The 144,179-nt window shown below is 35.4% G+C and overlaps 1 pseudogene; it reads right to left on the minus strand.

The window, feature by feature from the left end:
* Positions 1 to 56,776: 56,776 nt before the first annotated feature.
* On the minus strand, positions 56,777 to 58,147 carry LOC137226798 (zinc finger protein 148 pseudogene; annotated as a pseudogene).
* Between the last annotated feature and the right edge of the window lie 86,032 nt (positions 58,148 to 144,179).

The following is a 144,179-nucleotide window of genomic DNA, read 5'->3' on the forward strand; positions in this document are numbered from 1 at the left end:
ACACTGTCTTATTTCCACGTACCAGTAGAGGAACTTTTCATAAAATCTGAATCTGCACTACTGATTTCAAACCTCTATTACCTATTCTTCCGATTTATCATCCTAGAACATCTGCTCTCACTTTACCCTGCCTACTTTCATCACCACCAGGCATCTTTTTAAAGGTTTTCTTTAAGGGTATGATCTTAAATGGAGTTAGAGATTGTTGTAAATTACTTTTCCTTAAAATAGAGTAATCTACCTTTAAAAACTTACTTAGCCCATGGCTAAGTACTATCTGTGCTTAGTACTTTTTAAATGTTAAAAACTGCCATATATATATATTTGAAATCACTTTAGATCTCCAAAATGGTAAGAGCTTACAAAAGGAAAAAATTACATTACTGCAGTTGTTATTAAACAAATTATGTTTGCCCTGATGTTTTTAATCTGGATGATGGCATAAATAAATCTTAGATAAAATAGAGAGAGAGAGGGAGGGAGGAGGGGGGAAGGGAGAATATCTTATTATTAAATAAATAAGTGGTAATTATAAATGTTATAAAGAAAAGAAAAATGTTTGAGAGAACAATATGATAATTAAAAAGGGTTAAAATTTCATATAGATATAGTGTTGTGAGGGAAGAATTTTTGAGGAGATGATATATGAGCAGATACCTGAATGATGATGAATAATCCATGAGAAAACTCAAGGAAAGAGCTTTCAAAAGGGAGGGACAATGAAAATAATTACTCTCAAATATAGGCAAGTTTGCTATGTTTGAAGAACAGGAAGCAAACAAGTAGGAGTATAGTTCCCTGTTCAAGGTAGGGAGTAGTAGGAGATGAATTCAGATGGTTCTGTGCTTCAAAATAGTGCCTTGCTCAAGAGACATGGTCAAGAAGAATACTGACATTGGATGGAATGGAGAGGCTTATAAGTATAAAGAACTAACATTTATACTGGGTGTTATATATAGATATTCTCAACCTCTTTTCTACTTTTCTTGATTTTAGAAGCAGGAAAGCTAAAAATCGTGTTTCCCAGACTCCCTTTAAGCTAAAATTCTGGATGCAATTTAGGGTTTTTTTTTTATTATATACACTTAATATTGGGAAAGTAGAAAGTGGAGACCATATTTCTTCTCATCTGCTAGAAGGCAAGATCATAGACCCTTGGGTGGTTAGATACAGTAACATAGAAAACCTGAACGCACTTTTTGGCCAAGCCAATACATTGGCCATACTTACCATTCTAGAGACCCATCAGCTTTCTGAGGGTAAGAGGCCCTCTTAATGAAGGCCTGATGACTATAGCAGCATCTTTCTAATATATGAATGATAGTACAGCATTCATATCCTTGAGTTTAAAATATCTGAATTCTTTTCCTAGAGCTCTCCAATGGTTTCAAGAGCACCTAATTCTGTATATTAAAATACTTTCTGTCCTAAATTTTCAAGTCATCACTCTTTTATTAGTCTTTGAACTAAAGTAGATCATTGTAACCTATCTCAACTCAGGTCGTGAGCAGAATGAACTAAGAACTGACTCAGATGTAATAACTGATAATGAATCACCCTTTCAAATACTACGGACCATGACAAGTACTTACAGAAAACCATCTGCCATGACCTTACTGTCCATTCTCATCTTATGACAAAGACTTCTTTCATTAATTCAATTTACACTCAGATTTCTTTAAGGAAATCCTTTGGATTACTCGAGTTTCTATTTTGATTTTTAGGAAACATGATTTAAAATTTTGAAATATAGAAAAATTGTTCTATTTTGGTCTACTTAGTTTATCTGGTACTTCTAGGACTTCACTGGTCCCTACTAGTGCTGCTTAAGGGAAAAAAAAGAGTTTTCCTAGGTTGGGCTGCTCAAGCTCCCTGGGACAAAGAGACTTCCTAATACAGGATGCTTGTTGTGGCATGGCCTCTCTTGCCTTGCCCTCGTTGTCCAGCCACTCTGGTATCCCTGGTTGGAGAAGGAAAGTCTTAGCAAGAATGCTCATCTTGGCCATTAATTGTGAGGTGAGGTCCCAAATGATACTCCATTGCTGGTAATACTGGGCTCATGTGGTACTTTTAAGAGAGTCTTGTCTGATGATTGCTGATTTGTTATTATTTAGGAGTGGCCTAATTTAATTAAACTCTACAGAAAAATAATTATTTTGAATGTTTAACAATATTCTAATTAGGATATGTTTACTGGCAACACAAAGAAATTCCTATATATTGAAAGTTTCATTGAGATTGCAACCATGCTATTTGACTAAGAATAAATTCTATTTATGTATGCTTTTCAGGAACTTTACTATTGTATATAGTTTTATATATCTATATCACAGATATATCAACAAAATCTGTACACAAATATATAAAGCATATTATATTTTATTATGAAAAAATTATTATTCTATGAAGAATTTTAAAATATATTTCTTAGGTGAAGATACTATTCTTGGAAAGACAAATGATTTTTCCAAATACTTTCATGTCCATCTGTGAAGCTACTAATCCTTCTAATATTATTTTCACCAATCTTTAATTTTTGTACATTTTGCTCAGCAATACTAAAATACAAATATTTGAGAAACAGAATGACACTGAACTCATTAAATGTTAGTGCTAGGACATATTTCCAGTTTTTTGACCTTTGGATTAGCAGTATAATAGTATTCATCATTTCTTTTTAACTTCAAAAATTCTAAACACTTCATTTGTAAGTCAGAAATTTTCATCCATCCTAAAAACCATAGATAAATAAAGAAACAAACCAGTGAGTATTTGACAACCTATCATGTGTAAGGTATTTTTGGTAGGTGTTAAGAGGGATGCAGAAAGTGAGAACACTACTTATAGGAACTTATAATTAAATTGGAATTATAAAATACTAACATATGATAGAGAATATGGATCATAGATTCAGTTGTGCACAACTGATGCATATCTTTATTTTTTATATCAACTAATTCTAAGACCTGTCCAAGCTGTCAGCTACAAGTCAAGCTCAGTTTTACAACTTGATTCCTTCTCCCACTCCATCAGTGTTGTACAATTACTCTAGCATCTTACATCGAAGAGTTATCAATCATCGTTCATCAGCCCTCACTGGTATCCACTGAAACACCCATTATCCCACTGTTCAGGATCCCTTTAGGTTCAGAAGCTCTGCTGTTTTTGTGTCATCTTTGAGTTCCCTACAAAGAAACCTCAATATCTGCTTCGTTGGAGCATAACATGGCTATTCTTCTCTGATGTTTTCCTGTTCCTCAGGCTGCTGCCAGCTAACAGGGCCCATGGCCTCTGTTAGAAAGATCTACAGTCTTTTCTCCCTTCCACAACCTCTCTTAATTCTTATTCCTAAAATCATTTATCTTTTCTTCCCTCATCTGTGACAACCCTTCTAGAGACTGACTGGTACAAAAGTTAGGAAAAGCTGATGACTACAGCTTTTTTCACTCTCAGCTTGCTGGATTCTCTGAGAAAAGGAAGTCCAAAACTCCTGGCTACCTTCCTGGAAAGAAGTAAATATAGGATTCTTCAGATTATTGTATGAATACATTATCCTGCCACAATAACTGAACCACTAGATAAAATGAAATACTTGAATCATACAATCAATATTGCATAAGGTTGAATATGAGTGAGGAATGTGACTTGACATGGAGTTGGATCAGAGTAGATACAACAGAGAGATGCACTTTGAAAGTATACATATAATGTAAATCTGTTGATAGGAAAGTTGGTATGATGTGTAAACTAAATGCTTTCATATGAAATAAGTAAAATGAATTAATAAAAATTACAATTAATTTTTTGCTTTCTCATTATAACCTAGATATACATAATGTAGGTTGGAATTCATAATTTGTGAAGAAATGGTAATGAGGAAGGTCAAATTTAGATAATGACAAGTTAGCTATGACAATAACTGTATTGATAAATATCAAAAGGAAATAGAATGAGCTTATCCTCACACTTCTTACATCAGTCAGTATGTTACTGTTATACTGCATGATGTTATAAGCACCCTGATTGGGTGCTTGATGGCATGTTATATATGACACTAGTGACCTTTCTTAATAAGAATATTTGATAACAAACAAGTAAAAAAGATTGCAGATAAGAAAAAAAAGGATCATGTGGCTTTTGAGAAATATCAATGGTTACTCTTTTAACTGCTGTATAGGTTTGGGCAATTTTAAAGGCTTAGATATCAATGCAAGAATAAGCATGACTTGTATACATAATACTACTTTTATAAAGCGCTGTAAAAGTTACATTAACTAAGTGAGAAAATATATTCTTTTACTTACATTATATCATAAAAAAATGTTGCTGTTGCATACAACCTAAGCTAAGAGCCAAGTCTGCAAGTTACCAAATAACACATTGTGTAGTCTGTACAAAAAGTAAGCTGTAAAGAGTTCTCTGAGGGGGAAAGAAACAAAACCCAACAAAAAGGAAATACAAAGCCAACAAAACAAATCTTTTTGTCATGCTAAGTGCTATCATAAATGTGAGGCTAATTCTTCCTTTTTATTTAATCATTTTCTAGTGATGATATACATGTTTATAAGCCAATCATAAGGTATTTATCAATTATTTACTGTGCAGTTGTCATTGCACCACACATATTTTATCTAACAACTCTTGCTTAATATGGAATAATTTTAATTATGTATCTTGGAAAACTATACTGCATTTTAGATGGTGTGTATTAGACTGTCTATTAGAGTGGTTACCAAATCACCCTTTGGAGTCTAATTACCTGGCCATTTCCTGCTGTGAAACCTTGGATAATGGATTTCATCTCTTTGAGGCTCTGTTTCTTCAAATCTAAATGTTGGTAATAATAATATATAACCCAGTATTATGTAGATTAAGGAAGGTAACAGAAAAATATTACTATATGTGTTGTAAATATAGTGAGAAGGTAACAATTATATAATATGACTTGGTGGTATGACAGAATATTGTTGTAGTGTCCTGATCCCTCAGGTATCTTCAACTGGGCTCACCTTGGTTCTTTAAATTTCACTCAGAGTGTCATTGTTTTGGATTGATATTGTCTTTAGGAAAATATATTACCATGTGTAACCAGTTAAGCTCTTATTAGTGTAAATTTGTTAGATCCTTTTCAACTTGAAAGTTAGCTTAAACTAATCAATCTCATTTAACACTAATATTAACACTAATAAACCAAGTAATGCAGAAATATGATAAGTATTACAAATTTACAAGTTTGATTCTGTAAGGACATTGTTCCCAATGTTATGCCCTTGCTTAAATCAGGGCAGTGTTCTCAACCCAGTTTGCATATTAGAATAATCTGAGCTTTAAAAAATTTATCAGGGCCTGATCCTCACCCCCAATGATTATAATTTAACTAGTCCAGAGTAAAGCTTGGACTTCAGAATTATCTAAAATATTTTCAAGTGAGTCTATTGAGTTGCAAGTTTAGCAGAACTGAGTTTAAATAAATTGTTGCAAGGTAAATGGTGGCACTAGATACATTGTGCCTAATAGAAGTACAGTACGCTTTTAATTATAATTTTGTGTAACAGTTCAACTTAAAATATGATTAGTTTTAAAACATATTTAAGGAAAATATAGCCAAGGATTAAACAAATCATATAAATGTTTCTTCTAGTACTTTAAATCAATAAATAATATATGTATATATAATCAATAAAATATGATTGTGATTTTTAAAGAAGAATTTGTTCTTTAAGTGTGAACTTGAGTCCATTGCCCAGTCACTTACTCAAAGGATTAAATTGATTTTATGTCAAGGATTTTTATAAAGTTCACAGCAAAATTGGCAATGAATTCCCTGACACAAATATTTGTATTCTCTACTCAAGATATTGGAAATCTTAATTGCACTAGTTGAATTGGCTAAGATTAAAGGAAGATAGATAGAAAGAAAAAATGTGGGAGAAAGTGCACACTAAGTCATATCTAGAAGTTGAAACAACCAGTCACAAAACAAATAAAGAAACTTATTAATGAAGATTCTAATGAAGGTGAAAAGAGAAATCATGAGAGTAGTAAAAAGCTGGAATTGAAGGGGATTTAGAAAGCTAATAATGACATATTCTACCTTCTGATCAGCATCTGCCTAAATCTGAAGTGGAAACTAATCCTAAGTCAGTAACCTGGGTCTAATAAAATTGTGAAGATATTATGGCAAAGAATAGAAAATTCGAGATAAAATATAGTTTATGATTATTTAGGTTTCATTGTTTTAATAACCTATATGATCTGCTCCTCAGTCTCACATATCACATACTTTTCACATTTTGAAATCCATTGTTTTCTTTGCATTCTTTCTGCCTGGTCTGGGAATTAAACCACCTGTTTTATGTATAGGACTGATAACAAAGCCTCAGGTACTCCTCCAAGCTATACAATTTTCTTTACTCATTTGAAGCATTAGATGTTTGCTGGCTGTGAAAACAGGATTCAGAGTTGCTGATTTATAAATTATTAATGATGTAAACCTGAGCAGGTCAATTAAATTCTCTGAGCCTTGGCTATAAAGAAAAGGTATATTTCTGGTACCTCACCAATGTTTAGAAACCAGGGGCTACTGAAAAGAAAGTGCTGGTCCTTTCTTCAAAACATTTGAAGGCAGTGGTAAGTTGAAACAAATTATAGGTTTAACAAAGCCTAGAACAAACTCAATCATAGATTATACTGACTGAGGCCTGATACTACCAGCCTGAGAGTAAAATGAGCTTGGCTATTTGTTGAGATAAATATTATTTATTTCAGTTTCTACAAAATACCTGACATACAGTCAATAATTGCCAGACACATTAAACATTGAGTCTATATAGCCCATTGTCAAGGGAGGAAATAATATAATTAACCTCAGAGAGAGCTTGATGCGGGAATTATCAAACAGGGATTTTAAGATTTTAAATTAACTATAATGAATATGATAAAGTATCAAGGAGAACAGTTTCATGAAAAATGTTTAATTTCACAAGAGCCATGGGAACTATGTAATAAAATTCTAGAGACTTAAAATATAATTTCAGAAATGAAGGATTTATTTAAGTGGGCTGCAAACAAACTAGAAATATCATAGTTCATATCATGAACTTGAATACAAGTAGAAAAAAATCCAAACCAAAGTACAAAGAGAAAAAAAATGACTACAAATAGTAATGATAAATAATGTATCCAAGATTGTGGAATAATACCAAAATATCTAAGAATGTAATTGGAGGCTCAAAAGAGAGAAAGAAAAAATAAAACTTGAAGAAATAATGGCTAAAATCTTTCCAAATTAAAGAGAACAGCAACCCACAGAATAAAGAACCTCAGCAAAATGAAAGCATCGGTGAGGGCAGAAGCAGGAATTCAGTTAAGAAGCTATTACAACATTCCAGACAAGAGATGTGGCAGCTTCGGTGAGAATGGTAGCAGTGAAAGGTTATACTCCTTTTAAAGTTATTATAGGGAAAGGAGGTTGGTTCAAGATGGCGGAATAGAAGGATGTGTGCTAAATCCCTCTTGTGAGAGCACCAGAATCACAACTAAATGCTGGACAATCATTGACAGGAAGACACTAGAACTCACCAGAAAAGATACCACACATCCAAAGACAAAGGAGAAGCCACAATGAGATTGTAGGAGGGGTGCAATCACAGTAAAATCAAATCCCATAACTGCTGGGTGGGTGACTCACAAACTAGAGAACGCTTATACCACAGAAGTCCACCTACTGGAGTGAAGGTTCTGAGCCGTACATCAGGCTTCCCAACCTGGGGGTCCGGCAATGGGAGGAGGAATTCCTAGAGAATCAAACTTTGAAGGATAGCAGAATTTGATTGCAGGACTTTGACAGAACTGGGGGAAACAGAGACTCCATTCTTGGAGGGCACACTACACAAAGAAGTGTGCGCATCAGGACCCAGACGAAGGAGCAGTGAGCCCATTGGAGACTGAACCAGACTTACCTGCTAGTGTTGGAGGGTCTCCTGCAAAGGCGGGGGGTGGCTGTGGCCCACCGTGAGGACAAGGACACTGGCAGAAGAAGTTCTGGGAAGTAGTCTGTGGTGTGAGCCCTCCCAGAGTCCATCATTAACCCCACCTAAGAGCCCTGGTAGGCACCAATGTTGGTCGCCTCAGGCCAAACAACTGGGGGAACCCAGCTCCACCCATCAGAAGAAATGCGGATTAAAGTTTTACTGAGCTCTGCCCACCAGAGCAACACCCAGCTCTATCCACCACCAGTCCCTCCCATCAGGAAACTTGCACAAGCCTCTTAGATAGCCTCATCCACCAGAGGGCAGACAGCAGAAGCAAGAAGAACTGCAGTCCTGCAGCCTGTGGAACAAAAACCACATTCACAGAAAGATAGACAAGATGAAAAGGCAGAGGGCTATGTACCAGGTGAAGGAACAAGATAAAACCCAGAAAAACAACTAAATGAAGTGGAGATAGGCAACCTTCCAGAAAAAGAATTCAGAATAATGATAGTAAAGATGATCCAAGACCTCGGAAAAAGAATGGAGGCAAAGATCAAGAACATGCATGAAATGATTAACAAAGACCTAGAAGAATGAAAGAACAAACACCTAGAAAATTAAAGAACAAACAAAGAGAGATGAACAATACAATAACTGAAATGAAAACTACACTAGAAGGAATCAATATCAGAATAACTGAGGCAGAAGAACAGATAAGTGACCTGGGAGACAGAATGTTGGAATTCACTGCCGCAGAACAGAATAAAGAAAAAGGAATGAACAGAATGAATACAGCTTAAGAGACCTCTGGGACAGCATTAAATGCAACAACATTTGCTTTATAGGGGTCCCAGAAGGAGAAGAGAGAGAGAAATGACTCAAGAAAATGTTTGAAGAGATTATAGTCGAAAACTTTCCTAACATAGGAAAGGAAATAGTCACCCATGTCCAGGAAGCACAGAGAGTCCCAGGAAGGATAAACCCAAGGAGAAATACGCCAAGACATAGTAATCAAATAGACAAAAATTAAAGACAAAGAAAAAGTATTAAAAGCAACAAGGGAAAAACGACAAATAACATACAAGGGAACTCCCATAAGGTTAACAGCTGATTTCTCAGCAGAAATTCTACAAGCCAGAAGGGAATGGCACAATATATTTAAAGTGATGAAAGGGAAGAACCTACAACCAAGATTACTCTACCTGGCAAGGATCTCATTCAGATTCGTTGGAGAAATCAAAAGCTTAACAGACAAGCAAAAGCTAAGAGAATTCAGCACCACTAAACCAGCTCTGCAACAAATGCTAAAGGAACTTCTCTAAGTGGGAAACACAAGAGAAGAAAAAGGCCTACACAAACAAACCCATAACAATTAAGAAAATGGTAATAGGAACATATGTATTGATAATTACCTTAAACATGAATGAATAAATGCTTCAACCAAAAGGCACAGGTTTGCTGAATGGATACAAAACCAAGACCCATATATATGCTATCTACAAGAGACCCACTTCAGACCTAGGGACATACAGACTGAAAGTGAGATGATGGAAAAAGATGTTCCATGCAAATGGAAATAAGAGAAAGCTGGAGTGGCAATACTCATATCAGATAAAATACATTTTAAAATAAAGAATGTTACAAGAGACAAGGAAGGGCACTACAAAATGATCAAGGGATCAATGCAAGAAGAAGATATAACAATTATAAATATATATGCACCCAACACAGGAGCACCTCAATACATAAGGCAACAGCTAAGAGCTATAAAAGAAGAAATCGACAGTAACACAATAATAGTGGGGGGACTTTATCACCTCACTTACACCAATGGACAGATCATCCAGACAGAAAATTAATAAGGAAACACAAGCTTTAAATGAGACAATAGACCAGAGAGACTTAATTGGTATTTATAGGACATTCTATCCCAAAACAGCAGATTACACTTTCTTCTCAAGTTCACACAGAACATTCTCTAGGATTGATCAATCTTGGGTCACAAATCAAGCCTCAGTAAATTTAAGAAAATTGAAAGCATATCAAACATCTCTTCTGACCACAACACTATGAGATTAGAAATCAATTACAGGGAAATAATGTTAAAAAACACAAACAGATGGAGGCTAAACAATACGTTACTAAATAACCAAGAGATCACTGAAGAAATGAAACAGGAAACAAAAAAATACCTAGAGACAAATGACAATGAAAACACAACGATCCAAAACCTAAGCGATGCAGCAAAAGCAGTTCTAAGGGGGAAGTTTATAGCAATACAAGCCTACCTCAAGAAACAAGAAAAATCCCAAATAAACAATCTAACCTTATACCTAAAGGAGCTAGAAAAAGAAGAACAAACAAAACCCAAAGTTAGTAGAAGGAAAGAAATCATAAAGATCAGAGCAGAAATAAATGAAATAGAAACAAAGAAAACAATAACAAAGATGAATAAAACTAAAAGCTGGTTCTTTAAGAAGATAAACAAAATTGATAAACCATTAGCCAGACTCATCAAGAAAACCAGGGAGAGGACTCAAGTCAAAAGGATTAGAAATGAAAAAGGAGAAGTTACAACAGACACCACAGAAATACAGAACATCCTAAGAGACTACCACAAGCAACTCTGTGCCAAAATGGACAAGCTTTAAGAAATGGACAAATTCTTAGAAAGGTTTAACCTTCCAAGACTGATCCAGGAAGACATAGAAAATATGAACAGACCAATCACAAGCAATGAAATTGAAATGGTGATTAAAAATCTTCCAACAAGCAGAAGTCCAGGATCAGTGCTTCACAGGTGAATTCTATCAAGCATTTAGAGAAGAGTTAACACCCATCCTTCTCAAACTATTCCAAAAAACTGCAGAGGAAGGAACACTCCCAAACTCATTCTATGAGGCCACCATTACCCTGATACCAAAACCAGACAAAGATACTACAAAAAAACAAAATTACAGACCAATATCACTGATGAACATAGATGCAAAAATCCTCAACAAAATACTAGAAAACAGAATCCAACAACACATTATAAGGATCATACACCATGATCAAGTGGGATTTATCCCAGAGATGTAAGAATTGTTCAATATATGCAAATCAATCAATGTGATAAACGATATTAACAAATTGAAGAATAAAAACCATATGATCATCTCAATAGATGCAGGAAAAGCTTTTGACAAAATTCAACACCCATTTATGATAAAAACTCACCAGAAAGTGGGCATAGAGGGAACCTACCTCCACATAATAAAGGGCATATACGACAAACCCACAGCCAACATCATTCTCCATCGTGAAAAACTGAAAGCATTTCCTCTAAGATCAGGAAGAAGACAAGGAAGTCCACTCTCACCACTATTATTCAACATAGTTTTGGAAGTCCTAGCCACAGCAATCAGAGAAGAAAAAGAAAAAGAAGGAATTCAAATTAGAAAATAAGAAGTAAAACTGTCACTGTTTACAAATGACATGATACTATACACAGATAATCCTAAAGATGCCACCAGAAAAGTACTAGAGCTAATCAATGAATTTAGTAAAGTTACAGGATACAAAATTAATGCACAGAAATCTCTTGCATTCCTATACACTAATGATGAAATATCTGGAAGAGAAATTAAGGAAACACTCCCATTTACCCTTGCAATGAAAAGAATAAAATACCTAGGAATAAACCTACCTAGGGAGACAAAAGACTTGTATATGGAAAACTATAAGACACTGATAAAACAAATTAAAGATGATAGAAGCAGATGTAGAGATATACCATGTTCTTGCATTGGAATAATCAATATTGTGAAAATGACTATACGACCCAAAGCAATCTACAGATTCAATACAATCCCTATCAAATTACCAGTTGCATTTTTTACAGAACTAGAACGAAAAATCTTAAAATTTTTATGGAGACACAAAAGACCCCGAGTAGCTAAATCAGTCTTGAGGGAAAAAACGGAGCTGCAGGAACCAGACTCCCTGACTTCAGACTATACTACAGAGCTACAGTAATCAAGACAATATGGTGCTGGCACAAAAACGGAAATATACATCAGTGGAACAGGATAGAAAGCCCAGAGAGAAACCCGCACACCTGTGTTCAACTAATCTATGACGAAGGAGGCAAGGATATACAATGGAGAAAAGACAGTCTCTTCAGTAAGTGGTGGTGGGAAAACTGGACAGCTACATGTAAAAGAATGAAATTAGAACACTCCCTAACACGATACCCAGAAGTAAACTGAAAATTTATTAGAGACCTAAATGTAAGACTGGACACTATAAAACTCTTAGAGGAAAACATAGGAAGAACACTTTTTGACATAAATCACAGCAAGGTCGTTTTTGATTCACTTCCTAGAGTAATGGAAATAAAAACAAAACTAAACAAATGGGACCTAATGAAATTTCAAAGCTTTTGCATAGCAAAGGAAACCATAAAAAAGACGAAAAGACAACCCTCAGAATGGGAGAAAATATTTGCAAGCAAATCAGCAAAGGATTAATCTCCAAAATATATAAGCATCTCATGCAGCTCAATATTAAAAAAACAACCCAGTCAAAAAATGGGCAGAAGACCTAAATAGATATTTCTCCAAAGAAGACATACAGATGGCCAAGAAGCACATGAAAAGCTGCTCAACATCACTAATTATTAGAGAAATGCAAATCAAATCTACCATGACGTATCACCTCACACCAGTTAGAATGGGCATCATCAGAAAATCTACAAACAACAAATGCTGGAGAGGGTGTGGAGAAAAGGGAACCCTATTGCACTGTTGGTGGGAATGTAAATTGATACAGCCACTATGGAGAACAGTATGGAGGTTCCTTAAAAAACTAAAAATAGAATTACCATATGACCCAGCAATCCCACTACTGGGCATATACCCAGAGGAAACCATAATTCAAGAAGACACATGCACCCCAGTGTTCATTGCAGCACTATTTACAATAGCCAGGTCATGGAAGCAACCTAAATGCCCATCAACAGACGAATGGATAAAGAAGATGTGGTACATATATATAATGTAATATCACTCAGCCGAAATTGGGTCATTTATAGAGACAAAATTGGGTCATTTATAGAGACGTGGATGGATGTAGAGACTGTCATACAGAGTGAAGTAAGTCAGAAAGAGTAAAACAAATATCCTATATTAATGCATATATGTGGAACCTCGAAAAATGGTATGAATCAACCGGTTTGTGGGGCAGAAATAGAGACACAGATGTAGAGAACAAAAGTATGGACACGAGGATTAGTGGTGGGGGGATGGTGGTGTGATGAATTGGGCGATTGGGATTGACATATATACACTAATATGTATAAAATGGATGACTAATACGAACCTGCTGTATAAAAAAATAAATAAAATAAAATTCAAAAATTTAAAAAGAAAAACAAACCCCGAAAACAGGATAGTTGCAAAAACCTACAATTAAAATACACCCAGGTGTTTTGTAGTTCAATACTAAAAAAGTAAAGATAAATAATAAATTATAAGAGCAGCCAGTGAAGATAAAACATATTATAGAGAAGGAAATGATGTTAACTAATAATGGCTAGCTTCTCACCAGAAACAGTGGAAGGCAGTAAACAATGGGATGGCATTTTTAAAATGCTGAGGAGGGGAGGGAGAACTGTCAAGCTAGAATCTATATTCAGCAAAATATCTTTCAAAAATAAGGATAACATGAAACTATTCTGGGATAAAATAAAGCTGACAGAATTCATTTTTGGAGTGGGATACTAAAACTAAGATAATTTATCCCTGGCGTACCTGAACTACAAGAAATTCTAAAAAAAAAAAAAATTTCTTAAGGTTGAAGGGAAATCATACAAGGTCACAAGAGCTGCAGAGGAAAGTATACAAGAAATTGTGCACATTTGGTAGATAGTTAAATCATGTGTGTGTTTGTGTGTGTGTATCTTTAGGTGAGTCAGTTAATTAAAGCAGAAATAAAAATACATAATTTTAAAAGTGTAATGTATTAATAGTGTTTTTGTGTATAGAAAATCAAATTATTTTTTATTTTTATTTATTTATTTTTTTGTGGTATGCGGGCCTCTCACTGTTGTGGCCTCTCCTGCTGCGGAGCACAGGCTCCGGGCACACAGGCTCAGCAGCCATGGCTCACGGGTCCAGCCGCTCCATGGCATGTGGGATCCTCCTGGACTGGGGCACGAACCCATGTCCCATGCATCGGCAGGCGGACTCTCAACCACTGCGTCACCAGGGAAGCCCTAGAAAATCAAATTTTAAGACAAGTCTCTAAAGGGCAGTAGTGGGAAAATAGAATTAGAGTATAAGAGTTCTCTTACCCTTTTTTAAAAATAGTGTAATAATATTGAAAGTAGACTGTGATCAATTAAAGATAAATATTGTAGTCTCTAGAATGAAGGTTCAGAACTGAAATGAATGGTAAGGAAACATAGCATTAAAGTTTGTGAAATGCAGTAAAAGCAATACTTAGAAGAAATTATGTAACTTTGAACATTTATATTAGAAAAGAGTAAAGATATACAGTTAATGGTCTCCACTGTCAGTTCAAGAAGTTAGTAAAAGAAGAGCAAATTAAAACCTAAGTAAATAAAAGAAATTATAAAATAAGAGCAGAAATCAAGAAAACAAAAAAATGACACAGTAGAGAAAATTGACAATGCCAAAATTAGTTATTTAAAAAGACTGATAAATTGCTAAATCTGAAAAAAAGATTAAGAAAAAAACTGAGAAACCACACATTATCATAAAAATAATACAAGAGAGAACATAAGTGAAGATCCTATAGAAATTAAAAGGTAATACAAAAATATTGCAAACAACTCTATATTAACATGTTTGATGATTTATATAAAATGTACAAAACCCTTGTAAGACATACATTACTAGCATTGACATAGAAGAAACAAGAAAATACAAAGAGCCCCTTATTTATTAAAATAATATAATTCATAATCATAAACTTTTTCACAAAGAGATTTCCAGGCCCAGTTGGCTTCATCAGTGAATTGTACTAAACATTTAATAAAGACATAATATCAATACTTCACACACTCTTTGAGAAATATAGGAGTGAACAATTTCCAACATATTTTATGGGTCAATATTAATTTTATACCAAAACCTGAAAAAATGCTACAACAAAAGAGATTTGTATATCAAAATTTGGCATGAATACAGATGTAAAAATTCTCAACATAATGCTAGTAAATCAGCAATACATTAAAAAAAGATAAATCATCGTGACTAAGTCAGGCTTATCACAGGAATGCAAGTTTGATTCAAGAATTGAAATCAAACAATGTAAAACACCACATTAGCAGAATAACAATGAAAAATTATATATTTCAATTACACAGCAAAAACATTTGACAAAATTTTATGTCTCTTTTCTTTGAAAACTCTAATCAAAATAGGATTTAAAGGAAATTTCCTCAAGATGCTAAAGGCCATTAAAAAAAAAACAAAACTATAGGTAATTCATATGCATAGTCTAATGGAGAAACACTAAACATTTTTTCTCTTAAGGTAGAGAACAAGCTTAGCTCTCACCAATTCCATTTACCATTATTCTAAAGGTCCTAGGAAGTGCTATAAGGTTAGGGGGAAATTAAAAGGCAATCAATTTAGAAAGAAAAATTTTAAACTATAATTTTTCCAGATAACATAATTGTTTACTTACTAAACCTTATATTTCCAAAATCATCAGAATCGTTGAATTTGCCAAGTTGCAAGATTCAATATCAATAAAAATTGACTTTCTATATATTAGCAATGAACAATTGGAAAACAAAATTTTAAGTATCTCAAAATATATAGTGGGCTTTCCTGGTGGCGCAGTGGTTGAGAGTCCGCCTGCCGATGCAGGGGACACGGGTTCGTGCCGCGGTCCGGGAAGATCCTACATGCCATGGAGCAGCTAGGCCCGTGAGCCATGGCCGCTGAGCCTGCACGTCCGGAGCCTGTGCTCCGCAATGGGAGAGGCCACAACAGTGAGAGGCCCGCGTAACGCAAAAATAAATATATATATATATAGTAATATCAAAAATGACATCAAATACCTTAGCATAAATCTAATAACATTTCAGCCAGATCTATGCGTTTAAACAATGAAGTCTTTTTGCGAAAAAGACCTATATAAATAGATGTATCATGTTTATGGATTGGAAGACAATATTAAGATTCCCCCAAAATAGATCTACAAAATTTCCTGCAGGCATTTTAAAGCATAATAGATAATTCTAAAATGCACTTGGAAATGTATATAATGTAGAATATCAAAGCCATTTTGAAAAAGAAGAATAAAATTTTGGAGATAATACACTATATGATTTCAAGACTTACCATAAAGCTACAGCAATACAGAGAATGTTTTAAAAATTACTCGACTTTGGTTTTTTGAATGACTCACAGGTCACCAAAGAGCATATTAACATCAGTCCATTTTAATAAGTACAGTCATATCTATACACCTGTAATGGAAATATTTCAGGTTCAGTTCCAGACCACTGCAGTAAAGCAAATATCACCATAAGGCGAGTCATATGAATTTTTTGGTTTTTCAGCTCATATAAAACTTAACATTTACACTATAGTATAGTCTATTAAGTATGTAATAGCATTATGTCTAGAAAAAAATGTACATACTTTAGTTAAACAATAGTGCTGTTGGAAAAATGGTGCCAATAAACTTGCTCGACAGTTTTCTTCAATTTGTAAAAAAATGCAACATCTGTGAAGCACAAAAAATTGAAATGCAATAAAATGAGGTGTGCCCCCATATAGTGATAACTCATTGTGATCTTAATTTGTATTTGCACAGTGGCTAGTGATGTTGAACATCGTTTCATGAGCTTATTTTCCATCTCTGTAATCTCTTTGGTAAAATATCTCATCATGTCTTTTGCCCATTTGCTAATTGGATTGTTTTGTTACTGTTGTGGGGGAAATGGGAGAGAGACAGAAGATTAAATAAATGGAAGAAATGTTGCATGCGCCTAACGTGTAAATGTGCCATAGATAGAGGAATATGATTAACTCAAATCTGGGCACCTGAGTCTAAAAACAACAATACCATCACCGACAGCAGGTGTATAAGACAACGGATATGAAACATCTTTTAAATTTCAAGTGCTTTACTTGGTAAAGTGCCACTTTAAATATATACTTAATATCATTGCCAATTTTACCCTCCTGCATCTTTGGTATATTACCTACTGCTTCATGCTAAATTCACACTTTCAAAATTTAAGGTAATGCTGAGGAAACGATAGGATAAACAAAGTGAATATTATGAAGACTAACACAATCCATACATTTTTACATGACTCCAAATTCCTCAGAATTCACAGACTAGGGCTTCAGCATTTTCAACCTTGTTTGCATAGTAATATCACCTGATGATATATGCATATAATTATATCATAAACAAACTGTTCTCTGTTCCCATCTTGACTAATTGAAACAGAATCTGAGTGCTAGAGCCCAGGCAATGGTAGGTTTTAAAATCTCCTTAGGTGATTCAAAGGTCCCTTTGCGAGGAAGCTGGGTTAGGTGAAGTTGTAGTATTAGCGATTTTACTCTGCTACAGGGCATATGAAGGCTGTGCTTATTTGAGTTCCTCTTAGAAATACAATGGGAATTGTAAATATTGTATGGACAGAGGTCAACTGTTATACCCTCTCCATTCTTTTGTAGGTGGGATCATAGTTTTAGGCCAGAAGTTTTCTCCTTTGACTCGTTTTTATCACAGTTGGTTTGTTAATTAGATACAGGGTCTGGCTTCCTTTGCTGTGAAACATAATTCTGTTATCAGCAAAACCACATTCTGCCCAAGGTGATTTCTCCGATGGCTTTAATCTCCCTTTTCAAATCCATGAAATAAAGAGACTTCCAAACTAGGGAATGAGTAGTCATTTGGATTAAAAGAGACTTTCAGTTTAGATTTCAGATATTCTAACCCACTGTGAAAGTTTGATAAAAAGTGAACCAGGGCTTTTAATTAATTATGTACAGAAAGTTGACAAAATTCTGTTGGGAGACATTCCTAATAATCCATGCACGTAATGTAGTGGGAATTATTTATAAATATAAATGAATTGAAAGGTTTATAACCCTGGAACAAGATGATGAAAAATCAAACCATGGTTGGCAAACTCACAATTAAATTCTCAGTAAATGACTTACTTCAGAATTCTCTTTAATCTTTGTTTTCCAATATGTTCCTGGAAGCAAAGAGGAAAGAAAACTCTCAGCCAGAGCTTGAGTAGGAAACTCTTAGTGAGGCTATGTTACACACATATAATTTTAATAACTCCTGGTTGGTTTGAAGATCCTTGAATTTACATGAAAACATAATCTCCTTTCTGTGTGTATGTGTGTCTAATATGCATATACATACGTATATATGTATATATATACACATATATGAAATATAAGTTTTGACAGAGACTTAGTGACCTTTGCAAATGTAAAAATTAAAAAAAAATCAAATTGTAGATTTTGAGGAAGAACTCTTATTTCTGAAAAAGAAATTGATTTTTCTTGTGTGATGTTTGTATATTTTTACACCTGACATTTCATATTGAATATTTTATAGAGGTAAGAAACAAACTTTTATTTAATGGTGAGTCTAGATATGTGTTCTAATACCTGGCTGTATAGGATTTAGCTGCTCATAAAATTATTCCCTACTCTTATATTATAGGCAGATTCATATGCTTAGTTACCCAAATGTCAGCAAATAAGTTTGTATTAGAATTATTTGACTCTTCAATTACTTCTGATATTTTATCTTCTTCAAAATTATATCAAGAAGAAGAACTCATTTGATATCAGTGAAAATGTCAAGGTATACCTTGTACTTGGTGATACCCTGAATGACTATATTTGTCTATCTCTCACACTTGGTTATTGCTTTCCTGAGGGAAGGAAGTGTGGCTTTTTGCTACTCCAGTATATCATCTAGCACAGTCCCTGGCAAATATTATGTGGTTTATGAATTATATTTTTTGAGATAAACTGAATCAAACTTTATACTATCTATAAATACTCCTAAGTCTGATAATACCATTCCATTTATTCACTGAAAAGTTCTGTATTGATAGCTCTAAAGGATGATTCTTTTCCAAACTAACTGTACTCACTTGAGGTGTAGATGTAAAACATGATCCCTTCTTATACAGGTTGACTGGTATGGATGCTGATATGTTTTTCACCACTGATATGCCATGTTAACATAAGATGTGGGGTTACTAAGGCATACAACCTATTCAGTAGAAAAAAACTAACTGGTATCACAGCCATGTAATCCTAGCTGATGTTTCCGTTGTCTTTACATTTAGGCATGAATGAAGTTGTAATTACATAAGCACTGAGAGCAATGCTCTACCTGGGATGAATTGGTCTGCTCAAACCTCATCACTTTAGTATCTAATAGATGAAAAAACCTAGATAATATGTTTTACAAGGCAAATGTTTTCAATTACTCCATCCTAAGAGTTCTTAGGAACAACCTTGCAGAACCACAAAAACATTTTAGTTATATTATGGGACAGATGTACAAACTGGCAAAAACAGAATTTTCAATTAATTCTGACAAAAGAAATAGGTATTCAGGCAGAATATGTTAGGTAATATTTCATGATTAAGAATGTTTTTTATGAATCATAAATGATAATACATTGCAGAAAATGTTTCTAAATTTTAAGAGGTCATTTTTGATAAATGAGATTCAGAGATACAAATTTCACTTTACTTCTTGCCTGTACTGTGCACTCTCCACATTATTTCTATATAATTTTTCTATTCCTTTTAGATTCTCTGCATGCTATGTAAGATATTATTATCCCACATGTATATGCAGAATTCATTTTTGGGGGGGAATGTTGTCCAGAACCAGTTTACACCTAAATATTGAAATTGTTGCTGTTTTAAGTTCTGTTTAAGTTTAATTAAAGGCTGTAAACACTACATTGTATGGCCAGTGAGAACCAAAACCTAATTTCCCATAAAAAATTGGATGCAATGTTGGTTAATTTGTTTGCTTCCTTCTCTAGCTCTACAGAATGTAGCTCTTTTTAACCCATATTCATACGTAAAAGTGTAGTTCTTAAAGGACTGCTACAAGTTGGGTCAATATTTCTTATTTAGCAATAACTTTGAAGTATTTCACAACAGAACTTTAAAATCTCTTTTGAAAACTGTATCTTTGACAGGATGCCATTAAATTGTTGAGAGATAATGATGAGATTTTCTAGGAGGAACAGTATTTTCTACTTTAGTTTCAGATCTAAGGCTATTCATTTTCCCCTAAAGAAGAAGATTACTTCCAAGTAAATAGCATATCTTGAGTGTTACAATGTGATGAGGTGTTTAAGTTGACTGCCTCTATAGTTATACTGGGTTCAAAGCTTCATTACTGTTTGATCTAGGGTAATTATTATATACCCACTGTACCTTGATTTGCAAATGCATAAAATAGCAATAGTATTAGGTTCTACCTTAAGAGTTTTGTAATGATTAAATGAAATTAACACATGCAAAATTTTGTGTGTGGCAGTAGGGAAAGCTCAATAAAAGTTATGTATTATCACTCTTCTTATTTCATTGAATCTAAGATGCCATTGACTATAAGATATATTATATGGATCACTAAGGAAAAAATGTTGCCAATTATGCTGATTCATTATTATTTAAACATGTTCAAATAAAGAATAGCAATAAACAGTGCATTATTTTTCTGAAAGGGCAATACTAAAAGTTTCAGAGGTTTTCTGCAAAACAAACTGATGTAATAATATACTTATATGATAATAGTATGAGCTGATATGTAGTGACAAGATTATACATTTCATTAACATATAAAACTATCCCCTGATTTAGACATTTAATAAAGGAAACATCAAAATGAAGTATTAAGACAAAATAAAAATCATTTTAAGATGAAAGATAATATCACATGCACTTAATATTTTAAAGTTATTATATTTAAAATGGGATTTTAGAATACCCAAAGCATTACTTACCTTATCTGATATTTGTTTCATGACAGATATTCTACATGTAGAGAAATTTCTTTCATTTTTTTGGTTCACATCAACTGAATTGTAGCAGGCATACAAAATCCTCTGCAGGTTGGGCATTAGGTAACATGTTGCTCTGTATATGTTCAGTTTCTTTTTATAAAGATAAAAATATTTTTTCTGCTCTCCCTGAATTTTGTTTTGCCATTAATGCATTGCTTTCAGTAATTAAGATTTTAGATTTGTTTCCAGTTTCATATTAGAGTATTCCACATCAACATTCACATCTTTTTCTCTTTGCATTTCTTCTGTTACGGTATTTACAAAGAATTATAGCCTATAGTGAATATGCAAACACTGGAAAACACCAATTTCTGAGAGCTGCAGAATTGGCTTCCAGGTTCCTCAACTAGAAATCAACTTGATATTGTAAAATTATTATTTATATGTACCAACATTACCCAACATGTATTATTTTCTATGGTTCGGATAGACTGAAGTACATTCTACTCTTGATCCCAGAACCTGATCATTCGACTTTGAAGGAATTAAAGTTTAATAATTTGGATTAGTCCACTTTTTTTTTTTTTTTTTTTTTTTTTTTTTGCGGTACGCGGGGCTCTCACTGCTGTGGCCTCTCCCATTGTGGAGCACAGGCTCCGGACGCGCAGGCCCAGCGGCCATGGCTCACGGGACCAGCCGCTCCGCGGCATGTGGGATCCTCCCTGACCGGGGCACGAACCCGTGTCCCCTGCATCGGCAGGCGGACTCTCAACCACTGCGCCACCAGGAGAGCCCTAGTCCACTCTTTTTAGTATTTGATTTCATATCCCAGGATGACACAAACAACTGGAATCCACTTTGAGACTTAAGGCATTAGAGAAAGTAGCAATTTTTTTTGGAATGAGAGGTTTTCATAAGGGAATGGATATTATTTGTCTTCTTTAGAAAAAAAAGTAGAGCATAAATGATGTACCTGCATCAGACAGGCACATTTCCAGGAGAAAATAAATCTCTCCCTGCTTCTTCATTTTGCTATTTTGCTTTATTTCTTGGCAAAGCCGTCTACTTCTACTTAGAGACAATTCCAGTCATGAATTGTCAATTTTCACCCAGTTTTCCTACTGAGTATAGAAGGTGAATCATGAGCAGATAGGTTAGTACAAGAAAAACCTGTATACCTTTACACTGATTTTAAAACTGAAATAGTCAATTATGTGAAGAAATTTATTTTAAAAATGATGTTCTTGTGGTTGACACAAAGGTAAGGAACATTATAAATCATCATGAACCACTGAAGAATTAATTACTTAGGCAAGTCAACCAAAAAAAAAAAAAACTAAAAAAATTGGGACAATGATCTTTAGCAGCCCTTAAAAATAATTAAATATTAGAAAAGTGCGTTATTTACTTTTATTGAGGTAAATATATTTTATTGTTATTAAGGAATGTATAAGAATTTTTCTAATTGAATTCAGTTTCTAAAATCTTGGCTTCTCTGTTCTTTGGGCTGAGACTTTCAGACATAGGGAGTATAAGATAAGGTACTAGTAACTTAGTTAACTTTCTAAAGGAACCAGATTGGACAACATAGAAACCCATACACTTTTTGTAGACTTTTGATGTGTAAAATTAAGAAATTACTATGATAAAAATGAAGGTCATGTGTGAGGATCACAATTAAAAATACAGTAGTAGATGGCCTTTAAATTTTAAATTACTGATTTATGGCTGTTAGTGCAAAGTCAACATATGCCATGGAAACATTATGGTAATAACTATCATTTCTGAAAATGTAGTTCATTGCCAAGTCAAATATATTTTGTAACCTATGTTACAAGGTATACTGTTCACAAGTGCAAAGTCTATATTAATTTTTTTGGGGTTCAGAATTTACAAGATGACTTTAGAAGGTTAGAAACAAAGGTGGTTCCTTATATATCTGTTTCTACAACAGGAGTTTTGTGATCAAGCACGCTTTCTAGAGAAACACTTCATACCCATTCTTCAGAGCAACAGCATTAACACCCATATCATACATAAACCCAATTAATATTATTCTGTCTTTGGCAGTGTAGTCTATCTTTAGTGGTATCTTTACTCATGTCAACTCATTCTCTGAAACAAAGTCTAGGCAGCCTATAGATGGTAGTTTATCTTGAATGATGGAAGTGTCAACAGGAGCACTTTTTTTCTTTACTGGAAAGAAAACTAATGGAAGCCAGCCATCAAATATATATATATATATACATACAGTCAAATACATGAATTTGTGATGGATAAGAAGCCATTATCCCATCTTCGACAGGAAGCATCAAGAAAATGAAGACTTGGGCATCAGCATAATGGCTACATAAGACATCCCTCCTTTTGTCCTCTTTTTAACAACTAAACTTTGGCATTCACCCGTGAACAAAAGTGTCTCTGTGAGATTTGTGGGATCCAGCACCATATGCCACAGCACGTAGGAGGAGTCTTTTCCATCTGTGCATCAGGTAATAGGCAGACAGACCTCAATACAGGCAGTGGAACTGGCAGGAGCCTGTGAACAAACTTTAGTTCCTTTCCACTGTGGTTGGGAAGCACCTGGAGGGCTCTATTTTGGACAAACACCAACAGATAAAAGAGCCCTTGTAGAAGTCCAGTTTTCCTGAGGAGAGATTCTAGCACTCTGTTGAACAACAGGAACAACAGAAATATGAGTTTGGTTGTGTTGGAGAGGGTAAGAGGAACTTTGCCAGCATTGCTCCTCCACTAAGGTGGCACAGCATGGGGCTGAAGTAGCCTGTGGTGATCTGTCCCATGGGGGATAAGGGAAACATTGAATGAATACCCCGCTTTCCCAGTTGTGTAGGATGCTAATGGAGAAACACTTTTCTCTCCCACAGTACCCAGAGTATTGAGGCAGAACTTCCGTGACTGGAGGGAGTGGGGAGATTGAGAAAGAGGCAGTTAACAATATCAGAGGTCATAAAACAGATATGGTTCTGGACTCTAGCAGGAGGTCTGCCCATGAGCCACTGGGAAAATCTCACCTGAGGAACCACTGAATGGGCCCATGGGCACCCCCAATGTCCCAGTGCCAAAGCTACACTATGGCCAGTGGCAGAAGAGAGGTCCAGTACACAGAGAGTAAGTGCAGAAAACAGGGCAGTGTCTGTGGGCAAGGGAGAAACCACAAACTGGAGCCATAGCATCACCTTTGGGGAAACGAGAGAGATAACCATCAGCCATCCTGGTAAGCTGTAAGATCAAGACATACAAGCTTGAGAACTCTGCCATAAGACGGAGCAAGAAGCATGGAGCAGGTGTATTCATACAAGGTCAGAGAAGGCCTCAGATATAACCAGGAACAATAAAAAGTATCTTTCACTTGAGGCAGCTAGTATAGATTGGAGGAGGTGACTGCTACTTTAAACATGAAAACATCAGTGCAAACTCCAGGGAACATGAAGAATCAAGGAAACATTACATTACCAAAAGATCACAGTAATCCTCCAGTAACTGAACCCAAAGACTTGAAGATCTGCAATTTATCTGATAAATCAAAAACCTCCTAACAGAGAAAAACCCAGGACCAGATTGTTTTATTGGTGAATCATACCAGGCACTTAAAAAAGAATTAATGGCAGTCCTTCTCAAGCTCTTCCAAAAAACTGAAGAGGAGGCAACACTCTCAAACTCATTTAACAAGTGCAGCATTACCCTGATACCAAAGCCAGAAAAAGATACTACAGGCCAATATCCTTGATAAATATAGATGCAAAAATACTCAAGAAAATATCAGCAAACCCAATTCAACAATACATTAAAATAATCATCCACCATGATCAAGTGGGATTTATCCCTGGGATGCAAGGATTGTTCAACATACACAAATAGATAAATGTGATATACCACTTCATAGACTGAAAGATGAAGATCATATGATCATCTCAAAAGATACAGAAAAAGCATCTAACAAAATTCAACATTTTTTCATGATGAAATACTTGAACAAACTGGGTATTGAAGGGGTATACCTCAACATAATTAAGGCCATATACTGCAAACCTACATCTAACATTGTAATCAAAGGTGAAAGGATGAACACCTTTCTTCTAAAATCAGGAACAAGAGAAGTATGCCCACTCTTACGACTCTTATTCAATATAGTATTGAAAGTCCTAACTAGAGTAGTCAGGTAAGAAAAAGAAATAAAAGGCATTCAAATGAGAAAAGAAGAAATAAAATTGTCTTTATTTGTAGATAGTATAATCTTATATATAAAATATCCTATAGACTCAACAAAGAACCTGTTGAAACTAATCAACAAATTTAGTAAATTTACAGGATATAAAACCAACATACAGAAATCAGTTATGTTTCTATATAGTAATAACAAAATATCTGAAAAGAAATAAAGAAAACAATCCCATTCACAAAAGCATCAAAAACAATAAAATACTTGGAAGTGAATTTAACCAAGAAAGTGAAAGATCTGTACAATGAAAACAGGACTTTGATGAAAGAAATTGAAGAGGACAGAAACAAATGTAAAAATATCCCATGTTCAAAAATTGGAAAATGTAATTTTGTTAAAATGCCCATACTACCCAAAGTCATCTATAGATTCAGTGCAGTTCCTATCAGAATTTCAATGGTATTTTCCATAGATAGTAAAAACAATTCTAAAATTTGTACTGAGCCACAAAAGACCCCAAATAGCCAAAGTAATTCTGAAAGAGATGAACAAAACTTTAGGCATCTCATTTTCTGATTTCAAATTATACTACACAGCTATAGTAATCAAAAAATTATGGTACTGACATAAAAATGGACACATAGACCAATAGAACAGAATGGCGAGCCCAGAAGTAAACACCTCTTATAAGGTCAACTAATATTTGACAAGGGAGCCAGGAATACTCAATAGGGAAATGATAGCCTCTTCGATAAATGGTTTTGTGAAAACTTGATAACCACGGGCAGGAAAATGAAATTAGACCCCTATCTTATACCACTCACAAAAATTAACTCAAAATGGATTAAAGACCTAAACATAAGACTTGTAAGCATAAAACTCCTAGAAGAAAACATAGAGAAAAAGCTCCCTGTCATTGGTCTTGGGAATGGTTTTTGGATATGACATCAAAAGCACAAGCAACAAAAGCAAATAAGTGGGATTACATAAAACTAAAATGCTTCTGCACAGCAAAAGAAACAATCAACAAAATGGTAAGGTAACTTACAAATGGGAGAACATATTTTCAAATCATATTTCTGATAAAAGGTTAATATCTAAAATACATAAAGAAATCATACAACTCAAAAACAAGTAAGCAAATAATACAAATTAAAAAATGTGCAGAGGAACTGAATTGATATTTATTCCAAAGAAGATATCCAATGACCAACAGGTATAGGAAAAGATGCTCAGTATCTCTGATCATTAGGGAAATGCAAATCAAAACAATTATGAGATATCACTTCACACCTGTTAGAATGGCTGTCATCAAGAAGTCAAGCTATAAGTGTTGGAGACGATGTGGAGAAAAGCGAACCCTTGTGCACTGTTTGTAGAAATGTAAATTAGCACAGCCACTATTGATAACATTATGGAGTTCCTCAAAAAATAAAAAATAAGACTACCGGGCTTCCCTGGTGGCGCAGTTGTTGAGAGTCCGCCTGCCGATGCAGGGGACACGGGTTCGTACCCCGGTCTGGGAAGATCCCACATGCTGCGGAGTGGCTGGGCCCGTGAGCCATGGCTGCTGAGCCTGCGCGTCCGGAGCCTGTGCTCCACAACGGGAGAGGCCACAACAGTGAGAGCCCCGCGTACCGCAAAAAAAAAAAAAAAAAAAAAAAGACTACCATATCATCTAGCAATCCCACTTCTGGGTACATATCCAAAGAGAATGACAAGAAGGTATTGAAGAGACATCTGCATATCATGTTCTTTGTAACATTACAATAGCCAAAATATGGAAACAACCTGTGTTGTCAATGGATGAATGGATAAAGAAGATGTGGTGTTTATATATACAATAGAATATTATTCAGCTATGAGAAAGAAGGAAATCCTGCCACTTGTGACAACAGAGATGAACATTGCAGGCCTATGCTAAGTGAGATAATTCAGACAAAGACAAATACTTCATGATATCCCTTATATGTGGAATCTAAAAAAGCTGTACTTGTAGACAGAGAGTAGAATGGTGGTTACCAGGGTCTGGGGAAGTGAGGGAACTGGGGAAACATTGGTCAGAGGGCACAAACTTGCAGTTATAAGATGAGTAGTTTCTGGAGATCTAATGCAGAGCACTGTGATTATTGTCACCAATACTGTATTATATACTTCAAAGTTGCTAAGAAGGTAGATCTTAAATGTTCTCACCACACACACACACACACAAATCAATAGTAATGAAAGGAATAAAAGAAAATGAAGACTTAAAATATTCCATATCATCAGTTACAAAAAATTACAGATGGTGTTTAGTTTGTGAGATTGGAGATTTTTTGAAATCTATGAACTTGAAAAAGTGTTCTGCCAAAACTTCATCGGGCAAGGAGAAGCAAAGAGAGAATTGACTTATTCTGATCTCTAGGATATGTTTTACATATGTGGGAAATCAGGAGTTTCCCTTGATACTTGTTTTTGGAAGATTTTTCTTTGCCAACTTATATCTTCTTCAGTAATTACTGATCTTTTAAAAATAATTCATATGATGCTTTACTTATTGGATCCTCATCCACCAAGAAAGCAGTTTTATTTGGTATACTCTCCATCTAATCCAGGAATAACTCTAACCGCATTTAGAAAGGTTTTAGCATGTATTGAAATATATATCTAGGACCACCTCCAGTGGCCAACCATCCTGCCTTCTTGTTACCTGAGTATGTGGTGCTTTTTGGATTATGGAAGCACTGATATATTTCCTTAAGTCAATTTATTTATATCTAATGTCATATGGAATAATACTTTGTAATTGTACATTATTCCTCTATCTCTATGTTCATATCTATAGAGATGTAGTGTGTGTGTATGTGTGTGTGCCTCCAAATGGTTGAGAATCATAAATATTTAACTGTCACTACCACCTCTTCCTCTATTAGGTCAAACATGATTCTTATTAATAACTCTGACTGTCTTTTTTTATAATGAATTTTAAAAATTTTATGAGTTTACCATAATTTAGGTAGAAAATCAATTTAATCAGATTGTCCTGCTCCCCAGGCATTTTGGCTAAACAAGATTTTCTTATCTCTAAAGCCAAAGAATTTGAGAGTGCTATATCTGATAATTATTTTTTCACCCTAAACTTGGTCACACTTCTGTGACTCGCCTGTGATGAATTTTCAAATTCTCCTCAGGGTTAAGCCCGTGTCTGTTCACAGAGGCATGACGAGCTTCAGGTAGAAAAAGTGACACCAAATGTGACACATTCTAATTAGATTGTGCTGTCATCTAGGCTAGGACCTCTTGTAATAATATGTCCACAATAAGTAGAATGTTGAGTATTAAAGGCTAATGAAGGAATCTTAATAAAAATTTATAAACACTTTCAAACTGAGTACAAATTGAGGCTGTTGGACTCTAATTTTATGGGTACATTTCCTTAGACTCCTGCTGCCTTACAATCTGAGGAAATTGTGTTATCAGATAAAAGGCCTCTGTTGATCAATTTAGGATTATAAAATTCCTAGAGTTTTCTTTTTAAGAAAAACGTATTCTACCACATGTTTATTAGAGTATCTCCAAGCTGTGCTTCATTAGATTTTCATTCTTCGTTATTGCTGTTGTTCAGTTTTTTCTTTAAAAAAATGAGTCAATTAGGCCACAGTAGGTTAATTCAGAGAAGTTGTAACTTTTTAAAAGCTTTGTGCCAACTTGTCTGTCATTTTGTCAGAGTATGAGTCAACTGGAGTGTTGATAATGACCACACACACTCTTCAGAGCAGCAAGCTAAGAACAGATAATGGATATTTTGCAGGTTCTTTAAAACAAGGCAGACAGAAACACAGTTGACAATACATGTGTTTGCAAATACCCCCAAAAGGCATATTTGGCACATGGACCTTAGATTGCCAGCTCCTAATTTGCACTTAATTTTTTAGTTATAATTTACTTTGCCTTTGATGATGTTCTTCTATTTTTGTCTAGTTCTATTCCCATTCTTTGGCTCACAATAATTTTCATAATAGCCTACCATGTTGCTAACGTTTCAGTAATGTTGAAATACAATGTATTTTTATATTATTACTAAGAATTTTTAAACTTGATATTTTATAATGTTTTATAACATATGACTGCATCTTTAATTGCATTTAATTTTGTAAACCAGGACTCAACTATATTAACTATTTGATAATCTTTTAGCTTTATAAATTATTCTAGAATTGTCTAGTATAAGAATAACTTCATGTATGACATCTATTATATTTTATCATCTGTGCATTTTTAAGGCACCATCTCAAGTCAAACCTTGAACACTGACCTTTGCTCAAAGAATATTGAATATTTATTCTAAAGTATTGTGATGGTTAATTTTATATGTTGCCTTGACTGGGCTAAGGGATGCCCAGATAGCTGGTAAAACATTATTTCTGCATGTGTCTGTGAGTGTGTTTCTGGAATAGATTAGCATTTGGATCAGTAGACAGTAAAGAAGATTGTGCTCACCAGTTCAGGTGGGTATCATCCAATCCATTGGAAGTCTGAATAGAATGAAAAGCTGGAGGAAGGCCAAATTTGCTCTCTGCTTGAGCTGGGACATTCATCTTCTCCTGAATTTGGATATTGGCCCTCCTGATTTTTGGGTCTTCAGAATCAGATTGGAACTTATATCATTGGTTCCCCTGGTTCTCAGGCCTCCAGGTTTGGACTGGAACTCCACCTCTGGCTTTCAGGGCCTTCAGATTGCAGACAGCAGATCATGGGGCTTTGCAGCCTCCATAATTCTTGAGCCAATCTCTCATAAGTCTATTTCTATATGTTTATATATATCTATATATACCTATCATCTATCTTTCTATCATCTCCTACTGGTTCTGTTTCTCTAGAGACCACTGATTAATATAGGTATTTTGAATTATTTAGTTCATAATAAATATGTTGTGCTCCCTTGTTTTATTAGGAACAAAGGTCATAGTCCTCTCCTAGATTCAGCTTATGTGACAAAAAGTACATCCTCTTATCTTACTGAAAATATTCATTATCACATGTTTTGTTTTATATTGTTGGTTAGTTTCTTGATTTAGGAGAAATGCCTCTCTAAATAGCTGTTTTATTCAACTTTAAGCATTAACAAAATCTAAGTAAGCTTTTAAATTATAGTTAAGTAATCTATATCACAGTCCTATAAAATTAAGATATATATATATATATATATATATATATATATATATATATATATCTTTTACCCTCATCACTTTCCTCATGATTATAAAAGTATAGAACAAAGAACAGAGACCTTTCATTACTTTCTTTGGTAGATATATATTTTCATATAGAAGATAACTTGTGAACTGAGTGACATTTCTATGAGAGATAAAAGTGAAACCAGACACCTCTTAAATGCACTTGTTTCCAGAATTTCTCAAATATTATTCAAGACATTATCCCAGAGACATAATCAATTTGTAGGTCCTACAATTTATTTATTTATTAAACAAATATTTCCTCAAGCCTATTACACGAGTTTGTCATGTGCCTGATTTGGAAAGAATTAGAGAGATAGATGATATCTGAGTCCCTGAACATCAGCTTTTCTTATTAATTGCCTCTATAGACAACCCCTTGTCATTCTGGAAAAAGGTAATCATGTACAAAGGAAAAGTACAGTTCACACTGATTATTATTATTTTTTTACATCTGTATTAGAGTGTAATTGCTTTACAATGGTGTTTTAGTTTCTGCTTTATAACAAAGTGAATCATATACATATATACAAAGTTATACATATACATATGTTCCCATTATCTCTTCCCTCTTGCGTATCCCTCCCTCCCACCCTCTCTATCCCACCCCTCCAGGCGATCACAAAGCACCGAGCTGATCTCCCTGCTTCCCACTAGCTATCTACCTTACGTTTCGTAGTGTATATATGTCCATGCCTCTCTCTTGCTTTGTCACAGCTCACCCTTCCCCCTCCCCATATCCTCAAGTCCATTCTCTAGTAGGTCTGTGACTTTATTCCTGTCTTACCCCTAGGTTCTTCATGATATTTTTTTTCTTAAATTCCATACATATGTGTTAGCATACGGTATTTGTCTTTCTCTTTCTGACTTACTTCACTCTGTATGACAGATTCTAGGTCTATCCACCTCATTACAAATAGCACAATTTCGTTTCTTTTTATGTCTGAGTAATATTCCATTGTATATATGTGCCACATCTTCTTTATGCATTCATCCAATGATGGGCACTTAGGTTGTTTCCATCTCTGGGCTGTTGTAAATAGAGCTGCAATGAACATTTTGGTACATGACTCTTTTTGAATTATGGTTTTCTCAGGGTATATGCCCAGTAGTGGGATTGCTGGGTCATATGGTACTTCTATTTGTAGTTTTTTAAGGAACATCCATACTGTTCTCCACAGTGGCTTTACCAATTCACATTCCCACCAGCAGTGCAAGAGTGTTCTCTTTTCTCCACACCCTCTCCAGCATTTATTGTTTCCAGATTTTTTGATGATGGCCATTCTGACTGGTGTGAGATGATATCTCATTGTAGTTTTGACTTGCATTTCTCTAATGATTAATGATGTTGAGCATTCTTTCATATGTTTGTTGGCAGTCTGTATATCTTCTTTGGAGAAATGTCTATTTAGGTCTTCTGCCCATTTTTTGATTGGGTTGTTTGTTTTTTTGTTATTGAGCTGCATGAGCTGCTTATAAATTTTGGAGATTAATCCTTTGTCAGTTGCTTCATTTGCAAATACCTTCTCCCATCCTGAGGGTTGTCTTTTGGTCTTGTTTATGGTTTCCTTTGCTGTGCAAAAGCTTTTAAGTTTCATCAGGTCCCATATGTTTATTTTTGTTTTTATTTCCATTTCTCTGGGAGGTGGGTCAGAAAGGATCTTGCTGTGATTTATTTCATAGAGTGTTCTGCCTATGTTTTCCTCTAAGAGTTTGAAAGTTTCTGGCCTTGAATTTAGGTCTTTAATCCATTTTGAGTTTATTTTTGTGTATGGTGTTAGGGAGTGATCTAATCTCATACTTTTACATGTACCTGTCCAGTTTCCCAGCACCACGTATTGAAGAGGCTGTCCTTTCTCCACTGTATATTCCTGCCTCCTTTATCAAAGAAAAGGTGACCATATGTGTGTGGGTTTATCTCTGGGCTTTCTATCCTGTTCCATTGATCTATATTTCTGTTTTTGTGCCAGTACCATACTGTCTTGATTACTGTAGCTTTGTACTATAGTCTGAAGTCAGGGAGACTGATTCCTCCAGCTCCATTTTTCGTTCTCAAGATTGCTTGGGCTTTTCGGGGTCTTTTGTGTTTCCATACAAATTGTGAAATTTTTTGTTCTAGTTCTGTGAAAAACGCCAGTGGTAGTTTGATAGGGATTGCATTGAATCTGTAGATTGCTTTGGGTAGTAGAGTCATTTTCACAATGTTGATTCTTCCAATCCAAGAACATGGTATATCTCTCCATCTATTTGTATCATCTTTAATTTCTTTCATCAGTGTCTTATAATTTTCTGCATACAGGTCTTTTGTCTCCTTAGGTAGGTTTATTCCTAGATATTTTATTCTTTTTGTTGCAGTGGGGAATGGGAGTGTTTTCTTGATTTCACTGTCAGATTTTTCATCATTAGTGTATAGGAATGCCAGAGATTTCTGTGCATTAATTTTGTATCCTGCTGCTTTACCAGATTCATTGATTAGCTCTAGTAGTTTTCTGGTAACATCTTTAGGATTCTCTATGTATAGTATCATGTCATCTGCAAACAGTGACAGCTTTACTTCTTCTATTCTGATTTGGATTCCTCTTATTTCCTTTTCTTCTCTGATTGCTGTGGCTAAAACTTCCAAAACTATGTTGAATAAGAGTGGTGAGAGTGGGCAACCTTGTCTTGTTCCTGATCTTATTGGAAATGGTTTCAGTTTTTCACCATTGAGGACGATGTTGGCTATGGGTTTGTCATATGTGGCCTTTATTATGTTGAGGAAAATTCCCTCTATGCCTACTTTCTGGAGGGTTTTTATCATAAATGGGTGTTGAATTTTGTTGAAAGCTTTCTCTGCATCTATTGAGATGATCATATGCTTTTTCTCCTTCAATTTATTAATATGGTTTATCAAATTGATTGATTTGCGTATTGAAAAATCCTTGCATTCCTGGAATAAACCCCACTTTATCATGGTGTATGATCCTTTTAATGTGCTGTTGGATTGTGTTTGCTAGTATTTTGTTGAGGATTTTTGCATCTATGTGCATCAGTGATATTGGCCTGTAGTTTTCTTTCTTTGTAACATCCTTGTCTGGTTTTGGTATCAGGGTGATGGTGGCCTCGTAGAATGAGTTTGGGAGTGTTCCTCCCTCTGCTATATTTTGGAAGAGTTTGAGAAGGATAGGTATTAGCTCTTCTCTAAATGTTTGATAGAATTCACCTGTGAAGCCATCTGGTCATAGGCTTTTGTTTGTTGGAAGATTTTTAAACACAGTTTCAATTTCAGTGCTTGTGATTGGGCTGTTCATATTTTCTATTTCTTCCTGATTCAGTCTTGGCAGGTTGTGCATTTCTTAGAATTTGTCCATTTCTTCCAGGTTGTCCATTTTATTGGCATAGAGTTTCTTGTAGTAATCTCTCATGATCTTTTGTATTTCTGCAGTGTCAGTTGTTACTTCTCCTTTTTCATTTATAATTCTATTGATTTGAGTCTTCTCCCTTTTTTCTTGATGAGTCTGGCTAATGGTTTATCAATTTTGTTTATCTTCTCAAAGAACCAGCTTTAACTTTCATTGATCTTTGCTATCATTTCCTTCATTTCTTTTTCATTTATTTCTGATCTGTTTTTTATGATTTCTTTCCTTCTGCTAACTTTGGGGGTTTTTTATTCATCTTTCTCTAATTGCTTTAGGTGCAAGGTTAGGTTGTTTATTCGATATGTTTTCTGTTTCTTAAAGGAGGGTTGTATTGCTATAAACTTCCCTCTTGAACTGCTTTTGCTGCATCCCATAGGTTTTGGGTCGTGTCTCCATTGTCATTTGTTTCTAGGTATTTTTTGATTTCCTCTTTGATTTCTTCAGTGATCACTTCGTTATTAAGTCGTGTATTGTTTAGTCTCTATGTGTTTGTATTTTTTACAGATCTTTTCCTGTAATTGATATGTAGTCTCATAGCATTGTGGTGGGAAAAGATACTTGATACAATTTCAATTTTGTTAAATTTACCAAGGCTTGATTTGTGACCCAAGATATGATCTATCCTGGAGAATGTTCCATGGGCACTTGAGAAAAATGTGTATTCTGTTGTTTTTGGATGGAATGTCCTATAAATATCAATTAAGTCCATTTTCTTTAATGTATCATTTAAAGCTTGTGTTTCCTTATTTATTTTCAGTTTGGATGATCTGTCCATTGGTGAAAGTGGGGTGTTAAAGTCCCCTACTATGATTGTGTTACTGTCAATTTCCCGTTTTATGGCTGTTAGTATTTGCCTTATGTTTTGAGGTGCTCCTATGTTGGGTGCATAAATATGTACAATTGTTATATCTTTTTTGGATCGATCCCTTGATCATTATGTAGTGTCCTTCGTTTTCTCTTGTAATAGTCTTTATTTTAAAGTCTATTTTGTTTGATATGAGAATTGCTACTCCAGCTTTCTTTTGGTTTCTATTTGCATGGAATACTTTTTTCCATCCCCTCACTTTCAGTCTGTATATGTCTCTAGGTCTGAAGTGGGTCTCTTGTAGACAGCATATATATGGCTCTTATTTTTGTATCCATTCAGCCAGTCTGTGTCTTTTGATGGGAGCATTTAGTTCATTTACATTTAAGGTAATTATCGATATGTATGTTCCTATTCCCATTTTCTTAATTGTTTTGGGTTCGTTATTGTAGGTCTTTTCCTTCTCTTGTGTTTCTTGCCTAGAGAAGTTCCTTTAGCATTTGTTGTAAAGCTGGTTTGGTGGTGCTGAACTCTCTCAGCTTTTGCTTGTCTGTAAAGGTTTTAATTTCTCCATCAAATCTGAATGACATCCTTGCTGGGTAGAGTAATCTTGGTTGCAGGTTTTTCTCCTTCATCACTTTAAATATGTCCTGCCAGTCCCTTCTGGCTTGCAGAGTTTCTGCTGAAAGATCAGCTGTTAGCCTTATGGGGATTCTGTTGTGTGTTATTTGTTGTTCTTCCCTTGCTGCTTTTAATATGTTTTCTTTGTATTTAATTTTTGACAGTTTGATTAATATGTGTCTTGGCATATTTCTCCTTGGATTTATCCTGTATGGGACTCTCTGTGCTTCCTGGACTTGATTAACTATTTCCTTTCCCATATTAGGGAAGTTTTCAACTATAATCTCTTCAAATATTTTCTCAGTCCCTTTCTTTTTCTCTTCTTCTGGAACCCATATAATTCAAATGTTGGTGCATTTAATGTTGTCTCAGAGGTCTCTGAGACTGTCATCAGTTGTTTTCATTCTTTTTTCTTTATTCTGCTCTGCAGTAGTTATTTCCACTCTTTTATCTTCCAGGTCACTTATCCGTTCTTCTGCCTCAGTTATTCTGCTATTGATCCCATCTAGAGTATTTTTAATTTCATTTATTGTGTTGTTCATCGTTGTTTGTTTCATCTTTAGTTCTTCTAGGTCCTTGTTAAATGTTTCTTGCATTTTGTCTATTCTATTTCCAAGATTTTGGATCATCTTTACTATCATTATTCTGAGTTCCTTTTCAGGTAGACTGCCTATTTCCTCTTCATTTGTTAGTCTGGTGGGTTTTTATCTTGCTCCTTCATCTGCTGTGTTTTTCTGTCTTCTCATTTTGCTTATCTTACTGTGTTTGGGGTCTCCTTTTTGCAGGCTGCAAGTTCGTAGTTCCCGTTGTTTTTGGTATCTGTCCCCAGTGGCTAAGGTTGGTTCAGCGGGTTGTGTAGACTTCCTGGTGGAGGGGACTAGTGCCTGTGTTCTGGTGGATGAGGCTGGATCTTGTCTTTCTGGTGGGCAGGTCCACGTCTGGTGGTGTGTTTTGGGCTTTCTGTGGACTTATTATGATCTTAGGCAGCTTCTCTGCTAATGGCTGGGGTTGTGTTCCTGTCTTGCTAGTGTTTTGGCATAGGGTGTCCAGCACTGTAGCTTGCTGGCCATTGAGTGAAGCTGGGTGCTGGTGTTGAGGTGGAGATTTCTGGGAAATTTTCGCCATTTGATATTATGTGGAGCTGGGAGGTCTCTTGTGGACCAGTGTCCTTAAGTTGGCTCTCCCACCTCAGAGGCACAGCACTGACTCCTGGCGGCAGTACCAAGAGCGTTTCATCCACATGGCTCAGAATAAAAGGGAGAAACAGTAGAAAGAAAGAATTGGTAGAAGTAGAAAGCAAGCAAGCAAGCAAGCAAGCTAGCAAGTAAGCAAGAAAGAAAGAAGGAAAGAAAGGAGGGAGGGAGGAAGGAAGGAAGGAGGGAAGGAAGGAAAAAAGAAAGAAAGAAAAAAGATAAAGTAAAATAAAATAAAGTAAGATCAAATATAATAGTTATTAAAATAAAAAATAATTATTAAGAAAAAAAACGGACGGATTGAACCCTAGGACATATGGTGGAAGCAAAGCTATACAGACAAAATCTCACACAGAAGCATACACATACACACTCAGAAAAAGAGGAAAAGGGGAAAAAATCATAAATTTTGCTCTCAAAGTCCACCTCCTTAATTTGGGATGATTCGTTGTCTATTCATGTATTCCACAGATGTAGGGTATATCAAGTTGATTGTGGAGCTTTAATACACTGCTTCTGAGGCTGCTGGGAGAGTTTTCCCTTTGTCTTCTTTGTTCTCATAGCTTCCAGGGGCTCAGCTTTGGATTTGGCCCCGCCTCTGCGTGTAGGTCACAGAGGGCATCTGTTCTTCGCTCAGACAGGACGGGGTTAAAGGAGCCGCTGCTTCGGGGGCTTTGGCTCACTCAGGCAGGGTGCGGGGGTGGGGGTGGGGGTGGGGGTGGGGGGGAGGGAGGGGCACGGAGTGCGGGGCGGGCCTGCGGCGGGCGGAAGAGGCCAGCGTGACGTTGCACCAGCCTGAGGCGCGCCGTGCGTTCTCCCGGGGAAGTTGTTCCTGGATGCCAGGACCTTGGCAGTGGCGGGCTGCACAGGCTCCCAGGAGGTCAGGTGTGGATAGAAACCTGTGCTCACACACAGGCTTCTTCGTGGCGGCAGCAGCAGCCTTAGCGTCTCATGCCCGTCTCTGAGGTCCGCGCTTTTAGCCGCGGCTCGTGCCCGTCTCTGGCGCTCCTTTAAGCAGCGCTCTTAATCCTCTCTCCTCAGGAAACAAAGAGGGAAGAAAAAGTCTCTTGCCTCTTCGGCAGCTCCAGACTTTTCCCTGGACTCCCTCTCGGCCAGCCGTGGCGCACTAACCCCCTGCAGGCTGTGTTCACGCCACCTACCCCAGTCCTCTCCTGGTGCTCCGACCGAAGCTGAGCCTCAGCTCCCAGCCCCGCCCGCCCCAGCGGGTGAGCAGACAAGCCTCTCGCGCTGGTGAGTGCCGGTCGGCCCTGATCCTCTGTGCGGGAATCTCTCCGCCTTGCCCTCCGCACCCCTGTTGCTGTGCTCGGCGCCTGCGGCTCCGAAGCTTTCCCCCTCCGCCACCTGCAGTCTCCGGCTGCGAAGGGGCTTCCTAGTGTGTGAAAACCTTTCCTCCTTCACAGCTCCCTCCCACTGGTGCAGGTCCCGTTCCTATCCTTTTGTCTCTGTTTTTTCTTTTTTCTTTTGCCCTACCCAGTACGTGGGGAGTTTCTTGCCTTTTGGGAGGTCTGAGGTCTTCTGTCAGCGTTCAGTAGGTGTTCTGTAGGAGTTGTTCCACGTGTAGATGTATTTCTGGTATATCTGTGGGGAGGAAGGTGATCTCCGCGTCTTACTCTTCCGCCATATTCCACTTGTCTCCCCACACTGATTATTGAATAAGGATTTTGCCCCCAAATCCTAACTTTACGTAGAACTTCTGTTTCTCATAAGCTTACATAGACGAATGTATGTGCCAGGGAGACTCCTTTCTAGGGAAGGATAGGCACTTATTTTTTCTTGTATTAAGTGTTTTTTATAATTTTTGATAAGGACCTCTACTTACCTATAACGTTTAGCCTAATAACATATATGTCATTTCTGCTTTTATAGGGTAAAGTGATGGAAGGCATGTGGGACCACAAATAAAAAATATATCACCGAAGGGCCTAACAAAGGTAGGAACCCTTACTTAAGGAATTAAGCAGAATTGCAAGGAATGACTTTGCTAATTGTATTTTTCTGGTTGGTTTTCTCTTTAGCCATAACATATGTGTTTCATTTGTTATCTTAGACCACCTGTGTTTACAGTAAGACTGATTTTACTAGTTTTTTTTTTTTTTTTAATCACTCTTACTCTTTGAGGAAGGGAACCGTGTTGGTCCTTGGTCAATATAAAGACAGAAAGCCATTTCTTAACAGTGCATTATATCAGTCTCCTCTATTTCTTTATTGTGTGTATGTATATATTTATGTTACTGTAGGTTTTTCTTAGTATAGAATATATGGATTCAATTAATAAGGATCCAATTATCTAAGGTTCCTGGAAATGTCATTCTTGTTACTTTTAGAGAGCAATATGATGTAAAGTTATTATATAAATGCTATGTCTATTCCGTTTCCTGGTCACATTTGCTTTTAGGCCTAAAAATTCCTTGAACTCTTTGATGAAAGATTTACATTCTAAACTGAATTGAATTGTGGACCATCACAGAGAGCACTTTGTAATGGAATATTGCCAACAAAATATCCATATACATTGACAGAATATAGACAGCACCCCAAAAACATGATGATTGCTGTTCTATAATTCTGGTATGGAGTCTTTAGGTGGCACTGTAATTCCAGCAGTAAATTATTTAACATTAAAGAGTTTTACATTAGGTTCGTGAATCAAGAATTCTGTCATTAGTTTTGCATTTATTTTTCATAATTATGCCTTATATTTATAGGGGCTATTTTTAACTTACAGAACTTTTTCTCAAATATTACTTCACATTATTTATAAATCTACGAACAAGGCAGAACACCCATTTTATTACCCCTTGACAGATGTCAAAAATAAGTTCAGGAAAGTTAAGCAGTTTTCATAGGCCCCTTCATGCCCTATAGTATATTTTGTAAAAGGAGATGTTTTACGGTCTTCCTGGGGTGTGCTTGCCTTAATGTCATGGGTTTTCTCAGGTCTCCCTGGCTCCACTCCAAATGTGATTGACACTGACTTTGGTGATGTTTAGAACCTGAGGTATTGGACATGGTATTGGAGGATGTTTCTGTTGAACAGAGAGCAGTGAAGCGGTCAATATGCCATGATTCTCTCAGTTTCTTCATCTTTTTGTTCTTTTCTACATAGCTACTCAATTCTAAACAGGATATCAGACTTAAATAGATGTTAGGGTAATTAATGAATATAGGGCCTAAAATTTAGAACTACATTCTAAGTAAGATTTTTCACATAATACAAAGGAAAAATACCAAATGTGTTGAATCTTTCCCTAAGTGTTCCTCTAGAGGAATTCTTACTTATATATCCTTAGTTTCTAAATTTAAATTTTAAATTTAATTTAATTTTAAGATTTTAGCTATCTATGAAAATGTCTTCTTCCATCCAACTTTTGAGAAAATCTAACAGTGGTGGTTAATACGGGACTCAAATTCATCCTCACTTCCCCAGAAGGGCATTTCACTAACTTTGCCATGTCCAACCAATAAACCATATCTGGGGCTTCAGTACAAAATTCTGTAGGTAGCCCACAGAGCGCTCATCAGTGGGCTAGACACTTCCAGTTATATGCTCTTTCTTGGTTATTTCATCAGAGAGTACAGGCATGCCTTTGTAGTTTTCTATTTCTTTAGTTCATACCTTAAGATACGCACACACACACACACACACACACACCCCCACCTTCCAGGTACCATCTAAACTTTCTAAGAACAAGAGGACTATACTTCTAATTGCCCCCTAGCTTTTGAGGATACCTGGCTTCCATGGCATTAGTACTTCCTTATTAGTCAGAACATCAATCCCACTTTCAAACTGTGCTTCTTAGGCCGACAAAAGATAAGATTTGGTCCATGCTGATCTATATGCTGTTAAAAACCACTTCCTTGACTGTACTGGAAGTACAGTACTGACTAAAGTTTCTTATTTCCATTTGCAAGTACTCAGATTCTTAGTATAAGGCTCTTCTCTTTCCCGGTCTAGAGACAAGGGAAAGGAAGAAAGTACATTGTTCCAATTATCATTTGAACTGATATACTGATTGCAAATACAAATTATAGAAAAAGGAGACAGAAAAATGTTAGTTTTTTTAAGGTGTTTTCTAACTCCTCTTTTCATTCTCATATCCAAAATTATCTTTTTTCTGAGTTTATGCTGTATGCTTTCTAAAATGTTGATTGCTTATGGTGAAATGCTAAAGGGAGAGCAGAGCCCTTAATCATGGAGAATTAAGAGTTGAGGGAAGGGTATGGGCGTCCCTGGTGGTGTGGTAGTTAAGAATCTGCGTGCCAGTGCAGGGGACACGGGTTCGAGCCCTGGTCGGGGACGATCCCACGTGCCGTGGAGCAACTAAGCCCATGCGCCACAACTACTGAGGCTGCACTCTAGAGCTCGCGAGCCACAACTACTGAAGGCCGCATGCCTAGAGCCCGTGCTCTGTAACAAGAGAAGCCACCACAATGAGAAGCTCGCGCACCGCAACGAAGAGTAACCCCCGCTTGCTGCAACCACAGAAAGCCCACGCACAGCAACGAAGACCCAACACAGCCAATATAAATAAATAAAATAAATTAATTTATTTAAAAAAAAAAGTTGAGGGAAAGGTAGAGTCAGGTGGATGGAAATAGTGTTGCTGACTGATGTCAAGTTAAACATGAATTTCACAGTAACCCACTGGATTTAAAAAGTTGCATTTGAGTTATCTCTAATTTCCTAATGTCTTGCTTTTAATTTTCTTGATGTTCTTAATGTCATATTTGGGTTACAGTTATCTTGTATTAGAAGCCCTCCAATAAGAAAAATAATGGTTTTTGTGTTTTTGTGGGGTTTTTTCCCATCATAAGGTATTTAGTGGTCTTACACTGCGAGTGTCTTACCAGTCTCAGGTTAGAAGAATAAATTTGCTTATTTCCATAGTATTTCTTGGGTGACTGTAGCCCAAACAAAGCTTGTATTAACAAAGTCTAAAAACAATATCTTTAGATTTCAACATTTATCATTCTCACATATGTGTATATGTTGCAAAGTGAGCAATTAATAGTATGAGTTTAATTATCACTGTAGCACTCTAAAAGAAAGGAATGTAAGCAAAGAAATAAGAACCCAAGTAAATTAACTGACTTATGAAAGAGGGAGGTGATATCCGTTTTATGGTTGAGGAATCTGCCTTTCGTTAAGAAGGCCAACCATTTCTGTGATTTTCACTATATTTTATACATTTCTAAGATAAGAATTTACAGTGTAAGAAATTGTAGTGGAAATATTTTGTTATAAGTACAAAAGAAATAAGACAATTTATCTTTTAGAGAATTTAAACGTTTGTGGACATCAGAGTTATACAGATGAACTTATATGTTGATATGATTAAAATAGGTTGCTTTTATTATATTATCATTGAACATATATTATTTGGACAAGATGAAACATATCTATAGCACTGCATATAAATCCAGATTTCAGAGTTTTAAAAGTTTCATTATGATCAAAATTATTATTTCTTAAAAGTTGTAAAAATTATATTTGGAATTTGGGAGACAAATAACTGAAAGGTAAGTGAAAATTTCTTCAAGACAATTAGATTAATGCCAAATAAGCTAGAGAAAAATTAAATAATGTATATATTATATATATTAAAAATTACACACATAAATTTGACATTTATATATTATTGTTTAAAATTGATTGGCAGAATTTTTAGAGTATTTCTTCTTCATTGACATTTAACTTAAACTAGTGAAGTTAAGGTCTGTTTATACTTAGTGTTAAGGAAAATGAGATTTAGGTTCAGAGAGAACTAAATTTCAATCAAGGCTCTGACACTTTACAGCTAAGTATTTTTAAACAGTTTCTTAATCTATGAAAACCTTAATTTAATTACTTTAAAATGGGTTTTGTACCTAGCTTGTGGGATTGCTGTGAAGATGAAATGAAATAACACATGTCAAATGCTTAACCAGGGGCATTTTAATGGCACAATAACAATGTAATAAATGTTAGGTATTACTCTGAGCTACTAAAATGGCACCTTATATCACAGATAAGTTCTTGACATATTATAAATGAATGATAGTTGTACAGATGCATTTGCTATATTTGTTTAATGATGTATATTTTATTAATTTATTTATTTTTGGCTGCATTGGGTCTTTGTTGCTGAGCGTGGACTTTCTTTTTAGTTGTGGCGAGCAGGGGCTACTCTTCATTGCAGTGCGCAGGCCTCTCATTGAGCTGGCTTCTCTTGTTGCAGAGCATGGGCTCTAGGCACAAGGGCTTCAGTAGCTGTGGCACATGGGCTCAGTAGTTGTGGCTCATGGGCTCTAGAGTGCAGGCTCAGTAGTTGCGGCACACTGGCTTAGTTGCTCCGCAGCATGTGGAATCTTCCCGGACCAGGGATCGAACCTATGTCCCCTGCATTGGCAGGTGGATTCTTTTTTTTTTTTTTTTGCAGGCGGATTCTTAACCACTGCGCCACCAGGGAAGCCCAATGATATTTTAAAAAATATATTTTAAGAAGAGCACTTAAAAATTGCTTTGTGCTAATTTGTGGATTTGTTTCATATCATTTATTTCATTTTATTACATATTTTATTACAATGTGCTTTTTGCAAATATTCCAAATTTCCTTTAAAATCTACAAAAAGTTCCGATTGATATATATTCTGATTATGAAAAGGCAATTTTCATTGACTATGTTGAAGAATAAATATGATTAATTAGTTTAAAAAATCACATTTAAGGACTTCCCTGGTGGCACAGTGGTTAAGAATCTGCCTGCCAATGCAGGGGGCATGGGTTTGAGCCCTGGTCTGAGAAGGTCCCACGTGCTGTGGAGCAACTAAGCCCATGTGCCACAACTTCTGAGCTTGCGTGCCACAGCTACTGAAGCTTGTACACCTAGAGCCCGTGGTTAGCAACAAGAGAAGCCACTGGAATGAGAAGCCCGCGCACTGCAGCAAAGAGTAGCCCCCGCTCACTGCAACTAGAGAAAGCCTGCGCACAGCAATGAAGACCCAACGCAGCCAAAAAAATAATAAATTTTTAAAAATGACATTTAACAAAAAAAATTCACTTTCACTCATCAATAGTTACATTTTCTACCTCTTGGCTTGAGTTTAGCATTGCTAACTTTGTTACAGAAAGATTTGAGTAATTTTTTGGTAAATATTCTAGTCCAGGATTGTAAGATGCTTATTCTTTCTCTGTATCCTATCTTAACAAGGCAGTTTTGGGGACTTTTGCTAAATTTAACAAGTTTCGACTGCATGCAAATTCAACATTATGTTTATATATCAATTAAATGTTCTTGTTAAATGTTCTTGTTCTTCCAATTTTATCAATGAGTACACCAAAAATCTCAATGCAATTCAACAGTTTAGCTAAATTTATGACATATTTTTGCATTATGGAAGTAAGTAGTTATTTTGATGTATCTCTGGGATAAAACCAGGATTCTGTGATGTAAGAGGTAGATTTTCAGCATATCACATTCAAGAACTGAGATCACATTATCAGAACACAATGAAAGGAATGGTATCGGAGTCTCTTGTGGTTGTTATATTAGAAAACAAACTGCTTAAAAAGTTATACTGGTTACAGTTAAGGGACATATATGGAAGAACTTTTGAGAATCACCTCCATTACCATTTTCCGTAAAGGTTAACATACCTAAAAGGGTCATAGAGAGAAAAGATCTGAGGAAACTTGTCGATGTAATTCCCTCAGGAAGTTTGGTGACTATGGAGCATTTAAAGTTGGAGGGGCTTTTGCTAGGATGTAAACTGTCACTCTGTTCATTTAAATCTTCTATATCAAGAACAAATTTTAAATCCCTTCTCCCATGTGAGTCTTGGGTTGAATGCTCTCACCCGCATGAAAGCCCCTTTTCAAACCTCTGCAGTACTTACAAGACATGTATAGTTTCTTTTCCCTACAGCTCAGGAGCTGAGTGCTCTGGCATGGACAGTCCTCCCTTCCAACCTGTACAGATATTAGACTTTAGAGTTTTCCCAATCCCTAGTTTTTTTCTGCTTCTTCCTCTCCCAGGGATTTTATGGTTTCTTCTTTTAGACTCTCAACAAAATTGAGCTGATGATCCACTTCCTCTCTCACCGCTCCCCTACCCCACCCCACCCCTGAAAATGGACAGCCATAGTATAAGGATTCCCCCACTGAGTCTTCTATTTAAGTTCCTTCAGCAACTGATTTTCCTTCTCCTACAACCAAACTACCAATCCAGCTAACCAAACAAACAAAACATATTAGACATGGCGTTTCACTACTTCCTTCCCATTGGAAACATATTCATTCAAATAATATGTGTTGCTATCCTGTTCAGTTTTTAAATTTCTTGAAGCTAAACAACAAACTGTGTACTTATGTACTTTCTTTGTTGGCTCTTAAATATTGGTGGAAAGAAAAAATAAGTGTAAAAAAGTCACTGTTTTTTGTTGGTTTGGGTTTTGTTTTTTATGAAAACACAAAGCCTATGTAGACTGAAGTACAAAAGCTATATAAAAACTGAAGCTCCTACTGTATAACACAGGGAACTATAGTCAATGTCCTGGGATAAACTATAATGGAAAAGAATATAAAAAAGAATATATATAACTGAGTCACTTTGCTGTACAGCCGAAATTGATACAACATTGTAAATCAACTATACTTCAATATAAAAAAGAACTGAAGGAATGAGAGTAAACAATAGATGAGGTCTGTATCCTTAAAAGTTATAGAGTTCTGCTTGAACTGTGAATCTGGAAGAATATGTAAACACACTATGCTTTGAGGAACTTAATTAAATTGAAGGCTATTGTATTGTATAAGATATGATGAGAGAATTTCGTAGAAGACATTCTCAATCTTTATTTCAAGTAAAATATTTTCCTTCTAGTTTTAATGTCACACTCCACATAACTTTTCTTGAACTATATAACTTTCAGTATTATTGAAAAAAGCAAAATTCTCTTTTAATCGTGATCATATTTCTTCCCTCTATACCTCAGAGGAGAAAAGCTTTTTTATGTATAAAGATGTCTAAATCCTCAAAATGTTCTTTGTGCCTCTGACTTCTTAATTTCTAAAGTGTTCTTTACAAACTAAAAGACACTCTGTTACTTAGCAATAACATAGATGCTAACCATAACAAGGAGTAGTTGAGAGCTGAAAAGCATTCTGGGTAATGGCATAAAAATTAACATGTTAAATATTTATTTTTACTTACATACTGATTAAGGCTTGTAGTATCAGTGATACTCTTCCTCATTAAATCAAGACTGCTAACAAAATGACAACTTGAAAAGAAAAAGAAAAAATACTAACAGTATTTGATTGGCATGCCTTCTTATACATCACCAGTTCATTGCCAGGGAGGAGTAATAAAAACCCTACCATTTGTGCTGGTAGAGTAAAAAACTTGATTTATATACAATTAAACAAATTTTGTTAAACTTATTTTAAACAAATTTTAAATATGTGCAGGACACATGGAGGTAATTATTTAATGGTTTTATTAAATCAAATTTTAAAAACTTGTTTAAAATAAGTTTAACAAAAATAAGTTTAAAATAAGTATATCAGCAAGTTGCATATTTACATGACTATTATTTTTTATGACATGAGTAGGAAAAAAAAGAAAAATTCTGTGTTTATATCTGATGCTGTAGCAGCATCTGCTCTTACTGCTGCTGCTATGTTTATAGAATCTCCTTCTGATATCTGTTCAGTCCTGGACATTTTTTTTTGATTTTGAGGAAAATAAGTATTTGGCTTCTCCCCATTCCTACCCCATATGATGCTTGAATAAATTGTATTTGAAGTTATTTATTTTTATTTAAGCACTAACTTTTAGGAAATACCATTCCTTATAAAAATAATTTCTCTTTTATGAAAAGAGATTTAATTAAACTTTACTGGTCATGTTTAGTTGATACTTGTATTTTATTTATGGTTCTTTCTCAAGAACTTTTATATATTAAAATATCATCTATAATACATATAGCTTGATTTTGGTATCATTTGTTCCATATTCTTGGAAGTTCTTGGAGGGTAATGATGATTATGGAGACTATGTTTAACCTACTTGAAATGTATTTCAAGGTCAAGGACTAAATACCATCCCCCAATAGATATAGACTCTAATTGTACTTATTAAAAAAAAAAATCCTAATGAAACTCTCAGTTCCAGCCAGGGTTTTAACAACTCTCTTTTTTCACTCCATGCATGTTTATTTTTCAGTCTTTAGTAGCTATCTCTCTACATATTTGGTAGCTATCCCTCTACCTTGCCTGCCTTTAAGCACTACTTAGATCTCACCTGGAGACTTTTAAAATATTTTCTAGATACCAGTTCTTTGTCACACATAAGGATTGTAAGTATGTTCTCCCAGTCTATAACTTGCCTTTTCATATTCTTAAAGGAAGGGATATGGAACATATGTATATGTATAATTGATTCACCTTTTTTTCGTTCTTCTTTCTCTAATTGCTTTAGGTGCAAGGTTAGGTTATTTATTTGAGATGTTTCCTGTTTCTTAAGGTAGGATTGTATTGCTATAAACTTACCTCTTAGAATTGCTTTTGCTGCATCCCATAGGTTTTGGGTCGTCGTGTCTCCATTGTCATTTGTTTCTAGGTATCTTTTTGATTTCCTCTTTGATTTCTTCAGTGATCACTTCTTTATTAAGTAGTGTATTGTTTAGCCTCCATGTGTTTGTATTTTTTACAGATCTTTTCTTGTAATTGATATCTAGTCTCACAGCGTTGTGGTCAGAAAAGGTGCTTGATACGATTTCAATTTTCTTAAATTTACCAAGGCTTGATTTGTGACCGAAGATATGATCTATCCTGGAGAATGTTCCATGAGCACTTGAGAAAAATGTGTATTCTGTTGTTTTTGGATGGAATGTCCTATAAATATCAATTAAGTCCATCTTGTTTAATGTATCATTTAAAGCTTGTGTTTCCTTATTTATTTTCATTTTGGATGATCTGTCCATTGGTGAAAGTGTGTGTTAAAGTCCCCTACTATGAATGCGTTACTGTCAATTTCCCCTTTTATGGCTGTTAGTATTTGCCTTATGTATTGAAGTACTCCTACGTTGGGTGTATAAATATTTACAATTGTTATATCTTATTCCTGGATTGATCCCTTGATCACTATGTAGTGTACTTCTTTGTCTCTTCTAATAGTCTTTATTTTAAAGTCTCTTTTGTCTGATATGAGAATTGCTACTCCAGCTCTCTTCTGATTTCCATTTGCATGGAATATCTTTTTCCATCCCCTTACTTTCAGTCTTTATGTGTCTCTAGGTCTGAAGTGGGTCTTTTGTAGACAGCCTATATATTTTGTTTTTGTATCCATTCAGCCAATCTGTGTCTTTTGGTGGGAGCATTTAATCCATTTACATTTAAGGTAATTATCGATATGTATGTTCCTATTCCCATTTTCTTAATTGTTTTGGGTTCGTTATTGTAGGTCTTTTCCTTCACTTGTGTTTCTTGCCTAGAGAAGTTCCTTTAGCATTTGTTGTAAAGCTGGTTTGGTGGTTCTGAACTCTCTCAGCTTTTGCTTGTCTGTAAAGGTTTTAATTTCTCCATCAAATCTGAATGAGGTCCTTGCTGGGTAGAGTAATCTTGGTTGTAGGTTTTTCTCCTTCATGACTTTAAATATGTCCTGCCACTCTCTTCTGGCTTGCAGACTTTCTGCTGAAAGATCAGCTGTTAACCTTATGGGGATTCCCTTGTGTGTTATTTGTTGTTCTTCCCTTGCTGCTTTTAATATGTTTTCTTTGTATTTAATTTTTGATAGTTCGATTAATATGTGTCTTGGTGTGTTTCTCCTTGGATTTATCCTGTATGGGACTCTCTGTGCTTCCTGGACTTGATTAACTATTTCCTTTCCCATATTGTGGAAGTTTTCAACTATAATCTCTTCAAATATTTTCTTAGTCCCTTCCTTTTTCTCTTCTTCTTCTGGGACCCCTGTATTTCGAATGTTGGTGCATTTACTGTTGTACCAGAGGTCTCTGAGACTGTCCTCAATTCTTTTCATTCTTTTTTCTTTATTCTGCTCTGCAGTAGTTATTTATGCTATTTTATCTTCCAGGTTAGTTATCTGTTCTTCTGCCTCAGTTATTCTGCTATTGTTCCCTTCTAGAGAATTTTTAATTTCATCTTTTGTGTTGTTCATCACTGATTGTTTGCACTTTCGTTCTTCTAGGTCCTTGTTAAACATTTCTTTTATTTTCTCTATTCTATTTCCAAGATTTTGGATCATCTTTACTATCATTATTCTGAATTCTTTTTCAGGGAGACTGCCTATTTCCTCTTCATTTGTTAGGTCTGGTGGGTTTTTATCTTGCTCCTTCATCTGCTGTGTGTTTTTCTGTCTTTTCATTTTGCTTATCTTACTGTATTTGGGGTCTCCTTTTCGCCGGCTGTAGGTTCGTAGTTCCCATTGTTTTTGGTGTCTGTCCCCAGTGGCTGAGGTTGGTTCAGTGGGTTGTGTAGGTTTCCTGGTGGAGGAGACTAGTGCCTGTATTCTGGTGGATGAGACTGGATCTTGTGTTTGTGGTTGGCAGGTCCACGTCTGGTGGTGTGTTTTGGGGTGTTTGTGGCCTTACTATGATTTTACACAGCCTCTGTGCTAATGGATGGGGCTGTGTTCCTGTCTTGCTAGTTGTTTGGTATAGGGTGTCTAGCACTGTATCTTGCTGGTCGTTGAGTGGAGCTGGGTCTTGGTGTTGAGATGGAGATCTCTGGGAGATTTTCGCCATTTGATATTACGTGAAGCTTACAGGTCTCTTTTGGACCAGTGTCCTGATCTTGGCTCGCCCACCTCAGAGGAACAGCCCTGCCACCTGGCTGGAGCACCAAGAGACTGTCCTCCACACGGCTCAGAATAAAAGGGAGAAAAAATAGAAAGAAAAGAAAAAAAGAAAGAGAAAGGAAGAGGATAAAATAAAATAAAGTTATTAAAATAAGAAATAAAAAATAATTATTAAGAAAAAATTTTTAGAAGTAAAAAAAAAAAGAAAAAAAACGGATGGACAGAACCCTAGGACAAATGGTGAAAGCAAAGCTATATAGACAAAATCTCACACAGAAGCATGCACATACAAACTCACAAAAGGAGGAAAAGGGGAAAAAATAATCTCTTTTGCTCCCAAAGTCCACCTCCTCATTTTGGGATGATTCGTTGTCTATTCTGGCATTCCACAGATGCAGCGTACATCAAGTTGATTGTGGAGATTATATCCGCTGCTCCTGAAGCTGCTGGGAGAGATTTCACTTTCTCTTCTTTGTTCGCACAGTTCTGGGGGTCCAGCTTTGGATTTGGCACAGCCTCTGCGTGTAGGTCTCCTGAGCGCATCTGTTCTTCGCCCAGACAGGACGGGGTTAAAGGAGCCGCTGATTCGGGGGCTCTGACTCACTCAGGCCGGGGTGAGGGAGGGGTACGGAGTGCGGGGCGAGCTTGCAGCGGCAGAGGCCAGCGTGACGTTGCACCAGCCTGAGGCGCACCGTGTGTTCTACCGGGGAAGTTATCCCTGTATCACGGGACCCTGGCAGTGGCAGGCTGCACAGTCTCCCCGGAAGGGAGGTGTGGATGTGACCTTTGCTTGCACACAGGCTTCTTGGTGGCAGCAGCAGCAGCGTTAGCATCTCATGCGCGTCTTTGGGGTCCGCGATTATAGCCGCGGTTTGCGCCGGTGTCTGGAACTCCCTTAAGCAGCGCTCTTAATCCCCTCTCCCCGCGCACCAGGAAACAAAGAGGCAAGAAAAAGTCTCTTGCCTCTTCGGCAGCTCCAGACCTTTTCTCGTCCTCTCTCCTGGCTAGCTGTGGTGCAGTAACCCCTTTAGGCTGTGTTCACGCAGCCAATACCAGCCCTCTCCCTGGGATCCGACCGAAGCCTGAGCCTCAGCTCCCAGCCCCGCCCACCCTAGTGGGTGAGCAGACAAGCCTCTCTGGCTGGTGAGTGCTGGTCAGCACCGACCCGCTGTGCGGGAATCTCTCTGCTTTTCCCTCTGCACCCCTGTTGCTGCGCTCTCCTCCGCGGCTCCGAAGCTTCTCCCCTCCACCACCCGCAGTCTTCACCCGCGAAGGGGCTTCCTAGTGTGTGGAAACCTTTTCTCCTTCACAGCTCCCTCCCACTGGTGCAGGGCCCGTCCCTATTCTTTTGTCTCTGTTTTTTCTTTTCTCTTTTGCCCTACCCAGATACGTGGGGGAGTTTCTTGCCTTTTGGGAGGTCTGAGGTCTTCTGCCAGCGTTCAGTGGGTGTTCTGTAGGAGTTGTTCCACATGTAGTTGTATTTCTGGTGTATCTGTGGGGAGGAAGGTGATCTCCGCGTCCTACTCTTCCGCCATCTTCTCCTCCAACCTTTAGGAAATTATTGTTTCAGTTTAGTTGTAGGAAATAAAATATCAATAGGAAAATAAAGATGTTTTTCAGAAGTAGCAGAGTCAAAACAGTTAGACTGACTGGGAGCATAATTGGTGGGGAAGAGTGTTGAGAATGTAAAATCAAACCTGACTTTATAATTTCTAGCTGAGTGGCTGGATGAATAGTAAAACCCCTGACTGAAATAGACAAAGCAGGCAGAGCCACAGACTTTTGAAGGAAGGCATGAGCGATGAAGGTAATAGAGATTTGATGGTAGATTTTAATTTGAGGTATGCTAAATTAAGGTGCTTGTTTAATATCCAAATGAGATGTATGGGGAAATATGAGTCTGGAATTCTGGGAAGACATTTAATCTATAAAGGTCTTTGGTAGGCATTGACATATAGGTATGAATTGAAACCATGGCGTGGAAGAGAAAACCTCAAGAAATAAAGGAAATTTAGACATAAGTAACATTCAACGAATAGCAGAAGAAAGGGGAGCCAACAAAAGAAAGTAATGAAAATTATCAGAGATGTAGGAGGACAGTAAAAATAGTGCAGTTTCCTGGAAGCCAAGGAAGGTATTGTTCAAAAACTTAATAATCAGTAAAACTATATTCTGCTTACAGCTTTCAAAACTTACCATTAAATTTGCAAGTAGGAGATAATTTATGAACTTTTGAATGTAATTTGAATTTAGTGGTATGAATGAAAACCATATTACATTTGCAGTGAAAGCAAAGAGTTGGAAATAAGCAAAAAGAGAAAAAGAGCAGGACGTATATTTGTTAGAGGTGGAAGCAGGAAATTGGAAAGAATGGGAGTACAATGGTAGGAGAGAAGATATAAGATAATTTAACTGATTTAAAGATATAAGAGAGGAATTCCTTACAGAAAGCAGAGAAAGGATTGGGTGCTAGGATGATCATAAATCTCCCAGAATATTTACGAAACATACCCATTATAGCCATGAGCTTTAAAATGACTTTTTTTTTTGCAGTAGATTTGAATATAAAAGCAATAGGCTTACAAGGCACGGCAGGCTGTTGATGAGAGTTTTCATTGAAACTGGCAGGCACATTGGGAACCAGCTGTTGGTTGTAGGTAGATCATTTTAAAGTAGTTAAAAAATATAAGGGATAATGCTAAGCTTTTGTACTTCAGACCATGAGAATTCCCCAAGTATTTTATCCAAGAAAATTACAGGTCTTTCAGATGTAGAATTACCAACTGCCATGCAGTTTTTCTTTGTGGTGTATTTTGTCAGTGAATTAAAGAAAGCAATGTGAATTGTGCAATTGGTTATTGTAATGATAATTCAGCATGTAAAAGATGATAAAAGGAAGTCCTGACATCTTACTACGTATTTCACTTATGTAGTAAATAGTGAGTTTGTTCAAACTTCTGTTGCTATAACTTCAACATATTATTCTTATAAACCCCAATACTTATGGGACATTATGTTGGGGTAGAAGTCACTTGGGCCACTGTACAGCTATCTGAAGATCCTTTCAGGACCCCAGTGAAATCCCACACTTTTGCAGGTGTCTCCAGGTGTCTTCACTTCCGAGGAAGCTTTTTTGTGTTCCTTCCCACCGGAGACTTCCCTTCCAGAATTCCAGTGACAGCCGTTTGTATGTGTACTTTCACATTAAGAGTGTTGGGCTCGGGCTTCCCTGTTGGCGCAGTGGTTGAGAGTCCGCCTGCCGATGCAGGGGACACGGGTTCGTGCCCCGGTCCGCGAAGATCCCACATACTGTGGAGCGGCTGGGCCCGTGAGCCATGGCCGCTGAGCCTGCGCATCTGGAGCCTGTGCTCCGCAACGGGAGAGGCCACAACAGTGAGAGGCCCGCGTACCGCAAAAAAAAAATAATAAATAAATAAAAATAGAGTTTTGGGCTCTCATAATGCTTGAGTTCACATTCTGCTTTCACTACTTAAGATGTATGATTCGAGGTATGTCACTGAATCTCTCTGTACCTCAAATTTGGAAAAGCTCCTAAGACATAGAGAGATGTTTTGAGACTTAAATTAAGAAAGCCTCAGATAACATTTTCTTTTTTTGCGGTACGCGGGCCTCTCACTGTTGTGGCCTCTCCCGTTGCGGAGCACAGGCTCCGGATGCGCAGGCTCACTGGCCATGGCTCACCGGCGCAGCCACTCCACGGCACGTGGGATCTTCCTGGACCGGGGCACGAACCCGTGTCCCCTGCATCAGCAGGCGGACTCTCAACCACTGCACCACTAGGGAAGCCCCCAGATAACATTTTTAAAGCAATTAAAGTGCTGTCTGCCATACAGGAAGGACTTCATAAATGATAGTCATTTTCTAGTTGTATGTTCATTCTTCTTACTTAAAGACAACGTTTTCTAATATCTTAACTGGATACCAAATAAGTGATTTCAAAAGGTGAAGTATCTCAAAGCATAAAAATGTAGTATTCAAATATTTTCTAAGTAGGTGAAATGGAAAAATATAAACTCTTACGATCCTTTGCCAAGGGATCCAATTAATCTTTCAGTAAGAGAAGAAGGTAAATTGTCAGCTGGAATTTTTATTGCCTTGAACGTTTTTCCTTAAATTACATGGAATAACTACAGATAACTGGATAACTGGAATGCTATCACTTCTCCTTTCCCAGATCTTTAAAATTTGAAAATATGGAATTATTTAAAGTTCCTTAGCTTATAAATGATTTTTTGAGCCAACCAAATCTTAAAACAAGGATTTCAGACCATTTCGTATGCTTCAAGAGCTCACACAGAATATCCCTACAGTACTTTGCAACAGGAAGACAGAATTTCTAGTGTCAGGAATGACAGAATGCTGTTTGGACTGGGAAACCCTGTGGGTCATTTCATTTTCATTTGGTAGTGAAGCAGAAAAATCAACATGTTGTGTGTCAGAGTACAATGAGAAGTACTCCTTGGCAGTTTGATTTTTAGCCAATGGTGAGGGGGGAAATATTGAAAGCAGGCTGTCAAGGTGTAACTTCACATAGGTAAGTCTGGTTTAAACTAGGCAGGTAGTCTGCATTTTAATATTACCAGAAATAGAAAGGGCCCTTTAGCTTGAACCAAATGCTGTAGGGAATTATAGCTCCTATGAAATATGCTGCTCTGATGATTGATAGTCAAATCTGAAAATGAAATGTCTTAAAGTCTTCCTTTTCAACATTTCTACCTTGCTTGAACTTTATAAATATAGAAAAAGGAAACAGGTGAAGGGAAAAGAATAGCCATGTTGGAATTTCACCCTGAAGTAGAGAAGAATTTTTCAATTAAAAAGATAATCTAATAGTAATACACCAATTTTAAAATTTAATAGGTTGACACGTTTTTGATCTATGAATAGTGTTTTTCAGTTATATTTTACTAAATGAGAGGATAATCAGGACAATTTACATAGATTTTTTCAATCATAAATTCAAACAACTTATCATTTGTACTGTTTTTTATTTTTTATATTTTTGCAGATTGGAATTGTTCATGAAAAAATGATTCATGCTAATTGTAAATAAAATAATTCACAGTGGAAAATGTTATAAAGGTAAATAAAAGTATTTATCCATCATTGCCGCAAATCCCACTCCCCAGCACTAACCACAATAAATATTTGGTGTGTATACTTTAATGAACAAACATTAAATACATACAAACATGTGTACGTATACACATAAGCAGAAAATCAGACTTTGTGTTGGCAAAAATAGTATCAATCTATACAGACTGTTATGTGAATTGCTATTTAAGACTTAAAAGTGCATTCTGTGCTAACATGTGATACTACATAATTGCATTGGAGAGTATTCCATTAATTAAACAATAATTTTTAAATATCTTTACATATTTTTTACAACTTTTCTAGGGTAGGGGAACTATTATAAATAATGCTGTAACGAACATGTTGGTTGCTTACCTTTTACATAAGATAAATCTCTAGCATTGGAATTGTTGAAACAAAAGACAGCATACTTAAATATTTATAGATAGTGCAAAATTAACTTACAAAGCAATTGGGCTAGATTACTTTCTCACCAATATTTTTGTCAGGTTCTCATGGTATTGATTGCTCTCTCTAACCATTGTAGTTTTATAGGTTAATGTTTTTGTTGTTATATTAATTTGATTTTATTTAATTATTAATGATAGTAACATTCTTTCACATGTTTTCATTTTTTCTTTGTATATTGTTCATAATCTTTGCCTACTTTTTTTTTGAAATGGTCATTTTCTTATTTAGTTAAGATGCATGTGTGAAAAAACACTTTTTTCTTTATATGTTGAGTAGTGAACTATTCTTTATAAAAGAGATTATTGATATCTTTATAGTGTATCATTTGTCAATTAACTTTGATCACAGTATATTTTGCAATACAGATGTCTCTGCCATACACAAATCCATCATTTTGTTCTATTTTGACTTTTTGGTTTTTCTGTTATACTTAAAAGTCGTCTCCATTCTTACTATATTTAAATGACTTTTAAAAAAGATACCTGTCATCTTTCAGATACCCCAAAATGAAGTCCTTTTCAGAATTCTGTGTTCCACAGATGTATTTATTTTTGTACCATAACTATATATAATCCTTATATCCATAACTTTGTGTGTGTGTACATACATTCAGACATATATATGTCTGTATATGCATAATAGGTATGGATAGCCACTTCCCATTTTTTTCTTATTAAAAAAAAATTTAGCTATTTTTGTACATTTATATTTCTGGTTATAATTAGTTAGTTAATTTCTGCCCAAAGTTGTACTATCTTGAATTTATCAAGTAATTTTATATCAGTCAGCATATTCACAATATTCAGTATATTCATATAAAAATGACGTACAAAATCATTTTATGGACATTTATACATTACTGTTAAATTTTGTAGTTATTTTTAGTAAATATTTTTGACCTTTTGGTAAGGTTACTATTATTGTATAATAATTTTATTTCTGTGTGCTTATTCTAGAAATTATCAGTTGATTCATAAAGATTTTCTAATTAGATAACATGCTGTCTTTAAATAATCAATGTGTTTCTTTTTTCTCAAAATATATGTATATTTTTTTCCTTTAATCCATTGGCTACAATCCTTAACACAATGTTAAAAAATAATGATTATTGCATATATCCTTCCTCATTCCTGACTTCAAAGGAAGTTCTTCCAGTACGTTAAAATGAATCCTGTGGATTTCTGGTAGATACATTTTACCATGTTAAAGAAGTTTTTTTTTCTTGGCTAGAACTAAAGTCTCTAAGTTCACACCATACTCAGCTATTTATGTGTATGAGACTTTGGGAAAGTTATCTAAATTTCTTGTGCCTCAATTTCCTCTTCTGTAGATGGAATAGCAATTGTATTTATTACACCAGATTGTGGTGAGATTAATTGAATCGATAAATGTAAAGTTAGAACATTACCTGCTTCACAGTAAATACTCAATATATGTTTTTTTTCTTAGACTGTCAGATTTTTATTACTTTTTTCTCAAAAAAAAACATGTCAGTATAATGCAAAATGAAAATCAAGGGTCTATGGCATATCATTCTTTTTAAAAGGTGGTTTCCTTTTTTCCCCCATAAGACACACTAATTTATTGAAGCCATAATCTCTTGACATTTTAACTTTTAAGTTCACTCTGTCTATAAAGTATACTCAGATTCCCTGCTGACGTGCCATGACTATGCTGAAAAACTTAGCAACAGTATGAGTAAATTTCACACAATTACTAATCTCCTAAGAATGTACAGTGTTATCAGTTAGGAAACAATTGTGCGAAAGTCTTTTTTTTTTCCTTTTAAGTTTGGTGTAGGTGGAATAACAAGTTTCTGATCTAAAACAAATAATGCATTGCTTCTATAAAGGTGACAACATGTAAGGCAGTTCAAAGAATGCTGACTAACCAAACAAAATGCAGTTATTGGATTATGTTGCTATTCATATCAGCTTACCTTGTTTTAACACATTGCTCTTAAATCCATATAGCACTCCATTTTACAGAGTAACCGCACTCTTGATTAATCTGTTCTGAAGTGCCAGTATTATTTACACATTTTTTTAAGCCAAAAGTCTGGCCAGTTGTGGCATCAGGTGAGGATGTCATCCAAGCTCTATTATCATTTACATTTACCAAGGAATATTCTGGAAGTTCAGCACTTGTCCCTGGTCCCCGAAGGTTCACCTGTCCATTGGCAGTGCTAAACTGAGGAGCATTCCAGCTCTGGATCCATGATATGGAGCACGGAAAAGAGCTCATTTGGTAAGCTTGGTGGACAGGCTGAGCCTCAGCTTTCTTCTGAGAAGTCACTTGATCCAAAAAGTCCTGTGTTGATGTGGCAGAAGCATGGTTTGTCTCATCACCTGTAAACAGTATTCACACTGGTAAGGTTTTTCTCCGCTATGAGTTCTCTCATGCCTTTCCATATAATATTTTTGAATGAATCTCATCCCACATTCATCACATTGAAATGGTTTTTCACCTGTATGAATGAAGACATATCTCTGTAAGTGATAGTTGATTCTAAAGGCAGCATTGCAGTGCTCACAAACATGAGATTTAGGGGGTTTCCAACCAAGTGATCCATCTTCATTTATTGTAAGGATTTTTGCAGGAGAACATTGTTTCCATTTCTTCTTTTTCTGTAAGTCCTGGCTCTCTGATTTGTTTTTTGTCTCTCATCAGTTGCTCAGATACATCAGTAAAAGTAATTTCCTGCTTTACACTTATAGGGACATTAAGTGCACACTGTAGACCTTGAGGAAGTCTTTCATGTGTTTCGATCTGCTCTTCATCATTTTTCACTGTCTTCTCATGGACCATGAGTTCATCATGTGATATCATATCCTGTTGTCTCATTTCACTTTCTTGTTAACACTTCATCTGCAGCAAGCATCTCCTGGTGAGGCATACTCCAATCTTGAAGCACTGACTCCTGCAGCTCTCCAGACATGGTAGACTGGCCAGACACTCCACCCATTACAATCATTGCCCTGGAAGACTGCATTTCAACTATGCTGCCACATTTAAATAATCCTTCCAGTTTGTCGTCAACGTTCATGCTTAAGTATAACTGCCTGAGACTAATGTAAAAATGAAGACTTCAAGGAAGGGAATGCTGTAGAGTTGAAAAAGAAATCATGGTTGAGTTTCTACCTTTCATAGGCTTCAGAGGCCCTCAATACCACCTCAGTCACATATGCCATCCAGTTCTTCTACAAAATAGGTCAGGCAAATGCCCATCCTGCCAGATCACTTGGCCGAATTTCCAAGCTGTTGATTCCTCCCTCTATCTGCTGGTGGGTGCCGAGGTCACCGACTGCAGGCGGTGGCAGCTTCAACCTTTCTAGGGGCCTTAAGAGGAGGGGAAGGGGAGAGGGGGGAGAACTTTTGCTGTGGTAGCTTCATCAACAGCTCCCACCCCTGCGCCCTTCTCCTCTTCTTCCCCGTTAATATATGTTAGCCGTTTGTTTATCAAGTATTTTCCTTCATCTACCAATAAAATTACAAGTTGTTTTTGTTTCTTTAATTCATTAGTGTAATGCAGTACATTAGATGATACCTTAAAACTCAATAATCCACATGTTCTTGGGGTAATATGCCCTAGGAATTAATTAATTATTATTGTAATTTGAACTGATTTACTAGTATTTGTAAAGTTTTTTACATCAATATTCACAAATGAGAAAATACATAACCTTCTCTTTTTTATATATCATTTTAAAGTTTATATATTACTGTAATGCTTTCTTAGTAGATTAAGGAAGTTATGGATTTTACTTTTAAAATTAAAAACAATAATAAAAACTTTGCACTTGAACTAAAGAAGAAGTTGGGAACCAGGACGCAAGTTCAGGTTGGTCTCATGAAAGCCCATGATCTAACAACTAAATATGAATAACACAAATAATGAAAGTGTGAAATGAAATATTGGAAATACTGTAAGACAGCGTGAAAGGAGATAGTAACTAGACTTTAGATTACTTGAGCTTAAGTATTCTTTTTACTCATGTTTGTGACTCCGAGAAGTAACACTCACTAGGCACATAGCAAGAATTTCATCAATGTTGTAGGTGGAAGTAATGATTAGACAGATGGGTCAATAATTTAAAAAGGGATTTGTACATTGGGTGTCAGGAAAGACTTCATGAAAGCAGATAGCACTTGATGTGGACCTAGTCAAGAAAATAATATTTTTGATACTTTACCATTGCTGGGTAGGAATTACTCATAGTAGAGAGAAAAGAATGTGTGAATGAATGGAGGCTGTATCCTCTAAGGGTATTCAGAGAATAAGTAGTAATCTAGATTGTTTGATGTTTAGAATACCAGTGCAGTAGAAGCATCTTTCCAAAATCATCATTAACTTTTGAAATAATCAATATTTTAAAAAATCACAATACCTCACTTCCTTCAAAAGTCTTTGCTCAACTGTACACGTTCTCACTGAAATGATCATCCTATTAATCTTTGCAACACCCCCACTAAGCACCCCTAATCCTACTTATCCTGTTCTCTCTCTATGTATATGTCATTTTTCCCCATAGCATTTAATCACTTTTGAACCTCCTGTGTTGTTTATTTATTTCATCCATAATTTCCCACACCAGAATATAAGTTCCATGAGGGCTCTATTTTTCACTGGAGAACAAAATTATTTTTCGAGTGCCCAGAAGAGTACCTAGTACACAGTAGAGATTCAGAAAATATTTTGATGAATCCGCATCAAGATGAGGAAATTTAGACTCATAATACATTAGTTACCAGAGTTTTCATACCTATGGTTGTCTCAGTCCTCATTTTTGTCATACAGCAGAAACTGAGTTCCTTAATGCCTTTTGATACTACCTCCTTTTAAGAAAAGCTTCTTCAGGCTGTCTTCATTCCTAAGCCATAAATTGAACTCACTATCCTGACTATAGTTGTTTAGGTTTGAGTCAATGACCCATCAAAAGGAGGTCATCTATGGCTTAGCCAGAGGCCAATGATGTGCACAGATTAAGAAACAGATCACTGTATACTGGATGAAGAATTTTCAACCAATCAGATATATTCTCTTGTGAAATTTGCAGAAAAATCTTACTTAGAGTTTATTAGTAATGACAACAGAAGAAATCAATAAAGGAAAAGATATCTGAGTTGCCATCATAACAAAGTTTGGATAAAGAACAAAATATGCCTGTTGCTGTTGCTTTTGTGAAGAGAGGACAATAAGATCACTTGTTATGTGTCTTGAAAAACTATCCACTTCACTTGGAGTTCAGGCTGATCCTCTTCCAGAATACTTTGCTATTCTTCCTTATGTTTTTGTTTGTCCTCATAATAACCCACAGTTGGCTTAGAAAGCTGCCACATATTTTTGTTCTTTGTAACTGGAATGAGCCAAACAATCCGAAAAGTCTTTTCATATGTCATAGTTATTTAAGAAGATGCAAGGTCATCCCTTCCCACTATGTCTTTCTTTTATCTTGTTCAGCTATTTCAAGAGTGAAATTAAAGTCTTTTTCAAAAGTTTTCTAGGAGGTATAAAATAGTTATGCCATGTTCTCTTTATCTCCTAAATGAATTTAATCATTTTTTCCTTCAACAAACAATGCATTTTCATTTTTCTAAAGTCAATTCTACCACACTAAACCTTATCATTTTATGTCCATTATGCCACAAAATACAATTACTTATTCCTCTGTCTTAAGTGGCTGAGAAAAACACAAATGCATAGGCATGTGAAAACACGGGGAGGGGGAAGGGTAAGCTGTGACAAAGTGAGAGAGTGGCATGGACATATATACACTACCAAACGTAAAATAGATAGCTAGTGGGAAGCAGCTGCATAGCGCAGGGAGATCAGCTCGGTGCTTTGTGACCACCTAGAGGGGTGGGATAGGGAGGGTGGGAGGGAGGCACAAGAGGGAGGGGATATGGAGATACATGTATATGTATAGGTGATTCACTTTGTTATAAAGCAGAAACTAATACACCATTGTAAAGCAATTATACTCCATAAAGATGTTTAAAAAAAGAAATAAAATAAACTGTTATTGCCATTAGTGTCTATTTTTGCTGAAGAATATATTCTGTAATTTTTCACCATTGAAGCAAGTTATTGTGCTTGCTTTCATTTATTATTTGACTAAATCTATCAGGGTTTGATTTTATATCCTTTAATCTTTATACCAAGCATTTATCTATTTTCTGCATTGATTTTAGGACATTCACACTTGAGATCCTTATGTGTTATTGAATTGCTCCCTATTCTCCATTATGGACCTCACCACAATGATACTAATATATTTCTTTGTTTGCATATCATTTTACCAACTCCAAATAGATTCTTAACATTTTCTTCTCAAATGATCATGTAAATTTTACCTTTTAAGAGTATAAATGAGGACAAGTTTTTTATACTAAAGGAGAATTTTCAGAAGCATCACTTTGTTTTCTTCAGAAATTGTTTGTCTATTTTATTAAGATAGAAACGCTAAATGCCTGAGAGTTGGAAAAAGCAAAAGTAATTGCAGTTTGTATCTTTACTAGTATTAATGTGGTGGTATTCATTTATATACAGCATGCAAAATTATTTTCCTGATTGCCTTCTCTTTGAGTCACAATGCATGAAATCTCTTAATCATGTTAAAATTTAGACTAGACACTAGAGATGTGTTTGCAATTGCTATTTCCTCCATAACATTAAGAGGAAAATGTTGGAAGATCTTCCACTTGCATGCCTGCCTAGTTTATGGTGATTTGCATTTACATTAATTCATTGTTGATGTTCCTATGACTTTTTCATTATTTCCATGAAGAGATTACTAAGAATAACACAAATGTTACCATCGTCAATATTTCTAGGAAAATTTCTTCACTCTAAGAAGGCATTGGAAACCAAGGAGGGGAATAAGTACAATAAAGAAGGATCTTTTGTTTTTCCTTGTAGAATAAGTCTTTATTGAGATATTTATTTGCTTGGTCTCCTGCATTTTTCTCTCTTCTTATTTCAGCAGGTAGTTAATGTCAGCGCTGCTCTGTTTTGTAGAAGGTCTATAGAGGCTAGCACAAAAACTAAATTTGCATGAAGTTCTTTCTCAGCCCTTCAGCCCTTCCTCCCTTTCTCTCTTTCTTATTTCTTCCCTCTTCCTTCCTTCTTTTAATCCTTCAATAACTGAAGTTATTATGTTAAGGATCCTGAGAACCAAAGAGAGGAGAGGAGTAACTGTGGGCCAGAAAAAGAGATGGGGAAGATTTCTCCCAGATAGGTAAAACAAGGATAAGATTTTATCACTCTTTAATCCCACATATTGCTGATGCTTCCATGCTATTATTTCAGTTCATAATGACATGGCAGATTACCTTATATTATCTACAGCATTTATTTGAAACTCTGTTTCAAGATCCTTGAGTGCAAGTACTTTGTCTTACATGTTGTGAATCTTCAGCTTTTAGTTCAATAGAATTTTCAGCAATGATGGAAATATTCTATACCAAATATGGTAGCTAGTAACCACAGGCGGCCATTGAGTATTTGAATTGTGACTAGTACAAATTACAAACTGATTTTTAAATCTTACTTAATTATTATTAATTCAAATTTAAATATCCACATGGGCTAATGGCTGCCATATTGAACAACACATATCTATACTGATCTTTTACATGTAATATTCTCAATAAATGATCAATGATAGTGATAAAATCACTCTTATTTTAAATACATCATTCTCTCATATTTTTCTTACATGGCACTGGTAGTGGTGTTCACTAAAAAATAACTGTTAACATTTTATTTAAAGTTGTAAATGAACTTATACTACTATGTCTGGGTTTCCCCTAATCTTATCTCTCACTTTTCAAAAAAATAAAACAAACAAGAAAAATAAATAATTTTTATGATTTTTTTCTGAAGAAAGATATTTAGAACAAATTGTTTAATATTTAATTATAGTATATATCATGTTTATTTGAAAATAATAATAAAATACTTCTTTATGTATTGGACATAAAATAGAACCTTGTAGAGAAAGCATAAGTTATGAGTTGTGGCTTTATGTCAATGCATTTCATTTGCATGTACTAATTAATTACTATTTTATATCATCAACATTTGGGACTGAAAGCCTTATTAACTAAAATAAATTCTAATGTGAAACTAAATAATAAACAAATTTAATGATGGTCACAGATTTTTCTTCGTGTTATTAAGGTTAATTGTAAAATTAATTAGATCCATTTGTAACTTTGATATGAATAATATACACTCGTTTAGAATTGACATAAAATTTGAAATTTTGAATGGTGGTAAGTGTAGTAAATGTTTAATAAAGCTTCTTTCCATTATATTTCAATAAATATAAATATCAAGTTCTAAAATTTCAAATTGACAGTCTGGGAAGAATAACATTCCCATTACATATGTAATGATATAATTTCTCTTAGTTTTAAATTTTTGTTTTTTCTTAATATTATGTTTTATTAAACATACTGCATAAATGATAATAGGAAATTCAAGCTTTACTTTTCAGATAAATAAATTTATAATCTATGTATATTGATAAAATTATTCAATTAGTAATTTTTAATCTCAAAATACATACTTAAATGTATATTAAATTACGTTTGAATGGAGAAAACTTCTTCTCCACTCCTGATGTTTTTTTCTTAGGATAAAATTTTCCCAGAACCCTGGGGTTTCTCCTCCACCTGAAAGTATAATCACTTATCAATAGGTAAAATTGGGGAGAAAAACAAGACCTTCTGTGTATAAAGGATCTCTTTGCCTCTTTGCCTATTCCTTTGCAGCTGCCTGAATGCAGGGTGCTCTTTCCTCAATGGGCTTGTCCACTCTTTAGAATCTTGCCTTCCTCTAGCATTTCCTGAGGGTAGGTGGACAAGTCTGCATAATGATGATATTCAATAATATATTAGTTTTTTTAAATTAAAGTATAATTGACTTGCAATGTTATATTAGTTTCAGGTGATTTGATATTTTATACATTACAAAATGATCACCACAATAAGTCCAGTAACCGTCTGTCACCAAAGTTATTACAATATTATTGACTATATTCTCTATGCTGTATATTGTATCTCCATGACTTATTTATTTTATAACTGGAAGTTTATATCCTTAATCTCCTTCACCTGTTTCACTCATTCCCCCACCTCTCTTCCCTCTGACAACTGCCAGTTTGTTCTATGTATCTACGAGTCTGTTTCTGTTTTGTTTGTTCATTGTTTTGATTTGTTTTTAGATTCCACATATAAGTGAAATCTTATGGTATTTGTCTTTGTCTGACTTATTTCACCTAGCATAATATCCTCCAGGTCCATCCATGTTGTCTCAAATGGCAAGATTTCATTCTTTTGTATTGCTAATATTGCATTGTATAGTAGCATTGTATGATATTGTTTAATCTCCATGTGTTTGTGTTTTTTTGCAGTTTCTTTTTTCTTAAAGTTGATTTCTAGTCTATAAGGTTGTGTCAGAACACTGTGACATACATCACAGCAATATTTTTTGGATCCGTCTCCTAAGTAAAGGAAATAAAAGCCAAAATAAATAAACTGGACCTATTGCATATTTTGGAGAGTAATCGTTTGTCAGTTGCTTCATTTGCAAATATTTTCTCCCATTCTGAGGGTTGTCTTTTTACCTTGTTTATGGTTCCCTTTGCTGTGAAAAAGCTTTTAAGTTTAATTAGGCCCCATTTGCTTATTTTTGTTTTTATTTTCATTACTGTAGGAGGTGGGTCAAAAAAGATCTTGCTGTGATTTATGTCAAAGAGCGTTCTGCCTAGGTTTTCCTCTAAGAGTTTTATAGTGTCTGGCCTTACATTTAGGTCTTCAATGCATTTTGAATTTATTTGTGTGTATGGTGTTAGGGGCTATTCTAATTTCCTTCTTTTACATGTAGCTGTCCAGTTTTGCCAGCACCACTTATTGAAGGGACTGTCTTTTTCCCATTGTATATTCTTGCCTCCTTTGTCTTAGATTAGGTGACTATAAGCGCGTGGGTGGAATAACTTTTTCTATCATCTCACTTTAAGTCTGTGTGTGTCTTTATATTTGAAGTGAACTTCTTGTAGGCAGCATATGTATGAGTCTTGTTTTTGTATCCACTCAGCAACACTATGTCTTTTAACTGAAGCATTTAGTCTATTTATATTTAAAGTAATTATTCATATGTATGTACTTATTACCATTTTGTTAATTGTTTTGGGATTGTTTTTGTAGTTCTTTTTTGTTTGTTTCTTCTTTTTTGCTCTGTTCCTTTGTGATTTGATGACCATCTTTAGCTTTATGTTTGTTCCTTTCTCTTTTTTGTGTATATATCTCATGGTTTTTGGTTTGTGGTTACCCTGATGTTTATACATAAGCATGTGTAGCTACATATATTTATGACTATTGTAAGTTGGTCTCAAGTTCAGACACATTCTAACAAACCTGTATTTATACTACCCCCTTCCCCATGTTTAATGTTTTTGACATCATATTTTAAATCTTTTTGTTTTGTGTGTCCTTTAACTACTTATTGCAGACATAGATGATTTTACTACTTTTGTCTTTTAACCTTCTTGCTGTCTTTATAAATGGTTGATCAACTACCTTTACTGTATGTTTGCCTTTACCAATGAAATTTTTCCTTTCATAATTTTCATATTTCTTGTTGTAGTCTTTTGTTTTCTGCTTAGAGAAGTCCGTTTAACATTATTTGTAAAGCTGGTTTAGTGGTGCTGAGCTCTTTTGTCTTTTACTTCTCTGTAAAACTCTATATCTGTTCTTCAAATCTGAATCATGGCCTTGCTGAGTAACATACTCTTGGTTATATGGGTTATTTGTTGTTGTTGTTGTTTTTAATCATTTTGAATATATTGTACCACTCCCTTTTAGCCTGCAAAGTTTCAGCTTGTAATCGTTTGCGAGTTCCTTTATACATAAATAGTTGTTTTCACTTGCTTCTTCTAAGATTCTCTCTTTATCTTTAATTTTTGCCATTTTAATTACAATATCTTGGTGTGAACCTCTTTGAGTTCATTTTGTTTGGAACTTTCCGTGCTTCCTGGATCTGGATATCTGTTCCCCTTTCCAGGTTAGGAAAGCTTTCAGCTATTATTTCTTCAAATAAATTCTCTGCCCATTTCTCTCTGTCTTCTCCTTCTGGGACTCCTATAATGTGAATGTTGGTACACCTGATGTTGTTTCAGAGATATCTTAAAGTATCCACATTTTTTAAGTTTTTTTTTTTTCTCTTTTTTGTTTAGCTTAGGTGATTTCCACTACTCTGTCTTCCAGTTCATTGATCTCTTCCTTCCTTTGAGTTAATTTTTCATTTCAGTTATTGTATTCTTCAGCTCTGTTTGCTTCTTCTTTACATTTCTAACTCTTTGTTAAACTTCTCACCATGTTCATCCATTCCTTTGCTGAGTTTGTTGAACATCCTTAGAGTCATTACCTTGAACTCTATTGGGTAGACTGCTTATCTCCTCCTCGCTTAGTTTTTCTTCTGGGCTTTTGTCTTGCCCCTTCATCTCCTCACTTTGCCTAGTTCTGTGTGTTTATTTCTATATATTAGGTAGTTTGGTTACGTTTCCTGATCTTGGAGAAATAACCTTATGTAAGGGATGCCGTGAGAGGCCCAGCAATACACCCCACCCCCGTTACCAGAGCTGTATGCTTTAGGTGTGCCCCTTTTGTGGGCTCAGTGGGCCTTTCCTGTGTGGCAGGGCTGACTACTGTGAGTATGCTAGTAGGTAGGGCTGGCCTCTGGCCTGGTTGGCTGTGAGGCCCTGCCTTGTGCAGTGGCTTTCAGCCTGCCTTTTTGTGGTGCTGGGTCCTGGCATGACAGGATGTGGACCCCTGGGGTGCCTGGGACTGATGCTGATCATTTGTTTCCTGAGATATAAGGAAGGGGAAGGAGACATGGGTGCTTAAAGACCGATTGATAGATGTGAGCAATCAACTTAGAAATACTGAATAGCTATGGACTAGATACCAGAGATGGTTTGGGAGGAAAACCCTGAAGAATATAATGACATAGATGAAGTTTTCCTTTGTTGAGGAAGATTCTTAGTCCATACGTGTACTTTAGGTACATTTTATTGTGCCCCTCCTTTCTCTTTGTTATCTTTGAATGCTTCCTCTTTATTATTGCAAAAGAAAAGTCTCAGATTTAAAAATTATTGAGCATTTTATTACATTGAAGCAGATAATAAAAAAATGTTTGAGGCTGTCAGGCATTAGGAAAGTCTTGGAGGCATCTTTCCTGCCTTTACCAATGGTTATTTTATTATTTTGATCATTTTCTTAAATCCTTAAAATGTGTAGTTAAGTCATGAGATCAGTTGAAGACAACTCATATCCATAATCCACAGGAATAGCCAGCAAGAAGGAGGATCTGATTCTAAATATGGGAGCATGAGTGTGTGTGTGTGTGTGTGTGTGTGTGTGTGTGTAACATATTTCTCTATAAAATTTGTCTAAGGTGAGTTGATAGAATCCCTCCCAATGAAACAGAAATCATTCTTGGTATTTTCCAGAAAGAATTCATTTCACAGTTGCACAAAGGTAGAAGCATATTTTGACAAAAACCATTAGAGAATGTACTTACACTTCTGGAACTTACGACAGTCATTGTAACAATTTATGTCAAACAGGTATAGAAATAGTTAAAATAACAGGGAGATAATGAATTCTATGAATGAAGCTAAGGTCAAATACACATTCTGTGCACAAATACTCTGTATAGATCTTTTGTCACTCATGAATGAGTAAACATTAGGACAGGTTGATCCTTCAAACAATACTGAAGAACAAAAAAAGGAACAGTGGGAAAGAAAACACCAACTCAAATAATATTCAGAAAAACAGAAAATTGTTGACACATTAGTCAAAAGATGAAAAAAGAAAACCTTTTAGAAGACATGTCTGACATTCCTAGCACAACCATATAATTTATTACATCAAGTGACACATTTGAGAAGCAAAAGGGGCCTTATCAGTAATTACACCAGGACAACATCCAGAAACCAAAACTGTACTGGGCAAACCGATACGTATGGTCACCCTAACAATAGAATATAAGAAAATGTGTATGTATGTAACACAAACAGAGAAGATGATGGAATAAGAAAAGAAGAATAAGTAGTAAAAATAAGAAGCTAAGATTTTCTAAAAGGATGGAGTGAGATAGAAAAGAATTGCAAAGAATCTTTAGTGGTAACTGTAGTGTAGGGGAGAGAAAAGTTCCCAACCCTCTTAGGGTCCCTGGTTGGGTTTGAAAATTAAACTGACAAAGACAGATTAACAAGAGAAAAGTATTCAAATTTATTTAATGTCAGTTTTACATGACATTGGAGGCTTCATAAAGAAATAAAGACCCAAAGAAAGAGACTTGTATATTTTCATGCCAGAGTTGATCAAGAGTGGGCAGTTGTGGAGAAATATGATAAGTTAAGGAGTGTGAGATAATTGTAATGAGCTGGGGGAACTTAGCAAGGCCTGTTTGTTGGGTTTCTTCTTGGTGTCCCTTTGTTTTAGGAGATAAGGATGCTTTTGTCCTTTGGGTAGTTGGAGGGCACCTCTCACATGAGGATTTTATGCCCTGCTTCAGAGAAGAAGCGCTAGGGCGTAGGAGGTCAGAGTGATCTTCCTGCTTCTGCCATTTCCCCAAACTCCTTCAGCTTAAAATATTCAGTATATGAAGGTGCTGTATTTTGGCATAGCATGTCCTGAACCCCATAAACTGAAGTCTCTACAGGAGAGGTTAAGAGCAAAAGTGACATTGATAAAAACGGATTCAGTGTTATGGAGTAAAAATCTGAATAATATTCCCAGAATGCTGATCAGAGGGAGCAGGTAATGATGGTACGTTATCTGAGGAATGTGGAGAAATGATAACGAAGAGTAAACCTTAGTTATTCATGAGAAAGAAACAGGAATGTGGATAAAAACATTAATTCAAAAGTACTTAAAGAAAACTTTCTGCAGAAAAGAAACGAATTTGAGTATGAAAAGTGAAAGGGCTTCTCTGGGGTGCAAGGAAGATTAAAAGAGATTCATAACAATTCAAATTCTGTCTTTCCTTATCTGATTATTAAAGGGATGGAAAAAGTATTATACAATTTTTGGATGGCATTTTAAAACTAAAACATAAAACAAAAATTAGAAAAAAAAGAACTCACTTAAGAAGTAAAAATATTAAGCTGGCCTCCAGATTCTCAGCATCACTAACACTCAGATAAGAATGAAGCAAGGGCTTCCCTGGTGGCGCAGTGGTTGAGAGTCCGCCTGCCGATGCAGGGGACACGGGTTCGTGCCCCGGTCTGGGAAGATCCCACATCCCTCGGAGCGGCTGGGCCCGTGGGTCATGGCCGCTGGGCCTGCGCGTCCGGAGCCTGTGCTCCGCAACGGGAGAGGCCACAACAGTGAGAGGCCCGCGTACCGCAAAAAAAAAAAAAAAAGAATGAAGCAAAAGAAAAATGAATGTGAAGAGGAAAAGTTTTATCCAAATATTAATAAAAGGATACTTTATTATTCAAAGACTCAGAAAATATACTTTTATATGACTCTTAAAATGTCACTTCAGTATGTATCTTGGCTTCTCTTGTAATGAATCACAAATCAGAGCTAAAGATAGGGAAAATTCCATATCCATCATGTGCAAAAAGCTGTGGTGGAAGCAAAGATAAAGACAAAGACGTTGCTTTTGAGGTATTTTATGCTCTATCCAGAGCAAGCTATATGTAGTCAATTAACGACAAAAACAGCACTATAGTAAGTGACATAATTGTGTGACTTAGAATGTGGCAATGTGTAATGCCTAATGTAGGGAGCAGGAAAGTCTCTACTGAGTTAATGGCAGATATGCTGGACCCTAAAATTTTTTTTTCAAGTTTAAAAAGTTGGAGAGGTTATTCTGAAGAAAGAATATAAGAAGAAAATGTGCAAAAACTTGTGGGAGGCTCAGGAAAAGCACTAAACCTTTAAATATACAAAAGAGTAAATTGTTATATAAAATAATTTAGAATCATGTAATGGTGGCGTTGAATGCTATTCTTTTTTGTTAGCAATGGGGAGCCAGTGGATAAATCTGATGAAAGTGTTAATGATACATTGAGAAATTAGCTGTTAGAAAACTGGCAGCTCTGTTGACAATTTATTGCAGATCTCTAGAGAAGAGATCATAAAAAAACTGAACTAAAGCACTCCCAAAGGAAATAAAAAGAGTAGAATATATTGAAGAAGGATGATAGAGGCATAATTGACAAGACTTCTTGATTCATTGGTTGTAGAGATGAATGACCATGACATTTATATTGGGAATGTGCTATCAGTAAATAAAGTAAGTAGCTAAAACTTAGGCAGATACAATTCAAAGAGCTTTATCAACATCATCCCAATTAATCTTCACAGAAACTAAGAATAAAGATGTTATTGTTATTATTAGAACTATTTTATAGATGAGGAAACTGAGTTAGAGAGGTTAAGAAGCTTGGTAGAGGTCACATAGAAGGGATACACTGTGGCTTTGAATCCAGGCAGTCTGACTCCAGAGCCTATATTCATCATCACTTCATTCAATAAATTCTCATTTGAAAGAATTTTAAATGACCAAGCTAATTTCAAATCAAAGTAATATGCAAGTAGGATATGTGAATCAGGTATACATCAGGGCTCATTAGCAGTCTCAGAGCTCATGGTGCAATATGGGTGAAATTAGTATACATATGATATTTGGATTATGTAAATACATAATGCTATCCAGAAGACAATACTATTTAGGCAGAGTGTGAATATCAGATTGAAGTGATGCCAATCTCTTCAGTTAATTTTCAATGCACCTTAAAGTAATGATGGTATTTTTAGATCGCTATTTAGACTTTCCAAATTTGTAAAATGTTTATTTTAGAAAGGATTAGGTAATAAATGGTTGTTTAGAGGAAAATTTTTCTGTGAAATGAATAATTTAACATCTTACTATTGAGGAGATCCTCCATGAGATATGAAGGCAGTACTTAGACTTTATCAATATTATCTTACTAGTCCTTCTGTCACCTGCAGCTAGGAGTTCTATGTCATAATAGCTTATAGAATATAACCTATTTGCTACATAAGAATAACAAATTGACTCTAAAATATGTATATCTAGCTAGCTAGCTATCACACATGCTTTTATTATTGCTTATAATTTAGAAAATCATACTCATTAAGTGCATTTTTACGTTAATATTCACTAAAAGACTCTTGCTGCATATTTGTACCCTTAGTGAACATGGAGTGTAGTGGAGGTTACTGAAAAAGGAGCAAAAAATAGTGCCGGATTCTTGGTTATGGGCTGCACTTTGAGATCCATGCCTAAAAAGTTTTGATTGTAGTGGTGGAGTTGCCTGGGGTGGAGGATCAGGGGAAAGAGAGCAGTTATCGCAAGCTTTTTTTTTTCCAAAACATACCCTACTTATTTAATCCACTCTCCAGCCCTCTTTTATTTCAAGTAATGTTAATTAGAGTTCAACGTTAACATGTTATGATATCAATTCACGGATCCTTAAATTAAAAGAAATATTGAGGTTCTTTTGAAGTTTTAAATTATAACTATGTTTTGTATGCATTGATGATTTCTCATTTCACCCATCACATTAAGATAATTCTACAGAGATTCTGAGTAGGGAAAAACACATCATGCAGAAAATAAAATAGGACATGTTAACTTAAAAAATTAAAAAGCACATTTTTAAGGCACCTAAAATTTTTCTTATTTGATAAAATGTGATATTTTAGCACTACAAAGCATAAAAGCAATATTAAAGTGGAGGAAATAAATAATACCTGAATCCAAAACAAAATAACATTTGTTCTGATTGATATCACAGAAACGTAATTTTAGTGGAGATCTCACTTGATCATATACTGCAAGAAAGAATAGAATTCTTGTTTTAATCAACTGATAAAATGTGTCCAGAAATTATATGCTCTACTGGAGAATTGTAAAGCTAACCTAGGCAGAATTGGAAAGAAGCTAACTTTCTACTCTAAATTTATGCTTCGAATTATATTCTGTTTGTAATTATATACTTTTTTCCCCTCATTTAATTTGACTTTAATTTCTACCTATGTTAGAAGGACACGCTTCTATTGAGATAAGGACTTTCACTGTTACTGTCTGCAGAAGAGATGTTTGGGTGGGGACAGCAAATGTATTGCAGTGGATAATATACTGCTTGTTAGAACCTATCTAAAACAAATATCTCTGATAGCTGAAACCTCTTAAAGGCAGGTGGCAGAAAATTAGCAGATCATTTTCTTCTTATAGTAAAGTTTGATGATAAATGTCCTTTGTACAGAGGTACTGAGGCTAAAATAGCCTTGAACTTTAAAGTGTCAAGGTGAATAATGCTTATGTGATAAAAGTTAAAATAGTTCTATAGCACACTAGTTAATTAGGAGATAGACGAGACTAATTTTATAAGTTACTGTGGTAGGAATTAAATTTACCATTGCCCTACACTCCCTTTAGTGGCTTTGGTTTACAGCTAATTCCTGACCCTTTGGTAACTGGTGTTCCATTGTTGTAAAGCCTTATAATCACTGTTAAATGTTAACTGACAAAGACTTAAAATATAATCTTTAAATTGGAGTTTACATGCTTAAGAGCCATTTTGAAAGCCAAAATATTATGGTTCTAAGAATTGATCATGCTGGAATTTAGATCCTAAAAAACAGGAAGGAGATAAGAAATCCTGTGGGCTCTGGCTCTGCATTTGTGTTTTGTTAAAGAAAGATAATTTTTATTTATGCCAACGACAACTATATTTAACCATTAGAGTGCCAGGTTGATAGTCTTATGAGTTAATGCTATTACCTTATAGAATACAGTTTTGTTGAATTATTTTTTTTATTTTTTCTCCTCCTATTATCTCTACATTTTTGTCAGTAAATTATAGTGTATGACTATTTATACAGAGGAGATCATGCATAAAATATAATTGCAGTTATTAAATAATATTTTCCTCGTATACTTTTCTCAGTCATTTTAAATGGCAAAAAATTTTGCTCAAAACTTTAACATTCAAAGAAAGTATTTAAAATACAAGAAAGGAGTAAAGCAACACATATTATTAGATTTATACATTATAGATAAAAGTACAAAGATTATTTTACAAACATATTTTACATATAAAGATAAAACTTTAGATTCAAGTAAAGCATTTTGGTATTTATTAAAAGTGGACCTCCCAGCTAAAATGAAGTATCGATAATAGGGACTGAATTTAACCTTCTACCTAAAACAAATGAGTAGAACAACAACAACAATAAAACTAATGAAGTGATTCCTATGATACTATAGCTTATAGCTTCGAGAAAATTTTAGCCAGTGACACAAGAAGGGAGAAAGCAGACAGAGCCTGGTGGACTCACTGAATTGAGGAGACAGAGTTGAGAGTCTAGGGAGACTAAAGCAGCTACAGTTCACAAGACAGAGTACTGGAAAGGAGAGTGTTGCTCAAAACTATAATTCTGGAGATGTGCAGAAGGTTCCCCTGGACAATTCAGTTGAGTACTGATCAGCATGTGCATGTGAGAAAACTACTCAAGGATGGGGAAAGATCAATCTCAAAGGTTTAGAGGTAACATTCCTAGTGTTCACTGAGGGCTGAGAATAAAGTTTGTTTCCACAGACAGACTGGAAATGGGCCATTTTTCAGAGTGCACAGTCTCAGAAAAAAAAGTCTCAGTCTTAGAGAAAAATGAGCTTTAGACTGAGTACTGTTCCAGTTCTATCGAACAAATCTTAAAAACAAGGACGCTCCCTTCCACCCTTGCCACCAAATTGTTTCCATCTGCATGCCAGAAAAAATATCTCAAGCATATTTATAGAAAAACATATAAATACCCTGCACCAAAGAAGCTAAAATTCATGTCTGTGCAATTGTTTATTTCCAGGGAGGTTCTTATACTTATTGCAGGTCATCTAGTCTGGTGAAACTTAGTTTATTCCCTATTTGTTTCTATAAATAAATGTGAAGAATCAAAATACATAGTATATTTTGTCTAGAGTATTACAGTAAGTCCCCTACATACTAACCTTCAAGTTGAGAACTTTCAGAGATGAGAACGTGCGTTTGCATGTCCAATCACGTAAGTTAGTTCACGTGTTAGTTCTGGTGTACATTGTCACGTGTGTGCATCTTCTACAAGTGGTTGTGTTTTTGTGTACTTTACTACACAGTGCTGTATAGAGTACAGTAGTACAGTATCTTTATTTCAAGCCCAGGATGTCGGGAAGCAAGCGTAAAAGCAGTGGTCATGTAGCTGGAACTGCTAAGAAGCACCAAGCACCAAGAAAGGACAAAGAGAGATAAGGGGAAGAAGAAGTCACTGAAGAACCAAAGAGGCACGCGGGCCTCTCACTGTTGTGGCCTCTCCCGTTGCGGAGCACAGGCTCTGGACGCGCAGGCTCAGCGGCCATGGCTCACGGGCCCAGCCGCTCCGCGGCATGTGGATCTTCGCGGCACCAGGGCACGAACCCGTGTCCCCTGCATCAGCAGGCTGACTCTCAACCACTGCACCACCAGGGAAGCCTCAAGGGGATTTTCTTTATTTGAGGAGGCACTGTTAGTATTTGAGGCACAGGACCTGAACGTAGATCGACAGCAAATGTAGTACAGCTAAGAATAAAGAATTAGAGGGAAATGCCCAAAAAGAAAAAAAAAAAAAAATGCTTGTGCCTGAGGCCCTGAAGACAGTAGAATTTAAAAATGAGTACAAGTGATTCTACCCCAAAAGTAACCTGCTTTAAAAAAAAAAAAAGTATGTAAGAAAATGATTTTTATAGTTAATTAGCTTCCTTAGTAGCTAATTAACTATAAAAGAAAATAGATGAATTAATAGGTAATTAACTAAAAAGGTAAAAGGAAGCAGTTTAGGGAGAACAAAAGTAAAAGCTATGCTATGGCTAATTGTCTCTCCAAAGCCACATTAAAGGCAAGAAGACAGTGGAATAATATCTTGGTAGTGCCCTGAGAAATAGAATTCTCTACCCAAATAATTGCTCCTTTGAAGATTAAGGCATGATAAATATAGTTTCACAAAAAGATATACAGAATGCACCACACAAAGACCTTCCCTCAAAGAGCTAGATGAAGATATTCTTTATGACGAAGTTGGACCCAAAAGACTGTAGTGTGATGAAAGAAGCAGTGGTGAATAAGTCAGTAAGCAAGGACACTAAATGAAAATTAACTGAAATAATAATGAGTGCTGGGATGGGAATGGAATTGGTATAACGAAATGTGGTTTATTTATTTCCTATTTGTGCTGTAACAAATTACTACAAACTCAGTAGCTTAAAAGAACACAAATTCATTATAGTTCTGGAGTTCAAAAATATGAATTAGGTATCATTGGGCTAAACTCCAGGTATCAGTAGGGCTGCATTTCTTCTGGAGGTTCCAGAGGAAGATTCTTAAAGAGACTGCCTATGCTTCTTGGTTCCTGCCTTCCCTCCCAAAATCTCATCACTCTGACCTCTTGTTCAATCGACACCTACTTGTCTCACTCTCCTACCTTGCTCTTTCACTCATAAGGACCCTTGTGATACATTTTTAATCACATCTGCAAGGTCCTTTTTGCCATGTAAGGTAACATATTCATAGGTTCTAGGAATTACTGTGTGAACATATTTGGACATTGCGGGGAGAGGCATTATTCTACTTACTGCAGTAAATATTAAAATCCAAACAACAAAAGTAAAATGGGAGAGAGCAAAATGAGCTAAAATGTCTTGAAATCTTTGCTTATATTCCTTGAGAAGAGAATAGAGATATGAATTAATTTTAAACATTGGTAAATCAAGTTTGTTAAGAAGTATGCATGTTAAAATGCAATGTATATCATAAAAACCAGTGGAAGGAATAAAGGGATTTTAAAAATCGATTAAGCCAATTCAAAAAGGAAAGAAAGAATTCTAAAGAAATTAATGTAGAAAAAGATGATAAGTTTGAAAAATGTCATTAGTAAAAGACAAAATCAGTATTTGGACAGATATATTTAGATAAAATTAAAAATAAAATGGTACATGTCTATAAATGCTTATCGACAGACAAATGGTTAAAGATGTGGTACATATATACAATGGAATATTACTCAGCCATAAAAAGGAACAAAATTGGGTCATTTGTAGAGACGTGGATGGACCTAGAGATTGTCATACAGAGTGAAGTAAGTCAGAAAGAGAAAAACAAATACCGTATATTAATGCATATATGTGGAATCTAGAAAAATGGTACAGATTACCTGGTTTGCAGGGCAGAAATAGAGACACAGAAGTAGAGAACAAACGTATGGACACCAAGGGGGGGAAAGTGGGCCGGGGAGTGGTGGGATGAATTGGGAGATTGGGATTGACATGTATATACTAATATGTATAAAATAGATAACTAAATAAGAACCCGCTGTATTAAAACAAATAAAACTAAATTTTAAAAAATGGTACCTGTCTAAAACATAAGGGTACTGAAAGTTTAAAAAATAAAATTAGTGAAAGTTGAAAAATAAAATTATGGTAAAAGATGCAGCCTGTAGGTTCTAAAAAAGAAAACAAAAAGCTGGTGTAGCTGGATTAGTAGTTCAAAACCAGAGTCAATTTTGCACCCCATGAGACGATTGGTAATGTCTGGAGTTATTTTTGTTTGTCACAAATTTTCTATGTGTGTGTGTGAGGGGGAATCTTCTAATTACCATAGCTTTATAAGTCTTAAAAGCAAGGAGTATTAAGTACTCCAATCTTCTTCTGCTTCTTCAAAATTATTTTTGCTAAGTAAACAACCAACAAAATACTTTCAGCCAATAACTGTGGAATACTATTCTTTTTAAATTAAACTCAGTGCACAAATACATATATATTCTGAACCATATAGAATATATTCTCTGAGTTCATATAGAATATATTCTCTTACCAAAACAGAATGTAATAAAAAATAACTGGTCATGAAAAATATTCAGTATCTGGAAATTAGACAATCTTTTTAAAAACCAGTTATTTTACTGTTTATTTCATCCTAAATGACCATTGGGAAGTAAAAAAATAAAGTGTGAAACAAAATCAGGTTGTAACTTTGAATTCAAACTTGAGTGTTGAAGAGTCTGTCTCTGTCTCCTTAAAGCACATGTTAATAGCATTTCTCTAGACTTTTGCATTGAGACAAAGTAGGCTATTCTGACAACCATAGATGATCAATCCCATTGCACCTGGTCTCCACTACTAACAATTTCAAACAGCAGGAATAATTATCCTCCTCAGGAAGGATCAGAGGAATCAGCTTCCACCTTTCCTCTAGCTCCTCAGTCACTGTCTATTTCCATTCCATAACTTTCATGTAGATTTGAAATTGGAGCATTTGCATTTTGGCAGATGCCTGATTGACTTGTGTGGTCTTGAGTTATTTGCCATGGGTAGAATATTCATCTTGCTATTTCCTTTCTAACAGACTAGCTTTGATAGGATCTTAACTCATTTGAAATAACTCACTGAAGGCTGCAAGAAGAATCTAAAAATACTCCAAAAGTTGAGCAGTTTTCTTCCAAGTCCTCCCAAACCGCAAACTCAAAAAACACAAAGTCTGAGAAATAACAGGCAATAGTTTAGTCATCTGCATCACTGCCAGATTTAGGGTAGGACTTTGCGTCAATTTTGAACAGTTATGCTTAGGTGACTCCATAGTTCTTTCACCCAGATAACTCACGTTTGAGTTATGTTTACATTTGGTTGTGTACGTTCATGTTAAGTCTTCTTTGAATCCGTTACATTCTAGTCCACAGTTTGAGTGTAACCCATGTCATTTGGTGGATAATGGTGTCCTCACTGCAGAGGGAACTCCAGCTAGGACTTGTAGCCCAGGGCAAGCTGCTTGTGCCTTCAGTTTCTGTGATGAGCTGATGAGGCAGAGAGGGTGGGAATGGGGATGGCAGCAGTCAAGAGAAGAGAAGTAGAGGGCAACTGCTCTGGGAATAAATTTAAAAGCCTTCCTGCTGGGATTAAGGATGTTCTAAAGATAAGCAGCCAAATGTGTTTATAAAGGCACTTACTGAGTGAGCTGGCAGCTGCATTTGGTCAAGCAGTTAGAAGGCAAATCCTGAGATAAAGGCTGTATAAAGTAAGGGATGGAATTAGGTGTTTCTGATCCTGGGGAGCAGATGAATTTCTCTTTCACCTCTTTCACACACTGTAAAGGAAATGGGGAAATATTCTTTTACTTTGAGGCAGAAAGTTCATGGGGCTATTCACCTTCACTTGCAGTATTGTTAAGAGATCTTAACAATAAGGGTGCTTAGATTTTCATGCCAGAAAGATGATCATACCCACCAGAGAGCAATCCAAGGCTCTTTTAGGCTTGGCTGCCTAAACCACTTCTTAGGTAACTATTTTATAAAGTGCTAATTTACAAATATTTTCTCATATAAAAGTTAGGTGGTTGTCACTAATTATCCCATCACTTAACTGACACCTGGGCAGGAAATGATGGCTTGAGTGGTTGATTCTGCATTGGAAAAAGTATGAAGGAAGATATAAATGCTATAATTGGAGATCTTTTGCAAATAATTTTGACAATTTCTGAACTCTACATTTTTCCTAGATTCTGATGTATACTGTGGGCATATGTAATTGGCAGCTTACGTATTTAAGTTTATTGAGAGATCAGCATTAATATCTTGTCAAAATGTAAAGAAGGCTTTTGCACATTCTGCTGCAAAAATACTCAGAGACTGAATACACAAATGGCCAATGGCCAGAGCATATATGCAAATAGAACTCTAACCTGCAACCAGCTCAGGAAACCAATCTCTTTTCTACAGTAACCAACCCAGGAAGCCAGCCTGCTATAAAGCCAGAGTTGTAGGAAGTCATGCTACTATCTCTACCTTAACAATACTGGAAACCAAGCACTGTCCTCAGCAACAACTGGCCCCAAATTTCCAGAAATTAATTAATAACTGACAGCCTCCTTATTTTTGTCCCTGCTTCTAACTTTGGACCAACTAGAGAAAGCCAAAGATGCCCGCCTAACCAATCACACAAGATGCCCCACCTCTAATTTGCATGCTTACAGTTTCTCCCTATCAGCTGTCTCCTATCAGGGCAGACAGGAAGCCTTCCTTTTTCTCCACTATAAAGCTTTCCCACTACTCTGCCTGCCTTTGAGTCTCTGCCAAAATGCAAATGGTAGTGGCTGACATCCTTGCTATAGCATGCTCTTAATAAATAGCCTGTGCTTGTTCTCATTTGGTTGGCCTTCATTTATTTCCACAGTGGGATATCAGAGGACCACTTTAGAGCAGTTTTACAAAGTGAACATAAAATCTCTTTAAGGTAGTGATGAGGCTTCTGCATTCTCACTCTGCTTCTTCTTCAGTTTGACGGACTTACTCTTCAATTCAGCATCAAGGAACATGCTTCCTCTTTTTGTAAACCTCCATTTATTAACCTTTTATTTCAAACTGTAGGTATGTGCTGATACCTGCATCTTTAATTCATTCTTTGGATTTGTCAAATCTACTGTTTATCTCAATTTATTTAGTGTTTCATGTGTTTATTTTAATAATTATAGCTTTCATGTTTTTAAAATTGTGAATTGGTTCTGTCATGTTCACTTGTACTTAATTCTCGTGTGCAGAGATTCCTTATCTGTTTAATAGATTTAGGTTTTAATTTCATAGATACTCTTATCTACTCTATGCATTTGAGGATTTTAAACTATGATTTTAAAGCACTTTCAGTTTGCTGTATAATTTCTATTTCTTTGGGCATAAATTCTTCCATCTTTCAGGTTTATTTAATGAGTTTATTACCATTAGTTTTCTTTATACGTGTGTAAATGGGATTTGAAGGAGTTTTCATTTTCTTTCATCCCTTTTCTCCCTTTTCTGTTTTGTGGTTCCATGATTCTCTCATCCAGAGACGTCCAGATTTCAGAGACAGTATTATATCAGCAGCTCAGACTTTCACTCCATGATGATATTGCCTTCTAATCCCCTCCACCTCACATAAACAACAACATACTTTCCAGTTAATGCTCCATTCCAAGAAAACCCTACGTCAGTAGTTGGTAGTTATTTTCTATATTCATTAATGAGAGGGTGAACAGGATCCTAATTTCAGTCTTCAAATAGGAAAGTTGGTTATACTTCTTCATTTCACATGAAGTGTAATCAGTTTCATTTTCACATAGGAGTAAAATTTTGTGTCTACACTGCTTGCTTTTGGGCTCTGGACCCTTCTGTTACAGCCTTATCTCCTAAGTCACTGCTCAACAATGTGAGTTCCCTATTTTATTTCTGATCCAGAGGGAATTTTTTCTTTGTGTTAGAATGTAGCCATATAGTCTTAATATATTTTAAAATATTTTATTTTTAAATTCTTTTTCTTTGGAGCAGATAAAAGTGATTACAAACTGCATGCCGTATTAATAAGCATTTTTCATCAGCCGTGTTGTTTCCTAGATTACAGTCAGCATGATTTTAGCAGCCCTCTTTCTTCCCCCAGCTTTATTTAGACATACTCGACAAAAATTGTATATATTTAAGACGTACAATGTGATGTTTTGATATATGTATACATTGTGAAATTATTACCGTGATTTAGTTTTAGCAAATCTTTTTTATCATAAGACCATTTCTTTTGACTGGAGAATGATCTCAGAGTAATTTTATTCAGTTAAATATATCTACTTTCTATGTTGTTAGCTGCACAGCTTTCCAGCTGCGAAGTGTTAGCTTGGTTAAGACAATAGGCTTTGAAGTCAGTTCTGGTTTTTTGTCCTGGTGGTACCACGTATTAGCGATCTGTTATTTGACAAGTTAATTAGACCTTTTTCAAGCCTCAGTTTCCTCATGTGTAAAGTGGGAATGACAAAATTATCTATCTTATAGGATTCAGAGAGTTAAATAACAAACGTATAGTACTTAACACAGTGCCTGGCACATAGCAAACACTGGATACACGGTGTTCGGTACCACTTCTACTGCTGTTGCTGTTGTTATTCTCAGGCTGAGACCAAAATGCCTTCATTCCATCTTTTTGTTTTTTGGCAGTTGTGTCTTCAGTTCCCCACCTGCTGGTTTTTTCTTGTATTTTTTGTTTATTAGTTTGGTAATATTAATCTGGTTATGAGATGAATATATTCAAAACTCTATATTTCAAAGTATTTTCTTTTTAAGGAAGAAGGACTAATCATTTAATACACAATAATTTTTTAAGACAAGGGATATTTATGCATAAACCGAATTATGCTTTAGTCATAGGGAACATACATCATAGAAATAAATATTGGTGTATACATGTCACACAGTTAATATTACATGGAGGGCCACGGTTGGTTTAGAGAATAGTACACACCAAATGCCATATACACAGTGGACTTGTAAATACTCATTTAATAAATGTTATTGCTATAGTCTTCCCTGAGATTTTTATTTTTTTTAATTTGGTGAGCAAAGAGATGAAACATGTAATTACTGGAAAAATATATTCCCAGAGATAGAAAGACAGCAGTAATACAAGTTTAAATCTTGAGTCTTTAAAAACCACACAAAAATTATAACATGACAGGCATATTTGGTTTGCTTTTAGCTATTCAATTGCACAGTTATTGCAGGATTAATGTTTGCATTCTGATTTTATTATAAAAAGTACACATATAATTAAATGCCCTAATACCCTTTATGAAGGACAAATTTTGGTGCCTATGACTGTAATAGTATCCTGTTATTACACAATCTCATGCAATGCAGTAAAATTGTGTTGTTATAAAAAAACTCTATAAACTAAAACACGCACACATACAGCTATAAACTCTACCTTTAGGTTGAATTTTAATATTGTGCTTTTCAGATTAGCATTAGGAAGAGATTCTACTAATATTGATATTCTATTTTATTTCCCATTTTAAAAGCAGTCACCGTTTGGTGAGTTTTTCATCTTGAACTGAACTCTGTCATTATTCTGCACTAATAATGATATATTCCTTTACTTTATGAGACCTCACTCAGAGATAAGACAGTACCTTTTCTTAAAAACTGAAAAAAAGAGACTTCCCTGGTGGCACAGTGGTTAAGACTCCACGCTCCCAATGCAGGGGGTCCGGGTTTGATCCCTAGTCAGGGAACTAGATCCCACATGCATGCAGCAGCTGGGAGTTCATGCCACAACTGAGGAGCCCAAGTGCTGCAACTAAGGAGCTGGCAAGCCGCAACTAAGGAGCCTGCCTGCCGCAACAAAGACCCGGTGCAACCAAATAAATAAGTAAATATTTTTTTAAAAAACTGAAAAAAATGTATCACTACACTTTCTTATAAATCATACAAACTATATATTTTTGCATTTAGATTTGTAACTGGGAAGAAAGTGCTTTAAGAAACATTTTATAAGTTCTTACGCTTGCTGCTATTAAAGCATACACTTGTCACTATTTAAAAACTTGATTTTAATAGTTGTATTTTTTTAATAGTAAGACACTTTAAGTCAAATTAATCTCAGTTTTAGTGAAACAATGACCTTTGAGTTTATAGACAACATCTGGAGGAAACAGCTGGATAAAAGATCAGGTGTTTTTTTCAAGTAGAAGTGCAACATGGTGTTCCTGTGGTACTGTTTAGAGATTTTTCAATTCTCACATCATGTAGCACACAGTGGTGCTATTAATTAGAAATTGATGGACAGTCAGAAATAAATCCTTATGTCAAGCAGCATGTCTTACATAGAGGAGATTCGAAAGTCATGCAACTTTCTGAAATTGAAATGTTCAGGGTAACAGCAAGGATAACAGACTCCCTACTGCCAAGTCAATATTTTCCAACTGCTAAATGTTAATTTCTCTAATATCTGGCTTCTCTTTTAAATGCATAACATTAAAATGGACTTTCCTATTCTTAAAAAAATTAGTGATACAAAAAAGGTATTAAATTGTTCAGGTTCCATTGTATACACCTTATAAAATAATTTCAAATATTGCTATTATTGCAAACATACTAGCTACAGAATTAATATCATCATTTTCTCTCACTACAGTGCATTTACCTTTTCCTTGGTCCCTAGTGATGATTATGTTACTGACCGTAACTCATATATGTCATAAACCTCAAACATCATCTTTGGCAGGTAGACTGGACTTTGCCTAGAACATCTAACAGTGTTTTCTTAACACCTGCCCTAATATAGTAGATAGTTTCTAGTGTCAATTTCTTATCTATTTCATTTGTAACATACCTGGCTCTGTCAAGTCTGACTCACCATTAAAAATAATACAGTTCATTGCTACTCAGTGTGTAGTCTGTGGACCAGGAAACTGGACATCACCAGAAAGCTTCTTAGAAATGCAGGATCTCAGACCCTAGGCCAGACCTACTGCATCAGAATCTGCAGTTTTGTAAGATGTCTGCGTAATTTGCACGTTAAAAGTTGAGAAACCCTGCGTTGGAGCAATGGTTCTCTCCCATGCTGCATATCAACATGCTTGTGTTGCTCTAAATACTCTTACCTGAATCCCATCCCACTGAAATGGAACATTTGGGTAGGGGGAGATCTGGGTGGTAGAGGATGGACTAAGCCTGTGCATTTCTAGCAAGCTCCCAGATGACTTTGATGCAGTGAGAAGCTTAAATTATTTGGTGGATGACATCAGAATCATGTAGGGGTGCCTGTGAAAATGCACATTCCTGGTTCTTTCTCCAGAGATTTGTATTCTTTAAAAATAGGGTAGTTGTTTGAAAATTCCCAATGTATTACCTCACAGTCCACAATTAAACTACAATCTTGTTAAAGCTGTTGTAAAAAATCTGGCCTTTCTTAACCACTTCCCTGGCAATCCAGTGGTTAAGACTCAGCACTTCCATTGCAGGGATCACGTGTTTGATCCCTGGCCAGGGAACTGAGATCCCACATGGCGCGCAGCACGGATCTGACCTTTCAAATAATTAACTAAAAGAAATGCAGTTTTTCTTATATATGGAAGAAAAATAATCTGGGTAACTAGGAAAGGTTTTAGGCATGTTCAGTTAAGGTTGAGCGTCAGTTTTTCGAAGATCCTTCCACCTGTGCCTCTTCCAGCATCACATTCATCCTTGGGTAGATAAATGCCTTTAACTTTCACAGAGATCATTCATATTTTTATTTTACACTGACTAGAGGAAAAGACAGCACTTTTTAGAATTTTTTTTGAAGGGTAAAGAAACTTCTTTCCCAGAAAGTTTCAGCAAATATATCCTTCATGTTTGTTTTTACCCACTGTGACCAAGTCCTTTGCCGATTGGCTTAAGCCTATTGAGGGCATCAGGACTGCTAGAGCATAGGGAAAAGGCAAACTCTACCAAAGGAGACCCAGGGTACCCTTGGCAAAAGAGAAATGAAATCTTTGCTGGAGAGGAAATCAGCAGATATTCATTTTATAGTTGTTTTGTTAAATGTACTTTGAAGAGTTATACCTTGTAAATAGCAGTATCTTTGCAAAATACAGTATTTTGGACTCAATTTAAAGTCATAATAACATAGAAATGTGTGTACTCTAGAAAAAATTTACAAACAGAAACTATTTATAATTGATAATTAATAAATAATTCTTAAAAATAAAATGTTTTCACTAAAAGTCCTGAATGTCATATCTATCCCTAATTGGTATACAGCCAAATAAAAGGTAATTGTTTCTCAAAATTTTGTTAATTTTCATGCAATGAAACTTATTTTGCTTCTTTCAGTATACATTTAAATTCTAGCCACAGACTCAATTTCAGCATGTGAAATTTTATAATATGAGTTCTGTGTTACATTTAAGATAATCAATCATGTTTCAGTGTAATCCACATTGCAAAGGAGACTTTTATTATAAGCATAATTGTTGTAGTATAGTAAAGTGCATTGTTAATGAAGCATGGAAAAGGAATAATTTCAACTAATAGGCTTATACGTCAAATTTCAATTAGGACTATGTTGGAATCCAAAAAGAGATATGAGCATATAAATTTCAACCTTTGACCTTCACCATAAAGAACAAGGTCTAAGAGAGAAATTAAACCATTTTGATGTAGCATACAAATTTGAATAAATTAATGCATCTGAACTCTTTGTCATGAATCTTAGACTGCATATGATTTTTAAAAATTTTATGTACTTGCAATTTATGGCTTTAAACTGTTTACTCCTATTCCATATATTAAAATACTAATGAATTAAAAAAAAAACATTCAACAAAAGTTTATTGTGTATCTACTTCTTTAGGCAATGTACCAATATATAGAAGACTGGTCCTTAGTGACCAATGAAATAGATCAGGCTTACTGATATTTTTTTTCCTTAAGAAAATGACAATAATCCTTAGTATTATTAAACAGTCAGTGAATTTTCAGTTTTCCTTGATTGATGTATGATTTTTTTGCAGTTGATTTATTTGAATGAGAATACAAATGTTCACACATTGAATTGAACGCGGTTGACCTGTCCTTTAATTCTATCATAATCTATTGATTGCATTTCCCTCCTTACAATGTTTAAATTGATGAACTGGGTTGGTTTCTTTTTTTTTTTTTTTTTTTTTTTTTGTATATTGTGTTTTCCACATTATCAATTGTTTTGATTGTATACCTGTAATACCTTTTAAAAATTGTTCCTCCACTCCATATATTTTCTGTAATTAAGTCTAGAGGCTTGTTCTGATTCGAATCTGATAATTTTTGTAAAGAATATTTCATGGGGATTACAAGAGTATACATGATTTTTAAAATGAATGTTTTATTCAGCATTTGAAAGTGAAATGCCTTTAAAATGTGAGAATATACACACACATGTAAACATACATATTTGGGGAATCATCTTCCTCAATGAAGCTATACACAGATATTATTTGACCTATCCCAATTATAATTCTCCATTTCAAAAAAAAGGTTTTAAAATTTTTATTTTATTGTCTTTCTACATTCTGCTTCAGCAAAAACCTCTTCAATATAAGAAATTCTCAAGTTACTCCCTTACATTTAGGAGAACATTTAATTTTTGTTTGAAAGTAGATTTTGCTCCCATCCTTAGTCCTAAAACCTAATCTTTCTCTTCTCCTCAAGTCATTTTTCAGATATAAAAGTATAAAAAGCAATTTATTACATAAGAAATGAGATAAAGGGCATTGAATTTAGGAATTGAGATCGATGACACGTTATATATTCTTCTGAGCTGAGGTAACCAAGGTCAAACAGAAGTAAGATTAAACTGTTATTCCCTCTATTGTCCAAACCTTTTCCAAAAATATATATGGAGAAACTTTAATTCAAATGTCAAGTGAGACTTAGTAATTTACCTGAAATGCCCAGATGGAAAAAAAAAAAAATCAACAAAGTAATGCAACATGCTATAGGCAATTGATGGAACTATCTCATAACTAAAAGAGCACATGTGGATTAACAGTGAGGTATATATTTGCTTAGTTAGAATTAGAAGCTAAATATCATTTACAACATGCAGTTTTATCTGAAGGTGTGACCAGTACTGAACAGACTTTGTAAATCTTAACAAAGCAGGAAAATATGAGCTATTGTGCATTACTATATTGTTGAAGATACATCTTTAAAATTGCCGTGCCTATGAGTTAACAGTGAAACGTATTATTAAAAAATAAAATCTTTGTTGTTTTAAAGAGAACTCAGGATCCTTTCACTCAATTTCTTTCATTTTTAAAGACAAGGGAAATGAAGCCCAAAGAGGCTATGTTTGAGCAGTGTCAGAAAATGAGTTAAAGGAAAGACTGAAGCTTGAACCTAGGTCTCAAGGAGCATCATTATTGTGTTCTTATTTTCTTATGCCACCTCAGTTACTGATTTGATTTTCATTTTCTGGAAAAGCTTCTCTTATCTAATATAATACTTCCATTCATTTAGTATATAATCTAGTTTTATGAACACCAGTTAACATATCAATTTTCTAAAATATATAAAGCCAAACTATTTTTAAAGGGCAGTTTTTTTGTACTTTTCATTCTCTGAACAGAGCCCTTTATTTCACACACTAAACCCAAATGATGTTTACTGTCAATTTTAGGTTAAAAACTCACTAAATACTTTTATTTGGATTTCTATCCTTGGGAATAACAGGTATAATGCAATAATTGACATGCTAGTGAATAGTTCATTCATCTGCCTTGAGAAATTATTTAATATTTGGTACTCCAACCTTAATATTTTCTAATAAATTTGTTGGTAACTACATCCTCCCTTGCTTACTAAGGGATATTATGAATTTGTACACTATGTTCCTGGTCTCTTTTGATTAGTTTATATAAAAACTTTATGCATACATAAAAAAGCAGAATGGTAAATCGTATCGTGTTGGTCCAATTTCTTCTATATTAGTTTATTCTGTGGTCTTAAATCTACAAATAATCACCTTCTTTATTCTCTATAAATGATACCTAGAATGCAGTGCCAAATACTCTGCCTATGACTCACTGATTTATTTTACAGATGTAGAAAATGTTCACACATTTCACAATGTGTGAAATTCACAATGTTCACATTTCATAATATTTTACTGAAAGGACAACTTGACTTTAAACCATGCAGGTGTACATTGGAAGATGCTATGATAATGGCAGAGCAGGTAGACTTCAGGGAATGTGATCATCTGTATGGTGTTTGTATTTAAGCTATTATTTGATTTGAATTGATGTCTCAAAGTTTGGAATATGATGACTCTTTGAGCAAATTAATGATTTTCAGTGACTGAAAATGCACGTTAAGTCCAAAGTGATCGATAGCTTCTATAAAAAATATTAATGATGCAGTTCACACCTTTATGGCAATTTCCTGAATTATGTTCTGTGGCCTTGAGGGAGTGTTAAATGTTTGTATCTTTTGCTTGTTTCTCTAATCTTGCACACCATTAAAGTTTATTTCAGGAAAGCCATGTCCAATAATAAATGTAATTTAAAGTTCAAAATTAAAAATTATGTTTCAAATGGGAACTAAATTTATAAGGTAAGTTCATTGGTATAAAAAAGACATACCATATTCTATTATTCAGATGATTATGCTTATTAGTGCAAAAATCACTTGATGTGTATGATAAGAAGGTTTCTAGCAGATGTCTCTTTGATGTAAGATATAAAACAGTACATATCTCATTAAACAACACATCAAAAGCATAAGAATGCAACCATTAATCTATATTTTATAATTTCCTCATAATAACTCTAAGTAAAACTCATTGAACACAAATGAAAGAGCTGTAGAAGAAGGTGATATTAAAATTCACATGTGGTTCAGTCCTTGTTCCTTTGAATTCTATCAAACATCTGTTGGTCCAAATTGAATATAAAGCATAAAAAACAGTTTAATATTTGAATGATAACTTAGAAACATTTCCAACAGGAAGAATGATCACTTTAATGAGTTCATCAAATATGTACATGTTGTCAAAGAATGCTAGACTCGGATGAGATACTAAGTGCCATCAAACCCAATTCCTACATTTTGCAGATGAGTAAATTGAGGCATGTAGCAATTAACTAATTAATTGCTTTAACTCATACAATTAATCATATTCAAGTCCTGATTAGAATTGAGGTTTTTTAGACAAATATTTCAGAGTTCCTTCTAGTACTCTGCCATGCTCTTAGACTTATACTTTCTATCTCAGAGTATCTTAATTTCTTAGAGTTGAAAAAATGCCTTATGCCAGAGATGTTTGTTATTCAACAGCATAAACAGAAACCTGGGGCAGGTGTAATATATGAAGTACAGAAATAAGTATCATTAGGGTTGAGAGCCTCTTTATTTGATTAATGCCTACTGACCTTTACTATTCCTCAGCTACATCAGACATAACCTTCGTGAACATGCTCTAACACTGGTGGGTTTTTTTTTTGTTTTTGTTGTTTTGCGGTACGTGGGCCTCTCACTGTTGTGGCCTCTCCCGTTGCGGAGCACAGGCTCCGGGCGCGCAGGCTCAGCGGCCATGGCGCACGGGCCCAGCCGCTCTGCGGCATGTGGGATCTTCCCGGACCGGGGCACGCAGACTCTCAACCACTGTGCCACCAGGGAAGCCCAACACTGGTGTTTTTTATCTCTGTCATTATTACCCTCATTCTTACCAGAAGCCTGAGCATCTTCCTTCACACTATGCTACATATCTCTCAAATCTATCTACATTTTTTTCTCCCTAACTCTATTACTTGTGCTGTTACCATCACCATCCTTCTCCTCACATAGGGACCATTCCATATACTGTTCCCTATGTCCAGAGCTCTTTTGATTTTTTTCAACATCTGCCTAACTCTGGGGCCTGTTTCCTGACATCTGAGACCAGACTAGTTTCCTTCCCTGGCATGCCACAGTGACTTTCCCAAATCGTTCACCCAGCATTTTATCACATGAGCCTGAGTTTGACAGCATATTTACCTGCTTCAACCAATGTATACTCCTTGGGAGCAGGAGTTGTACCCAACTCACTGCTGTATCTCCAACATCTAGAACTGTGTCTAGCTTACTGTAGGCGCGCGCACACACACACACACACACACACACACAACTTTTTGAACAAATGCAATAATTAAATCATATTTTAGGAAGAAATCTTTGATTACTTATTTTAAATTCCCAACTTTCTCTAAAATGTATCTGTCATTTTCCAAAGAGAATAACAGATTCTAAGATTTTAATAAGGTTTAGTCTATTTATTGTGTTATAGTGGAATGGATTGCTTTTCTGTATTACTGAGATGAGCTCACTCTCTAGAAAACCATACTTGATGATGAATAATTGTCCCATCTTTTCCTGCAAATTATAATGTGGCTTTTTTGGTCTCTTCTATCCTGCTGGCTCAGTAATGGCTATTTAGAATTAACTTGGGGTCATCTTCAGTGCAGAAATAACCAATGAACAATCATTTTGCTCGCTAAAAGAGTGTCCATGCAAATATCTTTATTTTATTAAAAATATCTGGGCTGCAATTACCTGTAAATATAATTACTATTATGAAATTTAAACATTCATATGATATCAAGATATAAACAAAAGCATTACAGAGAGAAATAATAGCAACAAAATTAATTATCTGCCCATTACATTTACCTTCAAGGCCTTGAAATCATGCTAACATATGTAAACTGTAATATAACTTTATATGAGACAAGTAAATCAAATAATAAAAGAAGTTTATCAAATGCTCTTACTCTCATTCTTACCAAACACTATTTTATTTTATTTTATTTTTGCTGTTGTTAATAATGATTTAATCTCTATTTAGAAAGAGGCAATACACAATTTATATAGCAAGATTTAAAGAAACACAACACCTAAGTACAAATCAATATCATTTTCATTAATACTCAAATATCATCAATATCATTACCCATCCATTCCCTCTTCTTTTCACTCACGATGCTTAGGGTGCCAAGCACTATTTTATTGTTAACACATTGATATTTATTATATTACATAGTTTATTTGTTATATAGTGTGTCCATAGCATCCTTGTACAATTTATTTCTAAATATATCAGGAGGGAGTAATCTGCATAATACAATTTCATCCACTTTCCTCCTCCCCAATTCTACTATCTGAAATGAAGCCACTGACAGCCTCCCATGTCTGGGTGAGATGAGTAGGAGCTTTTACTCAACATTTCAATGCAGAAATTTAGACTTTAAAATATTCATTATGCTTTTGGATATGTTTTAATGTAACTATTATATAGTGAATGTGTTGTCTGGAGAAATAAATGTAATTAGGACAAATAAATCATAAGCAATTTTATTTACATTTGAGTAGATTTCTCTGTTGCATTTTTCAGACTGTTACATATTATACAGAAGTAAAGTTATTAAAAATTCAAACTGCACAGAGATTTTATGACTATCATCTATAGCTACTATACTATTTGGACTCAGTCTAAATTTATTAAATCCTTTTGAAAAAAATAATGCCAGCTAACTATTATTTAGTACTTGTGCTTGCATTAATCTCAATAATTTGCATTTATTATTCACCTAATCCTATGTCCAAGAAGTTTGGCACTATTTTTATCTTCATTTTATGGATGAAAAAACTGAAGCATAGAGAAGTTGAATGAGCAACCCAAGATTACACAGTTTGTAGATGGGAGATTCAGATTTTGAACCCAGGCAGTTTGTCTTGACACTTTTAACCACATTTACTGTTCTGCTTCTCTGAAGAAAAAAAAATCTTTTCACTTCTCTTCAGGCAGATAGAACTTTAGTTACTCTGAAATAATTTCATGCTTATTTGTTAATATTTTGGTCCTTTTAAATATGCTAAAAATCAAAATCAAATAAGTAAATCTAACTTATAGTAAAAATGTAATCACGGCTATACTTCTAATACTCAGCTTTTTAATGTAAGAATAGCATATTTACTAAGTTAAAGTAACTCCTTTCAGAAGAAATTGTTTAGACTTTTGGGTCCACCTAGGCAAGTTACTTGTCTGAAATATCAGTTTGCAACCAGTGGTATTTTTAAATTCCTTTTTGACCAATTTAACTGTGGAAGGAAATTTTGATAGTCTTAGTTTTCTAAAGTGGTTCATTTTAGTAGTCCAACTGGATAATCTGCCTCACAGAGTCAATTTTAATATGCCAGAGCATCATAACATTCAGTACAAAGTTCTCAATTTAATAGTTCACTTATCTTTATTATAACAAGTCAGAAAGTAAAGTAATAACTTCAGAGGTCTGAAACTATAAGAACTTTTCAGAGGCAATTGTTACCAACATTTTCAAATAGTCATTTTGGAAGATTTAAGGGCATTGCCTATTTTTCAGCTTTTGAGACTTTCTGAGAAATATATCTCTTGAATCTATTCCAGTGACTTCTGTTTCACTGCTGTGAATTTTTTGTGAAACGATTTATACATTTTAAAGTTCAAGGTGATGGCCATTTTACCATCTATGAAAAAGATGACCCCTTCTGCTTTTTTCAACTGTCACTTCCTCAGAACTAACAATTTCAACTTGAAGTCTGATGTTATATAAGGCACATTGACCTTGAATTTGAAATTTAACTTTCTTGTGTACTTATTCTTTATGTAATTGGTATCTCATGTTATCAAAAGATTTAAAGCAACGTTTAAGTTGCTGCAATTCAGAACACAAAATATTCAGCTTAAAACATCATTTAATAAGATAACAAAAGAAATAATTTAAAAGGTATAATTTTGCTTAGATTTAGCTACAGATTGATGAGGAAGCCAGGAGTAGAAATATGCTGGAGTTTGCGTGATGTGTTGTATTTGAGAGATGGTATTATTTGGGGAGGTAGAGAATAAGAGAATAGAGGTTGTGGTCCAAGGATTAGAAATCCCAATATTTATGAGGGTCAGGCAGAAGCAGAAATGAAGGGAAAGGAATCAGGTAGGGACTGTAGCAAACCAAAGAAATGTACCTATTTAAATGTGGGAGGTTCAGCTAATTGTTGACCTGCAGAAAAGTAGATTCACTGTAGCCAAATCTTCTCAAAGTTCAAGAGAGGCATGACATCCAGATTATGAAAAATGTCTCCATGTTCAAATCCCAGCAACTAATCCAAACCTTTTTGAATTCTCAGGGAACTAATCAAAATGTATGTGCTGACCAGACCTAGGCCCAATAATACAGCGATTGAAGGTGACCCATTGTAGGAGGCAGGTGAGGACACATAAAATGGGACTACCATTAGATATGAAGTTGGAGTCAAGGAATCACCAAGATTTTTGAGTTAGGAGACGACTACATATTGAAAACTTAAAGGAAATGAAAGCTCACACCTCCAAGTGAGCATTTTATTTCGAAGTAGCCCTCTTGACTACTAGTTTATTTTCAGTGATACTAATGCTTATTTCTGAAAATCTTTTGATGTATATTTTTCAATTTCTTTAGGGAAAGTTTACTAATCATACATTAAAATGAACCTCATTACTTTATAATCAACAGCGTGATTCATCATCATTTTCAAAACAGTGAAAATAGCAGTTATTGGACACATACCTGTTAGCAAACTCTTTACTTGATACTGAAATTTTAAAAAGTGAAAAAATGCACGGCTCTGCTGGATCTAATTGCAGAGTAGGAAACTGACAAGGAAATAATAATTTTAAAAATGTGTGTACCATGGTGATTGTGGTATTAGTGTGATGTGTAGGCTTGAGATCTTAATGGAAAGAAAAGATATTATGAATTAAATAGTGATCAGAGTAGGATGCAAGTGATAGAGCCCTCAGCAAATAGAATGTGAAAATGCATAAAAAACTGTGCATGGGGTTTTCTTGAAACTTTATTTGTTTTTAAATTTTTGGTAGCGCTGGGTCTTCATTGCTGTGCATGGGCTTTCTCTCTAGTTGCAGCGAGCGGGGGCTACTCTTGGTTGCGGTGTGTGGGCTTCTCATTGCAGTGGCTTCTCTTTGTTGCTTAGCACAGGCTCTAGGCGCGTGGGCTTCACTAGTTGTGGCATGTGGGCTCAGTAGTTGCGGTTCGCAAGCTCTAGAGTGCAGGCTCGGTAGTTGAGGCACAGAGGCTTAGTTGCTCCACAGCATGTGAGATCTTCCCAGACCAGGGCTCGAACCCGTGTCCCCTGCATTGGCAGGTGGCTTCTTAACCACTGCACCACTTGTGAAACTTTGAGGAAAGACATTAGCTTGGAAAGGGATGAAGTTTCTTTGGGGAGTAAAGGGAAAAATGATGGGATACACAGACCATAGCATAGATGTTTGATTGTAATTAGATTGTTCTTGAACTTTAGTATCCATTTGAATTTTGAACTGAGAGAAAACAACGTGAATGGAATAATAATATTTCTGTAGAAGACACATGCTTGATAATTTCTCTAGTATCTAAAGATAATCTAAGAAAAACAAACACACACCACACACACCCACAAACAACCCCCCCCCACACACACACAAGAGCTAGATGATTTTCCCAAAATGAGAAAAAAGAGAATCTATTTACACATGTACGTTATTCATTACCCTTTATACCTGTAAGAGAGAATGGAAGGGGTGTTGTCAGGGAGGAAGAAATTTGCCTCTTCCCTACTATGTTCTTCTGGCTGGTTTGCGACTTAGCTGATACAAAGCGATTAATCTAACAAAAGTTCAATGACGTGTATACATAGGAGAGACCCAGGAAAACTGAGTAATTCACCACAGTGGCTGAAAATTTCACCTTAAATACCATCTTCAGCTAAAGACAAAAAAGGATGTTGGGGATAGTAGTTTGGGGATTCAAAGGGGAGGAAGGCAGTTCACATGGAGATGGAAAAGCAAAAGTTTGGTAAACAAAGGCTTGCTAGATCTTGCAGAAGTTTGGGGACATAGAGTGGACTCTGATCTTTAGGCCCACACCTAGCCCATATTCTTTGCAGATATCCCTAGTGATAGCTCTTTTCCATTCTAAGAACAGGCGCTCTATCTAAATTATTTTTAGACAGTTTGGGGGCAAGTCAAAGTTTCTTCCTGAGTCTTTTGGGCCTTGATTGTTTTCAGCTTGAAATAATCTGCATGCCAAAGAGACATTTTGGGGTGGCAAGTTTGTTCACCCACAGTGGTATGGTAAAAATCAACAAGACAGTTTTGAAAAAGAAGTTTGAGGGGCTGAGGAAGGAGATGGGGTTGTTTGTGGTCTCTTCTTGCTTTCCAAACATACTACTACCATTGTACAGTAATAGAAGCAAACTGTAAAAACGTATTTTCAGTTTTTCAGTGTGCTGTCACAAGGGCAGCAATATCATCCTACAACTCTGTAAACTCAAGGACTCTCTTCTTCAGTTCCTTAGGGTAAGAAGAATCATCATTTTAATCCTGTACTCATAATACTTTTTTAAATATAATATTAATTAGTTTTGAAGTGACTGATTCAAATCTACAGCAGACATCTAAAGTTTTAAGAAAAAATGCCTGAAACTGGCATCTGATTTACATATATATATATATATATATATATATGTATCTGTAATTTTAGCCAGTTTATGAAACCATGATATCATTGCCCTGAAACTTTGAGAATTAATTAATTTAGTAAGCATGAACAACATATAGAAGTCAAACTGATTAATTTTTGATCAAAATCTCCAACTTGCACATATTCTCCATTTTGACATTTTTGTTGAGAATCACTAGCTCCTCCACTCTCTTTCCTCCTCCATCACACAAATATTTAATATCTCTTTAGCCCACTAATTTATATTTGTTAAAAAGATTCAAAAAGATACATGCACACCTATGTTCATAGCGACACTATTCACAATAGCCTAAACATGAAAATAACCTGAATGTTCATCAACAGATGAATGGGTAAAGAAGATGTGGTACATGTATACAATGGAATACTCCTCAGCCATAAAATAATGCCATTTGCAGCAACATGGATGCAACTAGAGATTATCATACTAAGTGAAGTAAGTCAGAAAGAGAAAGACAAACACCATGTGATATCATTTATATGTGGAATCTAAAATATGGCATAAATAAACCTATCTTCAAGACAGAAACAGACTCACAGACATAGAGATCAGACTTGTGGTTGCCAAGAGGGAGGCGGAGAGGGAGAGAGATGGACTGGGAATTTGGGATTGGTAGATACAAACTATTACATTTTAGAATGGATAAACAACAAGGTCCTACTTTATAGCACAGGGAACTATATCTAATCTCCTGGGATAAACCATAATGGAAAAGAATATTAAAAAAAAAGTCTATATGTGTAGAACTGAGTCACTTTGCTGTACAGCAGACATTGGCACAGCATTGTAAATCAACTATACTTCAATAAAAAAAAATAAATAATTTCAACAACACATCTCAGAAAGACCAAGTCATGATTATATTGTTATATTCTAGGAAAACCATTTTTTCTTAAATGTGATTATTTTTCCATAGTCTCATCTACAATTCTAACTGTTCCAAATAACATTTTAAATTTAGGATGGGGTAGAATTTTAAAAGCCCATGTATCTAGCATGTTTTTTATTTGACTAAATATGTATTTACTTCTCTTGATTTAAGACTAGGCCAAAAAAAAAAAGACTAGGCCAGAAGAAGAAAGCAGAATCAAGTACATATTAGGTTCATTCATCTGAGTAGAAAAGAAACACATGATGATAGGCTGCCAGTGATCTATAGGTGACGAAAACATGCTGTGTGGAAAATGATTCTATGGTAAATAATATTTTTCTCAAAATAAGGCCATATTTAAACTACAAAATTTAAATGACATACAATGCTATTTTCTAAACCAGCCATTATTGTCTCATTAATCTTAATTTCTTTTTTACCTAAGAAAGCTCTGTGTTCCTTATAAAAGACTGTTTTGTTTTCTACATCAGGATGTTCTATACAGTTTGAGGTCAAAAAAATAACATTGACAGTAGAAAATGTGCTATCATTTCTTTCTGCTTGGAACATGGCAAATAAACATAAATATTCATCCCATCCAGGTAATTAGAAAGATTGCCACTAAAAAAGGTAATAATATAAATATCATTGCTAGAAGGACTTGGTGATAATAATAAGTCCTGTTATGTTTCACTGTATGGCCATAACATGGTCATGATAATAAGAGTAGAAGTATCGTGCCTACCAATATACTTTTGCTAATATGCTTATTCTGAAATTTTATAAAATCACATTTTCTTATATGTATTTTTATTTTACCCATTTATTACAGTTTTCCTTTCCTACTCTGAGAATGCATTTAACATAACATTTTTCCCACGTTAATTTGCTTTGTTTTATAGCTTTATTTTCTCCTTTCTTTGAAATGCATCTCTAAATGTCTTATGTTTGATCCTTTGCATGCAGATGATAGATAAAAGGACTACAGAGAGTTCAGTTGAGGCTATTCAGTGCACAGCGTCTTTTCTTTATCACATTGTCTCTGTTTCCTCTCTACACTAGACTAGATGGCAGAACCACTCAGTGTCCATCCTCCCCACTCCACTTCATTCCCAAGGCAGGGGCATTGGGAGGATACATGTACCTCTCCCTTTGGATCAAATATGCAAAAGCAGAAAAGCTATAAATTAAAAGGAAAAGAAAATCCCACTTGTAGATGCATCTTTCATTCTCTTAAAATATCCAGCCACCAGTTCAAAGGTTTCCAAATGTGTTTTTCTCATGAACCTAAGCACCTGGTTCCCTTTGTTCCTAGCAGAACAGATTTGCTCGAATGAGAAGGAAGGTGCTAGGAGACTTGGATTTAGTTAAACTAATAATTGTCAAGTAATTCTCAATGAGTCTCTGTTTTCCAGTACATTATGGCAGTGCTGTTTGAAAGACCGATGTAGATTTGTCATGAGCAATGGAGAAACCAGAACCAAGAAATGAAATTTATAGTCCTATCTGACATCAAGGAATTTAGGGAGAAGAGGGAAGAAAGCCAATTTTTGAGGCCCGTTTGTCTAAAGGTGCAAAACTACACCAGGACTAATTTTATATAGGGTTGACAAAATGGAGAGCGCAGCAACAGCCAATTAATATAGGCCCTGTAGGAGAAAATGGACAGTTTTGTTGTTGTTTTCTTTTTTTTTAAACAACAGGTTTTGCTTTTTTTGACTTTGAATGTATAGCCTGTTTTACAAGCTTGGAGAGGACATGGAGAGGTATGAATTGTGTAATTCACACCTATTACAAAGGTGTAATTCACACCTGTACAAAGTTGTGTATTACCTACAAAGCTCTATTCACTTATTTAACCAAAATACCTTCTGTGGTCTGCCAGGGGAGGGAATGGGCTGCTTTTTCTCTGGAAACTGAATCAGCATGGTAATCAGATTCAAAGGTATGAATAGCAAAATCTGACTTGATCAAGTAAAAAGTAAGAGCTAGGCATACAGTAAATATTATTTTTCATATTTTCAACAATGCTGTAAGATAGAAAGATCTTTCGTTTCTGTTCGTTATTTTTTCCTTTTAAATTTCCATCTGAAAATAAGGATTAAATACACGCTTAATGTTTTATAACTAGGAAGTGTGTAGCTGGAATTCAAACTCCTGCCTATAGGATTCTAAAATTTTTTGACCCCAATATGTCTCAAAATCAAAAAAGGGTCTGCTTAGAAAAACTTTATTTATATAGAAAGGAATGAAAAAGAATTTCATTCCTTTATTGGTTTATCAATTATTTATCAATTTATCAATCATTTACCATACACCAGACTCTGGGCTAGGTGCTGGAAGCAGACAGGCAAATAGGACGGACTACCTTCCCTAAGTGGGCTCAAGTAGTAAGCTAAAAGCCTTTACACTCGTGATAAGCCTTTCAGAATAGACTTACTATTTTAATACCTCATTCTACACTTAAGGAAAGTATGGCTCAGAGTTGCTCAATAACTACCCGAAGTCAAATGGAATAAAACCTAAAATTATGATTGAACTTTTTTTTTTAATTTTAGCACTATAAGAAGTGAGAATCTCACTTGCAAGGCACTTGAGAAAGAAAAATCGTGATTGGTCATTTCTATGTGATTAATCATATAGAGATTAATTTACCCTCTCCTCATGTGCTTTGTGTAGATACTATTTTGCTGTACTCTTTAACCTTCTTATGAGGTCCTTTCCTGCATTTTTTTTTCCCTCTCCTTCATTCCTTCATTCTCTCTTTCTCTTTTTTTTTTTTTTTCCTTTTGGACGTTATCTGCCATTTTAATTCTGTTTATTTTTTTTTCTAACTCCCAATTCAGGTCACTTCATTAATAGACAATGATTCTTTTGAAATAAAACTAAAGGAAGTACAGAATCTGAGAAAGAAAAAAGTAACTTATCATTTATTTCCCCATGACTAAAATATTTTCTTGTTCAAGGAATTTTATAAACTGATTTTAAAAACATCTGGAAAAGCCCTAAATAAATTAAAATTATAATCATGTGATGAATTGTTTTCATTTAGGAAATAAGTTTTGTTTAGTTTTGTTTTAACCTCCAACTTTCAAGTATCTATCTGCTAGTGAAGAATTGTAGAAAAAGATTTTTAAAAAAGCATTTTGGAATGGACTGCTATGCTTTGATATGTTTCAGGGTTTAACAAACTAAACACTAGTAAGTTGAAACCTAGATATTTTGTCAATAATTCTTTACTATTTTTTGTATTATTCTGAACAAATCTTTTTACCATTAGTTACTTTGCTTTTGAAGAACATATGATTTAAATTTACTTTCATTAAGAAATGTTTAAATATGCTTAGAATTTTAAAATAATTTTTATTTTTTAAACATTTCACTAGGTAACGTGTTTATCCTAGAAAAATTAGAAAATATAGAGGAGTTTAAGATAAAAAAAAGGGAAAGGAACTTAAAAGCACACATTAAACTTTGCATCAATATTTGATCATTTTTATCCACATATTTCTATTTTTATTTTCTATACATCTTTAATATCTATGTAAAAATTGTACCTTAAAATTTTACTGTAGTTTCCACACATTATTTGTACTTGTGTATGTCTGTCTGTGTGTGTGCTTTATGTTTTTAATTTTTGTATAAAAAAATGTGGTCAGTGGAATTCTTACTCTTCCTGCTTGAGGGACCTAAGATATGTTGCCAGCTGGTGAGATAAACACGCAATAGTCATCTATCTTTTTTTTTTTTTTTTTTTGTGGTACGCGGGCCTCTCACTGTTGTGGCCTCTCCCATTGCGGAGCACAGGCTCCGGACGCGCAGGCTCAGTGGCCATGGCCCATGGGCCTAGCCGCCCCGCGGCACGCGGGATCCCCCCGGACTGGGGCACGAACCCGTGTCCCCCGCACCAGCAGGCAGACTCTCAACCACTGCGCCACCAGGGAAGCCCTGTCATCTATCATTTTTATGTGCTGTATTAGAAGACCATAAATATATAGTTATATTTCTCTTAATATTGATCATGAATAGAATTTCTTTGTAATTATTTAAAAATTCTACTGGAGAATGCACTTTTGTAAACTGGAAATACTCATCCATCATATGATGTACAAATGTATATCTCTGTTGATGTAATTAAAAGAAAACAATGTAGATATTTGATTCTGATTTTGCTATTAGCTATCTTTGTGGAACTGGACTTTTTTTTTTGTAAAAATAGGAATTTATTTATTTGAACACCGGAATGTTTCTTACAGTTTCAAAAAAATACAATTTTGTGACTTAACACATTCTTTAATATGTTATAAGACTGAAATAGAACCTAGTTCAAAGTGAAATAAAATTCACTACACAGGAGATAGTAAAAGAAACTGTAAGATGCTTGCAGAAAACTACAGTTCTACTCAGTGTGTTCAATAACAAGAGACATTCACTTCCAAAACAAATTTTTACATGTTATTTCTGTTAGTCAATTGTTGCAAATTTTACATGTAACTCTAATGAGGAAACCTCTCATGTGTAAAAATGTCTAGCATATCTCTTTCCAAATCTTAATTTACTTTGTTTATCAAACAATTTTCAGTCATAATTTCTACTCCAAACACTGAAAGTAGTCAATATTAACAAAAAGTAGAATATATGAGAAAAGACTTGGACAATTTAATTAGTCAAATGACAGTACTAATATGCATTTTGAAATATGCACAAATGAATAATTTGCTTCCTTATGGAAAGCAACTTTTTATTACATTTGATTTATAATAATATATTAGTTTCAAATATACAACATAGTTATTCAATATTTTTATAGATTATACTCCATTTAAAGTTATCATAAAATACTGGCTACATTCCCTGTGCTATACAATATATCCTTATGTCTTATTTATTTTATACATAGTAGTTTGTACCTCTTAATCCCCTACTCATGTCTTGTCTCTCTCCCCATCGGTAACCACTAGCTTGTTCTCTGTGTCTGTGAGTCTGTTACTATTTTGTTATGTTCATTCATTTGTTTTATTTTTTAGGTTCCTCATGTAAGTGATAATATACAGTATCTGTCTTTCTCTGTCTGACTTATTTCACTAAGCATAATACCCTCCAGGTCCATCCCTGTTGTCACAAATGGCAAAATTTTATTTTTTATGACTGATATTCCCTTGTGTATATATATACCACATCTTCATCCATTCATCTCTTGATAGGCACTTAGCTTGCTTCCATATCTAGAGCCAGAGCCAGGTATGAGCCAGGGCTTTTTGTGGGCTCACTGATGCTGGAGCAGAAACCCTGAGGTTTGTGTCCCAGCTGGTTCTGTTCTCTCTAAGTGTGTGCTCTCTTCCTGGCAGTGGCACGTCCACCCTAGTGGAGGGCAGTGCTAAAGCAAGATGGGCTAGATTGGGGGTCCAATGCAAGCTGGGATGTATCCTGAGACAAGCTAGTCAGAGTCCCATGCCATTTCCCATCTGCTGCCTCCACATCCTCACTGGCAGTTGCCACCCTCACCCCCTTTAGAGGTAGGATCAGGTCTGAGCTCTGTGCTTCCTCCAAGTGTGTGCACCTCTCCTAGCAATGACACCTTTGCCCCAGTGGGGAAGAATGCCAGAGCAAGAGGAGCTGCAGTAGCTGCCTGACATGAGCCAGGGCACATGTTGGGATGGTCTTGACATACCAGTCACAGCCCCAGGATGCTCCCAAGTTGCCACCTCCATGCATGCTGGCACTGGTCACCTTCACCCTGTTCAGATTCAGAGCCGGGTCCAAGCTGGCTTCATCCCCCGCAAGTGTGCACTCTCGTCAGCAGTGGCAGCACTTGGCCTAGTAGGGTTGCACTGGAGCAAGAGCTGGAGCAGACTCCCGGTGCAGTCTAGAGCATGTGCTGGGGTTGTCATGAGAAACTTAGCCAGAGCCTTGGGGAATTTTCAGTGTTTCCTCTGACTTTTTCCTGGAAGTAAGCAAGCACGTATGTGTGCTCTTCATGAGTGGAGTCTGTTTCTTACAGCCATCCAGTAAGTACCACTGATTTTCAAACCAGCTAAGGGGACTTGTCCTCCCAGTTTTGAATTCCAGAGGTGGGGTACCCAATATGTTACTTGAACCCCGTACTCCCCAGGGAGCGTCTCCAAGCCCATGATATCCCCTCCTCTTCTGTGTCCTCTGCTAGGGGTACAGATCACAACCTGATAGCTTCTCTTCACTTCCTACCCAATTCTGTGTGGATCTTTCTTTACAGGCTTGGTTCTAGAAGAGTCTTTCTGCCAGTCTCCAGTTGGTGTTCAGTGAGAGTTGCTCCATGCATAGATGTATTTTTGATATGTTCATGGGGAGAGCTCATGTGATGTGTTCGTGAGCTCAACATCCTCCTATTCCACCATCTTGATCTGCCTTTGAAAACAGCTTTCAAAATTTTTGATTATTCACTATAAAACTGAACTCCTATATAACAACATTTAAAACATTTATTTTAAAATATTATTTTCATATTTGCATATAATGTTTAGTTCTTATTCTCTCTTCCCAAAACGAATGCTGTATTACATGGTGAAGGAAAGGATAAAATAATTCTAAGTTAATGAATTATTAAAGTATTTAGATGCATAACAGATACCCTGATTTCCCATTTGCCTTTTTTAGAGCTTTGCCTCTGGGGGTATTATGACTTGAAAGGATTTCTGAGGAAAGGAGTTGTATTGATGGTGAAGCTCAGAAAAAAAAAGTTCTTGTTTTATAAAAACTTTAGGTCTTTCTACAAGTTTATTAAGACCTGTTGAAGATAGTTCAGATGTAAAACCTAGAAAAGCACTTCTGAAAAGTGAATCAGGTTATTCAGGATGATAAATACATCTCTCTGAATATTTTCAATTATAAAAAGACCATAAAGAATATGTATGTACTGATATTCATTTCGAATAATTATATCTTTCAACTAAAAACATGTATGTCTTTAATGTTTCTAATTGATTATCTTCAAGATGGCATACCAGCATCTGTGATTGAAAATTATATATAGTCACCTAATTTTTTTATGCAATCTTATTTTCAAGAAATGCCACGTCTAAACGTTTAAGCACATAGTCACACATTATAGTTCTTTTGCTTTTCTTTTTAAAGTTTACTTTTTATTTTAACAGTATAAGGAAAAGCATAACTTCTTTGGACACTATCACTCACAAGCCCTTGTCACTGTTCAACTTTATCTGAGGTACAGAAGCAAGGGACTTTGGAAAGCTTAGCTCATCTCTAGGGACTTGAGAAACAGACATAAAGTGAAGGCAGAGAGAAAAATGTAAAACCAGTTCTTTGTTTCAAGGTTCTCAGCCAGGATGGATTTCATATCCAGGACCACTATCCACAGCAATCTTGTTACATACAACTGATGTCACTGGAAAATGTGGTTTCTCTCTACATGTTTTTTTTCCCCTATCCATTCATCTATGCCTCTTCTCATTTGTTTTCTCTTTCTACTGAAGTATATCCTTCACCACATTAAGCTTTTAGCTTCTCAACTTCTCAGCTTCCCACGACTATCTTGTCTCTCTAGAGTTTCTATTATGTTCTAATTTTTATCTTAACAACTTTTCATTTTTGAGCTTTTTTCTTACATTTTGCATAAAGTCAATTATTTATTTCTATTCTTCTTAATCTCCTATCTCATTATACTGAAATATTAGCTTATCTTTAATGAATTTATAATTATCTTGTTTGTAAAATGCATTCTAGTAGTGTGCCTTTTAATCTTTGAACTAATATGCTTAATTTTAATAACATTTTTATTTTAGAATAGTTTTAGATTTAGAGAATAATTGTGAAAATAGTACCAAAAATTTACATATATTTCACAGCTAGTTTTCCCTATTACTGACAACTTATATTTGTATGACAACATTTGTCATAATTAAAGAACTAATATAGATACACACATCATTATTAACTAAAATACACTCTTTATTCATATTTCCTTAGTTTTCACCTAATATCCTTTTTTTCTGTCCCAAGAGACCTTTCAGGATAATACATTATGTTTAGTTGTTACATCTTGTTAAGCTCCTCTTGACTGAGACAGTTTCTAAGACCTGGCTTGTTTTTTATGACTTAACAATTTTGAATATTACTGGTGAGATAATTTGTAGAATATCCTTCAATTGGGATTTATCTGATGTTTTTCTTATTATTAGACTGTGGTTAAGGTTTTAGGGGAGGAAGACAACACAGTCTCATCACATCACATCAGGGACACATATCACCGACAGGACTTAGCATTGTTGATGTTGACCTTGATCACCTGGCTGAATTAGTGATTTTTAAGTTTCTCCACTGTAAAGTTACTCTTTCCCCCCTCTTACTGTACTGTACACCTTGGAAGGGAATCACTATGCCAGCCCACACCTAAGACATGGGGAATTTTGTTCCCTGTTCAGGCATATCTACCTAAATTATTTGAAATTCATGTACATAGGAGGTTTACCTTTTATCCTCCACTTATTTTTTGTTCAATAATTTTTATAAACATGGGTATTTACTGGATTTTAATTTTAAATTTGGATACTTATTTTGTACTTTGGGTTATAATCCGATGCCACTTTATTTATTCCATTGCTTAAATTGTTCCAGGTGTGGGCATTAGTAGGTCTTTCAGTAGGCTCCTGTGTCTCTTTGACATACTTCCAATATTGGGTTTTGTTCTTTTGGTGTCTTTGTTTGATTGTTTGTTTTAGTACCTCTTTACTTTTTGGCACTATAAGATGCTCCAGACTCATCTTGTGTGTTTCCTGCCACTGCCCACAAGGACGCATTTCTCCAAGGACCACTGGCTCCTTTTATTGAAAATATTAGGAACTAAGATCTTAGTACTATGTGTGGTTGTTGCCACTGATCTGTCATTATTTCTGGGTCCTCTCAGTTGAGAAAATGTGTGTGTGTGTATAATATACATACACACATATCTATAAATATCTCTATGTATAGCCATCTATATCTGTATTAAGCTACACATGAGTTCATAGTGATGACCCAAACTGTAAATTATTACCACATTGATGGTTCTAGAGTTCTCTTGCTAGTCTGTAACTTCCCACACCAAAAGTGAGAAGACTGATTCCCATTTATTACCCATTTGTTTAATTGTTTATTCCCCATATACATATTTAGTGGTTTCAGAACTGTTAGTCCGTATCTATATGTGGATAATCTTTATCAACTAGGGCAAAGTTCTTATGTACAGTTCCTTTTACATTTATCTTAGAGTCCCCGTTGTTTCATCCATTTGTTATAGGGTTAGAATATTTTGTCCCATTCTTCATTTCAACCTGGGATCCCCCAACTTCCTAAATTAAAAAAAAAAAATTCATAAATTAAAGTTTGCTCTTTGTGCTTCAAAGTCTTATTGGTTTTGACAAATTCATGGTTTCACGTTTCCATTATTACAGTTTCATGCAGAATAGTTTCCACCGCACTAAAAAATCCTGTATGATTCATCTATTTACCTTTTCAGCCCTCTCATCACCTCTGAACTTTTGTAAATCACTGATTTTTAAAACTATAGTTTTTATAGTTTAACTATAGTCTCTAAAGTTTTGTCTTTTCCAGAATGTCATATAATTGAAATCATACAATGTATAGCTGTTTCAGACTGGCCTTTTCACTTAAAATATGGATATGCACTTATGATTCATGCATGTATTCACATGGCTTGATGGTTCATTGCTTTTTTTCACTAAATAGTATTCCACTACATAGACGTACCATATTTTCTTTAACCATTCATCTCTTAAAGAAATATTGTTTGCTTCCAGTTGGGTTTTTTTTTTTTTTTGGTTTGGCCAGATTTAATTCAACATTTATGTAAATTTTAATACCAATAGTTTAATAGTCCATCTGAGTGAAGGTCTTTTTTTTGTTAACATCTTTATTGGAGTATAATTGCTTTACAATGTCGTGTTAGTTTCTGCTGTATAACAAAGTGAATCAGTTATATGTATCCATATACCCCATATCTCCTTCCTCTTGCATCTCCCTCCCACCCTCCTTATCCCACCCCTATGGGTGGTGACAAAGCACCAACCTGATCTCCCTGTGCTATTCAGCTGCTTCCCAGGGGCTTTCTATTTTACATTTGGTAGTATATATATGTCAATTTTACCCTTTCATTTCATCCCATTTACCCTTCCCCCTCCCCATGTCGTCAAGTCCATTCTCTATGTCTGCGTTTTTATTCCTGTCCTGCCCCTAGGTTCTTCAGAACAATTTTTTCCTTTTTTTTAGATTCCATATATATGTGTTAGCATATGGTATTTGTTTTTCTCTTTCTGACTTCACTCTGTATGACAGACTCTAGGTGCATCCACCTCACTACAGATAACTCAATTTCATTTCATTTCTTTCATGGCTGAGTAATATTCCATTGTATATATGTGCCACATCCTCTTTGTCCACTCATCTCTTGATGGAAACAGGCTGCTTCCATGTCCTGACTATTGTAAATATTGCAGGAATGAACACTGTGCTACATGTCTCTTTTTGAATTATGGTTTTCTCAGGGTGTATACCAAGTATTGGGATTGCTGGGTCATATGGTAATTCTATTTTTGGTTTTTTAAGGAACCTCCATACTGTTCTCCATAGTGAACAGTTTATATTCTCACCAATAGTGCAAGAGTGTTCCCTTTTCTCCACACTCTCTCCAGCATTTATTGTTTGTAGGTATTATCATGGTGGCCATTCTGACCACTGTGAGGTGATACCTCATTTTGGTTTTGATTTGCATTTCTCTAATGATTAGTGATGTTGAACATCCTTTCTTGTGTTTGTGGCAATCTGTATATCTTCTTTGGAAAAATGTCTATTTAGGTCTTCCGCCCATTTTTGGATTGGGTTGTTTGTTTCTTTGATATTGAGCTGCATGAGCTGCTTGTATATTTGGAGATTAATCCTTTTTTTCCAAACATTTTCTACCATTCTGATGGTTGTCTTTTCATCTTGTTTATAGCTTCCTTTGCTCTGCAAAAGCTTTTAACTTTCATTAGGTCCCATTTGTTTATTTTTGTTTTTATTTCCATTTCTCTAGGAGGTGGCTCAAAACGGATCTTGCTGTAATTTATGTCATAGAGTGTTCTGCCTATGTTTTCCTCTAAGAATTTTATAGTGTCTGGTCTTACATTTAGGTCTCTAATCCATTTGGAGTTTATTTTTGTGTATGAGGTAAGGAAGTGTTCTAATTTCATTCTTTTACATGTAGCTTTCCAGTTTTACCAGCACCACTTATTGAAGAGGCTGTCTTTTCTCCACTGTATATTCTTGCCTCCTTTGTCAAAGATAAGGTGACCATTTGTGCATGGGTTTATCTCTGGGCTTTCTATCCTGTTCCATTGATCTATATTTCTGTTTTTGTGCCAGTACCATACTGTCTTGATTACTGTAGTTTTGTAGTATAATCTGAAGTCAGGGAGCCTGATTCCTTCAGTTCCGTTTCTCTTTCTCAAGATTGTTTTGGTTATTCGGGGTCTTTTGTGTTTCCATACAAATTGTAAAATTTTTTGTTCTTGTTCTGTGAAAAATGCCATTGGTAACTTGATAGGGATTCCATTGAATCTGTAGATTGCTTTGGGTAGTATAGTCATTTTCACAATGTTGATCCTTCCAATCCAAGAACATGGTATATCTTCCCATCTGTTTGTATTGCCTTTAATATCTTTCATCAGTGTTGTATAGTTTTCTGCATACAGGTCTTTTGTCTCCTTAGGTAGCTTTACTCCTAAGTATTTTATTCTTTTTGTTGCAGTGGTAAATGGGATTGTGTCCTTAATTTCTCTTTCAGATTTTTCATTTTTAGTGTATAGGAATGCAAGAGATTTCTGTGCATTAATTTTGTATCCTGCTACTTTACCAGATTCATTGATTAGCTCTAGTAGTTTTCTGGTAGCATCTTTAGGATTCTCTATATATAGTATCATGTCATCTGCAAACAGTGAAAGTTTTACATCTTCTTTTCCAGTTTGGATTCCTTTTATTTCTTTTTCTTCTCTGATTGCTGAGGCTAAAACTTCCAAAACTATGTTGAATAATAACAGTGAGAGTGGGCAACCTTTTCTTGTCCCTGATCTTAGAAGAAATGGTTTCAGTTTTCACCACTGAGAATGATGTTGGCTGTGGGTTTGTCATATATGGCCTTTATTATGTTGAGGTAGGTTCCCTCTATGCCCACTTTCTGGAGAATTTTTATCATTAATGGGCGTTGAATTCTGTCGAAAGCTTTTTCTGCATCTATTGAGATCATATGGATTTATCCTTCATTTTGTTAACATGGTGTATCACATTGATTGATTTGCCTGTATTGAAGAATCCTTGCATTTCTAGGATAAACCCCACTTGATCATGGTGTATGATCCTTTTAATGTGCTGTTGGATTCTGGTTGCTGCTATTTTGTTGAGGATTTTTGCATCTATATTCATCAGTGATATTGGCCTATAGTTGTCTTTTTTAGTGATATCTTTGTCTGGTTTTGGTATCAGGGTGATGGTAGCCTTGTAGAATGAGTTGGGGAGGGTTCCTCCCTCTGCTATATTTTGGAAGAGTTTGAGAATGATAGGTGTTAGCTCTTCTCTAAATGTTTGATAGAATTTGCCTGTGAAGCTATCTGGTCCTAGGCTTTTGTTTGTTGCAAGAGTTTTAACCATGGTTTCAGTTTCAGTGATTGTTTATATTTTCTATTTCTTCCTGGTTCAGTCTGGGAGGGTTGTGCTTTTCTACGAATTTGTCCATTTCTTCCAGGTTGTCCATTTTATTGGCATATATTTGCTTGCAGTAATTTCTCATAATTCTTTGTATTTCTGCAGTGTCAGTTGTTACTTCTTTTTCATTTCTAATTCTGTTGATTTGAGTCTGCTTTTTTTTCTTGATGAGTCTGGCTAATGCTTTATCAATTTTGTTTATCTTCTCAAAGAACCAGCTTTTAGTTTTATTGAACTTTGCTATTGTTTCCTTCATTTATTTTTCATTTACTTCTGATCTGATCTTTATGATTTCTTCCCTTCTAATAACTTTGGGTTTTTTCTGTTCTTCTTTCTCTAATTGCTTTCGGTGTAAGATTCAGTTGTTTATTTGAGATTTTTCTTCTTTCTTGAGTTAGGATTGTATTGCTATAAACTTCCCTCTTAGAACTGCTTTTGCTGCATCTCATAGGTTTTGGATTGTTGTGTTTTCATTGTCATGTGTTCCTAGATATTTTTTGATTTCCTCTTTGATTCTTCAGTGATCTCTTGGTTATTTAGTAGTGTATTGTTTAGCATCTGTGTGTTTGTATTTTTTAAAGATATTTATTCCTGTCATTGATATCTAGTCTCATAGCATTGTGGTCATAAAAGATACTTGATACCATTTCAATTTTCTTAAATTTACTGAGGCTTGATTTGTGACCCAAGATATGATCTATCCTGGAGAATGTTCCATGGGCACTTGAGAAGAAAGTGTATTCTGTTGTTTTTGGATGGAATGTCCTATAAATATCAATTAAGTCTATCTAGTCTAAAGTGTCTTTTAAAGCTTGTGTTTCCTTATTTATTTTCATTTTGGATGATCTGTCCATTGGTGAAAGTGTGTGTTAAAGTCTCCTACTATTATTTTGTTACTGTCGATTTCCCCTTTTATGGCTGTTAGCATTTGCCTTATGTATTGAGGGTCTCCTATGTTGGGTGCATAAATATTTACAACTGTTATATCTTCATCTTAGATTGATCTCATGATCATTATGTAGTGTCCTTCTTTGTCTCTTATAACGGTCTTTATTTTAAAGTCTCTTTTGTCTTTATGAGTATTGTTACTCCAGCTTTGTTTTGAGTTCCATTTGCATGGAATATCTTTTTCCATCCACTCACTATCAGTCTGTATGTGTCTCTAGGTCTGAAATGGGTCTCTTGTGGACACCATATATATGGGTCTTGTTTTTGTTTCCATTCAGCCAGTCTGTGTGTTTTGGTTAGAGCATTTAATCCATATGCATTTAAGGTAATTATCGATATGTATGTTCCTATTACCATTTTCTTAATTGTTTTGGGTTTGCTTTTGTAGGCCTTTTCTTCTCCTGTGTTTCCTGCCTAGAGAAGTTCCTTTAGCGTTTGTTGTAAAGCTGGTTTGGTGGTACTGAATTCTCTTAAGTTTTGCTTGTCTCTAAAGGTTTTAATTTCTCTGTCAAATCTGCATGAGATCCTTGATGGGTAGAGTAATCTTGGTTGTAGGTTTTTCCCTTTCATCACCTTAAATATGTCCTGCCACTCCCTTCTGACTTGCAGAGTTTCCGCTGAAAGATCAGCTGTTAACCTTATGGGGTTTCCTTGTATGTTATTTGTTGCTTTACCCTTGCTGCTTTCAATATTTTTTCTTTGAATTTAATTTTTGGTAGTTTGAATAATGTGTGTCTTGGCATGTCTCTCCTTGGATTTATCCTGTATGGGACTTTCTGTGCTTCCTGGACTTGATTGACTATTTTCCTTCCCAAGTTAGGGAAGTTTTCAACTATAATCTCTTCAAATATTTTCTCAGACCCTTTCTTTTTCTGTTCTTCTTCTGGGACCCCTTTAATTCGAATGTTGGTGTGTTTAATGTCCCAAAGTTCTCCCAGACTGTCCTCAATTCTTTTCATTCCTTTTTCTTTATTCTGCTCTGTGGTAGTTATTTCCACTACTTTATCTTAGGTCACTTATCCGTTCTTCTGCCTCAGTTATTCTGCTGTTAATTCATACTAAAGTATTCTTAATGTCCTTTATTGTGTTGTTTACTATTTTTTGTTTGCTCTTTTGTTATTCTAGGTCCTTGTTAAACATTTCTTGTATTTTCTCCATTCTATTTCCAAGATTTTGGATCATCTTTACTATCGTTACTCTGAATTCTTTTTCAGGTAGACTACCTATTTCCTCTTTATTTTTTCTGGTGGGTTTTTACCTTGCTCTTTCAGCTGCTGCATATTTCTCTGTTTTCTCCTTTTGTTTAATTTACTGTGTTTGTGGTTTCCTTTTCACAGGCTGCATGTTCGTAGTTCCCGTTATTTTTGGTGTCTATCCCCAGTGGGTGTAGTTGGTTCAGTGGCTTGTGTAGGCTTCCTGGTGGAGGGGAGTTGTTCCTGTGTTCTGGTGGGTGGGGCTGTAGCTTGTCCTTCTGGTGGGCAGGGCCATGTCCAGTGGTGTGTTTTGGAGTGTCTGTGTACTTAATATGACTTTAGGCAGCCTCTCTGCTGATGGGTGGGTTTGTGTTCCTTTCTTGCTAGTTGTTTGGTGTGGGGCACCCAGCAATGGAGCTTGCTGGCCGTTGGGTGGAGCTGGATCTTAGTGTTGAGACGGAAATGTCTGGGAGAGCTCTCGCTGATTGATTTTACATGGGCCTGGGAGGTTCTGGTGGTCCAGTGTCCTGGACTCAGCCCTCCTATCTCGGAAGCTCAGGCCCAACACCCAGCTTGAGCACCAAGACCCTGCCAGCCACATGGCTTAGAAGAAAAGGAAGAAAGAAAAAAAAAAAAAAAACCCAAAAAACCCAAGAAAAACAAAACCAAAAAAAGGACAGAACCCTAGGACAAATGGTAAAAGCAAACCTATACAGACAAAATTACACAGAGAAGCATACACATACACACTCACAAAAAGAGAAAAAGGAGAGAAAAAAATATATACATATATAAAATATAGGAAGAGTGTAACCAAACCAATAAACAAATCCACCAATGATAGTAAGCACTAAATACTAAACTAAGATAAACATAAAACCAGAAACAAGTTAGATGCATAAAGCAAACCCTAAGTCTACAGTTGCTCCCAAAGTCTACTGCCTCAATTTTGGGATCATTCGCTGTGTATACAGGTATTCTTCAGATGCAGGGTTTTTCAAGTTGATTGTGGGGATTTAATCTGCTGCTCCTGAGGCTGCATTGAGAAATTTCCCTTTCTCTTCTCGCACAGCTCCTGGGGTTCAGCTTTGGTTTTGGCCCTGCCTCTGTGTGTAGGCCACCTTCAGGAGTCTGTTACCAGCCCAGACAGGAGGGCATTAAAGCAGCAGCTGATTAGGGCTCTCTTGCTCATGCAGGCCAGGGGGAGGGATGGGTATGGTAGTCATAACTGGAATGTGGGGTGAGCCTGAGGCAGCTGAGGCCAGCTTGACGTTGTAACAGCCTGAGACATGCCATGTGCTCTCCCAGGGAAGTTGTCCCTGGATCACGGGACCCTGGCAGTGGCATGCTGCACAGGCTCCTGGGGATGGTATGGATAGTGACCTGTACTTTCACACAGGATTCTTGGTGGCAGTGGCAGCAGCCTTAGCGGTTCATCCACCTCTCTGTGGTCTGAGCTGATAGCTGTGGCTTGCACCCTTCTCTGGAGCTCATTTAGGCAGTGCTCTGCCTTCTGTGGACACACTGGGAAGGAATCCCCTCTCCTTGCACACCCCGAAACAAAGGTCTCTTGCCTCTCTGGCAGGTCCAGACTTTTTCCCGGACTCCCTCCTGGCTAGCTGTGGCATGGTAGCCCCCTTCAGGCTGTCTTCACGCAGCCAACCCAAGTACCCTCCCTGGGGTCTGATCTCTGGAGCCCAAGCCTCAGCTCCCAGCCTACACCTGCCCCGGCGGGTGAGCAAACAAGCCTCTCACGTTGGTGAGTGCTGGTTGGCACCGATCCTCTGTGTGGGAATCTCTCTGCTTTGCCCTCTGCACCCCTGTTGCTGCGCTCTCCTCCATGGCTCTGAAGCCTCCCCCGCCACCCACCCCCCTGTCTCCACCAGTGAAGGGGCTTTCTAGTCTGTAGAAACTTTTCCTCCTTCACAGCTCCCTCCTAGAGGTGCGGGTCCCATCCCTATTGTTTTGTCTCTGTTTTTTCTTTTTTCTTTTGCCCTACCCAGGTACTTGGGGATTTTCTTGCCTTTTGGGAAATCTGAGGTCTTCTGCCAGCATTCAGTAGGTGTTCCGTAGGGGTTGTTCCACATGTAGATGTATTTGTGGGAAGGAAGGTGTTCTCCACGTCTTACTCTTCCGCCATCTTGAAGGTCTTCTTGCTTCCAGTTTTTGACAATTATAAATAAAGCTTCTTATAGACATCCATGTGCAGGTTTTTATGTAGACATAATTTTTTTAATAAGTTAGATAAACATCTAAGAGCATGATTGCTAGAGTCTATGGAAAGAGTATGTTTAGCTTTGTATGAAAATGTCAAACTATATTATTGCACTAGCTTTGACTTCCAGTACAGTGTTGGATAGAAGTGGTGAAGGAAGACATCACTGTCTTGTTTCCAAGTATCTTAGTGGGAAGCATCCAATCTCTGACCATTAAGTATGATGTTAGCTACTTGTTTTTTGTAAGTGTTCTTTATCAAGTTGAGAGAATTCCTCTATTTCTGGTTTTCCAAGAGTTTTATCATGAATGGGTATTGGAGTACATCAATGCTTTTTGTGCATAGATCGATATGATTATTACATCCTTAGCTGGTTAATATGATGGGTTGCATTGAATGATTTCTGAATGTTGACCCTGACTTGCTTACCTGAATAAATCTTATTTGGTCTTGGTATATAATTCTTCTTATACATTGTTAGATTCAATTTACTAATATTTTGTTGAGGACTTTTGTATCTATGTTTAAGAGACATTCTGATCTGTGTTAGGGTAATGCTGGCCTCACAGAATGAGTTGTGAAATGTTGCCTTTTTTTCTATTTTCTGGAAGAGACTGAGGCAATTGGTATTATTTTTACCTGAGATGTTTGGTAGAATTTACCACTGAAAACATCTGGGCCTAGTATTTTATTGTTTTGAAGGTTATTAATTATTGATTCAACTTCTTTAATATGTATAGGGCTATCAGTTACCTATTTCTCCTTGTATAAGAAGTTTTGTTAATTTGTGTCTTTCAAGGAATTGGTCTTTTTCATCTAAATGATCAAATTTGTAGTCATAGAGTTAGTCATAGTATTCCTTTAATTATCCTTTTAAAGTCCATAGGCTAAGTGGTGATGATTTCTCTTTCATTTATGATATTAGCAATTTTGTCTTCTTTTTTTTTTACATCTTTATTGGAGTATAATTGCTTTACAATGGTGTGTTAGTTTCTGCTAACACACCATGTTAGTTTCTGCTAAAAAAGTGAATCAGTTATACATATACATATGTTCCCATATCTCTTCCCTCTTGCATCTCCCTCCCTCCCACCCTCCCTATCCCACCCCTCTAGGTGGTCACAAAGCACCGAGCTGATCTCCCTATGCTATGCGGCTGCTTCCCACTAGCTAGCTATTTTACGTTTGGTAGTGTATATATGTCCATGCCACTCTCTCACTTTGTCACAGCTTACCCTTCCCCCTCCCCACATCATCAAGTCCATTCTCTAGTAGGTCTGTGTCTTTATTCCTGTCTTTCCCCTAGGTTCTTCATGACATTTTTCTTTTCTTAAATTCCATATATATGTGTTAGCATACAGTATTTGTCTTTCTCTTTCTGACTTACTTCACTCTGTATGACAGACTCTAGGTCCATCCACCTCATTACAAATAGCTCAATTTTGTTTCTTTTTATGGCTGAGTAATATTCCATTGTATATATGTGCCACATCCTCTTTATCCATTCATCCGATGATGGACACTTAGGTTGTTTCCATCTCCAGGCTATAGTAAATAGAGCTGCAATGAACATTTTGGTACATGACTCTTTTTGAATTATGGTTTTCTCAGGATATATGCCCAGTAGTGGGACTGCTGGGTCGTATGGTAGTTCTATTTGTAGTTCTTTAAGGAACCTCAATACTGTTCATACCTCCACAGCCATACTGTGAATTGGCTGTACCAATTCACATTCCCACCAACAGTGCAAGAGTGTTCCCTTTTCTCCACACCCTCTCCAGCATTTATTGTTTCTAGATTTTTTGATGATGACCATTCTAACTGGTGTCAGATGATATCTTATTGTAGTTTTGATTTGCATTTCTCTAATGATTGATGATGTTGAGCATTCTTTCATGTGTTTGTTGGCAGTCTGTATATCTTTGGAGAAATGTCTATTTAGATCTTCTGCCCATTTTTGGATTGGGTTGTTTGTTTTTTTGTTATTGAACTGCATGAGCTGCTTGTAAATTTTGGAGATTAATCCTTTGTCATTTGCTTCATTTGCAAATATTTTCTCCCATTCTGAGGGTTGTCTTTTGGTCTTGTTTATGGTTTCCTTTGCTGTGCAAAAGCATTGAAGTTTCATTAGATCCCATTTGTTTATTTTTTTTTATTCTCCTTTCTCTAGGAGGTGGGTCAAAAAGAATCTTGCTGTGATTTATGTCGTAGAGTGTTCTGCCTATGTTTTACTCTAAGAGTTTGATAGTTTCTGGCCTTGCATTTAGGTCTTTAATCCATTTTGAGCTTATTTTTGTGTATGGTGTTAGGGAGTGACCTAATCTCATACTTTTACATGTACCTGTCCAGTTTTCCCAGCTCCGCTTATTGAAGAGGCTGCCCTTTCTCCACCTTACATTCCTGCCTCCTTTATCAAAGATAAGGTGACCATGTGTGTGTGGGTTTATCTCTGAGCTTTCTATCCTGTTCCATTTATCTGTATTTCTGTTTTTGTGCCAGTACCATACTGTCTTGATTACTGTAGCTTTGTAGCATAGTCTGAAGTCAGGGAGCCTGATTCTTCCAGCTCCATTTTTCGTTCTCAAGATTGCTTTGGCTATTCAGGGTCTTTTGTATTTCCTTACAAATTGTGAAATTTTTTGTTCTAGTTCTGTGAAAAATGCCAGTGGTAGTTTGATAGGGATTGCACTGAATCTGTAGATTGCTTTGGGTAGTAGAGTCAGTTTCACAATGTTGATTCTTCCAATCCAAGAACATGGTATATCTCTCCATCTATTTTTGTCATCCTTAATTTCTTTCATCAGTGTCTTGTAATTTTCTGCATACAGGTCTTTTGTCTCCTTAGGTAGGTTTATTCCTAGATATTTTATTATTTTTGTTGCAATGGTAAATGGGAGTGTTTTCTTGATTTCACTTTCAGATTTTTCATCATTAGTGTATAGGAATGCCAGAGATTTCTGTGCATTAATTTTGTATCCTGCTACTTTACCAAATTCATTGATTAGCTCTAGTAGTTTTCTGGTAACATCTTTAGGATTCTCTATGTATAGTATCATGTCATCTGCAAACAGTGACAGCTTTACTTCTTCTTTTCTTATTTAGATTCCTTTTATTTCCTTTTCTTCTCTGATTGCTGTGGCTAAAACTTCCAAAACTATGTTGAATAAGAGTGGTGAAAGTGGGCAAACTTGTCTTGTTCCTGATATTAGTGGAAAGCAAACTTGTCTTGTTCCTGATATTAGTGGAAATGTTTTCAGTATTTCACCATTGAGGATGATGTTGGCTGTGGGCTTTTCATATATGGCCTTTATTATGTTGAGGAAAGTTCCCTCTATGCCTACTTTCTGGAGGGTTTTTATCATAAATGGGTGTTGAATTTTGTCGAAAGCTTTCTCTGCATCTATTGAGTTGACCATATGGTTTTTCTCCTTCAATTTGTTAATATGGTGTATCACATTGATTGATTTGCGTACATTGAAGAATCCTTGCATTCCTGGAATAAAGCCCACTTGATCATGATGTATGATCCTTTTAATGTACTGTTGGATTCTGTTTGCTAGTATTTTGTTGAGGATTTTTGCGTCTCTGTTCATCAGTGATATTGGCCTGTAGTTTTCTTTCTTTGTGACATCCTTGTCTGGTTTTGGTATCAGGGTGATGGTGGCCTCATAGAATGAGTTTGGGAGTGTTCCTCCCTCTGCTATATTTTGGAAGAGTTTGAGAAGGATTGGTGTTAGCTCTTCTCTAAATGTTTGATGGAATCGCCTGTGAAGACATCTGGTCCTGGGCTTTTGTTTGTAGGAAGATTTTTAATCACAGTTTCATTTTCAGTGCTTGTGATTGGTCTGTTCATATTTTCTATTTCTTCCTGATTCAGTGTTGGCAGTTTGTGCATTTCTAAGAATTTGTCCATTTCTTCCAGGTTGTCCATTTTATTGGCATAGAGTTGCTTGTAGTAATCTCTCATGATCTTTTGTATTTCTGCAGTGTCACTTCTTACCTGTCTTCTTTTTTTGTCTTGGTTAGCATAGCTAGTGTTTTATGAATTGTATTTGTCTTTACAATGGGCCAGCTATTGCTCATATGCTTGCTCTTATTTTTTTTTTTTTCACAACCTTCTATAAATTCTTTATCATCTTACTTTAATTTGCTAGTTTTCCCTTTTTTCAGGAGATTCACTGAGGAGCCTCTTGGTGCTTCCATATGTGATAATAGAGATACACAGGCTATTGCCTCAGTCCAATTCTAGTAAGAGCAAGGTAGGTAGGGACTCACATCTCACTGATGAAGGTTTGATGACATCTCCCAGAAAGAAGTATAGACCTCTGGAAGTGTTGGCTGATTGTGAGGGGAATCTAGAAAGGCTGGTGGAAAAGAAAGATGATGAGTATTAACTGTGATTTTGAGGCTGTGGCTTTTAACACTAATTCTTCCATTTTAAGGCTTTTTGGAGACTGTGCTTGGTTACCACCCTTATCTGTCAGTAACAGAGCTTACATGGTGGGGCACAGCAAGCTCTGACTAGTATGAATAGTCGACACATTTATCAGTTTTTAGACTGGTGTTATATATATATGCTTCCTTCTGCAATGTAATTCTCATCTTCAGGACTTCTCAATACCCTCCAATAAATAGGATGCAAGCATATGGAACTGTAGAATCCACTGTTTAAAAAGGAATCATCTATTGGTTAAGACAGAAAAGGAGCATAATATTGTACACGCCCCTTGTCAAAACCATAAATACACCCTCTATTTTCCTTTAGCAAATATTTTTGAATAAATCTTCCAAAAATACCTTGGCAGAACACTTTTGCATGTAATAACAGCCTCTATTATGTATCATGAATAGTATTATATAATGAGATGAATAAACAGTGGATATAAACCCAAATTGATAATGACTCAATGGGAATGATTTATGACCAAAACTAACAAGTGCTTTTTAGCTTGATATTGAGTGAATCCCCATTAAATAAATATAATAAGTTTCCTGCTGTACATTATATCTGACTAGTCAAAATATAAAGCTGGGTATGATTTGCTCAGTTTAATCTTTAATCTATTAATTAAACATTGTCTAATCCGTGAAATATAGGATGCTTTTGTCAGCTGTGCCCCATAGGATTTAATTTCTGAAATGACTAAATTCCAATCTACTAGCCGTCCAATTAATTGTGCTTCAGCATTAATCAGATGCTCTGCAGATTTCTCTGGTTTCCATCCTATTTCCAGAAACAGAAACTGTAATGCAGATTTTTATGAATGTATACAGAAACTAGGAACCTAATCTTTGCAAAGGCTGATCAAGTGAAAAAAAAAAAAAACTCATACTTTTGAAAATTACTACTGGATTTATTTTGAATGCTTGGTCTCTTTCAAATTTTGATTAACTCCAAATATATTTACTGTCTGTGGCCATATGAATCCTTAGCAGTTTTGACTTTTCAAATATTTTGACTGTACTCGATTTGGCATATAATATATGACTAAGGACCCTGGTATTTATATATTAAATATTAGCAAAGCTAAATTTCTTTTTTCATTTTTTGATAAAGTAAATGTAAACACCAGTTTTAATACTTCATTTCAATTGTCCCTCTAGTAGTATAGTAACAAGGGTTCGAGAATCCTATGATAGATAGAAATGACTTACAAAATAGGAGATAATTATATTTTTGCATAAAATAAAACTCTCAGAATAATTGTACCCAAAAGTTTTCATTACAAAATTTATATTTACTATTAAATTGGTCAATACAAGAAAATATGCTAAGACCATAACATGTATGGATGTGCCTGTAAGAAACTTTAACTTTTTAATAAACTGTTTCTGGCTGCAGGAACTTAGTTTTGCCTTTTTTCAGCAATTTTGACTGACAGCATCTGTATAAGTGGACAAATTAGTCACTGTAAATAAATACTAAACTGACCTGAATTCTATAGTTAGAAGTGATAAGACTTGAAAGAGATGGCTTGGAAGATATGTGGAAGACTTTTAGCATATCAGAAGCATGTTTACACTTAAATTGCATATAAGAAGAAGGTTTATATTTACATAAAAGTAAATTGTTTTGGATTAAATATATTAATAGACTAAAACTACCTGTACAGAATTTTATTTTTACTTTCAGTTTATTGTAGTCTGAACCAAGGTGGTATGTAATCACACACCAGTGTGGCAAAACACCTCTTTTATACATGCTATAAATCAGAAAGGTCAGTGAAATAAATACATTTAAAGTTTTGATATTTACCCGATTTGATGACTACTTTGGGGTCTCATTTGGAGTGTCCAAATGTATTTGGGTAAGAAGGTAGAAGTCAAGCGAATTCGTTTATGGATGGCCCTAGAAGCATCTAGCATAAAGGGAAAGATCTAAAGCTAAACTAAAGTTTTGTAGGTCATCAATATTTATATGCAAGGGATGATTTAGAGTCATAATTCTTGAGATTAAGCCCCATAAGTCTGCCTAAAACTAAACTCAGTGTACCTTCATCTCAGCTTCCGTTCTCTGCCATTCTTTGCTCCATCTTCTCAGCTTCTGAACCCTTGCCATTTATGAATTATTCCCATGAGGGAAAAGTAGTGTTGGACTGACCTCAAAGAGCTTCTTTCTCTTCAGGGTACTTACTCCTCAAGTCCTGGCTTCAGACAGAAATTTGCATATTCGTTTGTCAGTATTTTGCCCAGATTTTATTGTTGCTTGTTTGTTTGTAAACAGGATAACTTGCAAAAAGGTTCTTTATCATTGTCAGATGCTGAAATCCCTCTCTCAGATGTTTACATCTGTCTCTCAATAGGGCAGAGAAGAGATGGATCACTTTTAGGGTCTCCCAAAATGTAATTTAAAAGTAGAGATGAAAATTGTATGAAATAAGCTGAAGAAAACTAGATGGAGAAAAAATTAGAGACAGGAATGGGCAAGCTGGAGCGTTTAGTCTAGTGTGTGAAAAATAAGGTTCCTGGAATTTTGGTAAGATTTAAGAGTTATACATGGAAGAATCAGTTGTACTCACTTTAAGGTAAAATCACAAACTAAAAAACCTGTAATACAATAGCTTCCAATGCTAATTTGTTTAAAAAATGCATTTTCTCTGTAAATAAAAACTATTTTCTCTATAAATAAAATAAAACATTTTCTCTATATAAAATTTGAATTGTTATATACATTAACTATTTTAATATTTAAGAGAATGTTTGTTCATGTGGTACCAAAAGCATATTAGAGTTCAATCAGCAAACAGAGAAAAAATGGGAACTTCTTAAGGACAGTGATACAGTTCTTACTTTGCTTTGTGCTGGGCTCACAAATCTCATAACCTACCACGACCCTTTCATAAGATAAGTCAAATGAGCATCAACCCATGTTTTTTTAACCTTAGAATACTTTGCTATTTATTTTAATATTGACACTCTTCTCATAACATTGATATTATTAGTTCAATAATTTATAGAAATCATCACCAGACAATTGTTACTGTTGTTGCTGCTGAAGATGTGGAAACAAACCAAGCAATCCTTAATTTGCCTATTACAGTCATAATTTTGTTTGTGCCTTCAAGTATACAAGATTCTTCCCATCTACACGTTTTGTTTGACCTTACAAGTGACTAAAAATAATGAGTAATAACAAACTTGTATTTCCAAAAAGATGTCCAAAGCTTTAACTGATCTTTCTGGAATTCCCAAAGATTATTTCATGAGCCTCTGCTATATCTTCTAGGAATTCTTGACCAAGATAAACCCCAAAGAAACTGTCATGAATTTGAGTGTCTGTTCTACGTAAAAGATACGCAAATCAAAGCATTACCAAAATGCATTAAGTGCTCCACTGCAAAACTTCATGAATCAAACATGGGCTGAGTCACACTGAATTCTATTTCATAATGCTGTGGTTTATTTACTCTCTTACAAAAACACAAAGTATTTAACAGATCCTCAATAACATAGGTCTGGGAAAGAGTAGTGTTACTTTCCAAGAAATATACGATTTTGAGAGGGGAAGAACAAACACCCAGATAAGTGATTTACTTACTTAAGGCCAACTCATGCCTTAATGTTGAAGAAGGAAACAGCATCTTGATTTGTTTCCTGTACTGGGTTCACTTGAGCTGATTATATGGAAATGGCAGGACAGGAAAATGGAGAAAAGAAAGGTGAGTTTTCATTTCAAGCTCCAAAGACACTTTGCAGAGACGTTATGCTAAGCATTTTTAGACATGTAGTTAAACCATTTAAGGTTAACCTAGGATCCTAGGAGTAGCCATTTTTTGAGATTATGTGACAGGTATCAGAGTGATAGTAGCCAGGAAAAATAAAGGCTAATAATACATTTTTATTTCATGGTGATTAAAAAAGTAATAGAAAAGAAGAGTTCATAATAATGAGTCAAATGTGTTGCGTCTTTTGTGTTCTCAGTTTATATCCGTATTAAGATAAAGCATGCCACTTTAGAAGTAGGTATATTACTAGACATTGTCAAGCTCAACCTGCTTATTTCATAAAATACTGCATCTGGTATTTCAAGAAAGGTTTGTGAAACTTCTCTCCCCATCATATGGCATAAAAAATTCTGTATTAGAAAGCTTTCTGTTTTGGTGTTGATATATTAAAATAGCAGCTTGCCTAACATTCCCTTGCTTATTGGCTTTGTTATCTCTCTTGTGTCTGGTTATTTTCCTGTAAATTTGAGAGTTTAAAAAATACCGTTCTATTTTCTTATAGATTTCATGTTGAAAACTGACTTAATGCCTCCCAGCAAAACTAATTGTGTTATTGTCATTCACATAAGAGCTACCATTTCTCACTATTGAAATGTCCTCTTTGGGCACCAAGGATTCCTTCTCCTGCAACCTTCCCCTTTAAAGTCAATCCCATTTTAGGGACTGAGAATATTAGAAGGTAGTTCTCCAGATAATTGAGGATTTTACACTTGAACTAATTTTACCAACATGATTTGGAAGATATCTTGTTTAAATAGGGGAAAACTTCAAACCTCCCTTTGTATAAATCTCCACTACATAATCCTCATATCCCTTGTGTTAAACATAAAAATTAATATAAGGAAAACTAAAGATTTACTGAGCCATTTCTTCTATTATTTATACAACTATATATTTAAAATACAACTATATATACATATATTAATACATATTTATATTTATATCTATATCTTTGAATATAAATATATAAAAATAAAATAGCTATGCATATGTATAGATATCCCTGTACCTACTAAATTCACTTAGAAGTGAATAGCAGAGAGTAATTCTCAGGTGAGAGTCAGTTGAAACAAGCCAGCACAAACATGGGAAGATAAGACATTTTAAGATAAAGATTAAAGCAGGAAGTTGAAGACAAGGATACATTTTTAAGTCACTGTGGAGTAGTAGAAAAAGTGTAGGGAGACTTTGATCAATGACAGTGATGAAAAAGTGAGGATCTTCAATCAAAACCACCCAAAGCACTTTATATGCTTGGAAAAATAAATTACTAAAGCCTGGGCAATTCGGATCAGAGGCATAAAAACCCTAATAGATATAAATGAAAATGCAGCATCAGACAGTCCACGTATTTTCTGATGATGCAGACATCTTATTTTCACTCTACATTTCAAATGGTGATCAAAAAATACCTTAATAAATATAAATGAAAAACTAGGATTTGTATCTAGTTATTTTCTGACTCATTTCCTTTTTATTCCTTCTTTCCAATGATGACCAGAAATACATTGAGAATTGGATTGATTTTATAAAGGAACAGGATTGTATATATCTGTTGATCCTTTGAAGCTATTCAAAACAATCATGTATTTTCAGAGCTTTCACTGTTTCAGAAAAGATAAAATAGTTTTAAGTGATAAAATTTTTTATTCATTATTTTAAAGCACTATTATTGGAGGTAAAAATGAATGTATAAATAAATATACAGAGGGTTGATATTTTTGAACATTTATTATATGAGAGGAACTGTTCTAGGAGCTTTGTGTGTTTCATTCTAAGGACAACACTTAATGAAGTGAGTAATATTATATTGTACCAATTTTATACAGTTAAAATCATAGGGTCCTAAGATGTTATTTGTCAAGTGACACACAACTAGTAAGTAGTGAAGCCAGGATGCACACTTAGGGAGTTTGGCTGTAGGGTCCAAACTCTGTTTTTATCTACTCCATTTGTTTCTCTCTCTCTCTCTCTCTCTCTCTGTATGTGTGTGTATATATATGTATATGTATATGTGTATATATATATATATATATGTATATGTATATGTGTGTGTATATATATATAAACCAAAGTAAGTGGAGAGGAGTGGTAGAGTTCGCTGAAATTCACATAACCTGAATCTAAAACTAAGCCTTTACTGATCTCCTCTCCCAAGCTGAAAAAAGAAATTATAATGACTCTTTCTCTAACTTATTATGCACTGAAGATTGCAGAAGAGGAAATTGACTTCAAGTTTAGAACCATATGTAACATGGAGGGAAAAATAAAATTAAAAACTGACAGATATTATAGGAAAAGAGATATTAACTTGATCATTCAGTTTTCAAACTTAAAAAAAAAACTCCATGAAGATTATGATTAGACAGATTTTTTTTTTAATAGTCATTGTAGTATGATTCCGTGTAAGCCAGGGTTTTTCAACCTGAGCATAATTGACATTTTGAGCCAAATAATTTTTTGTGCGAAGGGCTGTCTTTCGCAATGGAGTATGTTTAGCAACATCCTGGGTCTTTATCCTCTAGATGTCAGTAGTACCCCTCCCCAGTGTGACATCCAAAAATGTCTTCAGATTTTGCCAAGTATTACCTAGAAGGCAAAATTGCCTGTGGCTGAGAACCAATGGTCTAAAACACTGGAGTGGACTGCTCAGTGGCATCACTTTGGCAAAGTCTGCTAACATGTGGGATATTTATACTCAGTCCTCTGACAAAAACTCTGTAGGTCTGACACATTCACCCATTTACAACAAGATCACTTGTAGTGACAATCACAACTTTTTAAATGACACAATTTGTTTTGCTCACATAATTGAGAGTTAACTGGCTGTGGCAGTTAGTCCAATTGGACATGAATGTTTCGTCAGAAAAAAAAAATTGAAGTACTTTCATGTCACATGTCATGTGAAAATTCCCTCTGAGTATGAGAGTGATGAATAATACATACGAGATAAAACACGCTCTGACTGGTTCACAGACCTGAGATCCAAAGAGAGGCACAGTACTATTACAGACTTGCTAATCATCAAACCCAAATCATTTAAGCTTTAGGCCTTAAATAGACCAAAACATAACTATTAGGCATTAATGAAATGCAATTTAGCAGGCTGAGAGGCAACACAAAGTAACAAAAGAATTCATTAAAAAAGAAGGAAGTTAATGTGAAAGGTATTTTGGCTATGAGTAATTTTCCAGAATTAATTTATATTGCATGGCAACTTAGATCTTTAGAAACAGTCTTTAAAATAAGACTTACATTTCATAATGTCATTTTACTATTAAATCCTATGTAAGACTAACCAGATGTGGTTCCTGACCTTTAAAACCCTGTTGTTTTAAGATCTTGGCATTTTTATTAGACATTTAAAAATCTTTGTTTTTAATTATATATTATATTCAAGCAATTTATTTTCTATGCACCCAGATGACGTGATGATGAGTAAGCTTAGAAAATTAAGGAAGAAAAGCACATATTATTTTAAAAAATCAAATCAAACAATTTTTGAATAGAATTTGAACGTTTTTGCAATTGTAAAACATGGTTTCTGCTCTGTCTCTGTTACCTCTAAGGTATATGACTTTGACTCACCAAATAGTTTTATGTAAATTGGTGATAATAAGATTTGGCCTACATATTTCACAAGGTTATTTTGGAAATCATATTAAAAGTATAAGAAATCACACTGTCAACAATAAAACTAATCAGTCTTTTTAGGGCATTTACTTCTTTCAGAATCTGTCCAAAATGATTCAGTTGCCCCATGAAAGTATGTGGAATTAACCATGAATTATTAGTGATCATTCACAACTCAAGGGCAATAGGATTTCCAAATCAAGATTCAGGAAGATAGTAAATTTCCATTCATGCTTTTACACAAGGGTTGATGTGGGTCATTTTATAATGAAAGACCAGAAATATTTTCAGGGAGCAGTAGTACACATTTGGGACTGGCGCACAGTTTTTCTACAACTACTTGTCCTGGAAACTAATCTTTTTTCCTTTAATGCCAGAAAGGACAGAAAACAAAATCCATTTTTGCCATTACTATTATAATGAGGAAGAAATTTTTGTTTTTTTATTTGTTTTAACTATAATTACTTACAGAAAGTTGTGGCAGTGAATAAAGTTGATGGGTTTGGGAGTGAAGAGTTCAGAAACAAATATACATATATATATATACATATATATATATTTTATGTATATGTAGGTTTATATTTGTGTATATATATACATACATATATAAAATATATATAGTGTTTTCACTATATCATTTTCTGGTAGATGTTTTGTTTTGCATATTGCATGAATTTATAGAGATTCAGTATCATAATTTAATTTTTTTGATGCACAACTTTGTGTGAATGTGATGGAAGAGTAAGTGAAGAAGTTTTTATCTTTTTGGCTTTATTTGTTTCTTTTATTTTTTCAGACTTGAAGTGTTTTACTCAAATAATACTGGTCTTTATATGTCATTTATTTGCCTATTATGCTAGGGATTTAAGATCTCTGAGATAAAGTTTCACTTTATCATTTTGAACAGTTTTTTTCCCCATTTTGCATAGAGATTCCCAATGCCAACAGTTGTTGATGTCTCTAGGAACAGATGGCTTGTGGGAGGATTGTTGAGTGAGATATTCTGCATCGTGGTCCCAAGACTGCACAGTTGCTGTTGGAAAGGTTACAGAAATAACAACTGGTATAAAAGAAGTTGAGAACTGGAGAGTGAAAATAGCCAGACAACTGTATGGAGAATATCCAAATTAAAAGACTTTTTGATGAAATCTTGACATTTCTTACAGAAGAAAATGCAGTGATTGCAGGAAGTTTGGATGGTATTAAGGTGGTTGACATTGGCAACGCTTTTTATATCTATACTTTAACAAGTTTCACAATTCAGCTTGAGAATGATGAATATGTGGGAGACTCTATAGCAGAACTTTTTTTTAATGTTCTTGGGTTAGAGATAATGGATTTGTTCATTCCCATTTGCACATGATGTCCCTAATTAAACTAAAAGTATTATTTTTCTTCCATTCAAAAAAATGAAGTAGTTAAGGAAACAAGTTATTCTTTATCATTTAGTTAAGGCATGCTTTATCAGAAAAAAACAGTAATATTTGGAAAATGAGACAAATAGTGTGACCCCTGGTTAAAGCAATAGCTATTCCAAGTATGGGGAATTCAGGTGTGAGTTAGGAACGCATTTGGCACACATTTCTGGGATTCCCAGTGTTCAGCAGCATCCTTCATGAATATGTCATAAGTAAGTTCCTTTCAAATCTCAGCTTATTACGTGTGCGACTAGATGTGTCAATAGATATGGCTTAATTTTTTAAATCTTTTTCCTTACTTATCTCCTACTGTTGCCCCCATCAATTAAAGCCCAGCGAATGAAATTGTTAGCACTTTCATTCATTTATCTGAGTATTTAAAAGTGAAAGAAAGCACACAGTAAATATAGTATTTAATTATATAACTAAATATGCATTGTTTCTATTATATGATGTCAATTAAATCATACCAACTCTTAGATTTCAATATGGTAAAAAGTACTATTAGTGGATATTTGAATCTACAAGTATATTATATTAGGGCTCATACAGAAGCTATAACAGCTATATAACTTAAGTAGCATTAGGAAGAGTTAATTTATGAGCCCCAACTGTCTTTTCTACTTCTCTCCTTCCTACTTTTTATATCCTTACATACCTCTTCATCTTCCTTTCTTTCCTTTATTTTGTGGAGAGGACTTTTAAAAATTATTCTCTTAGCAACTTCAAAAAGGCAATACATTATTATTAACTACAGTCACCATTTTGTATATTATATTCCCATGACATTTATTTTATAACTAGAAGTTTGTACCTTTTGACCCCCTTCAATCATTTTACTCACCCCCCACCCTCCGCCTCTAGCAACCGCCAATCTCTTCTCTGTATCTACAAGCTTTTTGTTTGGTTTGGTTTTGGTTTTAAATTCCACATATAAGTTAGATCGTATGGTGTTTGCCTTGTTCTGACTTATTTCACTTAGCATGATGCTTTCTAGGTCCATCCATGTTTTGCAAATGGCAAGATATCCTTGTGTGTGTGTGTGTGTGTGTGTGTGTGTGTGTGTGTGGCTGAATAGTATTTGATTGTATGTGTGTGTGTGTATTTTCTTTATCCATTCATCCATCAATAGATACTTATCCTCTTCTTTCTAATAATCCCAAAAGACAGGGCCAACACCATAATATATATATACTGAAATTTAAATTATGTCTATTTCCTTCTTTGAAATGAGAAGACAATATAAAAAGACTAAAAAAACAAAACAGAAAACCCAATACAACTCATAATGGGTTCCTGGTCATACACAGCCTGGAAACAAGCACAGTCTGGGAGCATGAAGGGGGGACTGGTAGTCTGCATATATCAACTGTTTAAAGCCATATAACACAGCTATTAAATATCTATCTGATCATCAATTGATTGGTTTGCTTCAGGGAAGGATAAATGGACATTTCAACTTCACCATCCCCGTTCCACAATGAAATTAAATGGGCAAGCCAATGTATTGTATGTTATAATCTGTACTGATAGAAATTCTACTTGAATTTCTCATGGCATTTTAGTTTGGGCCATTTCACTCCATAGCCAACTTTCAAAATTTTCTTCCCCATGTATCTTGACATTAATTTTAGGGAAGGATACACAAAATCAGAGTGAAATATAGAGTGAAGTGGGAGGGAGGATTTTTTGTCATTGTTTTTTAAATAAATAAGTTTCATTTCTTAGAGCACTTTTAGGTTTAGAGAAAAATTGAGTGGAAAGTACATAGAGTTTCTGTTTATTCCCTCTCCTCGCCCAGCCACTGCCACATTCACCAACCCCACTCCAGTTTCCTCTGTTATTAGCATCTTGCATTGGTGTGGTACATTTGTTACAGTTGATGAACTATTATTGATATATTATTAACTAAAGTCCATAGTTTACATTACATTACTTTGTGTTGTATGTATCTAGGGGTTTTGCCAAGTGTATAATGTCATGTACCCACCATTATGGTATTATACAGAAGAGTTTCACTGCACTAAAAATCAGCTGTGTTCCACTTTCCCCCAGCCTCCCAGCTCCTGCCAACTGCTCATCTTTTTATTGTCTCAATAGCTTTACCTTGGGAGAAAAAGGATTTTAATTCAGGTATCTCTTTATGTTAAATGGTTCTTTTTCCTGAAGGATATTTCAATTTTAAATAGAAATGGCACAAAGTTAAAAAAATTATATGAGGAGAACCAGCTGTGTTAAACATTTGCTTAGGACTTAAATGTATGAATTGGTGTGGCTAATTTATTTTTTAAAAAACAGGAAATATGAGCTAATGATGATAATATAGACTTAATGGTAGATTTAATTGTAGCAATTAAAAAACCCATGCCTCTGGGAAGTACTTTCATTTTGTTGGTTGTTTTGGACTGATGCTTTAGTAATCCAGATACCAAAGTCTCTTTCTAACCTAAATATAATGATTTTTACATTTAGTTTATGGTTGGGTCCATTTGGAAAATCAATAATGATCAGAGCAGAGGAGATTGGGGCCAAAGATATAAGTGGCAGATGGTTACAAAATAGTTCCTTTATAATATAGAATGGCCAAGCAAAGTGAAGGACAGCCAGGGGGAGCAGAAAGAATTTTTAGATGGGAACAAGCAATGCGATGCAGTTTCAAACTCATAACTGATTGTTTCTTTTATAAAGCAATTTCCAATAATTCTCTGTAGAATTTTAAAGCCTCTTAAATATTGTACCCAGGGGAGGAAACTATTTTTGCATTGGCAGCTCTTCCAAGAATGAAATTTTGGCAAACTCAGCTCTATTCCCTTGCTATGCAGTACATGGTAATGTTCATTATGACTGTATTGAAAATGATCCACTTAGTCTAGTACTAAATGTGCTCTAATTCAAAAATGAATTCAAATTCCATAAACCTCAACAATAAAGCTGAACACATTTTTCTTCTTTTATTGATAATGGTTTTGTCATGCTTAAATTGCTTTTTTATTTTTATACCTAGTGTTTAAAGGTTTGTCATCACTTTTTTCTAAAGATAAAAACATTTATTATGTTAGAAAATCAATTAGGTATTTTATAGGAAACTAAGAAATAGTCATGACAATAATTTCAAGACCCTAGCGTTTACCTAATTTTCAGTCTGAGAAAGGAGCAAAATTATTACATATTTGCTATATCGAGGACTGCAACTCTGAAAGGTTTTGCATATTAACTCTTAAATTTTTCTGCTTTACACAACAGATGATGCATATTCATTCATTGTAACATCATTAGAGTAGTCCCCAATTTTGTTAAGTAGTAGTATTCAACCCCTCATGATTGAAAATCTATTTATTGAATAGAAAATATTAAATAAAGATCCAAAGAAACATTTAAAATACTCAGTGGAAATTAAGATTTTAAGTACTTTTTTAAAAGATGTAAACTTCAAAAGCAAGTTACATCTACCCTATTCAATTAAATGTTAGCATTTAAAAAAAAATTAAGCATGCCATATTTTTCAAGGATAACTACAGTGTAAGTCCCACAACATACAGCTGACCCTTGGACAAAAGGGGTTTGAACTGCACAGATCCACTTATAGGAAGATTTTTTTTTCAATAGAGATAAAGCCTGCCCTCTATATTTGGGGGTTTCCCATCTACAGATTCAACCTATGTGGGATTGAAATGGTTGACTCTGCAACTACGCAGGTACAGAGGGAAGACTGTACTAAGCCATTTTATATAAATTAGTTGAGTATACACGGATTTTGGTTATACCTGAGGGCTTTTGGAACCAAACCCCCAAGGATACCAAGGGACAACTGTAGTATAACAGAAAATCCACATTAATAAGTGAATTGTAAATGAGACTGAACAGAATGGAGACCCAAAGCTAAAGTTTGAACATCATTAGGTTAAGCCAAAATTGTAAATTTCTTCTCCAAAATGCATGCTCCTTAAGATAGTTAATGAAAAATCAATTTGTGTCTGTATTTAAGTATTTAAAAAATATGAGAAAAATATGCAGTGATTCTCCCTTGTAAATTAACATCAGATATTAGAATATTAACCACTTTACAGACAACATGTCTGAATGAAGATTCTCTTGACAAATAATAGTATGTGGGTTGAAAGAGCAGACAGACAACATTTGAATAAATCAAACAAGATTTACTCATCTAAACAATTAAAAGGTATGCTATTATAGCCAAGATGTAAAGAAAGAATGAACACTTTTTAAGGGTGGCAAAAGATTTCTAGCCCCCAAATCGCAGCAGTGGGAACACAGTTACAAATAGTAAGTTCTGAGTGAGTGTCATATCAGACATTTTGGAATAACTATAGCTGTTATATAAGTCTTGGATAGTCTAGCATGTAGTGTTGCATGTATATATGTCATAGGCCACATTGCATGAGTCACATCAATCTCAGAATTATATGAAGCACAGTATTGCTAAGGTATGGTACATGGTATACTCAAGTGTAAGCATTTTTCTTGCATCATTCTCTGTCTCTCCATGATAACACAGATGGGTTCAATTATGTTTCTAAAATGATTTCACATTCACTCATTCAACTATTATTCACTGGTTCCAATTATTCCATTAGTCCTGGACCATTGTCTATCTGAGCATTTATGGACATACAGGTAGTATAAATTTAGCCATTCTGCCTACAAATGACATGAACGTAACTTTCAATTTTCCATTCCTGCTTGATGGGTGAGGTATTATATATCAATTACTGGTGTCAGTCTGTATCTCAAGTCACCATATTTAGATATCACTGTACAGGCCATCTTTTTGGCTACTTTGTACATTGTCCAAAACCACTAGTGTGGGATAGGCCTAAAGGCCTGAGAACCTAGCCCTGATTTAGGAATTTCTAGAGCTTCGTATCTATGAACTGAGTGCTGAACAGAAGTAACTCAGCTTTGCCAGAAAAATAGTGATCTAACACGTTTTTCGCAGCACCCTGGCAATAGCTTCAAGTTCTTTGCTTGTGTTGCAAGTTTGAGAAGCACTGCTTTGGGAATGATGCTAACAAGAAGTCTTAATTTTATTTTAGGGCTTGCCATTCACTGTATGCAAACAACAGAAACAAACAAAGAAAAAGCTAGTTTTTAAAAATTAAAATAAATTTTTTTATTTATTGGGGTATAGTTGCTTTACAGTGTTGTGGTAGTTTCTGCTGTACAGTGAAGTGAATCAGCTAGATGTTTACACATACCCACTCCCTCCTGGATTTCCCTCCCATCTAGGTCACCACAGAGCATCGAATAGAGTTCCCTGTGCTGTACAGCAGGCTCTCACTAGTTATCTATTCCATACATAGCAGTGTAAACATGTCAATCTCAATCTCCCAATTTATCCCACACCCCCTTTTGCCCTTTGGCATCCATATGTTTGTTCTCTACGTCTGTGCCTCTATTTCTGCTCTGCAAATAGGTTCATCTGTACCGTTTTTCTAGATTCCACATGTATGCATTAACATACAATATTTGTTTTTCTCTTTCTGACTTACTTCATTCTGTATGACAGTCTCTAGGTCCATCCATGTCTCTACAAATGATCCAATTTCGTTCCTTTTAATGGCTAAGTAATATTCCATTGTGTATATGTACCACATTTTCTTTATCCATTCATCTGTCGATGGACATTTAGGTTGCTTCCATATCCTGGCTATTGTAATAGTGCTGCAATGAACATTGGGGTGCATGTGTCTTTTTGAATAATAGTTTTCTCAGTGTATATGCCCAGTAGTGGGATTGCTGGGTCATATGGTAGTTCTATTTGTAGTTTTTTAAGGAACCTCCATACTGTTCTCCATAGTGGCTGTATCAATTTACATTCCCACCAACAGTGCAAGAGGGTTCCTTTTCTTCACACCCTCTCCAGCATTTATTGTTTGTAGATTATTTGGTGATGGCCATTCTGACCGGTGTGAGGTGATACCTCACTGTAGTTTTGATTTGCATTTCTCTAATAATTAGTGATGTTGAGCATCTTTTCATGTGCCTCTTGGCCATCTGTATGTCTTCCTTGGAGAAATGTCTATTTAGGTCTTCTGCCCATTTTTTGATTGGGTTGTTTGTTTTTTTGATATTGGGCTGCATGAGCTATTTGTAAACTTTGGAGATTAATCCCTTGTCAGTTGCTTCATTTGCAAATATTTTCGCCCATTCTGAGGATTTTTTTTGTCTTGTTTATGGTTTCTTTTGCTATGCAAAAACTTTTAAATTTAATTAGGTCCCATTTGTTTATTTTTGTTTTTATTTTCATTACTCTGGGAGGTGGGTCAAAAAGGATCTTGCTGTGATTTATGTCAAAGAGTGTTCTTCCTGTGTTTTCCTCTAAGAGTTTTATAGTGTCCAGACTTACATTTAGGTCTTTAATCCATTTTGAGTATATGTTTGTGTATGGTGTTAGGGAATGTTCTAATTTCATTCTTTTACATGAGCTCTCCAGTTTTCCCAGGGCCACCTATTGAAGCGGCTGTCTTCTCTCCATTGTATATTCTTGCCTCCTTTGTCATAGATTAGGTGACCATGGGTGCATGAGCTTATCTCTGGGCTTCATAACCTGTTCCATTGATCAATGTGTCTGTTTTTGTGCCAGTACTACACTGTTTTGATTACTGTAGCTTTGTAGTATAGTCTGAAGTCAGGGAGCCTGATTCCTCCAGCTCCATTTTTCTTTCTCAGGATTACTTTGGCTCTTCAGGGCCTTCTGTGTTTCCATACAAATTGTAAAATTTTCTGTTCTAATTCTGTGAAAAATGCCATTGGTAATTTGATAGGAATTGCACTGAATATGTAAATTGCTTTGCATAGTATAGTCATTTTCACAATATTGATTCTTCCAATCCAACAACATGGTATATTTCTCCATCTGTTTGTGTCATCCTTGATTTCTTTCATCAATATCTTATAGTTTTGTGAGTAGAGTTCTTTTGCCTCCTTTGGTAGGTTTATTCCTAGGTATTTTATTCTTTTTGTTGCAATGGTAAATGGATTGTTTCCTTAATTTCTCATTCTGATCTTTCGTTGTTAGTGTATGCAAGAGATTTCTGTGCATTACTTTTGTATCCTACAACTTTACCAAATTCATTGATTAACTCTAGTAGTTTTCCGGTGGCAAAGTTTAATAAAAATGCCTCTGTATACCAGTCATCCCTATCTATCTATTTATCTATCTGTCTATCTACCTATTTATCTATCTATCTACCTGTCATCTATGTAACTGTGTATCCATCATTTCATCCTTCGACTACATATGCATTATAGCAATTATTCATTAGAAAGACTAGTTGGTCTTTGGGATCTGACAGCCATGGCTTCAATTCTGATTCTAACACCTGCCAGCTGTGTGAACTCTGGCAGATAATATTAAATCTATTGCTGCGTAACAAACTGCCACAAACTTGATGGTTTAAAACAGTACACATTTATTATCACACAGTTTTTGTGGGTCAGGAGTTAAGGCATAACCTAACCTTGTCCCCTGTTCAGGATCTCAAGTGGACTGCAGGGTTGGGGGGTTTCATTCCAGGCTCAGGGTCTTATTCGAAGCTCACATGGTTGTTGACAGAATCATTTATTTTCTGCTCTAGAACTCATGGGTGCTTGCTTCTTCAAGGCCAGCAGGGGAATCTCTCTGACCTCAAAGAAGGCCTCTAATGGCCTGACTCTCAAATCGGTGTCTTCTGATCTGTATATAGATATAATGACATATACTTTTTAGGATTTCTTGTGCGTTTCAAAAGAGACAATAATGTAGTAGTGCAAGGTACACTATAAAAATTCAAAATATTATTCATTTAAAAATTATAATCCAACTTTTTCTTTCATCATTGAAGTAATCTGTGTCATTTTCCATTCTAGATTATAGTTAATTTATAATTCACTACACTTTTCAATTTCTAGGCAAGCTTTATTAAATATTTGGTTTTAGAAATTTTATAAATAAGAAGATTCGAGTATGTTGCTGCACATATAGTTAGGTGTGCAGATTTTGTGTAGGAGTAGAAACATTTTCAGTGTCATTGTTTTTGTTTTCTCAATTTAGTGGTGAAGATTATGGTGAGGTAACATATGTGAAAATGTTTTTTTAACCATGAAACAATGGAAATATTAGCAACAAATTTTGATACAGGCTGATGAGGACTCAGTCTAGGGTGAAGATAGGAAAAATACAGAAGAGAAGAATAGGAGGGAATATTGTGAAGAAAAATCAGATTTGGAATAATTTAGGACCTGTGTCATTGCATGTATAGTAGTTGACTTTTTTTTTTTTTTTTTTTTTTTTTGCGGTACGCAGGCCTCTCACTGTTGTGGCCTCTCCCGTTGCAGAGCGCAGGCTCAGCGGCCATGGCTCACGGGCCCAGCCGCTCCGCGGCATGTGGGATCTTCCTGGACTGGGGCACGAACCCGTGTCCCCTGCATCGGCAGGCAGACTCTCAACCACTGCACCACCAGGGAAGCCCAGTAGTTGACTTTTAAATAATATTTATGAAGCAGGACATCGAGGTAGGCAGGACTTCAAGAGATTGCCACTTAAATGTTTCCTACAATTTTTCTGTCAGATGGACACAGCAAGTCATCCAGAGGACAGATCCCTTTTATTTAAAGAGTAATTTTGAATGTTCCTAGTTGTTATCTAAATCTAAAAGCAATCCATCCCATTGCCCTAGGGATCTTTTGTGATAGATCTTTTATGATTTGTGATGGTCTTTTAAATTATTTTTTTTTATTGATACAAAGGTCTTTTCTTAGAAGGAAAGAAAATAGAATTTACTTCTTTACCTTTTGAGGCTCAGTGTTTTTATGATCTCTCTGATAACTAGAGATGATCATAAATTGTCTGGCTGTAAATGTGCCCAAGTCTTCAATAGGAAACTCATCATGAAGGAAAGGAGAGTCTGGCTGCTGCTGTCAACTTAGTATCAAGGTCTGACGAGCATCACTGGAGGGCTGGTTTTGTCCCAGCATATGGCTGACACCAGAGTCTTCCTCTGGGCTAGTTCAGACATCCCCACTCAAGGGTATATTTAGGAGTGATGGCTGGGCGTGAATATATAAACTAGAGAGCTCTCACTTGAGATGCCAATCAAACAAAACTCCTAGCCAAACAAGGGAGTGGCATCACATTCCTCACTAACTACTCTCTGAGGAAATAATTCCTTTATTGAGGAATAGGTACATATCAAAAAGAGTAACACTAGTTTTAAATGTGATCTCTGTGCCAGTGAAAAATGCAAGGACAGCTTAAAATTGGTGTCCACATTTAGATTATTAAGGCACTCTAAGCAAATTCTTTGGTAGTGTTTGGAAACAGATTTGGATTTAGGCTGATTAAAACTCCAACATTATTTAGTTTTAGCACCGCCCACCCCCCCACCCCCACCAAATGGGAAACTGGATGTTCTGCTAATTTGGGTAGGTTGTGGCTCAAGTAATTAATTTGAATTAAAAAGCTGATGGAGAAGGAAAAACCAGATGTGCCTATAAAAGTACTTCAAGTTCTTTAAATCAGTGCCACCATTCAGCCATTTAACAATCATTTAACAAATATTTTATAGAACTCCTATGTGCCTGCAACTTAGTATTGTGCATCAGAAGTTCAAAAAACTTCTTTGCAACACCACCAGACGGTATGAGAAAGTAACAGACCTGTATTTATTTCAGAGTCACCTTGCAACTAATAATGAACAGAAAGTAGAACTCTATTCTCAGCGTATTTTCAAGGTAAACCAAGCAGTCACCCATGATTATTTTTCACATCCAATCTTTTAGGCAGTATCAACTTGCTTTGTTCCAGTCTGTGCTTTTTCAAAGCCAAAGCTCTGCATTAAAAATACAAGACTGAGGGCTTCCCTGGTGGCGCAGTGGTTGAGAGTCCGCCTGCCGATGCAGGGAACACGGGTTTGTGCCCCAGTCCAGGAAGATCCCACATGCCGCGGAGCGGCTAGGCCCGTGAGCCATGGCCACTGAGCCTGCACGTCCGGAGCCTGTGCTCTGAAATGGGAGAAGCCACAACATTAAGAGGCCTGCGTACCACAAAAAAAAAAAAAAAAAAATACAAGACTGAGAAAAATGTGCATTGAAAAGAAAAAAAGCAGAAATGTCAGGTGGAGAACCTGGGAACAAGAAAGAATATCACAGGGATTATTTGAGTCATAGTGTACCTCTAAAAGCTGAGTGATAGGTTTAGAGCTGCTTCTGGCTTCTTAATTATCTGGACACTGTTTCTAAACCAAGGGTAATTTACTGTATTCTATAAAAAAATTGAAAAATAATCAGTGTAAATAAGATATTCTCATGCTAACCACAAATTTAATCTAGCCATTGATTTTATTTATTTGTTTGTTTATTTATTTATTTTTTTGCGGTATGTGGGCCTCTCACTGCTGTGGCCTCTCCCGTTACGGAGCACAGGCTCCGGACACACAGGCTAAGCAGCCATGGCTCGCAGGCCCAGCTGCTCCGCGGCACATGGGATCCTCCCAGACCGGGGCACGAACCCGTGTCCCCTGCATCGGCAGGCGGTCCCCCAACCACTGCGCCACCAGGGAAGCTCCAATTTTATTTATTTTTAATAGACCTTTATTGGAATATAATTGCTTCACAATACTGTGTTGGTTTCTGTTGTACAATAAAGTGAATCATCCATATGCATGCATATGTCCCCATATCCCCTCTCTCTTGAGCCTCCCTCCCACCCTCCCTATCCCACCCCTCTAGGTCACCACAAAGCACCGAGCTGATCTCCCTGTGCTGTGCTGCTGCCTCCCGCTAGCTAACTATTTTACATAAGGTGGTGTATATATGTCGATGCTACTCTCACTTTGCCCCAGCTTTCCCCCCAACCCCGTGTCCTCAAATCTATTCTCTATGTCTACATCTTTATTCCTGCCCTGCAACTAGGTTCATCAGTACCATTTTTTTTTTTTTTTAGATTCCATATATATGTGTTAGCATACGGTATTTGTCTTTCTCTTTCTGATTTACTTCACTCTGTATGACAGACTCTAGGTTCATCCACCTCACTACAAATAACTCAATTTCATTTCTTTTTATGGCTGAGTAATAATCCATTGTATATATGTGCCACATCTTCTTTATCCATTCATCTGTCGATGGACATTTAGGTTGGTTCCATGTCCTGGCTATTGTAAATAGTGCTGCAGTGAACATTGTGGTACATGTCTCTTTTTGAATTATGGTTTTCTCAGGGTATATGCCCAGTAGTGGGATTGCTCAGTCATATGATAATTCTATTTTTAGCTTTTTAAGGAAACTCCATACTGTTTTCCATAGTTGTCATATCAATTTACGTTCTAACCAACAGTGCAGGAGGGTTCCCTTTTCACCACACCCTTTCCAGCATTTATTGTTTGTAGATTATTTGATGATGGCCATTCTGACCGGTGTGAGGTGATAGCTCATTGTAGTTCTGATTTGCATTTCTCTAATAATTAGTGATGTTGAGCATCTTTTCATGTGTCTCTTGGCCATCTGTATGCCTTCCTTGGTGAAATGTCTATTAGGTCTTCTGCCACTTTTTACCTGGATTGTTTGTTTTTTTGATATTGAGCTGCATGACCTGCTTATATATTTTGGAGATTAATCCTTTGTCTGTTATTTTATTTGAAAATATTTTCTCCCATTCTGAGAGTTGTCTTTTTTTCTTGTTTATGGTTTCCTTTGCTGTGTAAAAGCTTTTAAGTTTAATTAAGTCCCATTTTTTAATATTTTGTTTTTATTTCCGTTACTCTAGGAGGTGGGTCAAAAAAGATCTTGCTGCTTTTTATGTCAAAGAGTGTTTTTCATATGTTTTCCTCTAAGAGTTTTATAGTGTCTGGTCTTACATTTAAATCTTTAATCCATTCGGAGTTTATTTTTGTGTATGGTGTTAGGTAATGTTCTAATCTCATTGTTTTACATGTAGCTGTCCAGTTTTCCCAGCACCACTTATTGAAGAGGCTGTCTTTTTGTCATTGTACGTTCTTGCCTCCTTTGTCATAAATTAGGTACCCATGTGTGCTTGGGTTTATCTCTGGGCATTCTATCCTGTACCATTGATCTGTATTTCTGTTTTTGTGCCAGTACCATACTGTCTTGATTACTGTAGCTTTGTAGTACAGTTTGAAGTCGGGGAGCCTGATTCCTCCAACTCCATTTTTCTTTCCCAAGTTTGCTTTGGTTATTTGGGGTCTTTTGTGTTTCTATACGAATTGTACAATTTAGCCATTAATTTTAAAAGTTCTATGTGGAAATGTTCATCACTTAACTTTTCCTGACCCCAGTTTCCATATGTGTAATATGTAACCTAGGATCAGCTGACTGTAAAACATCCTTCCAGATTCAATAGGATTCAATATTGTGCTTGATATTTAAATACATGCAAAAGGGACAATATGTTTTCTAGTAACATATCGAACAAACATATTTCTTAAAAAATTAGAAACATTGTAATTTAATACTTAAATATTGGGAAATAAGGCCAGATAAAAGGCAGAAACCAGAAGTTATTTAGTTGGTAGTAACTGATTGGGAGAGAATCAGCAATTTTTCTTTGCCTTACATTTACTGTTTCAGGAAAACCATAAAGTCGTGATTGATTTTTACTCAATTTGATATAAAGCTACTGAGAGTCAACATACAATTAAGTTCTACTTGGGGTTTTACTCTGCCATTTTTAATAAATATTTTCTTTCATTACTACAAGAGAAGTAACTCATTAGTCACTGTCTTCCTGTCTTTGAATATGACCACCAATAAATGTTTTAAAGGAGGTACATCTTTTATGATCCACTGAAATACAGTAGATCCCATTATTTGTGAGTTCTGTATTTGCAAATTGGCTTGCTTGTTGACATTTATTTGTAACCTTAAAATCAATATTCATGGCTCCTTTGAGGTCACTTGCGGACATGGGCAGATGTGTAGAGCAGCAGAAAAGTTGAGTTGGCTGATGTACATGTTCCCAGCTGAGGTGGAGCAAAGCACCAAGTGACACTGACTTCTTGTTTCGTCCCTCTTATTATAAACACATGTCCTTTTTGTGTTGATCTTTTTAGTGTGACCTTTAATGTTTGGGGCATTTTTGTGCTTTTTGTTGATAATTCGCTGTTTAAGATGGTCCCCAACAGTATTGTTGAGGTTCAGACTAGTGTTCCTAAGTGTAAGAAGGCTGTGATATGCCTTCAGAGAAAATTCATGTGTTAGGTAGGCTTCATTCAGACATGTGTTATTAGTGTTACTGACTGTGAGTTCATTGTTAGTGAATCAACAATATATGTTAGATAAGGTGCTTTAAACAGAAATACACGTGAAACCAGGTTGTGTATTGTTTGGTTGAAAAAATATTGTAACCAGTAGGTTGCAAAACTAACCCTATATTTATCCTAGGAACAATGGTTCAGATTAGCTAATTCAGTGTTTATGGCAATTTTACAGAACATAACTATTGTGAATAATGAAAATCAACTGTACTAGAAGAAAAAGGAAGTTTAACATCTAGATTTACTGGGGTAATGGATAAAGGTTTATCTTTTGTGAAGAAACAGTGGGAGGAGTAGTTTTTCTTTGTTATAAAATCTCTAATAGCCTCTCTTAGGGCTCACAATAACCAAAAACAGACTCACAAAGTTGTATGATTTCATTTTGCACACACTTTAGAGTGGGTGCAGTCTAAAAAGTCCTTGTGCTAATTGACATGTATTCAGATAAATCCTGTTCTCATGGTACACTGCAGTTTCTGTACTTTTACCCACAACTCATGATGGTGGCAGTAATGCAACAGCTAACTCTAAAATGCCTGAAAAATGTTTATTCATTCACTTCTCAAACAGTTATTCAGCACTGACTATATGCCACATATTGTTCTACTCACATAGAAAAACATCTCACAGTCTGTGGAACAGCAAATAGGAGATTAAACTCCAGTTCCTGAACTTAAGAGTCATTTGGTACTATGAGAAAAAAGCAATCAGAATGCTGATTTTTTTTTAATTGACATATAATTGACGTATGATATTATATTAGTTTCAGGTGTACAACGTAATTATTCAATATTTGCGCAGAGAGAGAAGGTTCTGAATAATGAGGAAGTCTCTTTCAATAATGTTTAATCTAGACAATAAACTTGTACCCACCTAAAATCAACGAAACTTTAGTAGGCATTGGGTGCAAGATATTTTTAGAGTGATATTCATAGTCTCTTTCAAGTAGAAGACATAGATGGAGAATCACACCTCCAGAATTTACAGTATTTCATAAATTTGTGAATTTGCACATTGGAATAGAAATAGCTAAAGCAATAAAAGTATCATTGGAAAAACTTCTGTAGTAAAGGGAAAATCTTACTTTGAAGATTGAATTTAGAGCATTTGAAGACATGTAGAATGATATTTTTCTTCTATCAATATATCATCTCTGGTAAAAAGAAGTTACCATCTGACATAGGCAGACATGGACATGTACAGGGCAAAGAAACAGATTAGGTATTTCAATTTGGGAAAAGTATTAGTGGAACTGACAAGAATAATGGAAATAGATTGTAGCCAACTTCTTACTCATAGTTACCAATAATGCAGTAAAGAAATACTGGTATTTGATACCACATCCACCTTTTATTTATGAATAAATATTTTGACAATCTGTTGGTAATTTTGCTTAGGTTAACCATATAATAATCTGTTTTGGATTCAGCATGTAGAATATTTAAGTCTCCTTAAATAATAACTTTTTTCCTTTACAAACTTTCTTTTACTAAGTTTTGATTTTGCATCAAGTCTTGATCCTAAGACCTCTTCGAGGCACTCTATCAATGTCACTCATACCATTTCCTCACTTACTCTTGATATACCAGTCCTGGCCAGATCTTTGACTTTTCTGAATCATAAACATGTGTATCCAAAAGTTGGCCTGACATTTCCCCTTGGATATTTCAAAGGTCTCTCAAAAACAAATGTGTTCAAAAAGGTTTTCTTCCAAATATGGTCCTTTTCCTGTGTTCACTGTCTCACTGAATGACACACACATTTGTCTAATTACAGAAGGAAGAAACCTTCTCCTTTACCTCACATCAAGTCTGAATAGACTGTCAATTTTAAGTTGTATGTTGTCTCTCCTTTGTTAATACCATAGTTCATGCTACAATAGCTTACAATCTGGTCTTCTCAAATCTACTCCTCTCCCTGTCCAAATGCTTCTCTCAGCCAATATGAGTTCCAAAAACTGTTGGAATAAACAGTTTTCAAAATTCATCTCCATTTCTCTATCTCTAATATTTTTGTTTTCCCCTCAATACTTCATATTCTCAAATATATAACACTCCTTGCTACCTCAGAACCTTTGCACTTTCTGTTGCCTTTATTTTTTTTATTAAATCTGTACATAGAGCATATTTATTTCTCTGATATTGAATATGAATGTCACATTTTAAAGATGTCTTTCCCAAACATTCTTTTTTTTGAATTTTTGAATTTTATTTATTTTTTTTATACAACAGTTTCTTATTAGTTATCCATTTTATACATATTAGTGTATATATGTCAATCCCAATCTCCCAATTCATCACACCACCACCCCCACCACTTTCCCCCCTTGGTGTCCATACGTTTGTTCTCTACATCTGTGTCTCAATTTCTGCCCTGCAAACTGGTTCATCTGTTGCCTTTAGATGCTCTTAATCTACTCTCTACCCCCTATCTTCACCTACTTATCTCTTATTCATCCGTCAGATCACAGCTGAAATATCAGTTCCTGATAGAAAGCTTTCCCAGACAATGCCTTCTTCTGACTAGATTAAGTTTTCTATAGTAAGCTCATCATTTTGTGTTTTTTCTTCATTGTATTTAGCATTGTTTGTAATTATAAGCTTAGGTATTGAACTTACTTTTCTGTTTTTCTCACTATTTTGAGGAAATATTCCTCGAGTTAATTTATTAAAGAAACTTTTGGTATATTTTAAAAATGACTGAACAACACTGTTCTTTTGGCAAGCATTACCAGCGACCTGGACACCACATGGGGCCACTTCTCCACCTAGCAGCATAGATTGTTATAAGACAGGGTGTTGGCTGGATCCTCTTGAAGGTCTATTTCTGAGATAATGTTTTCTTTTCTAAAGATGTGGATATAACATAGACACTTCCACCTCTCTGTCATTTTAATTAAACCCCAAATATAAGTTACCTATTATACTCTAATTATTTGTTTAATTGTTACCCTGACCAAAAACTGAGCAACAACAACAAAAAAACAAGAACAAACCTGCAGCCAATAGGGCTAGCAGAAAAAATGTATAAATATAAATATAAATAAATGCATATATATTTGGTCCTAGGACACTATGGCTTTTATTAGTGGATATTTTCAATCATTTCTTTCCCAAGAAACAAAGAAGAAAGAACAATGAGTTGTATTATACCTAACAAATGGAAATGTACATATCATTTATAAAAGAAACAAACCACAACAATTAAGCAAGAAAATGTCACAACTAGTTTCCCTGAATTCAGTTTCAGGAACCTAGTTAGAGAATATCATTGTTCCCCTTTCTGTTAATTCTGAATAGTTATTTTTGATACTCAGTACTGCTGGCTCATAGAGTATTCCTCAGTGTTCATATGGGCTTACTAGGTAGTCTTCAAATGAAGTGCACATCAGAATTACCTAAGAAGCATTTTTAGAATCCAGATACCGAAGCTCCATCTTCTGAATTGGAATTTCCAGTTGTGAGCTCACACATGTGCAGTAAATACAACAGTAAAATCTTTAACCAACACTTGAATACAGAGTCATGAAGGGCAATCACTGTGCCAGATGTTGCACATATTGGGAAATTTTAGCTATTAAATGTTTCAAGCCTAAGACATTTTTTGTGCTTTTGAATATACTTAGTAAATCATTTTTAGACTCACTGCCTTTCTTAATTTTCTTCCTAGAATATATAAATTGATGTAGTCATAAACAAATAGGATTTATTTTAGATCTTTCATTATAATATAGTAGGTCTATAACAGCTAATGTATGTGGGATTAAAGAGTAGCCATTCGTGTTAAGATTGAAAGAAAATGTACGCAATGTTAGAGTATGTAGGATGTAGGTAAAGAGAAACTTATCTGAATTTAAAGGTGGTTATGCATTGTTCTGAGATACTCAAGACAGTGCTAGCTTTAGAGCTATTGGTAACTTGCCTTATTTTATTTGGAAATACTTTAAAATGTCTTTAAATGTGGACAGTTCCTTAGTCAGTATTTTAATACTCTGATAGGCAATTTCTAGTAGAGGTACTGTTTATGAAACACAAAGCAAATTCAGAGGTATTTGGTTCAGATTGTCTACATTCTATGTTGGCAAGTGGATGAATTCCTAGACAGGATATTCAGGGCACACATCCGCTAAAAATAAGAATGAATGTACAACAAGTGGGTACTTGTATAAATCAGAGTGTTGTTGTCTCCATAAAACTAAAGCCAATTAAATATTCATTAAACATAAAGGAAAATGTATTAATTCACATAATTCATAAGCTTAACAAAATCATAAATGACAGGTTTTCCCCCAACTTTCTGTTCTTTCATGCTCAGCATGTTAACTTTAGCTACTTAGAATCAAAAGATTCCTTTAGCAGCTCCAAGGATCACACATTCATCCAATAATTAGCAAAAGCATTTAAAAAGGAAGCAGCCTAAAAAGTCTTCTCTGTGTGTATCATTGACCACAGCTATCCTGTATGCTGAGCTTGATAAAAGTTCCAACTATGTTTTGCTTAGACGATTCATATTTCATTCTCTGGGGATATTATTTATCCCTGAAGGACATGGCTATTTAGAGGAGAGTGAACAAACCAGGGGTCTGTTAGCAAAGATGAGGAATGGATGACTATAGGGTAGATGAGAGTGGATTGTCTGATGTCAACCTCCTTAGCTAAATAACAAGACATCTGGGCAAGATTTGGCATTCAGGAAAGTTGGAACTAGACAGCATTCCAGGACTGAGAGAGAACGATAGAGTGAGCAGACACTGATAGTTTTTATTTGAGTAAAGTTCTGACCCCATGGGAATTTGTTATACAGTTCAACTAAAAGAATTTTTTCTCATGGTGAGAACAGCCTAGAACCAGTAGGCCAGAGTCAGAAATTGAATGTAAAGAGTGAGGAGATGGGGTATAGTGACTT

Source organism: Pseudorca crassidens, chromosome 6 (assembly GCF_039906515.1).
Source record: "Pseudorca crassidens isolate mPseCra1 chromosome 6, mPseCra1.hap1, whole genome shotgun sequence".
NCBI lineage: Eukaryota > Metazoa > Chordata > Mammalia > Artiodactyla > Delphinidae > Pseudorca > Pseudorca crassidens.